General features: G+C 37.8%; 1 protein-coding gene and 1 long non-coding RNA gene across 5 annotated transcripts; both read right to left on the reverse strand.

The window, feature by feature from the left end:
* Positions 1-6,991: 6,991 nt before the first annotated feature.
* On the reverse strand, positions 6,992-108,354 carry ABCD3 (ATP binding cassette subfamily D member 3). Of its 4 annotated transcripts, none has more exons than XM_005542668.5 (23): positions 108,169-108,354; positions 61,349-61,385; positions 54,796-54,894; positions 51,351-51,439; positions 45,602-45,671; positions 44,188-44,285; positions 43,692-43,815; positions 41,077-41,133; positions 38,826-38,968; positions 36,213-36,282; positions 33,151-33,220; positions 32,970-33,067; positions 32,779-32,870; positions 30,938-31,029; positions 30,779-30,851; positions 29,507-29,570; positions 22,312-22,389; positions 22,141-22,206; positions 21,956-22,045; positions 21,375-21,494; positions 14,136-14,240; positions 11,136-11,192; positions 6,992-9,282 (listed from the first exon to the last, which is right to left on the reverse strand). In XM_005542668.5, exons 1-23 carry the CDS (start codon positions 108,276-108,278, stop codon positions 9,205-9,207), a joined length of 1,980 nt encoding a protein of 659 aa, XP_005542725.1. In that variant the 5' UTR covers positions 108,279-108,354; the 3' UTR covers positions 6,992-9,204. The 4 variants fall into 4 exon arrangements, with proteins under 4 accessions (XP_005542725.1, XP_015288102.1, XP_005542728.3 ...); XM_015432616.4 differs by having other exon boundaries at positions 107,474-108,354; XM_005542671.5 differs by lacking the exon at positions 108,169-108,354 and adding an exon at positions 75,552-77,148.
* On the reverse strand, positions 75,901-77,489 carry LOC141407657 (uncharacterized). The gene is made up of 2 exons (XR_012417528.1): positions 77,236-77,489; positions 75,901-76,444 (listed from the first exon to the last, which is right to left on the reverse strand). It is a non-coding gene; the product is annotated as an uncharacterized lncRNA (long non-coding RNA).
* Positions 108,355-144,179: the final 35,825 nt, after the last annotated feature.

Genomic DNA, 144,179 nt, shown 5'->3' on the forward strand with positions numbered 1-144,179 from the left:
CAAAGTGCAACCCATGGACTTCTCACTGGACATCACCTGACTAATTATTTAAGCGAGCTGAGTCAGTTTTTCTGTTCCTTGCAGTCAAAAGCACCCTACCATGCTGTATAAGCACTGACCATCGAATATAAACAGAAAGAGAAGGTGCCTAGAATGTGAATTTATAGTGTAAAATAACATTTCATTTTCATGCCTTTTCAGTTATTTAATGACTGCCCCCTAAAATTATCCCTTCATTCCAGCCGTATAAATTCTCCCGTATTATTTGATCATTCCTAGCAGAAGGTAAACATCCTGTATTATTTTCTATCTTATAAAAAACAAATTTCCTTTGATCCCTGGAATCCCTCATCTGGATTTCCTCCTTAACTTCCTATTCCCTCTTGGACACCATCTTCTTTCCAACTTCTAAATATTGGATTATCTTAGTGCTTGAACTAAGATAATTAGTTCTCATTCATTCTCTCATTCTCTATCAATAATCACTCTCTAGGTAATATATTCAAGTCCATGGCTCTATTATCAAGCTCTATCATGCCAGATGCCCATAATATCTAGATGCTGATGACTCCCAAATACATGTCACAGCTCCCAACCTCTTTTCCGAACTCCAGAGCTGCACTGTTGATCCAAATACGTACACAAACTCTCTCCTTGGATAGCTAACAGGCATCTTAATCTCAATACATGCAAAGAGAATCTTTAATTTCTCCCAAACCCAAAACTTGTTTCTCCCCCAGTCCTTCCCATTTTAAGAAACAGCCACCATTGGCTCAGGCCAAAACTTCTTGGTGTTATCATTGACTTCTCTTTCTTCTCCCATGCCACATTCAATCCATCAGCTAAGCCTGCTATCTCTACCTTTAAAATACACCCCATTTCCAAAGGCCACCTCCTCTGCTCTTTCCCTACTTCAAGCCACTCTCCTCTCTCACTGGATGACCGCAATAGCCTTCCAACTGGTCTCCTGTTCCCACAGTTACTCCCCTACAGTCTATTTTCCTCGCAACATCTAAGTAACTCTTTTACAAATGATAAATTATGTTTTAACGGGTATTGCTGTCAGCTCTCTATGCTCATAGGATTCTATGAGCAATTTTATAATGTGTCAGTTTGGCTAATCTGGAACTACGTTTCCCAGAGTCACGGTCCCTGTATGGTTCTAGATTATAGTTAACCAAAAGAGATATTTTCACAAGATTTGTACAGGAGAAGTGAAGCAGCAGCCATTTGGTCATCATGGTTAGAGGCGGCGAGAGACAAATGCAGGGACGCTCCCGGATTCTAGCTTACCGTGGCTCTCCCTGACTCTGTGACTAGCTGTTTCTAACTCATTTCTCATTCTGCTGACCAGTAGGGATCCCAGGCCCCGCACTGGATCTAGAGCAGTCTTCCACCAGCTCTCCTTCACCAGCTCTCTCTCTCTCTGGGAGTCCAAGGAGGAAATGACCGTATTCTTCTGTGGGGATCCACAAAGGCTTCAAAGAAGAGATCCTTCCTTCTACAGTCCCGCTGGCTTCCAGAGAAGAGCACCCAATGGGAGCATGAGGACCAAAAGGCTGCTCAGCGCCGGCCGGTGCACGCACCAGGAGCCTCCTGTCGAGCCCTTCACCGTTTAGCGCAACTTCCTACTCCAGAGCCACGAGACTTCATGACTTCCCATACACGAGGCCCCATAGTGGTACAAAGAGAAGTACAGAGTCCACGGGCACAGTAGCAGTATTTTTCTTCATTTCTCTAACACGTGATTTTTAAATTTAGGCTTCCTTTCCACCAGATGACAGAAACTATCCAAAGCTATTTGGTGACTCCCTCCGGATTACCTACCTTTCCACTGGAGTTGTGTTCAAGTGCACATCCCGTCACCACTGTAACTGCCCTCTAGATCCCTCCACTTCCCCTCTAACCTCTCCCTTCAGCTTGGGAAGTCTTTTTCAAGTCTGAGAGTGGCAGGCTGGGGCGGGGAAGCCTCTGTCCTACTCGTTGCCATGTTCTCTTTTAAATCTGTGGTCTATGCACTAGTCCTGCTGTTCACACTGTCCTGAACCGCAGGAGACTCCACTTTTCTCTGCTTTCAGCTGCCATATCCCTTCCAGAGACAGTGATCACAGAACTGCTGAGCTAACTAAATTGAAAAAGGGTCAAGGATCAAGACAGACCTGGGAAAAAAACATAGATGGATTTTTTTGTTTTTGAGACAGAGTCCCACTCTGTTGCCGAGACAGGAGTGCCGTGGAGGGATCTTCCGCCTCCCAGGTTCAAGCGACTCCCTGCCTCAGCCTCCTGAGTAGCTGGGACTACAGGAACACGCCACCGTGCTCGGCTTTTTTGTAAAAAAAAAAAAAAAAAAAAAAAAAAAAAATGGGTTTCACCATGTTGGCCAGGCCGGTCTTGAACTCCTGACCTCAAATGATCTGCCAGCCTCGGCCTCCCAAAGTGCTGGAATTACGGGTGTGAACCACTAAGCATGGCCATACATGGATATTTCAAAGGACACCATTTCACCATTCCAACTAATGAAAGGATTTAAAAATCATTCACATTAAAGTGTCAGTGACATAATATTTTATCAACAGTCACATTCTTAAAATGAAAAAAAAAAGTAAGAGAGTAAAGGTAGAATTTTACTCATCAGCTGTTGTGAGGGGATTTGGTGGGAAGGTGGAGGAATCTTTTTTCTCCTAAATCCAGACACATGCTGGTTTGCCATTCTGTAGCAGACCCCTGTGCCTTTCTGACATGCCCCTCATCCTGCTACACTTTGCTCCATGCCTGGGGACCCAATTTTCCATATTTATTTTTAATATTCTTTTTTTAAGCCACACTATTTCCTTTTAAAGAAAAGCTATCTGCATGGTGGCAAAGATTAAATCTTGTGTGCATATCTGATTCTCTGAAGAAATTTTGTTCATTTTCTTGAATGCATTCAAACCATTGCTTTATTCCATTTAGTTTAATCCGATGGTTCTCAAAGCAGCATTTGTGTCACCTGAGAACTTGGTAGCAATGTAAATTCTTGATCTTGACTGGAGACTTACCGAATTAGCAATCAATGTTTTAACAAGAAGCCCTTCAAGTGATTCTAATGCCCATTGAAGTTTGAGAACCACTGGCTTGACCTATTAATGACTGCAATCAGCAATATGTGTTGACTGTTTACTGCAGAGAGGCTGGAAATAGCCACAGACCCAAATGGTGCTTCCCAGGCCTTGGAGAAATCAGAATGCAACCTGCTCTGAAGCCAAAACAAATTAAGAATACATAGAGCATAGACAAGATTCTCCTCTGTAGACTGCACACTCCCTATAAAGTTTGTTATATATGAGCCTGTTAGGATTTTTCCAGTTGCAAGGAACAAAAACTCAAGACATTTAAGCAAAAATGGGAGACCTATTTTTTTCAGGTGAGCTCATTGGTCTAAGATCTTTAGCCCCTTTTCGCTTAAATCCTATGATTATACATTATTAAAGTATCAATAATTAATACTTTAAAATCACTGTATTTCTGGGTGAAATGAAAATTAATAATCCAGCAATTTTGAAACCAAGAAGCTGAAATTCATCTTGAATATATACAATTTAACAAATCTTAAAAATAGGGATCTAAAGGAGTTTTAAGAAAACATTTTTTGACATGACAATCTTCATCCAGCCTGATTTTCAAAAATCAACCAAAAAACTATGCTCCATTTGCAAAGCAATTTGTCTTCTCCAAGCATATTTCAGGCTGGAGAATAAGAGATGTAACAGACACTCAGAGGGGCAGGAAATGCTTTTTCCCTTGCATATATTAACGTCATTTGGGACGGGAAGCGTCCTTTACAACTACGATTGTGGCGCCATCTTGAGTTCCTGAGAAGGATAGACGACTGAAATGTTCACAGACTGGATTATAAAAGAACTGAAGGAATTGTAAACAAAATCCAAAAGACCCGTAAGAGATTAAGAATGAAGGAACATGAAACGGAAGCCTGAATAAATGAACCCAAAAAATACTCTGCAGATTTCTGCAACTCTACCTGTGATGGCCTCTCTAGTCCATAGCCAGAGCTCCCACCCCAGATCCTGCTACTTCAGCTGTGGTCTGGGACAACAGCTTTAGCGTCACTTGAAAACTAGTTAAAAATCGAGATTCTTGGGCCCAATCCCAGAGCTAATGAATGATGATCTGCATTTTCCAGGTAGTTTTTATGCACACTGAAGTCTAGGAAACTGCTCTCTATGCCTTCCTTCACAAAGAGGGTAGCGGCGGTGGGATGGAAAAAGGAGACAGGCACCCCACCAATGGACAGAACTGCACAGTCTTGAGAAGATGAAATGTATTAAACTTAAATATCAGCAAGTTATGAATCCAAGCCATAAGAAAAGGCAGAGCCGTGATCATATTAAAAATACTACACGTTTTTCAAAGACAATACTTTGAGGACCTCTGTCTTAATCCACAGCTTACTAAAGACCAAACGCTTTCTTGCCTGGATTCCACTGATCATGCTCCTTGCTTCTACCAACTCAGCAAGACTGTAATGTTTCCTGGATCTCACCAAGGAGCTTTCCTCTTCCTGGATTCCCACTGCATTCTCCCCACTTCCTTATTATACTCTTCTAACTCTTAGTATTGTACAAAACGGTTGTCCACCCATTGTAGCCCCTTTTCTGGATTGTCATTTCCTTGGCAAGAACCATACTTAAGCATTTGAATTCACTTGTTTGTTCAGTAATTTATTCTAGTACTAAGCACCTACTACATGCCTGACACTATGGATTTGATTAAAATATGAAACATATAATCCCAACTTTTGTGGAGCTTACGTATTTGTAGAGTTGAAATGTCAATTGCAATAGAACATAAACATTATGTTAGGTAAAGTAGGGTGTTTTGGGGAACTTACCTGGAGCCACCTAACTTGGGTCTGGAAGGGTTACCTACAATCTCAGCTGAAGGACACAGAGTTAACCAGGCAAGGTGGGGGGAAGTACAAAGTGTTCCAGGAAGAGGGCATGCCAGCATCATTAAAACATAATCTTGGTCATAGATAATGCCAAAAATAAATGTGTTTGACAAAATTTGGAGTTTTGTATTGTCTCAAGCATTCCAGTCAGTCACTTGGCAAACTGACTGGCTATTTAGAGTTGAGCCAGTTATCTTTTTGAGAGAGAGAGATGGCTTTCAAAGTATTGCCTATTTTTGTTTAGAATAACTGCTACTTTTGAAAAGCATTTTCAAACCCAGACCCCAGAGCTTGCTATTCCACTCTAAGAACTAGCAAAAAGAGCTTTACCTGAGTTAACAGAAATTTCAAAGAAATTAAACATCATGGAATTAAACTTGGAAGCTGAACCCTCTGTTAAGTCAGGAATGGTAAGTAACACTCTAAAAATTGGGGTTGTCTATTTTCCCTTATTATGTCAGTTTCTATGATTGAGCCTATGCTATTAGGTATATACAAATTAAGAAATGTTACACTGTTTGATTGACCTTTATCATTATGAAGTGTCCCTCTTTATTTCCAGAAATACTCACTGTCCTAAAGTCTAATTTGTCTGATATTAGAATATTTATCTAATAAAAGATTCATATCCAGAATATAGAATATCTGGAATAATAGAATATTATTTGAAAGAGGGCCCAGAGACTAAATAGGCACCTTAAAAAAAAGAGGACATCTAGATAGCCAATAAACATTAAATGAGTTCAACCTCATTAGTCATCAGGGAAATGCAAAATGAAACCACAATGATGGCTGAACATACATTAAGTAAAAATAAAAATTTTTTAAAAAGACTTGGGAATATCAAGTCTTTGCAAGGACTAGGAAGACCAGAATTCTTCCACGCTTATGGTGGCAGTGTAAAAACTGAACAACTTTGGCAGTGCCAAAGCTGAACACATTCCATTCCATAAATGCACACACATGTGCACCCAAAGACATGCATAAAAATATTTCTAGGAAGTGTTCCTAACAGGTCCAAACAGAAAACAACACAATGCCCATCAATGGGAAGAGGAATAAATAGCCTATTCACATACAGATGCTGCTGGTCTTACAATGGAGCTGCATCCCAATAAACTCACAGTAAGTCAAAAATACGTTAAGTCAAAAAATGCACTTGACGTCCAGGTAAACCCATCATAAAGCTGAAAACTTCTAAACTGAACCCTCTGTTAAGTCAGGGATGGTCTGCAATTAACCATTACACAGCAATAAAAGTGAAGGAACTATTTTGACACTTACCATGGATCAATCAGCCTCACAATACTGAGGGAAAGAAGTCATATACAAAAGGGTATCTAATATATATAAAGTCCAAAAACAGGCAAAACCAATTTATGTGATAGAAGTCAGGAGCTAATAATTGGAAGAGAACAAGAAGGAGCCTTTAGTGCTATAACAATGTTCTATTTCATTTGGTGTTTGGGTGTGGTTACGAATGTGTACGCTTTCTTAAAAATTCAGAGCCTAAATTTGTCGTTTTTGTACATATACTACAATAATATGTTTACACATTTAAAAAATGATTTAACTATATGAGGGGATGTGGCAAAAAAAAAAGGTGGTAGGGAATGTCTAAAATTGATAAACCAAGAAATAGCTATGAAGGCATATTGTTTAAAAAAATAAGATGCAATTACACCGACTAGAAGAGTTTAAAATCATTGTTCCTAAGGTTTGAAGGGGATTGCTTTTCAGTTGTTTTGGCACTTTCTTAAAGTGACATGCATATGCTATGTATATGGAAATGGTCAGAACATTCCAATTCTTCACAAAGGAAAAATCACTAACGTAGGTTTAACAAAAAAAAAGAGACAGCTTCCTGCAGCTAACAATGTCAAAGTCCATCTGTTAGAAGAAAATTCATCCTGCTTCTCAGCACAAATTATGATTTTAAACACCAAGTTTAAAAGTTAAAACTTTACATAAGGTAATGACAGATGCTATCGTATCACCGGTTTTAAGCCAAATGTTAATCATTCAGAAAGGGGGGAAAGAGACAAATGCTAGATATATTTTATTCTATTAATGCAAAACAAACTACCATCGCTGTTTCATACTTCTCATTACATAAAAACTTGTTATGAGAACACAGTGATATGTCTTGGTATGCAGCATGGTGCTCATGGATGAAAGTTCTTATTCTTTGCTTTATTCTTCGGATTAAACTACCATTTCCCAGTGTAGTTTCTGGAAGGTGTTCATAGGAATTACGTAGAAAAAGATGTTCCGTGGTCAATCACGTTTTGGAACCAATGGATTTCTTTATTGTGGGTCTTCTAAGAACCACCATTACATAATGTGATTCTCCAGAAGGATCTTCCTCTGTGCCTCAAATGGTGAGGCACTATAATATTTGTTACATAAAAAAGAAAAGAATTAAGAAAAAAAGCCCAAATTGTTGTTTTGATGGCAAGAATCATAACAAAAGCAATTATAAGGCAGCTAGGAGAATACTTCTACGAGTAGGTTTAAGGTAATCCAGAAATCTGAACATCTGAAACTTCCCCATGCCTTAAAATATTTTCCAAGACGAATAGTATCTTTTAAAGTCTCCTGGATGTTTGGTAGCATTTGTCAGGTACACAGATTTTACTGAACTTTTCTAACAGAGAAATTCATTCAATTAAAAACCACACTTGACAAAACTTTAAAAAAGAGACACTGTGCTAAAAGCATTTTCTGAATTTATTTTTGTGTTTTTCAAGTCAAGACTAAACTATGTATGTTTTCAAGTCAAGGCTGAATTATAAATGAACTTCTCTCAGTATTTAGATACCAGAATAAAAAGAACAAGCAAAAGTTGTATAGGATATCTGAGTTTTGTTTTCTTTTTTTTTTTTTTAAATCTGTACAGAAAATAAGTATACAAGTTTGCTAAACAGAAGTGGTAAAAACTGAATGTTATGTATTATGGAATTCAGTACATCAGTTTACTTCGGTAGCCAGTGATTGTTATAGTTAATTCTGCAAAAAAACAAAACCAGTTATGCAGAAACAAGAGTATAAAATGCCCCTTTCAGAAGCTCAGTTTGAGAAACTGATTTCATATCTAGCTTATTGATTATACTCAGTTTCAGTTCTCCCTGGGTAAATAATACATAAGGTCATTAATGATGTTTTGATGAACTGAAATCATCTTCTCTTAGGATCGTTCAACATAATAACCCAAATATTAAAAAGTTATTCAAGATTCACAGAGATAAAACAGTGCCTCGGAAACATAATTCACCCATGTATATATAATAATTTTATAACATACTTTTTAAACATAAAATCACAGTCAAAGACAGTGATAATAGCATTGCACACTCAGTGCATTACTTCATGTAGTGCCTTCCTATGGCTCATCTGGAGTTTAATACCAAATAACCACCACACTTCTAATAAATGGGCTTCTAACACACACAAATTTGTCTAATTCTTTAAAAAATCTAAAACTCCCATAAGACCTTGAGCCTGGCATGTTAAGGACTTTGTGTTTTAATATCCCAAACATTGGGAAGATTAGTGTGATACATGGTAACCCCTCCTTGTAAGCAAGACTGCACATATACTTTAAACAACTCAATACTGCAGACTGAGAGGGGTACATTTATCATTTAGTTAAGGAAAATCAAAATGGCTTTCCTGGAGTTAAATGCACCCAAGACACACACAAGGAATGAGTATTACTGTGGCAGCTAAAGAAATCTGCCACTGTGTAATAAATGCTGTTATGCAATGATGTTATACATTTAAATAATACATTATGATTTGTTTCCAACTACCATGGGGCACAGGAAAATGAAACTGAAGACTACCTGGCTGGAACAGGACAAATGATAACCTGGTTTTAAATAGGGTTCTTCATTGAAGGAAAAGATAGAGCCATAAAAGTCCAATTAGCTGACTTCAAATGGTTTACATCCCAGGATGAATCAGGTTACAGTGATTGAAGCCCAATTTAATTTAGGCAGGTTTTTAACCACAAGAATAAGGACATTCTTAGTACATATTAATAATTAAACCAACATATACACAATTAGCAATATCCTATATAATACTAAATGTTTTAACAACTTGTTCTCCATTATTCTATATCTAGTTAATTTGTTGCTTTGTTTTTTTTTTTTTTTAAAAACCAAGCTCAACTTTATTTTACAATGTACTTTGCATTTCTAAGTGTATTCTGTAATTATTTCATTGAAGCAGGTATAGTTCTCCAGATTTCTCTAAGAGCCAAATTCAACTGTATCTTCTGTTATCTGTTTGAATTCATAGTTGCCTCTGCCATCCATATGCAGGTAGTACTATGGGAAAGAAGGGGGAAAAAAGTCAGTAACTAAGTGAATACAGTACTGTCCTTTATGAAAAGTAAAATACAGACTTCCTCATTATTTTAAGGGAGCTAAATCTATAAGCATCCCACAAATTAGAATGCTTCCTTAACTCCATGACCAAGAATCTCAGCTACCAGTAGGTTAAACTGTGCTAAATGCAGGACTGTTCCATATGTCAGTCATTGCTTCCTGTAGCCTGATTTCCTAATCAGCTCGGAATCTCTAGTTTAAGGCTTTTTATTTGTTTTTAATTTAGTAGAGGGGAAAAAGAGCTATAAAAAGTGCCTATATATCCTAACCTCTGAAGACACAACAGCAGTTACAAAGCCTTCTGTTTTTATTTAGTGGCTTATTTGCAGAAAGCTTTCTGAGTTTCCATTTTCTGTATTACTCTTTCTTAGCTATCCTGGCCCCTCTCATTCTAGTTGTGTTCCCCTCCTTCACATGATCACTGGCCTGATGATTATTTTGCTACTTGTCTATACCTCCAAAAGAAGAGGAAAGTGAAACCCAGATGCTCTCAATTCCTCTCAATGTCCTATGGCTATAATATTTATGAACTTCTGAGAAAACACAAAGGCTTGGCTATATTTTAAAGGGCTTTCATTTCTAGTTATTCAATTTCTTGTTCAGCTCATGAAAAACTGACAAATTATAATATGCAATAAAATAATAAAAGCTATCTTTAAAAGTCATACAGTTATATACAATTTCATTGAATTTTATTAAGTACTTTCATATAGGCTACCTGTCTAATTTTCATGGTAAGCTAAGAGATAGGCAGGTAAGGATCAATAACTTCATTATACAAAGGAAGTAATTGAGGCTAGAAACACTGGTGCCTGAACCCAGGCTCTCCAACTTCAAATCCTATGCTCTTCATTTTATCACTTGTAGACTATCATCTACATCCTAAAGCTCTTGAAGGTAAAGATTGTAATTAATTTGCATCCCTTATGACACTTAGCTCAGTATCTGGCAAAAAAAACGGTCCTTAATCAGGTTATATGTTTTGTGTAGCAAGATACCCTTACCATTATTCCAATTTTTCTCAAACCCTTGCTTTTACCTAAAATTTCTATATCATTTAGGAAGAAAAAAAGGAAAAAGGAAGGAAAGAAGAGAAGAAAGGAAAGAGGGAAGGGGGAAAGACAGAAAGGAAAGAAGAAAAGAAAGGAAGAAAGGAAGGGAGGGAGGGAGGAGGAAAGAAAATAAAGAGAATTAAACTGGGTTTACTTCCAGGTTTTGAGCATTTTACATTAAGAGTTGAAAAGAACTGCCATAGTGAGAATGGCACTACTGAAGCAACAGAACAAGTAACACACGTGCACCAATGTAAGCCTCACTTGAATATCTTTGTAAATTATAGTCACTACCTAATGAATCCTATTTACTACAGTGCATTGATAAACATAGCTGACATTACTCAATCTTCCCCCTTGTAGTCCTGACCTCTATTAAAAATGCCCCTAAATTTTTTGCCATCTAATTCTTCTTAAGACTTTTTCTCCTCTGTCACTTCTGGATAAGAAAAGTTTACTTCACCATATTTGTGATAAGACTATGCAAAGTTTAGTCAGTTACTATTAACAGATAAGAGTCACTTGTAAAACTGGAGAAAAAATGTTACACCATTGCTTTCAAAACCGACAACTACAATATTTAAGAAAATCCTATTTTATAAAACAAATAAAACCGCCTTTTCTCCTTAAGACATATGTTTAAGGGAATACAAACCATACAATTTAAAACCATATTCACCAGAATTCTTATTTTAAAGAAAATAAAATTTCACTGTACCATTCAATGAAAGAAATACAAACCTCATGATGTTTCCAAAGAGATTTCCTATGAGACACAGTGAAGAGAGTGATGCCAACCTAATACAAAGAAAATGATTTAGGTTTAATCAATAACAGAGTCACAAATTAAACTAGTCCATGTACTTTAAGCTGTTAAGAGGACTGTCTTCAGTGATTAAAGTTAAAAAGCAGTGTCAATGAGAAAAAAATTACAACTGATGCCAAATGTTTATAGCAATGGAAAACACTGGCCATCAACCACATAATAAAAACTACCAGGTACTGGCATTAAGTGTATTATTCTGTTTGGGGCAAAAAACATATCTCCTAGCATGTCTCCTATTTTATTGTGAAAAACATATGAGAGGAATATGAGAAGGATAAAAATAGCCAAAGGTCAAAATCAGGAAAAATTAAATCAGTATAGCATTGTTGACAGTCAACTTGCTTCTCAAATACAGGGTCATAATCCCCTACCATAAACTATTGTTTTGGAATGTGTCTTGGAATTCAGATTTTGAAAATGTATTATTTAACACCCCCAGAGAGTTCTGAGGCAGAATTTTGTAATTAAACACATAAATGTTTCAGCAGCAACACATATGGACACTGATATTAAGTGAGACAAATAGAGTTTAAATATCTTTTGTTAGCTTAGGCAAAGTTTTACCCAGTGAACTTGCTACAAAATTATGAAAAATGTTTTGAATTTAAGCACTTTCTGGATTTCAGATTGTGAATACGTATTTATAGATCTGTACTTCAGATTTTCAAAAACAAAACAAAACAGAACAAAAACATTAATAGGTAACAGCTGTAGTTGCTCTAGATCAGTGGTTCTCAACCAAGGCGGGGAGGTTGGTGATATCTGTCCCTTGGGGGGACATTTGGCAATGACTGGAGGCATTTTTATTGTCACAACTGGAAGTACTACTGGCATCTAATGGGTAGAGGCCCAGGATGCTTTCTAAACATCCTCCAGTGCACAGCAACCCCCAGCCCTGCCCAACCAGGAATTACCAGTCAAAAGGTCAATAGTGCCAAGACCAAGAAACCCCACTCTGGGTCACTGTTCCTCCAAGTGGATCACTCAAGGCTGGCAAATGCATGCTTAGGGCATCTGGGAAATTTTTACCATGGTTTCTTAATTTCATTTTCATTTTGATAATAATTTTTAAAAGATCATTATAAGTATATTCTGGGTCATTTTTACCATGAGATTGAAGTTCCTAAGTTTGTATTTACACCTCTGATTGCCAAAGTGATAAAACATAAAACTTCAAATGTGTTTGCCTGCACTTTAAAAAGGAACTTAAATTGGTTAGGAATTGCATAATAAAATAAACATATTATCAGTATTAATAAAACATATATTTCAACCATACCACACTTTTCTGATTTTTCAAAGCTCATTTCAGGTATTATTTCTCTGTTCATGATTCTACAATAGTTGGATTAGATATCTACTTAATGCACACATTCTTTATATGAGGATATAAAAAATATATGGAGTATATGTCAAAATAAAAAGCAAAATGCAAAATAATAAAATTTGAACCTCAGATTCTATCTTTCCTTAGTTAAATCCCAAACCACTGGTTTAGTTTCATCTAAATGGTATCATAGGTCTCTTTAATGTTGCAAGTTTGAAACTGTATTTGTTTTGTCTGTATTTAATGTGTAACTTTATATTAATTTTGTAGCTGTAAAAGAGCTCTAGGCTTAAGGAGTTCACACCTCATTTCATGTTTATACATGTTTAAGTGCTATCACACTAATTTAAATTATCAATGAGGCCCCATATGAATTTTCTTTTAAATGGAACTGATGTTTTACAGAATTTATACAGTCTTCTGTGGGGATTTCAAGCCTATACCTAGGGCATAAGAGGAAACCACGTGGTCAAAATTACCAGCAAAGAGCCGCTATGTTATTGAATTAAGTGCAGACTACATGGTTTTATGTATATGAGAATACCATAAACATCTCTAATACCTATGAAATTTGAAAACCAACATGAACAAATGTATAATTATATATTACCAAGGCAAATTCAGAATAGAAAATAAATCATTAACAAGATAAAATCAGTAGTTAAAATCTTTCTACAAAGAATACCAAATTTATTCTTTTATCATCACACTAGTGCTTCTTAAACTTTAATGTGCATTTGAATCATCTTAGAATTTTGTTAAAATGCAGATTCTGGTTTAGCAGGGCTTAATAGTAGGAATTCATACTATATATACTCAATATGACCTTTATTATTTATTGAGAACTCCCAAAGAACGAATACAAAATGTTAAAAATCCTCATCTACCTCATTTACTTATATAGAAACTATAAAATGGCTAGGATATACTACATTTGTTCCAAAATTTAACCACAGTATAGATGTTGGTAACAATTTCTCAAAGAAAGAAAAAAAAAGAAAGAAAATTGATACTACTGAATAATTACTTAAAGAATGGAACCAATAAAGACAGCCTCAGACTTGGCTACTAAAAGCAGCTTTGGTAAAATAGTGCTCAGGCTAGAAAATAAAACGAATAAATTAAAAATTGCCAAATAATTATTGTTGAGTCTTATTCATTTAAAAAAAACCCTAATTTTAGATAAAGTTAATGGAATAAATTAAGAAAAGCGCAATTTATTAACTCTGAGTATAAGTAATGAGGTAAAGGGGAATAGATTTAAATATGTTGTTTTATATCTCATTAATATATTAATACTAATATAGTAATGCTAATATATTGAGATATAAAACAACATATTTAATATTAATGCGATATAAAACAACATATTTAAATCTATTTCTATATATAAAGAGATTATATACAGAATTGTATTTATAATTATTTTTCTTTTACTCATATGTTTTAAATCTTTATTAAAACAAGAAATCTTTGGGTAGAAATTGTGTTACTTTTTGACTTGGAATCTTCTCTTTGGACAGATTTGGACACAGTTTACACTAGGAAAGAGGCCATGGCTTCTCAAACTGAGCACCTGCACACTTACCTTTCGACAATGACTGTAAATGTAGCCTTCCACGTCGACACTAACTGCACTTGTGCATTCGTCCAAAATGGCAAACTGGGGTTTATGATAAAATAATCTTGCCATCTGAAGCATAAAAAAAAAATTTTTGTGTAAAACACAGGCAGAGACCTAAAATTAATAAGCCGAAACAAACAAGTTAAATATGCATTTGCAGTCTTGTAAATCAAAAGTATAAAAATTATTCTAATTCAAAATATCTACTTCCCAGAAATAGAAACAATATAAACATAACTGTTTTCACTGTCATCCTGAACAAAGGGAAAAATGTACTTCATGGTAAATATTAATTGCTCGGAGTAAAACACAAAACTTAAGACTGATGAGAGAGGGAGTTTCAAACTAGTATTAAAGAAAGCTCACTAAACAAATAAGATTACAGAATACATATTTTAACCAAATCTCAGAATTCAGACTAGATGACTCTGATGCAAAAAGGTCTCTATTTTAAATATTTTATTGCTTAAGTAATGGTACCAATTACTATTCTCACCAATAATTTTTTATTGTACCTGTTTTATATCCCCATTGTCAGTTCTGGTTGTGCTCATTTTTTTAAGCCTTTGCTAATTTTATAAATGAAAATTAATATCAAAATTATAGCATACATTTCTTTGACTATCAGGAATGATGAACATTTTCCCACATTTTTGTTCCCATGTATTTTCTGGGGACCGTTTATTCTGATCTTTTGTGTAACAGATATTCCAATTTTTGTCATCTGCCCCCTGAAAAGATCTCCATGTTTAAGACCAGTGGGGCAGTCTTCTATCCTTAATTTATCTTCTCTGCAACATTCTCCTTAGAAGACCACTCCATCCTTCTTGAGAAAGTGATAGTAAAACCATGCACATAAGTTTCCTCCTACTTCTGAGGATCCTTTTTCAGTTTCTTTTCTAGCACTTTCTCCTCCACTTGACCATTAAATACAGGAGCTCCTTAGGGCTAATTTCTAGGTCTCCTTCTCTTTTTCCTGTATTCTATCTCTCAGTGATCTCATCCAATCTTCTGATTTCAAATAGTATTTACATTCTATAAACTTGCAATATGCATCTCTCACTCATACTTCTCTATTTCCAGATATATAAAAATTTCGGCCAGGCACAGTGGCTCATGCCTATAATCCCAGCACTTTGTGAGGCTGTGGCAGGAGCATTGCTAGAGATCAGGAGTTTGAAACCAGCCCAGGCAACACAGGGAAACCACATCTCCACTTAAAAAAAAAAAAAAAAAAAAAAAAAATTAGCCAAGCATGATGGTGTTCACCTGTGGTTCCAACTACTCAGGAGGCTAAGACAGGAGGGCTTGAGCCCAGTAGGTCAAGGCTGTAGTGAGCTATGATCAGGCCACTGCACTCCAGCATGGCTGAAACAGCAAGATGCTATCTCAAAAAACAAAAATTTAAAATTTCACATATTTAAAAAATTAAAAATAAAAATTCCTATTCGAGTTTTTACTTGGGTATCTCACAAGACTCTCAAATGTTAAAAGTCTAAAACTCAAATGTAATTTCTAGATTTTCCCTCTAAAATCCATTCCCTTCCCTAATCTTGAACACTTCAGCAAATAAACTATCAAACAGTTGTTCCAGCTAGAAAGCCAGGAGTCCTCCCTGGTCTGGTCCTTCCCTTTTCCTCTTCCCTTTCACTCTCCCACCACTATTTTTAAAATGAACTAAAAAGTCCATTCAAGTAAGAAATGTGAAGTTTCAAGTTCACTCCCTTTTCCTCATCTCCACAAACATGCCCTTGGCCCAGAGCATACTCATCTCCTGTCTGGATAGACTACAAGTAAGCTCCTACCACTTCTGCTGCTCCTCTCCAGTCCACTCTCCATATAACCAGAGAACATCTTTCACACATGTCAATCAGGGAACTTCACTCTCTGGCTTAAAACCTTTCAACAACTTCCCATTTCACTTAAAATTCAAACTCCTTACCATGGTCTACAAGACCTGCACGATCTTATTCCTATTTACTCTAACCTCAACATTCTAGCCAACACCACCTCCTCTCAACTGCTAGGAACAAGGTGCCTTATGCCTTAGAGGCTTAAGCACACGTCATTCTTTTCGTATGTCTTAAATGCCTTACTCTGCTCCTTAGAGCTTTCAAATTTCTGCTTATAATGTCATATTCTCAGGCAATCCTACCCTCATCCCTAACCACAATCCAAGTGGGTCCTTTCTGTAACACCTCTGAAGCACTTCATATATTGTGAATTGTATATTTGTCTTTGTCTACCTGCCTAAGCTGTAAGATTTACAAAAGCTGGGGCAGAACATGGTGGTTCATGCCTATAATCCCAGCACTTTGCGGGGCTGAGGAGGGCAGATCACTTGAGGCTAGGAGTTCGAGACTAGCCTGGCCAACATGGTGAAACCTTGTATCTACTAAAAATACAAAAATGAGCCAGTCATGGTGGCGCATGCCTGTAGTCCCAGCTACCGGGAAGGCTGAGGAACAAGAATCGCTTGTACCTGAGAGGTGGAGGTTGCAGTGAGCTAAGCTTGTGCAACTGCACTCCAGCCTGGGTAACACTCAGCCTGGGTGAGACTCTGTCTCAAAAAAAAAAAAAAAATGCAGAAAAGCAGAGACTGTTTTAATCACTACTACGTACTGAATACTTATATATGGGTAGCATTCAAATATCTAATAAATGAATGACTAAAATAGCTTTCCACCTATTTGCATGAGGTGAGGAAGGGGAGGCAGCAAGTATAGACTATGAAGAAGTTCAACTGTGCAGAAAATGAAAGGTACAGACCACAGGGAAGCTTTGGCTAAGGCTGAGTTTGCTTTTTAGATCAAAGAGACCTGAAAAATGTCTTTCTGCAAGAGAAGGACTAGAAGAGGTTAAATGTAGGTGGGGGCTGAGGGAGGGGACATAACCGAAGGAAAAGGATGTGATAAAGTCAGAAGACAGAGGGTCTATAAACATAGATGGAGATATTAGCCTTTCTCAAGAAAGATGACATATCTTCCACAGACAGTGGAAGTAGGAAGGTCAGGACAGAGCAGCACACACTTAATTAAGAGGAATGGTTATCTGAGGGCATTCCACCAATGTCTCTCCTCTCTGCTCCCAAAAGACTCTGTGCATACCTCCCTCCTCACACTTAGTACATGACATGGACATTTTCTCATCACGTGTCTCTCTCTCCCACTATGTTGTCAACTACTTAATGCCACAATACAAGAAAGTTGTAAAGCAGGAGTGTCCAATTTTTTTGGTTTCCCTGGGCCACATTAGAAGAATTGTCTTGGGTCACCCATAAAATACACTAACACTAACGATATCTGATGAGCTTAAAAAAAAAATCACGGCTGGGTGCAGTGGCTCATGAGGTCTGGAGATCGAGACCATCCTGGCTAACACAGTGAAACCCTGTCTCTACTAAAAATACAAAAAATACAAAAAAATTAGCCGGGCGTGGTGGCGGGCGCCTGTAGTCCCAGCTACTCGGGCGGCTGAGGTAGGAGAATGGCGTGAACCCGGGAGGCGGAGCTTGCAGTGAGCCAAGATCACGCCACTGCACTCCAGCCTGGGCAACAGAGCAAGACTCCGCTTCAAAAAAAAAAAAAAAAAAAATTCACGCCCACAAAAAATTCTCATAATATTTTAAGAAAGTTTATGAATTTGTGTTAGCTTGCATTCAAAGCTGTCCTGGGCTGCATGCATCCGTGAGCTGCAGGTTGGGCAAGTTTGTTGTAAAGTGAATAAGCATATGCACACTGGAGCCATACTGCTTGCCTTAAGCCTGACAAAGCCCCCACCATCAGCTTTAACATTTACTAGCTGTCTTTGCTTGGCCAGTTACTGAACTGTACAGAAGTTCAATCTCCTCTGTAAAATGGGGCATTTCGGCCAGGCGCAGTGGCTCACACGTAAAATCCCAGCACGTTGGGAGGTCGAGGCAGGCGGATCATTTGAAGTCAGGAACTTGAGACCAGCCTGGCCAACATGGTGAAACCCCGTCTCTACTAAAAAAAAAATACAAAAATTAGCCAGGTGTGGTGGTGCTTGCCTGTAATCCCAGCTACTTGGGAGGCTGAGGCAGGAGAATCTCTTGAACCTGGGAGGCGGAGGTTATGGTGAGCTGAGATCGTGCCACTGTACTCCAGCCTGGGTGACAGAATGAGACTCTGTCTCAAAGAAAAAAAACAAAAACAAAACAGGAGGGGTGGCATTCCCAGTTCTTACCTCACAGGACTGCTGTGACGATGAAATGAGATCACCTGTGTAAGGTGCCTGACATACTGTCTGTCATCTATTCAGCACTCAATAAAAATTAGCTGTCATTGAACTGAAATAATAGCCTATCTTCTTTGAGAAGTAGAAGGCAAGTTATTCTGCCAAGTGCGGTGGGTTAAGTAATGGGGTAAAAAACCCAAAATTGGTAGTTTTAAAATGATTGTCATGAAAAATGAGAGGAGGATAAAAATAAGTAAAATGATTGCTAAGCCATGCTGTGAGCCCATCTGATGTTTTTTAGCTGTGCTCAGAAGAGTGGTTAGAGAAGTGCCAAGGCAAAGAACTGCCAAGGCAAATACTTGGGTTGGGATTTAGGTAATAGGATGACACAAAGTGTGGGAAAGGAAGTTAAGGGGAAGGGATGAACTGTTCATTCCTTAAGAAATACATCTTATCTCCTATAGGCCATGCCCTGGATTATGAAGTCTGTACTGGACAGTAAAGGAGGCAGAGACAGAAAAGGACTGATCAGTTGTAAGAAAAGGGAAGGATCAATATTCTAGAGATCTCAGGGAATTTGAGAAAGGGGCATAGTTGCTTAAGGTTAAAAAAAAAAGATTTACAAAAATGGATTTAAAAAAACACTAAAAATTTTATAACAGTGATATCTCTGGTAAAGGGGTTTGGCCCAATTTATACTTAAATAAATATTCCACTTTTCTATCATATATACTTTTTCATAATTCAAAATAAGAAAACTCATTAGAAATTCATAAGAAAACTCATAAGAAAATTCATAAGAAACTCATAAGAAAACTCATAATTCAAAATTAGAAAACTCAAAATAAGAAAACTAAATAGAAGAGCAAGAAAAAATGGAGTGGAAAAGGTAACTTTTGGTCAGAAACACAAGATACCCCAAATTGTGACATTAGCTTGAGCAACCCTGGCTGACTCACTGTTCTAAGTGGCTAGGCCTTTTAGGTCTGTTCTTCCTAAAAATTATAATACCTATTTCCCCCCAACTTTCTACTTTGGTAATTTTCAATCCTACCAAAAAACTGAAAGGACAGTAAAATGAACACACATATACACTCTTGACCTAATTTCACCAATGTTAATATTTGTAGCGTTAGCCTTCTCCTTTCCCCACTCTGAAACAAAACAACAGGCTCTCTTTCCCACATCACATTCAATTCTCCAGACATTGGCTTACACAGAACACACCCTGCCAATGGCTTAGCCATGCTCCAATTATATATGCAGCAGTGTCACAGGTGACCTTTCCCCATTTCCCAAACACTTGTGTTGGATCATCTGTTTTTTGGTTTTTTTGTTGTTTTTTTTTCCTTTTGAGACGGAGTCTTGCTGTGTTTGCCCAGGCTAGACTGCAGTGGCGTGATCTCAGCTCACTGCAACCTATGTCTCCTGGGTTGAAGCGATTCTCCTGCCTCAGCCCCCCACTGCTCTGGGCACGCCTTTGAATTCCTAATCTTCAAATAAAAATTATCCCCTCTGTATTTTTATACCACACACACAGAGTTCCTCGGTTTAAGTACATTCATTATTCATTCTCTCAGTTTCCATCGTGTTCATTTCTGAACCATATGCTTCCATTTTCTCTGAAGACATAGCACAGAAATTTAAAGTTGTTTTGCAGTTCTTGATTTGCAGTTATTTCTACAGTCATCTTCTAAATTGACTCTAGAAATGCCTAATCATTTCAAATTTTCACTTCTTCAGCCTAATTTCCATTTTGAATATAGCTATTATCTCTCCCATTTATGATTCATTCTTCACACTAGATTCATCTCACATCACAGCACTAGCCAGGCAAGTCACACTATTAAGTTAATATTAACCTCATGTAGAGTGGGTATGATTTTGGGAAAAATAAGCTGCAAAATCAGGGACTTGGAGGTAACAAAAAGGTAGAATATAACCTGAATATAATGGGTCAGAAATTCTGCCATAAGCCAATTTCTTTCGCTTTCTTTCCTTAGCTATAGTTTTCTCTAATCTCCACGAGGCTAATACTCTGCAGCGGGAGAGGAGAATCTCTTGCTTGGATCTATTCAAACTATGGAATATATCGTTAAAAAAAATGACTCTTCATGAAGTTGCCCCTCTTGACAAGGTAGCCAAACTACCGCTTTTAAAATTTTTATTTATTTATTTATTTTTAGAGAGAGGATGTCCCTCTATTGCCCAGCCTGGAGTGCCATGGTGTGTGATCACAGCCCACTGCAGCCTCAAACTCCTGGACTCAAGCAATCTTTCCACATCCCAGTAGCTAGGACTATAGGCATGTGCCACTACACCCAGAAAATTTTAAAATTTTTTTGTAGAGAAAGGGTCTTGCTATGTTGCCCAGGCTGGTCTCATTCTTCTGTGTAGTGTTTAGTGCATATTTTTGGTTTGGGACAAGTTTAGTCATCCTAACAATTAAAGTAGTTTCTTTCAAATGCTTGTTTATATTAGGAAAACTTAAAAATTCTAAGTAAACTTTAAGTAGTGGATACCGAACCTTGAAACAAAAACATACATATAGTAGAGGAAAAGGGCAAGAACAGAATAAAGATAAAATCTGAATGGATCATTTCTAATACCTTCAGCTATTTCAGAAGAAAAGTCTGAGTGAGACAAAAGAGATGTCTATAGGGAAGAGACATGAGAAGAAATTTCATAACCCAGCCAGGATTACCTTATATCCCAGGACTAATGAGTTACAGAGTTTCTCTGAACTTTTAGAAAAATGGATTACTGGTATATAGTTGGATCTGCAGCTTTCCCTTTCATAGGTACTGGCAGGATTATTTATGAATTTTTCAGAATTCCAAATTTACATGCAAGTTAAAGATTTTCAAGCACTTTTATGATAATTTAAACTAATCCATACTGAAACAGCTGCTGAATAAAAAAATATAAGATGAAACTCTGTATCCTGATTAATCAAAATGCTGGAACCAGTTGCATTCTTGTGCAATTTCTTCAGAGTATACTTACTGCCATTCTTTGCTTTTCTCCACCACTCAGTACATCCATCCAATCCTGAACGCTGTCCCAGCCTCCTTCACGTTCAAGGATATGACCCAACTGGACGTTGTCTAAGTATTCCTTCAGTACCTTTCAGCAAAATGATTAAAGGGAAATCAAACTTAATATAAGCCAACATTCTAAATCTTGGTTTATTTTTTAAACTGGAATCACTGTAATTCTATTATCTGTACCACTTAAAAGATACATTTCAAAAAAGAATGTGGCACAAGGTAGCCCTGAATCTTTCAACTCCTAGCTACACTAAACTTGACAAAATATGTCTAGTAGCTTAAAAAGAATAACACTATTGTACATAATAAAAGGATGATGGCAATGAGAAAACAAACAATAGTGCAAAGGTTAAGATTAACCTCTTTTTAAGCCAAGGGATTATCATCTTACCTCAGCTTAGAAAATCATAATTAATGGCTTTGGAAGGCATTACAGATTAAGATAAACTACCTGGCATTTAAAATACTTAATTGATTAAAATAAACAATCTGAAATGGAGTATTTTCAGTGGATCTAGGATATAAACGTTTCCTTACTAAGTCAGATATTCCCTTCCTTTTCTGATCTTCTCGTCCATCTGGATATATCACTTGGTCTCGAAGTGTTCCAAGGGTCATGTAAGGTCTCTGACAGTAGTAGAGCAAAAGTCATTAGAAGAAACATTAAAAAATAAATAAACAAAAGGATCTTTAAATCAAAGATAACTCAAGCTAGGTCTTACTTGAGGAACATAAAATAACTTTCCTCTCTCGGGTTTAGTTAGACGTCCTCCAAAAAGAGGCCATAACTATTAAAAAAAGAGAGAAGGGAGAAGAACAATTGTAAAATTTGCAAAGTGGTAGACAGTATGGCAAAATAAGACTGCAAAATTTTGAGGCCAACTTGTACTTACTTCACCAAGCACACGGAAAAGAGAACTCTTTCCGCAGCCATTAGGACCACAAATTAGAACATTAGCCCCAGATTGAACCTGAAAAAAAAAAATCAGTCTGTGAAGTAATTAAATCAAATTAACATACACTCAATGAACATTTCCTTAGACTCAAGTATTAATAGCTCCTGGCTAATTATAAGCCTTCTATTTGTCTGTAAATGTAGCATTAGGTAGAGCAGTAAAGAGGTATTGTAAAGGGACCTTTTACTTTGTTTACTTCCAATTCTTACCATTACTTTTTTTTTCACTTAAAAAATTATTATTGCTGGGTACGGTGGCTCACAGGAGGATCGCTTGAAACTGGGAGTTTGAGACTAACCTGGGAGATGAAGTGAGACCCTCATCTCCACAAAAAATAAAAATAAAAAATTAGGCAGGTGTGGTGATGCACACCTGTAGTCCCAGCTACTCGGGAGGCTGAGGTGGGAGGATTGCTTGAGTCCAGCAGTTCAAGGATGCAGTGAGCTATGATGTCACCTAGGCTGACAGAACAAGACCACATCTATATACATGTATGTATAAATAAATAAATAAATTGACTGATATCAACTTAAGATAGAAGAACTAAAGTTTAAAAAACTGAGAATTCTTGAAAACAATAAATACATGTGTATATACAGTCTCTCTTAAAAAAATGAAAACATACTCTATGGACTGTTCTACAACTTGCTTTTACTATTTAACAATATATCACAGACATTCTTCCAGGTCAGTATATTCAGATTCCCCTATTCCTTTCCTTTAATGCCTCAAGCATCTTCCTATCAGGGGAACCCGCCCCTGATAATTCAATGTTGTTTCACGTAGGTTCTTTTCTATTTCCCTAAGTGTTGGCCGGTCTGAGAAATAAAGGGAAAGAGTACAAAAGAGAGAAATTTTAAAGCTGGGTATCTGGGGGAGACATCACATGTTGGCAGGTTCCATGATGCCCCCCCAAGCCACAAAACCAGCAAATTTTTATTAGTGATTTTCAAAAGGGGAGGGAGTGTATGACTAGGGTGTGGCTCACAGAGATCACATGCTTCACAAGGTAATAAAGTATCACAAGGCAAATGGAGGCAGGGCGAGATCACAGGAGCTGGGCAAAATTAAAATTGCTAATGAAGTTTCAGCACGAATTGTCATTGATAACATCTTACCAGGAGACAGGGTTTGAGAGCAGACGACCGGTCTGACCAAAATTTATTAGGCGGGAATTTCCTCATCCTAATAAGCCCGGGAGCACTATGGGAGACCAGGGCTTATTTCATCCCTTATCTACAACCGTAAAAGACAGACATTCCCAGAGCGGCCATTTCAGAGACCTCCCCCTAGGAACGCATTCTCTTTCTCAGGGCTGTTCCTTGCTGAGAAAAAGAATTCAGCCACATTTCTCCTACTCGCTTTCGAAAGAAGAGAAATATGACTCTATTCCGCCCGGCACTCAGGCAGCCTGACCTAATGGTTATCTCCCTTGTTCCCTGAACATCATGGTTATCCCGTTCTTTTTTCAAGGTGCCCAGATTTCATATTGTTTAAACAATTTGTGCAGTTAACGCAATCATCACAGGGTCCTGCGGCGACATATATTCTCAGTTTACAAAGATGATGGGGTTGAGATTAAAGACAGGTATAGGAAATCACAAGAGTATTGATTGGGGAAGTGATAAATGTCCATGAAATCTTCACAATTTATGTTCTTCTGCCATGGCTTTAGCCGATCCCTCCGTTCGAGGTCCCTGACTTCCCACAACATCTTCCATAGTAAGGATATACTATAACTTATTTAAACACTCCCCTTTGGCTAAATATTTAGGTCTGCATTTTGTTTTGCTCCTCTAGATAATACTGCAATGAGTGTACAAGTCAGCAAGTAAACTTATGCAATAGTAAGTAATGTTTCTGTAGATTCCATTCTTAGAAATTATAACTGTTTTATCAAAATATATGTACACTATAAATATTTACAAGTGGCACTAAATTATTCTGCAACAACATAAATGAGAAAATGTAGAGTGGTTAAGTTCTAGGCTTATGATCTTATAAGTATCTGATCAACTCTGTAAAGAATCAGAAAATCTTAGCTATAATTCTAGCTTACAACATTAAACACCAACGCAACACAACAGGAAAGAAAATATCAGAGAGATATATGAGTTACCCTAGCTGGTAACCTGCCTTTAACAAATCTGTTAAATTGGTGAGCCTTCTGTTCCTATTATTTAATTCAATGAATATTTATTGAATGCTCTCTGTCAGGCTCTGTTCTAGGCAAGTAGGCCACATTCGTGACCAAAAGAGACAAAAAACAAAAACAAAAAACCAAAAACCTCTACCTTTACTGGTTTACATTCTAGTGGCAAGAGACATACAATAAAGAATACACATAATATACAAGTTAAATAGTGTATGAAAAAATAAGTAGTTTGGAGGAAAAAACAGATAAAGGGAACTTGGAAGCGGGTGAGGGAAGTTGCATTTTTAAGGTGGTCAGAGTAGACTTTATTGAAAATGACAACTGAGTGAAACTTTGAAAGAAGGGGTGAATTAGGATTTAACTAAAAGAAGACTGTTCTAGTACCCACCTTTACCCATAAAAAGCTGGTACAGCCTGGCCAACATGGTAAAACCCTGTCTCTACTAAAAATACAAAAATTAGCCGGATGCAGTGGCATGTGCCTGTAATCCCAGCTACTAAGGAGGCTGAGGCATGAGAACTGCTTGAACCTGGGAGGCAGAGGTTGCAGTGAGCCAAGATCACGCCACTGTGCTCCAGCCTGGGTGACAGAGCAAGGCTCCATCTCAAAACAAGACAAAACAAAAAAAATGCTGGTACAAAGGCACTGAAGCAGGAACGTAGCTATCCTATTCAAAAAAAAAAAAAGAAAAAACAAAGCAGAAACAAGACTGATTTTACTGAGGAACGAACAGGAAAGAATACTAGTAGGAAATGAGATCGGAGAGGTATCAGGTAGGAGTAGGGTAGTGGCAGGCATTGAAAGGACATTGGCTTTTACTGTGACAAAACACAGAGCCATCAGCATTGTTCACAACAGCCGAAAGGTGGAAGCAAGGAAGCAACCCAAGGGGATGGATGGATACACAAAATGTGCCCCCGCCCCCCGCCACACACACACACAATGAAATGGCATTCAACCTTTAAAATGAATGAAACTCTGACACATGCTACAATATAGATGAACTTTGAGAACATTATGCTAAATGAAATAAACCAGCCACGAAAGGACAAATGCTGTATGACTTCACTTATTATGTGATCCCTAGAGCAGTCAAATTCATAGAGACAGAAAGAATGAGAGGTTACCAGGGGTTCAGGAGAGGAAGGAAGGAGAGTTATTGTTTAATGAGTACAGAGTTTCTATTTGGGATGATGGAAAAGTTCTGGAAATGGATAGTGGTGGTGGCTACATAACACTGTAAATGAACTTACTACCACTGAATCACACACTTAGAAATGGATAAAAAGCCAAATTTTATGTTTATTTTTACATTTTAAAAACTTCTTAAAAAAGAATGAAGCAGCCTGACACACAGTTGATCTAAAAGAAAATAACAATTTACACACATCATTGTTAGAGTTGTTCTAAGTGACTTTTCCAAATGAATAAACATTTTTTCTGATAATTAAAGAATCATTTTGATAGACTTCTTTTTAAATAACATAATTTCCTTATCATATAAAATTGAATATACTGAATGTTCCTCATAAAGCAAGGTTACCATATAAAATAATCATACTCTACTGTTACAGCGACGCCCTTAGAAGGTTCTAAAGTTCAGTGAGCTGTAATTAAATGGTTCCCTGCTACTACGCTTTATTTCAGTAATGTTGGCCATATATACATTCTCCCCTCCCAACTGCTCTTTGTGGTTTACAATGGTATCAATATTCCCGCCTCCAATAATACCCTTCCACATTATTTGTTGCAATATGCCAGGAAACCCCAAAAGCAGATTTGTAATGATGTATATAAATAATAACCAGACTTACTGAAATCCTGAGTTATTCTTTTATGCTCAAAATCAAGCCTGGCTAGCCTACTCAGCATTCACTTTTCTTTATTCCATGGCTTTTGGTGGTGTTGAACAAAACTTCCAATTATGATGTCAGCCATGATAAGCCAGGGATAATTTGTCTGTATTACAAGTTTATTAAGTACATATTTTTTGTGGGGTTAAATTAAGACTAAAAGCCAACAGTAACATTTACTGAAAATTACGTTCTTGACAGCATTATATTATTGAGACTCTCAGAATGCTTTACTGGATCAACCAATGCTTTGAAACACCATATTTTTACCAATAAAAATATACCCCCAAATAATACTCCTTGATAAATCCTACCTTCTATAAATTTATCATAACAAATCAAAAATTCTACACATAAATTTAAGTAAAAGAAAAATTATATAAAAATATGGTGTTTATGAAGACTGATTAGTTTCTTTAAACACTGTTAAGTACGCCTTACTGAAAAGGTAAAAATCTTAATAAGTTACAAAGCGCTTGTTTTTTGGAGACAGGGTCTCAGTCTGTAGCTCCGACTGGAGTACAGTGGTGCAATCTCTGCTCACTGTGCAACCTCTGCCTCCCTGGCACAAGCGATCCTCCCACCTCAGTCGCCTGCGTAACCAGGACCAAAGGTGTGCACCACCACACCTGGCTATTTTTTTTTGTATTTTTCAGAGACGGGGTTTTGCCACATTGCCCAGGCTGGTCTCAAACTCCTGAGTTCAAGCAATCCGCCCATCTCAGACAAAGTACTATTTTAATCCCCACATGGTAACCTGCAAGCTGTTACCTCTTAGGTTCTCTCCAGTCTACATACCTCCCAGAATAATATCTAGACAGATAAATATGGCTGTATTGGGGAATTTCTAATGGAAAATGGTATAAAATCTCTTATTCCAAAGAAGTGTTTATTATTTGGTTACAAATGTAACCCAAAAGGCAAATGAATCATAAAGTAGGAAACATTTATTTGAGAGGCCAAGTCTCAGTTTTATTATGCCTCTTTCCAAGAGGGAAAGTAATCTTTATTTTCAAGTAAGCCAGATGAGTAGAAAATAATTAGAGGTTGCAAAGAACTGAAGAATATTTGTTGACTATAGAAAGGCTATGCTAAGAAAAACAATAAAAAGACATAATGAATGTGAGAAACCCAAGTCTACTTTAGAATACTTTAAGTCAGAAAGAGGTAAGAATTCGTAACAGTGAACCAAAAAGACAGGAGTCAGAGAAACAGTTGCCAAGGGAGGAGAAAATAAGAATCACAGGATAGACACCAGGAAGTATGGAGCATGGTTATGAAGTAAAACACTCCAACAAGTAAGGACATAAGTGAGGACTTGAGACTTTCCAAATGAAATCCAAAAAACAGAAAAAATTAAGGACATTTTTAAGACTATAAAAATGAAATTATAGAAATGACAGAAGTCTATTAAAGCCAAACATAAGGGTTTTAAAAGAAAAGACTTTGAACTAAAAAAGAAAGTGACAGCTTTAGTGTGGTAACATCATGACAAAAGGTTATTATGGACCATAATCATGATCCATCTATTCTGTGTATCCCAACGCCCTTTCTCATTGTGCTTCAGTCATGTGTGTCCCTATATTGTTGGTATATTTTATTTCTGCATAGACAGAAGTGAGGGTAAGTAGGAGAAAGGGCCAAGAGGCATCCTTCAACGAAGTCTCACGTCCTTTTTATCCTTGGACAGTGGCAATAAAGGGGCTACTGGAAATGAAGCCTGGTTACCTACTTTGCCAAAGGAACATTCAAGTGACTGAAGTACCCGGAGCTACGTAAGAAAACACTTCTGCGATATGTGGAGCCAGTCGATATTTATCAACTACATTTACATTTTCTGTACTTCACCATGTATTTCCTGGCTTTGGAATAAATATGATAATAATAGACTACTCATTGTTGAATAAGTTCAAAGTACTTTGCATAACTAACAATTTTCATTTTTATAATTCATTGAAAAGAAAGTAGACATGTGCTTAATACAAATTACTAAGAGCAGAAAACTGAACACTTCCTTAAGACTGTAACAAATTAAAAACAAGTCCAATAATCATACTCTTTATTTTATAAACTATCAGACAATATTCCTTCAAAGACAGCAGTAGGAAAAAAAATCCCCACATAAAACACAAACTACAGATGGCCATGCACATAAGCATGTGGAGAGGAATTCCAGAGCTGTGCTGTCCAATACCATAGCCACTACTCACATGTGGCTATTTAATTTTAAATCATATTAATTAAATTAAAATTTAAATTGAGTTTTGCAGCTGTACTAGTAACATTTCACATGCTCAGTATCTACACATGGCTATTTTACTGGATAGTGAAAGTATAGAGCATTTCCATCATCGCAGAAAGTTCTACGGGAAAGTGTTGTTCTAGAGAAATGGTGTCTAGAATGGGGAAGATAGCCTATGTGATAGGAATTTGTTACTAATTATGAAGATTTCTGGATCTGAACCATTCATAAAGCCACAACATAGAGAAAACCTAAATAGTAACCCTTAAATCTGCCAGTCTTACACAATCATACAAAAACATTCAACTTTTGTCTTTTCTTTTTAATTTGGTCTGCCATATCCCATTTCATTAGCACAGTAGATTGAATCAACATCAGTATTTACTTGGCATGGGATTTTACTTGTTTTAGGTGAGTGTCTATTTGTAGCACTACTGTGCGACTCTTCCCCTGTTTTCATCAGTAATAAAACAGTCTGTATTTTGTTTTTATAGGTACAAATCATCCTGTACAGTCACAATAATACCAACCACATCATAAGTTTCTTTTTAATGTAAAGAGACTAAAATTATATTTGTGTTTAAATATTCATTTTACACTGGAGACTCCAATTTACTATATTTTCTATGGCTTTCTTGACATAAACTTCATTTACAAAAAGTTTTTTGGTAGTAGTATTTGAAATTTTGAAGTCCTGTCAATTAAGAAAAATAGATTTCTAAGTGTTTCAAAGACTTACTTTTTAAAGCAATTCTGTGGATTCAGAGACTAAGTCGAGCCTTAAAGTTAATTTAAATATTCAGGTAACCTTTTTTCAGTTCACATTTTAAAGATGATTTAAGCTTCTCCGTCTCAAAAAATAAATAAATAAATAAACTTACTTCAAAATTAAGGTCACGGATCAAAATATCTCCATTTGGCGTTGCTAAAGGAACATGATCAAACCTATAGAGGAAATTCAAAAAAAGAGAACTACTGTAAAGTATATAAGGAACTAATACAACTCAATACCAAAAATACAAATAATCTGATTAAAAAATGGGCAAAGGGCTTAAACACTTCTTAAAAAGAAAAAATTCAGATGGCCAACAGGCATACGAAAAGGTGCTCAACATCTCTAGTCATCAGGAAAATGCAAATCAAAACCACAATGAGATGTCACCTCTCACCTGTTAGGATGACTATTATCAAACAGACAAATGGTAAGTGTTGGCAAAGATATGCAGAAAGGAAACCTTGTATGTTGTTGGTGGGACTACAAATAGTACAGTTATTATGGAAAACAGTATGGATGTTCCTCAAAAAATTAAAAGTAGGACTACTGTATGACCTAGCAATCCCACTTCTGGGTACATTTGCAAAGGAAATAAAATCAGTATCTCAAAAAGAATCTTCCTCCCATGTCCACTCCAGCATTACTCACGATAGTCCGTATATGAAAACTACCTAAATGTCCTTCAGCTGATGAGAGGATACAGAAAATATAGTGTATATAGTGTGTATATATTCACACACACACAAAATACATACAATAGAATATTACTCCACCTTTAAAAAAGAAGGAAACCGGGCCATTTTCAACATAGATGGATCTGGAGGACATTACGTTAAGCAAAATAAGCAAGACACAAAAAGAGAAACACTATATGATCTTACTTGTATGTGGAATTTAAAATAGCCAAACTCATAGAAGTAGAGAGTAGGATGGTGGTTGCCGGGGGGTAGGGAGAGAGGAAATGGGGTTAATATCGGTCAAACGGCACAACAATTCAGTGATGCCAGATGAATAAATCCTGTAGATACACTGTACAGGGACAATAGTAGAAAATACTACATTGTATACCTGAAATTTGCTAAGACACATCTAAATTAAATTCTCACCAAACACACACAAAAATGGTAACTATGTAGAGGTGACAGGTAAATTAATTAGCCTAAATGTAATCATTTCACAACGTATACAGATATCAAAGCATCAAGTTGTATACTTTAAATATTAATATACGCAATTTTTATGTCAATGATACCTCAAAGCTGTTTTTCAAAAAAGCAGAAATAATTTTAAACACTAAGCAATTGTAAGCTGAAAAAGAAAGACTACTATGAAGTTTAACAAACATTTATGGTGCTAAAGAACCTTTTTCTGTACGTACTTTATAATGTTATCTGCAATAATGATTTCTCCAGCACCAGGTATCAAGGGAATGACTTGTACTCCTTCAATACCTTAAATGGAAAATAGGTATTAAAGCATCATATTACGTCAGCAAACACTTAAAATTGTGACCTTAAACTGTGACACTCATATTTACCCTTTTCCTGTTGTGAGACCATTGTGCGCTCATATTTGCCATGATTTAAATCCTTCAGTACTTGCATTAATTCTGTAATCCGAGCAGTAAACCTAAAATTTTAGAAAAGGAAACCATAATCAAAACTCCAGACTACTGTCACATCTTTTATTTTACACCAACATAAGTTCCTAAAATTATAATCTAGTATAAATGAAGTAACCTAACAGTCTCATCAACATAAAGTATTAATGATAGCATGCATGCTTTATTATGTTTCAGTAGGAAAGCAGGAATATAGGGATGAAGAAAGAGGTTTCCATAGGATCCCCAACTCAACAGATACTTCATTAATAGCCAAGTCAAGACAGTTATTTGCTGAGAATTTTCAGGAGGTTTCTCTTGTATACTACAACAGGACCACTACACTAGTATATTCCTTAGACCCAAGAAGTATGGACTCTGAGATCTTGTTGAAGCGGCCTATAAAGCCATGTATAAAGTTGGTCTTTCTATCCAAGGAAGGCATTCATTAAATGTATGCTGAATGCATGCTGCCTTCCTGCAAATGGAAGAATCTGAAAGATTCCCTCTTTCTTACTCTCAAGAGGGGAAAGATGAAGAGTTCTTATTATTAGATAGAAATAACTGTGGCAGTAGAGAAAAATCAAAACTAACAACGAGAGGTTGGAGATAACAAAAATGACCATGATTGCCAAAGAGAAAGTATTCTGCATCGAAGAAGAAAACAGGATTTTTCTCTGAATAACAAGCAGAAACCTCCTAAAGCAAACTTTGGGAGGTGATGAATGCTTATGATCTTGATGGTTTCACAGGTGTATAACTTATCCCCATGTTCATCAAATTGTATACATTAAATAGGAACAGTTTCTTATATGTCAATCATACCTCAACAAAGTGGAGAAAAGAGAAAGAAAGGAAGGCAGGGAGAGGGAGGGAGGGAGGGAAGAGAAAGACATACACACCTACAGAGGAAGAGAAAGAGAAAGAGAGAGAGAGAGTGAAAGGAAACATCCTTAAGAAACAGAAAAGAACCTTACATACCATGAACTGTCAAGCCATAAGAAAAGTTAACAAGTAGGAAGAATGTTAGTATTCTCATGAAAGAGACTCTACTCATAGTAGTTAACAACTTCTATATTGCCATGAAGACCTTAACTGCCACAGGAGCTAAGAAGGAGGAAAAAGAGAAATATGAAGATGGATCACAGGCCTAGGAAAGCTATTAAGTCATCAAACTTCTTCAGGTGACCTAAAATTTATGGTGTTTTTTATACCATACCATGCCCTTTATATTGGAGATTGAAATACTGAAATATTAATATTTTACATTCTATGGTCTAAAGATAATTTCACTACCAGACAATATGACTACATTCACAAGCACACCTACAGATACAAGTTAACTTCTCATATTTTTTTCCCATTAAAGTCAACTTCATTTCTATTCATCAGTTTTTGCTAGGTTGCCGGTATCAAAGATCTATGAAAAAATGGTATGGTAGAGGACAAGAAAATTTAAATGAGAAAATTCTATTCATTAACTTAGTTTTCTGTGAATTAAGACTGCCATGATTCAATATTTCCCAACTTAGCAAATACCAGTGTCCATGGAGCAAACAACTTGACAGCCTCTAATCTACTGTAATGTGCAAACCAGTTGTCTTAAAGAAACATGAAAAGTTCACCATCAGAAAAATTTTCCTTAATTTTCTATCAAAAACCACCTTCTTGGGGTAGGAAATGTTGCTCCCTTACCTTAACTTCAGCTAGTACAATCATTCAGGATAGCATATTTTTAAAAATTATTTTCTGCAACTGCTCATTATTACTAATCTTACCCAGCCAATCTAGTCATTTCACGCCCAGCCAAAACAATTCGACCCAGAGCTTGAGACATTCGCAAAAGCATTCTTCCACTTTGGTAGTAATCCTTAAATAGAAATAAGTATTAGTTTTTACTTATAGTTCTAGACTAAAAATTTGGCTTTATTTTTACTGTTACAGTTTCATTGTGTTATCATCACTTTACCTCCAGAAGTTCCGAATGTGTACTCTTGAGATGTCGAGGATGAGACAAATCTAAGAAAGGGCGACTGACAACTAAGTAACCAACCACAGTGGCAAGGTCTGAAACCAAACAGGTTAAGATTTAAAACAGTAACAGTATTTCACCTTTTCCACAAATCTCATCTCTTTCAAAATATACTTACATTTGGCAATAATGTTATCAATGAAACCCATTGAAAAACGAAACAAAATGAAATTATGTAGGTGCTCCACCTGGCAGAAAACAAAAACAAAAAAACATATTTTTTTCTATGTATAAAAACTTGAATCACTATGAGGATAAAACAAACTGCATTGTTCATTTATTCAACAAATATTTACTGAATGCCCATGATTTCTGTTTATATTGTACATCACACCACCGAGCACAATGCTCATCACAGAGTGGGTGCCAAACAAACACTTCATGAAACCTTTTTTATGCAAACAGCATGGAAATTACATAAACAATTTTAACAACGCTGTTTCTCTTGCATGAAAAAGAACAATGCTATTCTAGTCACCATGCTTTTGGATACATATATCCCAAAAGAGAACAACCACGAAAGCAAAAAGAACAGAGAGATATTAACTAGTTTGAGTGAAACACTAGCTGTCCAGATTGGCACTCAATGCTTTGCTTTCAGTGGAGACACATGGTCTGTGCTTTATCTAAGAATTGTATTACACCCAGTCTGAACTGAGTGTTAATGTAAATCAGTGCCACATAGCCTCAGTTTTAGCTTTAACATAAGCATGCATTGCCTCAAAACTACAAGTCTAAAACTGCTTTTTATTCTGGAGTTGTTGCATTCTCAAACTGTCCATCTACCAGATTATTCAAGGTCCTGCATGATCTGGCACTGAGTTCTATTTTTAAGGTCATACGCTTCTACTTTGCTCCTCCTCACCAAGCTCTAGAAATAATGGTTTCTCAAACATGTACCTTTTTAAGGCTTTTTTCTTGCTCTTCCCACTGCCAGGAATACATTCGTCTAAGATATTTACATTTTGTGACTCCTTCATCTTCATGTGGATTTCTGACTAAATGTCACCTCCTCAAGAAAGACCTTGGCCATTCCAGCTAAAGTAGCTGGGCAATAGCCCCCTTCATATCTATACCTTTATCCTGCTTCATTTTTGGCCACAGAATTCATTACTACCTGAAAGTATACAGAACATCTAGTTGTTTATTTACTGTCTCCTCCACTAAAATGTGGCTTCCTAAGTACAGGGTAGCTTGTTAACAACTTGGTATCTTCTGCAACTAGACAATGTCTGGAACATTTATTCAATGGCTACCACGTGTCAGACACTGTGCTCAAGCTGGAGATACAATGAATAGAACATAGAATGTCCCTGAATTCATGGAGTTTACATTCTAATGAAAGAGGGTAGCTAGTAAACAAGATAATTAGAGACTGTAATATAGTCATCCCTCGGTATCCAAAGGGGATTGGTTCCAGAACCTTTCTGGATGCCAAAATCCATGGATGCTCAAGTCCCTAAGGAAAAATGGCATAGTATTTGCATATACCTGAGCATGACATCCCGTACACTTTACTTATTTATTTTTTGAGACAGAGTTTCACTCTGTCATCAAGGCTGGAGTGCAGTGGTGCCATCTCGGCTCACTGCACCCTTCGCCCCCTGGGTTCAAGTGATTCTCCTGCCTCAGCCTCCCGAGTAGCTGGGATTACAGGCGCCTGCCACAACACCTGGCTAATTTTTGTATTTTTAGTAGAGATGGGGTTTTGTCATGTTGGTCAGGCTTGTCTCGAACACCTGACCTCGAGTGATCTGCCCGCCTCAGCTTCCCAAAGTGCTGGGACTACAGGAGTGGGCCACCATGCCTGGCTCATCCCAAACACTTTAAGTCATCTCTAAATTACTTAATACAATGTAAACAGCTGTTATACTAATGCCTGTATTGTTCAGAGAATAATGACAAGAAAAAATATGTGTATATAAGTACAGACACAATTTCTTTTTCTGAATATTTTCAATCTACGCGTGGTTGAATCCATGGATTTGGAATCCACAGATGCAGAGGGTTTATATATATATATATATATATTTTTTTTTTTTTTTTTTTAAGGAAAGATGATGATTAAAACAGGAAGGAACTTTTGGAGGTTATTTCAAATAGGCTGATCAGAGAAGACAAATCTTCAATAAGGTGTTAACATTTGGGCTGAAAATCTAAAGGATGAGAATAAGCAAGCCACGTGGAGAGCAAGCTGGTGAACTGCAGGCCCCTGAAAAATTACCTTAACTGTATTCTACCAGTGAGCACTCTAAAAGTTCTGCCATGTTAAATACTGATGAGGCAAAAATTCAATTTCTGAAATAATTTAAAATGACAATTTATTTAACCTCTTTAACTCATCTAAAATATACACTTAATTTCACAAACTTCAGACTTCCACTAAAATGTAAGCTCCTGAAAGGCAAGATTTTATCCATCATGTCCACCACCATCATCCTTAGCACCTGGAGTAAGCACAGGCAACTAGATGGCATTCAATATCTTTTGAATAAATAATGGAATAAAAGTACTTGAATTCAAATTTTCCAAGTGGCAATCAAAAAATGAAGTACAGCTTTCACAAGAAATAATGCTTTAATTCTTTAAAACAAAAAGCCAGCAAACTCCAACCCGTAGTCCAAATCTAGCCTGCTACTTGTTTTTGTAAGTAAAGTTTTATTAGAACATAGCCACACTCACTCATTTATGTATTATATATAGCTACTCTTGAGTAGCGGAGCTGAATAGTTGCAACAGACTGTGTGGTATGAAAAGCCTAAAATATACACATACTATCTTGCCCTTTACGGAAAAAGTTTGCTGACCCCTGCTTTACATAATAATCTTCATTGTATTTTCATGAGTGCTACAGGAACAAATTCTTTCCGTGGGAATCACTAAATTTATCACTAAATAAGGCTCCTAAGCAACCTCTGTAAAAATACACTTAATATTATTTTAATAAATCTATGCAATTTTATAAATGGGCACTTGAATATACTGATATGATAGTTTTTAGTCTTGCATTTTTTATTAAAAATGCAGCATAAAATCCTTTATAGCTATTTTTCAAAATATCTTTAAGATACGTATACATACGTGTGTGTGTGCGGGGGGGGGTGTATCAGTCATAGGCAAAAAAACACACACAAAAAAACCATTTCCATAAACACATGAACTTCAAGTGTGTTTCCTTACCAGTTTTCGGAAGACTGAGTGGACTGTCTGTTTTTCTCTTTTATTCCCATTGTAAAAGGCAATTTCTTCACTGTTAAAGAAAATAATTTAGCAATTAATTTTAATGTTACCTATACTTGAAAAATAATTGAAATACAGTATATGATGGCTGAATGTTTGTATTTAAATGGACATTTTGTGACTAAGAGCTTATCTGGTGCATCTCAAACCACAGTCTATACTTGAGATTCTGTTCCTAGCTCAGCTGATCGGAGCACAGGAATACACCCTTGACTGAATCATATGCTGGACTGCAACCTATGCCATAGGTATCCTGGCTGCAAAAGACATACTGCACTAATTCTCGGAAATTTGAAATTAGAGAAAGAAGTTGCTGTGATGTACAGAAAGGCAGGGCTGGGACCGACATTGCAGACTTCAAGTTATAGTATAGGCCCAAACAAGGAGATGAAAAAGATGGATAGTGATGCCTTGACATACAGCCTTTTAAAGACAGAAAAGCAGGCTAAGTCCCACCGGCTTCAAAGTGCCAGCTCCCAGGAGGAAACCCTGGAAAAACCCCATCATATCCTCACAACAATTCCACTTTTCCTGAGCAACTGTGCATGGGTCCACAAGGGCCACAGGGATCATGACTAGAAAAAAAGGGTATTTTATAGATGAAGAAAAGTTCAGTGTAGTTAAGTAAATTTGTAAAGGTCGCAGAGCCAGCAGGTCAGGGAGTTGAAATTGTAACTTCTATCTGACCCTAACATTTATAGTCTTTCTACTACACAGGCAAGATGTAAGCTTTCCCAGCAAAGTACCTCTTATGGCAGAGGTAAATATTCATAGAGAAGTCTAGAAGGCAAGGTTGAAATATTTCTTTAAAGTCTCTTTTTTCCCCTAAACAATTTATGTTTTATATTTCTATTTTGAAATGGACCTGTGTTTTTCATAAAAACAAGGTACCACCTACCTCAACCTCTTCAAGTAAAATTAATTTCCCATAAAATATGACACATTTGTCATGTGTTTCATGGTTTCCCTGACAAAATGACACAGAGCCTCAGAGTATAAGAAGCCTACAGTTCTATACCTCTAATTACTTTTTTAAAAAACTTCCTTCTACCTCCTCTCTACACCTAAGCCTATGGAAGAAGATGAGGTGAGGATTCTCCTCCTGAACTGAGTCATTTTAGCCTTAATGAAAAATCTGAAAGGATAAAACATCCTGGAATATTGATGGCTGCCCATCCAACATCTATTCTCTTCATTGTCCTTCTTCCTAAAATAATCCCAACTTTCTTAAAGTTATCTATTATTTTCCATGTACCCTAATGCTTTAGGAATGCCTCAACCCCATTTATAGGGTCCCACTGGTCTAAGCCAATCACTTTGCTGTGATTGCTTTAGGCATGGTCAAGTGATAATTCCAGCCAATCAGATATGAGGGAAAGTCAGCTGTGGGACTCTTGGGAAAGGTTTCTTTGCTCTCATAAAGATACACCAGGAGAGATGGCCCCTTTTTGTTTCTGGAGCTTTCTGCAGGGGAGAGAAGCTAGTGAAATCTGTAACTGCTATCGCCATCTTGTGGTCACAAGAAGAATTAGCCCGAGGAATGGGGCAGCATACAAAGCAGGGCAGAGCCAGGAGACACCAGAGAGCCAGAGCCCTGATAATGCCAGCCTGGAACTGCCCTGTCTTAAGCGTTCTCATGTGAAGCAGTGAGTGTTCTTATTACTGGAGCCATGAGTCATGCTTTCTGTTTCTTTCAGTAAAAGGTATCTTTCATTTACTTGGCAAATCACCTCTTAACTCTATTCCACTGCCTCCCTAGAGCAAAAAACCCTATTTAAAACTTGTACTATTTTAGCAATCCAAGGAAATAAAGGAAGAGGGAACTGTCATTTGTAAATGCCTACAGAGTAGAATATTAAATACATATTAAAACTCTCAAAATGACTTAACATTGACAGATCAATATATGAGAACATTTATTAAGCATTTGCTCCATATAGAAAACTGAGCTGGAACCTTTATATATATTACCAAATTTAATCCTCATTGCGACCCTATATTATCTACCTATTATAAACAAAAGTGAAACTATGAATAATTCACTAAAATCAAATACATGCAATTGATAAGCGGAAGAAGTAGATTTTGAAACTAGTATGGCTAGCTCCGAAGTCCACACTTTCTCTTCCTATCTTACATTTAAAAAACTGTAGAAAATAGGTAGAGGCACATGCAGTGACAGTGAATCATTAAGCATTATGAAAAGTCAAAATAAAAATATTTGTGGAAAAACTGAGACAAAATTTTCTTGGAACAGGTATTGTGAGTTGAAATTTTAATTGTAAACTGATTATGTCTAAAGTAAAATTAACAGAAAATTCATCAACAGAAGGTATGAACATGTGAATCAAGAATACTACATAGTTAATAAGAGAGTTCAAAATATTCATGATCACTACTTTATAAAACTAGTCTCTTTCATAATGTATGTTTTCAATACAATATGCACATTATTAGAGTAACAGTGTTACTAGACATTTTGGAGTCAATTTAAATGACATCAATATCCATGGAAATGAATTTTTAGCAAGTCTTTAATGCATTTGTCTTTACCTGTTTGTGATGAGCCGAGAATTAACATATCTATATTCTCCTTCATACTTTTGCTCAGTTATTGTCATCCTACCAATGGGTCTTCTAAGTCGAGTTAGGAATAGCCCAGAAACAACCAAGTAGGCCATCATGCTTGCTGGGCCCTATTATTATCGGGAGAGAAAGATACAGAAAGTTCTGGGATATAATAATAAATTCACTTAGATACAAACGTACAATTTTTATAATTAACCTCAATGACTGAAAGAAATTGCTCTACTGGGTAATTTTTTCCCCTTGTTTTTTTTCTGAAAAAGTACACAGTAGCCTCTATACTTTTACCACTCATGAGCTTTTCCTCTCACCACTGTAGCTTATCCCTCAGCTCTCCTACATTTTGCTTACCTAAAAACTCCTAATTGCAGTTCTCACTTTTCCTGTTATCTAACACTCTTCTGTTGGAACTCTTCTTGATAATCTCTTAAGATTCCACAATAATTCTTGGACCTCTTTTTCTTGCCTTCTCTTTTAATATTAATATTCCCTCAAATTCCTTCCTTAGTTCTCTTCTCATCTCAAATCTATACCCCTGGACCTATAACTCTTATGAACCCAAGATATAAGTACTACACATCTTTACCTTAATACTGTGCAGATGTCTCAAGTTCAGCTCCCCACCGAACAAGCTCTGTCTTTCCCTGCTTGTACATCTTGCTTCCAGCTGCTGTACTATGTATTAATAACTTTGTAGGTGACCTTATCACCCACTGACCATCCCAAGAGAAAAGCTTCAAGCATACATTTCCAAGTTCATCACAGGCGCTTCCCTCATTCTCCTATATACACTATACTCTGCCATACTAAAATAAATGTTTCCTGAACTGTTTCCATTTAGTGAGATTGTTCTTATGTTTAGCAAGCATGACATAATCTAATGGATGTCTACTTACCTCCCCAAAGCAGCTCAGATATCACCTCCAGTTCTTCCTGGCACTAAATACTTTATTGAAACTTCTATTACTAAACTTTATCATGCTGCATTATAATTGTTTGACTATCTACCTGTTTTACCACATTGTAATTCCTCTTCAGCAGGAACTGTGTCTTACTTATTTTTTTATTCCTACTATCTAGCACAATATATGTGCTAGTATGTATTCAAGATTAAAAAAAAATTAAATCTGATCAATTCAATGCATTTCAACAACTACTACAAATGTGAACCAAAAAGATAACTAAAACAGTTTCTGCCTTTAAGAAATGCAGAATCAGATAACAGGTAGACATGGAGACATATTTAAGTATCACAAAAATGTAGCTAAGTACCATAAAAATATGACTGCAAGGAGACAAGAAGGATTTGGCCTATTCACTTGCTTACAGTAAAACAAAATATAAGAATAATAAAACCTGGATCACACGATAGCAAAGAATTAGGAAGATAAACAGAAAAATTCAAAAAACCAAACAAAGCAAAACCAAAACTCTGCTTTCCCAGTGTTTTGGAAAGCAACAAAAACCAGTACGGAAATAATTTATTAATCAACTGAAATGCATATACACACACACACACATATATAAAACAACCATATTATTATATGGTTGCATTATAAACATATAACAATAACATTACATATTAAATGACTAAAGTTACATTTCAATAAGATAACTCAAAGAAAACTTAAAAGTGATTCTTGCCATCACAAATATCAGACTTGGATAATAAGGCTCATGGGATAGCCAACCATTTATATTATAAAATAGTCTTGGAACTGTTATACCCACTCTAAATGTATCGTTACTTTAACATTAGAATTTCATATTAATATGGGCGTCTCCATATCTCTTTTTAGACATCACTTTGAAACAATAAGTATAAGTATATTCATGGTTTAAATACTTCTGTTTTATCTTTTTTTTTTTAAAGAAGCAGGTCTCGCTTTTTGTCCAGGCTTGTCTCGAACTCCTGGATTCAAGCGATCCTCCCATCTCAGCCTCCCAAAGTGCTGGGATTACAGACGTGAGCCACCACCCTTGGCCAATATATTTGTCTGGTTTTTAATGTCACAAAATTGAAAATTAAGAAGAAAAATTAGTACTTCTAAAATCTCGAGTAAAGTATTATTTTATAACTGGACTTTGTTAGGTAAATCATGTGAAAATACATTCTTTGAGATATACAAAAATTCTTACAGGCCATCAAGCTATTCACAATATGTATTTCAAATATTGTATTATATCAATTTAAAAGGTGAAATAAAAGAAGACTCACCTGAGCTCCAATTGCACTCGTTAACTTAAAGATATACAAAACTATGTCTAAAAATGGCTGTAAAATAAATATTAGAATACACAAATTAAAACTAAAGCACTAGAATGATAGCTAATACAACATGTTAACTACAAAATGTTATTAAACATTTAATACATAATTATCAACATGTAGAGTTCCCACTATGTATAATGTATTGTGATAGTAACTAGATCAAAGAATACATGAAAGATAACAGTTTTCCTCTCAAGAAACTTAAAATGGGAACAGCTTACACAATGTCTACTGACCATCAAGTAGGAAAAACATTTATCACTTTCCATCAACTAAGATACCTCTACTGTGATAATTAACCACCAGTAACTCAGTAATGTGTCAATATAATGTAAAGATACTAAATAAAATGACCTGAGATGTAACCCCAAATCTGCTACCAGTTTGTTTCTACATATCTTCACCTGTAAAGTGAGAAGCTTTTCCTGTTCCAATATTGTTTGATTCTATTACATTATCACTTCTATGGCAAAATAATCAAGTAAGTCATTGAATCTAATTTTGAAATATAAAAGTCAAGTCTTTAGAACCAAAATAATACATTAATGTACTGCTCTTCACACACAGAGACAACTCAACTAATGCACCATCAGTTGCATTAGTTAGAAATGTTTTTCAAGAAACCCAAATTGTGTTCATTCACTTTAAGTCAACAGCCACTGCTCGTGCCTCCACTTTTTTTTTTTTTAAGACAGGGTCTGGCTCTGTCACCCAGCCTGAAGATCTTGGCTCACTGCAGCCTCTGAAGTAGCTGGGAGTAAAGGCGCACAGTACCATGCCTGGCTAATTTTTGTATTTTTTGTAGATGGGGTTTCACCCTGTTGCCCAGGATAGTCTTGAACTCCTGAGCTGAAGCAATCTGCCCACCCTGGCCTCCCAAAGTATTGTGATTACAGGGATGAGCCACTGTGCTGGGCCAACAGCCAGCACTTTCTAATCCACATTATTAGGACAGATGGCTTGGTTTGTTAACTGGCTTGTTTCAACATTCAACATCTACCTTTCCCTTTCCTTTTTTTTTTTTTTTTTTTTTTTTTTTGCCTTATAAATTATCAAGAAGCTAGAGATACTTATAAAATTCAAGAATTGTTAAAACTTATAACAAAAATAATGACTCATAATTTAAGTTGGAGGTCAATTAGATGTTTAAAACATCTAATTTACACAGTGGTGCACAGCTCTACTACAATTAATTAATTTAACATTCTTCTCTATTCCAGATGTGACAAAACCTGAGAGTTGCTCAAGTACCAAGATTTAAAGAATACATAATAATGTCTATAAAATTATATGGAAAGTTGAAATATATACACCCCCCATTCCCACCATGCATGCGTACACACACATACACACACACACACACACACACACAGAGACAGAGAGAGAGAGAGAGAGAGAGAGAGAGAGAGAGAGAGAGAGAGAGAACAAACTTTCAAATATTGTAATGGGAACAGAAGAGAAAGCTGAATTACTGAACTATTTGTAATTGTCAGAGTTCCTGAGTTTGGGATCAGTTAGCAAAGGCTTCTGGAGAGCTAAATAAATAACAAAGTTGGGCTGGAAGTGAAAAGCACTGGGCCTGGGCATGAGGAGAGCAGCTCTTGTGGATATATATCTCTAAGAATTGCCTTCCCTCCATCAACCTGGTTGAAGCTAGGACATTCCTATTCTTACAATGTGACCCAGTCCTTTTTATAGTTTTGGTTTTCTTTTGTCTCAAAACTGTGTATCTAGGTCAACTGTGACCAGAGGTAAAGATACTATCATTGGTCCAGTATGAGACAAGCTCCTATCCAACACCAAGGGAAGTCACATGAGTTAGAGTGGGAACTGAAGCATCTCAGATGAAGAGGGGAGGGGATGCTGGGCAGACTATTTTATAGGTGCCTACTACATATCATAGTCAATGCAAGAGGTAATGGCACAGAGAGTTTAATAAGAAGACTACAGCGAAAGCTGTAAGGGTGGTGAGATAACATGACTAAGACAAGAACTGGAGAAATCAGCGAGAAGAAGGAAAACTGGTTAAGGCCTATCAGAGTCAGGAGCTTTGGCAATATTCTGAGGAGAATGGGAAAAACAGTAATTAGAAAACTGAAATATACTTGCATCTTGTGAAATGTTTTGACTACTACTTACTAATGATCTATTAGAATTAAAGATACTGAAGCAGAGAAATGGGCAGAAAGGAAGTCCTAGTCTAGTGTTCTAAGTGTGGAATTAGAAACATAAATTGACAGCCAATCTCTAACAATGGCCAGACACATGCAGGTCAAAAGATAAGAATTCAAATTTCTGCTGTTTTAATGGAATCAACCTGTAAAATTCTTAGAAAATCCTTATAAGACACTAAATTATCAGTTCTTTGCCAAAGTACCTCACAAAAATAATAGAAAAAATTAAAATAATTAAAACTATTACAACAACTCTAATTTTCTTACAAAAGCATTAAATATTTACATGCTGCTGTTCTGTCCATAAAATCAATTCTATATAAATTTGCTTAGATTCAAAATTCAACAAATTAAACAAATAATCTTTTAAAAAGTAGAGAAACTTACCTTACTAAGATTTGAATACAGATCGACTACACTGTTACAAAATTTTTCTACATCTTGTGTAAGCAGCTGGTCTGGATTAGCTATTCTGTTGTCCAGATTTCCCATTTTATAATATGTGAAAGATCTAAAATAGCAAGAAGAAAAGTAATTTTAAAACAAGTGACTTTAAAGATAAAACGACAACCAAAAAAATCACATTACACCGCCTAGCTCAAATACATAGAAACAAAAAAGTTTGGAGCCAGAAGAGATCCTATCGATTGCCCTGATTTTAGAGAGGAGGACACACGTCCAGAAAATGATGACTTGTCAATTAATGGAAAAGCCAGGACTAGATTCCAAATAACTGAGAGGTTGTTCCCAATATGCTTCTGTACCTAAGAGCGGCTTTCTTAGAAAACATACAACAAATAAGAAAAACCGCTATATTGATCAGCTTCACAAATAGTACTCTTGTATTTAAATATTTTTAATATAAAAATAGGTTATCACTTACTGAAGATACTCCTCATAGAGGTATTTAGTGAGCCTTACTCGGAAGCACAGTTTAAGCTCATTTAACCCGTACTTCAAGAAGTTATTAACCAGAGAGATCTAAAACAAACAAACAAATATTATTGGTTTTGCTTTTCATTTCTGCTTACTAAACTATAATTTATTTCTCCATTATTTCCTGTGTCCCAAATCCTATAATTTTTATAATTGAATCCAAATTATATAATTCAGTTCTGTTTTACTTTACTGCATTTAGCTAAATCAAATGTACCTGGTTTGAATTATTCTATGTTAAACTTTACATGGAATATGTTAATATCACTAATTACGAGACGTATCGCCATTTTTTTTTTTTTTTTTTGGTAAATGGGCAAAACGTCAAATCTATCCCCTTTCTAGCCAATGTAAAGACTTGCTTTTAGGAGTTCAGACATTTATGTTTATATTTTCTGTTTCCTACTATCAGCACCACAACCCTAGACAATGGAATTCTATATACACTGTATTTGCATTTGTTAAAAAAAAAAAAAAAAAACTACAGGTTTTACACCAACTGATGCTATTTTCCAGATTATATCTAGAGCCATCTTTACTAACATTTTCTATTGTTACATTAAAAATTTTCTCAAGTGGTCTTTGCTGAATCTTAATCTTTCATATCTGTGTTGCTTATTCCAATTGTTTATTTTAAAAAGTCTAAAAGCTATGTATCCCCATCTTCCAGCTTTATTAAACAAGAATTTCTGGCAATTTCAACGTAACTGGATTTTACAGCCAAGCTTCTCATTTTTACCCACAAATTTAGAACATTAAGTTCTTAGTGCCAAGAAAATTAAAATGAGAACCAAACTAAGAAAATCACTTACATTTTAGAATAAACAATTTATCTGTAAAAAATTCAGACCATAAATTCCAATTTAACTTGAAGGAGATTAGTAGTACAAGTTACGATACTAGTTTATGGCCTAAAGTAACCAGGATGATTTGCACTCCCCTCTCTAAATCCCCCCCAATTCCCCAAGTTGCCCCCCGCCCACATCCATTTTGCAATGACTGGAAACATTTCTGGTTGTTACAACTAAGGGTGCTGCTGCTATCTAATGGGATGCTGCTAAACACCGAAGAAAACCTGGACTGAAGGTTAAAAAAAAAAAATGCCAAAAAACCCCTCACCCACATACATATGTATATGAATATATATACACATTATAAATGAAGTTAAACCAAACATAATCCCCTTTTTATCTAGTATGAAGGTTTACATTGAAAATTATACTATAAATTACAAACCTAAACTGAAAATAGGAATATAGTATCATAAATCTTTAAAGAATTTAATAAGTAAAACCCTTAAAGATTTTTAAAAGATGCAAATTTCCCCTGTGTTAAAAAGATTTTTAATGAATTAAACTTACAAGAGGCATGGCAGCGATGAAGTTCAATAAGTATCTCTTGAAATCTTTCCTGCTACGACCAATGATACCACTGCAAACCACCACATGCAATGCATTAGTTGCAAAAGAAGCAAAATCTAACACTAGGAAAACTTCTGTAAAGCTCTAAAATTACTCTAGGAAACTTCTATTAAATCAAAACTATCAATAAAAAAGATGCTAAAAAACACTTTTTTGCAAAAACATGTTTGCAACTTTAAAACGTCATCATTTTGAACTTGCTGGAACCTCATCCTGCAAAAGGTGAAATTAAACAGAATGATAACTAATTATTTCTTAGTAAAAATGGCTGCTTTAAAAAAAGGCTTAAGTGGCTACAAAACAAATTTAGCGAGCAAAACAATTAACAACTTTATAGTCCCAGGAATGTATTATGAATAAACAAAGTACCATTTGTTTGTTTTAAAATATTTAACAATCTGATGCTTATTTGTGTGAACTAATGGCAGGGAGACAGACTAATGGGGATCAGCAAAGGGTCAAGAGTAAATATTTTAGGCTTTGTGCACCCTAAGGGCTCTGCTGCAACTACTCAATTCTGCCACAGTAAAAAAAAAAAAAAAAAAAAAAAAGCAGCCAAGAAGAAGTGTGGCTGTATTCTAATAAAACTTTACCAAAGCAGATGGCAGGTAGTGAGATTTGACCTGTGGGTCCTAGTTTGCCAAGACTGGCACTAACGCATAGATCAGAGCCCAGAATGGATCTATAGAAGCTTCATGTTCCTCAACACACTTCAACTAGACTAGCTCCTCTTTTGCCTATTGTTAATCTGTTTTACGTATTTTTCTGCTTTTAAAATATACATTAAAAATTTTTTAAAAGGGTTTTAATTAAAAATTTGAACAGAGCATTATTACATAAGTAAAGGATCTTTGAGTAAGATATGTGTATGACCTAACACAAAGATAGAATCTATTTGATCACAGAACTCTTATTTCAAATAATACTTAGTAATATTCCCACATTTCATAAAATATATTTGTATAAAACATTTGAGAAACACTAGACTAATTGGTTTAAACCTGGCTGCCCATGTACACACAAAAATAACTAGTATATGACTAGAGACCTTCTCAAAGCTTTTAATGTATAGTATGTGCATTTTAACTCTCTGTGAGGGGTTTGTAGCATGAAGCATTTCCTCTATCATAGCCAAGATTCCACAGAACATACTTTGGGAAATGTTCCTTTAGACTGATTGAAAGAAATTAATACTCCAATTTTTATGTAGCCCCTAAAAAGCAAAACAGTTAAAAAAAAAAAAAAAAAGGCTAACTACAAGAAAGTTAAATAGAACCACACAAAAATGTTGTTTATAGCAATAAGAATATTAGAGACATTAAGCAATCAAGACAGTACAAAAGGTTCAGAGAATTTATGTTAAAATTGTTTGAACCAAATCTTACATAAAACCAAAGTGCTTTAGTGCTGCCCAAGCTGTGAAACACACAAGAACATGCCATCATTCAGCAATGGTTTACCATTGGAGTAGCAGCTATAAATTTAAAAAGTGGTTTCTTGAATAAAGTCTTATTTCTGCTTATTATTCCACTGCAAAAAAAGTAATTAACAAAAACAATTTTACAATAGCCCTAATCACTGCAACTTCCAAATGTTTAAGAAACTTTATAAAAGAGAGTTTGGTAATTTTTAAATTCTGCTTGTAGCCAAATGGGTGAAAATAAAACATATTTTTATGATTAGATAAAGCAGCAACAGGGTACAAAGAATTTTCCTCCTTGTCACGGAATTAGTATAGTTTCTACCCTAAAGAGGGTGTCTTTCCTATTAAGATTTTCCATACTCCAAAGTCACCATCAACAAATAAGTTTAAAATATGAAAAGAATATTAAATGAAGTACATTAAGGACCATAATAAGTCTCCTTAAGGCTCTCTTTAGCAGAAATACATGAATCTAGACTTACTTTAGAAAAGGCAAAAAGGGAAAATAAATAAATAAATTTGCACTGTAGCTTAAATACTGAGATGGAGATATATGTTAACTTTTCAAACAAAGTTATCCTGTACGAATGTACAATATTTTAAAACTTCTTTTTCTGAGATAAGGTCCAAATGTTAAAGAATTTCATACACAGCAGAGGCTCAAAACTATTTAGGAGAAAGTTAACAACTTTAAAATGAGTGTTTTACAATTGGTGAGTGTGGGTTAAGAATATAAGGAAGTTCCTTATGCTAATCCTTTTTTTTTTTTTTTTTGAGAGAGGATATTCCTAAGCTGAGGCGATCCTTCTGCTAAGCCTCCTGTGTAGTTGTGCCTGTGTAGTAGTAAGTATGTGCCATCACAGTCAGCTAACTTTTTTATTTTTTGTAAAAACGAAGTCTCACTGTGTGGCCCAGGCTGGTCTTGAACTCTTGGTCTCAAGTGATCCTCTTGACTCAGCTTCCCAAAGTGTTGGGATTACAGGCATGAGCCACTATAGCCAGCCCCTTATTCTATTTTTACAACTTTTCCGTAAGTGTAAAGTATACCAAAATAATGGTTTTTAAAAACTTGTTCAGAAACTCATAAAAAAAACGAAAAGCAATTTTTAAAAATCTCATAATTAAATTTTAAAACTGAGTACTACACACACGTGCACATGATTAGGCTCCCCTACAAACACCCTTCAAGGGAGACCAATTAAGCTCTCAACTCCAGCTTCTAGTAAGTGTTTAAGGCACTTCATTTTAAATATGAATTCATAGCCAAGAGTCATAGAATGCTTGAGGAAAGCCTCTAATGTGAATGACAACAGAATAACAAACAAAGGCACCATGAAAGAAACAAAAAATGCAGGGAGCTAAAAACACATTAAAAATTAAATGGCTTCAGAGGTGAAAAAATATTGCATCCTTAAAAGAATGATTGCTATACAAATGAACATCCATATAAAAGATAACTCTTGGAAATAAAATTATAACAAATAAAAATTCACTAGATAATAAAGAAATTTCCTAGAAAATAAAATAAAATGGCAGAGATAAAAATAGAAGAGAAATTATAAGATAATCAGATCATCAGTCCAGAGGCTCCAACACTCAGCTAATAAGAATTCCAGAAAAATTGGAGAGGAATAATTTCTTTTTAAACACAAGAAAATTTCTCAAATGAAGAATGAGTTTCTAGATGGAAAAAGAGTTCACCTAGTGCCCAGCACAAAAAATTCATACCAATGTTCAGTGAAATTTTCAAACATCCAGTAACACAACATCAACAATTTTTTTAAAAAGACCAAGGGGGAGATTGAGGGAGAAACAAATCTCCAGCTACAGCTGAGCAATCAGAATGGCAAGAGGCCTCAATACCCACCCTGGAGCTGCACAACAGAATCTACCAGATACTTCAAAAAGGTTTGATTAATTGAATCAGAATATCTAGTGGTAGGGCCCAGACATTCATAGTTCTTAAAATTCTCCAGATGATTCCAATCATTCTGCAGCCAAGGTTGAGACCCAGAACATAGTGATGCTCTCAAAATTCTGAAGAAAAGTGAATTCCAACTTGGAAGGCACCAACATAGCTAAATTATCAATCAAGTATGAGACTAGAAGAAATTTTCAGATCTACAAGGTCTCAAAAATTTATCTCCCTTCACCTTTACTCAGAAAAAGAGTGCATCTGCCAAACCGAGAAAGTATACTGAGGAAGAGAAAAAAAAAAATCCAGAAACAGGTTATTTAATTCAGGATACAAAGATGAAAGAAATTCCCAGAATAATGATAAAAGCAAGTTCAAACATGATTGCTATTTGGTGTACCTAATATGCAACCAATCCTGATTAAAGCAAGAAGACCCGGCACTTTGGGAGGGTGAGGTGGGCAGATCACGAGGTCAGGAGATTGAGACCATCCCGGCTAACACTGTGAAACCCTGTCTCTACTAAAAATACAAAAAATTAGCCAGGCATGGTGGTGGGCACCTGTAGTCCCAGCTACTCTGAAGGCTGAGGCAGAAGAATGGCGTGAACCCAGGAGGCAGAGGTTGCAGTGAGCTGAGAGTGTGCCACTGCACTCCAGCCTGGGCAACAGAGCGAGATTCCATCTCAAAAAAAAAAAAAAAAAAAAAGGCAAAACACAGGAAACTACAAAACATATAGGGCGGGGGTGGAAATAGAAAGATGAAGTTGATAGATTAGTTGGTGTCTGACCATATTACAATACTGAGAAGATTTCACAGTATTGTCAAAAAGCTCAAGCTGAATTAGGGGGAAGTAGGTTTAAAAAAAATAATAATGTGCACAAATAACTGTCAATTTGTAAACACCAGGAAAAACAAAAAGCTGTATGGAAAAGCAACTACCAAAGTATGCCATGTGGTTCAGCTGTAAGCAATAGTCAAAATTATGTAAACAATAAATTGTGATTTAATAAAAAATTATATAATTTTTATTATATATATAAAACATTGAGAAGATGAGCATGGAGGGAGTGTAAAAGGGCTAATTCTCACCTTCCAAAGTAGGAGATGAACACTTACACTTTTGAAACTAAGAAATCTATAAACAGTAATACAAGTATGCAATATGGAAACGCAGACACAAAATAAATGAAACAGTAAAAAGAATAGAAGATGACTGGCTCCAGGTAATGACAGTTAGGAGTGAGAGGAACCAAGGAACTGATGTGTTTTGTCATTAAGTCCTGCAGGACATTTGACATTAAGCTATGTTCATGTATTACTTTTAAAGCTATGTTCATATATTACTTTGATTAAAATTAAAAGGCACAGGACTGACCACAGTTTTCAGGGAGACTTGGGTGGAATGTGAGGGCCTACATAATTTACCCCTATTCAGAGGTATGTACTTTAAGGGCTTTAATCCTGTACATACAAGATTCTTTACTGTCCTAGAGAAATGAGTCAGAGAGCATGGTCATAAAGCATTCTTCCTCTTCCTACAAATCTTTAGGAAGCAGATCGATAATCTAACAGAAAAAAACCTTTATTCCAAAATGTTGGGGCATTTAACAATTTTAAGTACTGTCATTCAAAAAGTTATTTTAGATTAAATACTTTTAAGGAATTTTCTGACAAAATATTGCATATCAGGAAATAAAATTCCTAGTAAAATTTGTTATTCTGACATTCTAATTGGTATTATGAAAAATAAATTATTTATTAATGGATAAATGGTAAATTGTTATAACCCAAGATATCCCAACTGACATTTTTTATGTTTTTACATTCAAAATCAGCAATTTGCAGTGATTAATAATATGTAGAAACACTATAATGAAAAAATATAAAAACCACTAACACCAGATGCAGAAAGAAATGTCTAAGAACTGTTTTCCCTTCTAATAAACACAATCAATGTGATTCTTTGAAATGCTTTGAAATTTTCCTCCAAATTATCTAATTAATTTCCGAAATCCAACTTGGTGGATTTTTAGAATTCCCATTACAGCACTTATTATACTGCATCTTAATTTTCTGTCTACCTGTCTCTAACTCTTGATAAACTGTCAGCTCAGCAAGGCTTGGTACAGTTTCTCCTAGTCGCTGGCATATAGACCCTTATCACAGTACAGCACATTGCCTGGCACATGGGAAACACTAAGTATTTTTTAAGTAAATGAACAAACACATAATTTGACTTGAGTATCTTTTACCTAATTTAGAATCTATTTCTTGCTTATAAAGATAATGCTTAAATATGAGACAATTAGCATTGCATACATATAGGAGGAAGGTGAATGAAAAAGTACCTTTCAATTAGTGTTCCATTTTGAATCATCCAAACATCGCAATACGTTCGAGACACCAGCATAACAGCAATAAGTACCAAGTAACCTGTCTAAAATAAACCAGGTATAGTAAATTAACTAAATGCATTTTAGAAAGTTCAAAGAAGTATTACCTTGGTAACAATTTTTGGTTTCCAAATCTAAAGCTTTATGTAAGGTTTAATACAGTTGGCTGACATTTTTTTCTATGAGCAATTTTAAATATAGTTAAAAGAGAACTCAAGAATATTACATAAATGAAAAAGGCCTCATAGATTCATTTAATCTTTCTCATTCAGAATTCAAAAGTGATTTCAAGGCAGGTCAAAGGACTTGCCTTCATATACCTAGTCAAGGACAGAAGCTAGGAATATAACTTAGATTACCCAGATTATAGTGTACTGTTATTTTCTTATATTTTTAACATATAACTTTAACAATGAAAAAAGACAGTAACTGTAAATATACAGCTAACTAACCAAAACTGAAGCCTACAATTTTGCCTAGGTAGAATAAATTTGGTTTAATTTGTTAGAAAAACTTATAATAGTGTCCATGCCCTCATAGGGCTTTCAATTTAGTTATGAAGGGAAGAATTATACTTTAAAAGTAGCAGACAAATTTAGGCAAACATATTTGTATCACTTCATGTCCTAAGCTGTGGGACGGGAAGGTTTGGGGTGCCAAAAGACAGTTATGGCATTAGAAATACGATAAATAGTAAAACAAAAAAGAGAATGAGGATTAAGGGTAAAAAAGATGAAGGATTTAATGGGAGAAAAAAGGGATTAAAATCACATGAACTATGGTACTGTACTGAGTTTATACACATAAAATTATTGCAAGTTTCTCAGTAGAACAAAAAGTGATGTTAAAAAGTGACGTTTAAAGAATATTACTTAAGCAATGCTGTGCAAGACAGATTACAAAGCAGGGAAAGTCAAGACACTGGGTAGGAATCAGTTATCTTTCTGTGAGATGAGAATCCTGCCACCCCAACCCCAAGTACATACATTTAAAGCTGATCTTAAATTTTCTAAATTGGAAGAATAAGACAGTGACATAGAAGCCAAAGTAAGGGAAGAAGGCCTGCAGAGGGTGGGAGGCTGGCCAAATTAGCCCCTTCTACCTCCCTTACTAATTCCCAGGGATTCATCCAATATCTCCAATTTGTTTTACATTCATTGAACTCCTGCAATAGTTGAAATGAACATTAAGCTGTTAACTGATTGGAAGGTAATATACGAATCTTTCCAGAAAAGCTTGTATTTTAAATAAGGATTCTTCAAAGGCAGGAGAGTTGTAGAAATGAGAGAAAACAAATAGTTATGCCTGAAGAGTCATTAGAAATATTCACAAAAAAGATAATAAGCATTAATCAATTTTTAAAAACATATTTATTTCTGTTGTGGGGACAGACAGAATGTCACAGACATGATGTTGTAAACAAATGAAAGGTTGAGGACATAGGGCCAGATCATAAAACAATAATCTCCTAAGCAGATGATATTAAAAGGAAGGCCAAAGTCAGGTTGTAATTTACCCTATAAGAAAAAGGAAGTCACGGCCGGGTGCGGTGGTTCAAGCCTGTAATCCTAGCACTTTGGGAGGCTGAGACGGGCGGATCACGAGGTTAGGAGATCGAGACCATCCTGGCTAACACGGTGAAACCCCGTCTCTACTAAAAATACAAAAAATTAGCCGGGCACGGTGGCGGGTGCCTCTAGTCTCAGCTACTCGGGAGGCTGAGGCAGGAGAATGGTGTGAACCCAGGAGGCGGAGCTTGCAGTGAGCCGAGATCCAGTCACTCCACTCCAGCCTGGGCGACAGAGCAAGACTCCGTCTCAAAAAAAAAAAAAGAAAGAAAAAAGAAGTCACATGTTTTAATCAGGATTTTAAGAAAGAATACAAATTGGAAAAGGAAAAGAAGCAAAAAGACCAATTAAGATATAATAATCCAGGTAAGATATAGTGAGAACGATAAGAATGTAAAGGGAGAGAATAATTTATGAGAAACTTTAGGATACTTAGAAAGAACATTTATAATATAAGGGAAGGAGCAGATCTTAAAAGTGTGTGATCTCATTTTTAAGTTAAAATATATGCTTGCACACAAGATGACTATATATCAAAATGAGTAAGAGGCTGATAGGTGCCAAAAAAAAAATCTAGCTGCATTTTCTAATTTTCTTCAAGCACCATGTATTACCTCTGTCTAATTACGAAAAAACAAGTGCCATTACTTTTTTAAAAAAGAATTTCTCAAGGGCAGAATCATCAGGACATGATGCCAAGGTTAAGGGAAGAGCAAATCCAGCATGATGAAGAAATGGACGTTGTCTTTGGGAACTACAACGCTTTTTTAACAGTTAAGTATAGGAAAAATTAGCAGATCCCAGTGGTCAAAAAGGGTGACAAGGGGAAGAGGAAGAGTTGAAGGTAATGATATTTCTAGTTACAGAATGAGAGAATGCTGAGGAAGATGGAGAACACAGCATTATTTTAATAATCATTAAAAATGTTTATCAAATAATGAAGATAATCTTGATAAAAGAGCAAAGGAATGAATTATAAAACTATTCATACAATCAGCTCACTTCCTGAAATACCTGATGAATCCAGGTATCATTTTGGTTATCTTAAAAATATTTAATCAAATACATTCCACACTAATGTGACTCGTTAACATCTCAATGTAATAAAAAGGTTTGTCTTTTGACATTTAATCCAGTTTTTATTGACAGTATTTAATTATAACAAAGCAATACCATTTGAGGTAGCTGCATGGCAATACCCTAGTATTTCACATAAAATGAAATAATATTTCATAAACAAGAGAAAACTACTTAAAAACTGGCACTGAACAAGGGTTTTTGTATGGCAGGGATGATTTAAAGACAAAAATTTAGTAGTCTTCTTTACCTACAGAGAAAACATTTGACCTATAGTATAACCAAAGAGTTATGATTTTATTGGTCTAATCTTATGTAACCTTGAAAGTTGAACACCTAATAATATAATTTGGGTATCTGTCTCCACCCAAATCTCATGCTGAAATGTAATCCCTAGTGTTGGAGGTGGGGCCTGGTAGGAGGTGTTTGGGTCATGGAGGCAGATCCCTCATGGCATGGCACTGTCCTCCAGATAGTGAGTGAGTTCTCATGTATCTGGTTGTTTAAAAGTGGCACCTCCTCGGCCCTTTGCTCCCTCTCTCGCCATGTGAGACACTGGCTTCCCCATTCAGCTTCAGCTGTGATCACCAGCTTCCCAAGGCCTCCCCGGAAGTGGAGGAGATGCTGTGCCATGCTTGTACAGCCAGCAGAAGCATGAGCCAATTAAATCTCTTTTCTTTACAAATTACCCAGACTCAGGTATTTTATTCAAGAATGGTCCAATATACTTAAGATTATAATTTCATAAGACTTACCTCTTTACAAAATGTTCTAGGGACCATGATTTTCAGAATCTGTGCGAGCCTTGAGAAAAACACCTTGTCCACCACAGCTCGCTCCTTTTTCCCCTCTTTCTGCATTAAAAACAAGAAGCCCTTTTAAGATCGCTATAACAAATGTATCATAAAATTAAAGAATCATGTTTCATCTAAGTCAATATAAACAGTTATCAAGATAAATACTGAATTTACAAAGCCCAGACTTGCATACTTACACTGCTCCTCATATTCAAACATGTTTTTGAGAGAATAATGTTATCTAAAAACTGAATAAGGAAGTGAGTTCTGGAACCACATAATTATCTGGATGAAGAAAACTGCAAGCAGAAGAAATAGCAACTGCAAAATACCAAGGTGAATGCCTGCAACGTGCTTGAGGAAGAACAAAATGGCCAACCTGGCTGCAGCTGTGAGGAAGGTACCATCACAGAGGATGAGGTCAGAGAGACAGCTGAAAAAAAGGCCAAGGGCTTACTGAGTTTTGTATTAGCCACTTCCTGATTAACACCATATTTAAAAAAAAAAAAAAAAAAATCCTGAACAGAATTTTCCCTGATACCAAATATAGGAAATTTTTGGATTCCTAGATTTACCATTTAACATTTCCAATATACAGTCTGTCAATTCACTCTCTCTTCCTCATAAATTTCAAAGACAGACAAGGTTCTTTCACTCATGCAGCTCACATTCTAGCGGGAGAAACACAGACAAAAAATAAACCAATAAATAAATTATCACGGATAGACCAGGCAGGGTCATGAGGAAAAAAAAAAGAACAGTTTACACAGGATGGTCTGAAAAGCCTCTTGACATTTAAGCTTAGACACAAAGAAAGAAAAGCCATGTGATTATTTAAAGTGGGTACGAGGGTGGAGGGAGTGAAGCACAAGGAACACCAAGCACAAAAATACGTGTTGGAAATAAAATAGGTGTGCACATTTCACAGCAAGATGGCGGTATTGCTACAGCAAAGGGAACAAGAATGAGAGAAGTTTAAAAGGTAGGCAGGGCTTATAAAGGACAGAGGCTTGAAGCCACAGTAAGGACTGAGAACTTACTGTTAGTGTAGAGGGATTTAAAAGAAGATAATCTTACCTCTCTCAAGAGTTTTTTCATTTTCACTAGCTCCATGAAAATGGAAGTACTAAACCATTTGCAAAGATAAGGAAACAAGTGACGAGACATTACTCTTGAACTGTTCGGGAGAATAGACAGGGGAAACTTCTTGGAAAAGGCAAGATACTCCAGAAAAACCCCAATTCCCTGACTGTTTCCCCACCTCCATAATCACAGCTCACTTATCTGGCTAACTCCTGAAAACAAATACCTGTTTCTATTTGTAGAGTACCTCTATTAGCTAGATATAATGTAAATGTGCTTTGATTAAATAAATATCTCACTAGATGAGCCTTAAGTGAACTGTTTGGGTACCGAATTAGAATAATAATAACTACCAACTATATGTCAGACACTGTGCTAAGGCTTTATAGACATTATCCTAATAAACAGGCACTGAGTGCAGTGCAGAACTATAGGCCACAAAAGGAAGTCTGAAGGCATTGTGTTCATAGGATTAGACTAGAAAGACTACAATAGGAGGAACTGGAGAAGAATCAGCCTAACCTGCAACTGCTGGAACAGAGACTCAGCATTTCAAGTCTTTCAGATAAAGTTGAAAACCTCATCCTACTGACTTGCAGGCTCAGTCTGCTTAATTCATACATGCATGCATTCATTCACTCAACAAACAACTACTTGATCCAAACCCTATTCCAAATGATATGGACACAACAGCAAACAAAACAGAGAAATAAGCCCTACTCACAGTCCATTTAGTTGAACTAGCGTATTCTCCTCAAGCTAAACCTTACACATTCAACCTAATCTCTGTTTGTGTTTTCCCCAAACCCGGAAAACATAGGAAGAAACGAGTAAAGAGAAGGCCATACATATTAACTGCCTTCAAAAAAAAAGAAGTTAAACTATTTGTTCTTCCTCCTGTCACCATCACCACTCCCTCCTCACTTCAGCTTGCCTTACCTGTAGCCAACACCCTTCTCCATTCCTAGCTCGAACTTTTAAGTGGCACAATCCTGAGGTGAAACGGACATCTGAGTTAAACAGAAGACCACCTGTTTCTGAAAGCTACTCTAAAGAAATGATCTAGGACAAACAATGACGAAGGTTAGAAAAAAAGAGTTACAAGAGAGTAAAGTTGAAACACTTTAAAATATTAGTTGCTAACTGGTATAAAATTCCTCATTTTCTTCCATTCCTGTTGTCACTTTCCCTATCCTTAAACTGACTGAAAGCTGAGGGATTTTCATTACATTTCAATCCATGAAGGGAACTAACTATATTCTCCCAAATTATCACTGTTTTCTGCAAAGGACCACCTGGACGGGGAGGTTGGCTCAGAAGGGCTGAATTCAAAGAGATGTCAGGAATAGGAGAGTATCCTGATCACAGCAAAACTCTACCTGAAACCAATCTAAATAAGAGTAACTATAGAGGCAGTATATTTCATAACATTACTAGCCTTTCCTAAGATTCCATTTTAAATTCACAATGAACTTTTCCCACTTCTAAACTTTCCAGTAATTTTTTTAAATACAAAAAGAGACCACTTTTCCCACTTCTAAACTTCCCAATAACTTTTTTAAATACAAAAAAAAAGACCACTGTGGTGATATAAGTTTAACATGAACATTATAGAAAAAGCAAACAAATCATTAAAAGCTATTTGAGAAGTCAAAGTAATAACGTAACAAAGGAAAAAAGAAAACCTAAAATTCAAAAGGTAACAAGGTCAAAGTACAATGAGAAGTTCCTATTGATATGTCAATCACCTTAGGTGAGACTGACTGAAAAAGAAGTTTGAAATAGCAGTAAAATAAGAGGCCATGTAGTGCTGACACAGTATAAGTATTCCTGTATATTGTAGGGAAAAATGAAAACTGGTACAACTATTATATATCATTTATCAAAATGTAAAATGTACACTGACTGTAAAATGTAAAATAACCTAGTAAATTTACTTTCAGGAACTTACCCTACAAACATACCTGCACATATGCTTAGCCACACAAATGAAAACATCGTACTCTGTTTATAATACCATAAAATGAAAAATAACCTAAATGTATACCAATATTACATAAATCATAGCAAAATTATTCAATGAAAACTCTATAACAACTGTAAAAAAGAAAGCAGCTCACATACATAGAAACAGAATATGCAAGAGCAGGTCTACAGCTTTAAACATGGAGTGATCTAAAAAACAGTATGCTGGAAAAAATTAGAATGATGCATGCAATTCATTTTACACATGAATTTATGAAACTTTTAAATATGTAAAGTAATTCTCCCTATATTGTTTATGGATACACACACATGCCAAAATACAAAAATATGCATGGGAATGCTAAATACTGAACCCAGCACAGTACTTATCTTTATACATTTTGAATTTCATTATACTGTTCTCTTTCTAATTAAATCCTTTTTTCTCCTTAAAATTTATGTCTTATGAAAATTGCCTCTCCCCACCCTATCCCCATCACAAAGGATATACAAAATTTCTATAAAGAAAATAGGTTAAATTGCTTTCCTCAAAAGTAACATATTCACTGTAGAAAAATTAGAAAATTCTGATAAGCAAAAATAAGAAAACTAAACCTACTGTCTTTGTTACATATCCTACTAGATTTCATTTTAGCACACGTGTGCACTTCCTATAAATTTAACAAATGTGGTATCAGTGTGCATCTTGTGTCCTTTTTATTGCCAATCACTTAATATAACCTAAATTTATCTTGCTCACACTATGCAACCAGCAAATAAGTATATGCTAAAACAGTATTGTACAGAAAAATAAGAAAAAAATGAGTAAAATGAATCAAGCTGTCCTAGAACTTGCAGATCTCCGATATGCAAATAACAGATATGACTAAGTTCAGATAACTAAGATTTGATTGCTCAGATATAACTTAGATATGAGAGATCGTGGAGCTGCAGATATCAGAGAAGTGAACATAAGCACATCTTACCACATTTTTCAAAGACTGGGAAGGAAATATTATGGAAACTAAAGAATGACAATCTTGATGTCAATCACCAGGATATTCAGAGAACAGACACTGACATGGAGAGTTGGGGAAGACTTAAGAGACACTAATCACTAGAAGCCAGCATGAGTTTACTAAAAGTACATCATGTTAAACTGTTCCAATTTTCTTTTTTTTTCTTTTTTTTTTTTTTTTTGAGACTGAGTCTGGCTCTGTCGCCCAGGCTGGAGTGCAGTGGCCGGATCTCAGCTCACTGCAAGCTCTGCCTCCCGGGTTTACGCCATTCTCCTGCCTCAGCCTCCCGAGTAGCTGGGACCACAGGCGCCCGCCACTTCGCCCGGCTAGTTTTTTGTATTTTTTAGTAGAGATGGGGTTTCACCGTGTTAGCCAGGATGGTCTCGATCTCCTGACCTCGTGATCCGCCCGTCTCGGCCTCCCAAAGTGCTGGGATTACAGGCTTGAGCCACCGCACCCGGCCAACTGTTCCAATTTTCTTATTTGTTAAGGATACCATACTAGCATACTAGCTGATATGTAGAATGTAAGCTCCATGAGGATGGAAACTTATTTTTATAACTGTCATATACCCAGAGCCAAGAACAATGCCAGGCATATATGAGGAGCTCAATAAATATTTACTGAAAGATTGACTTACTAAGTGAATTAATAAATTAATAAAGGAATTAGATGTTTCTTATAAAATTATTGTAGCCTTAATGGAGAAATAAGAACCAGATTTTGCTATAACTGGACGTAGTCACAGCTGAATAACCAGAAACAAAGATTAAGAGATATCACAGAGCAATCTCCTTGGTCCTTACATAGTCAAAACTATCAGCAATTCTGTGAAAGAAAGGAAAGGCAAATTAAATTTGTAGATAATTCTTCTACTTAACACACCAGATGTGAGAATTGCACTAAAAATTAGACTACTGGTATAGATAGTAGGTTAAACCCAATCAGCTGACATTTACAGCAATAAATTAATGTTTATCTAAAACAAATCAACTGAGTTAACATATGACCCAGCAATTCCACTCCTAGATATAGAAATAAAAACATATCTCTACATAAAAACTTGTGCACAAATTTTCATAGCAGCATTATTATTATTCATAATAGCCAAAAAATAGAAACAATCTAAATGTCCACCAACTGATGAACCGATAAACATAATGTGGTATATGCATACAAAGAACACTATTCAGCAATAAAAAGGAATGCAATACTGATACAGCAACAATATGATGAACCTTGAAAACATTGTGCTAAGTGAAAGAAGCTAGGTATAAAAAGCCACATATTATATGATTTCATTTATTTGAAATGTCCAGAACAGGTAAGTCAACAGAGACAGAAACAGATTTGTGGTTGCCAGGGATTGGGGGAAGAGGGTAATAAGGAACGACTGCTAATGGATATAGGATTTTTTTTGGAGAGATGAAAATTTCCTAAAATTAGGTAATGGTGATAGCCACACAACTCTGTGACTATACTAACTACTCATTTATACACTTAAATGGATAAATTTTATGGTATATAATTATAACTCAATAAAGCTATCATGAATATAACATGTAGAGATGTAGAGCTGTTTGTCAGAAATACACCTGCAGTTTATAATTTACCATAGTAATAGTTAAAGAAATAAAAGCAATTTTAGGATGAAATTTAGCAATATTGTATTCATATCAAGAAATGTAATCATGCTGATATATTCCACGCTAGTCAGGCCACAACTGGACAACTACATTCCATTCTAAGCACAATGCCTAAGGAAACTCTTATAGGTTCAGAGGAATGTATACAGAACTGAAAAAGGACCAGAACCCATGTCACATTAGACATATTAGAAGGAATCAAGATTGCTTAGCACAGGGAAAGAAAGACTCATAAGATACAACTATCTTCAAATATATGTGGGTCTACTAGAGAAAACAGAGCCAGACAAGGTGGCTCACACCTACAGTCCTAGCTACTTCGGAGGCTGACGTAGGAGGATCCTTAGAGCTCAGGAGGTCAAGGTTACAGTGAACTATAATCATGACACTGCACTCCAGCCTGGATGACAGAATGAGACCTGGTTGGTAAAAAGAAAATTTTAAAGAAAAGAGAAGAAAAAGAAAAAAGAGGGAAGGGGAGGGGAGGGGGAAGGGAAAGAGTGGGGGGACAAGATATATCTCCATACAAAAGATATAACAGAGTCACTGCTAAGAAGCTAGAAGGGGGGAAATTAATATCATCATGGGCTAGAACTAATGCAGTTATGGCTGCCTCCTAAGGTAACACTTTCCTGTCAGGAGTCCTATTTCAGACAGCATTCCTGTAATGTGTAGAAGACTGGAGGGATTTTTAAGTTCCCTACTAATTATAAAATTTTATCCTAAATCAGAGCCATATAACAAAATAAATGAAATAAATACATGAAATCCCAAAAAGAAGATGATTTAAAATGTTACCTCATTGTTCTGTAATGGTGGTTTTCCACTTTTCTTACTGCAGAGGAAAAAAAGAGAGAGCTTTACTTTATGTGAAAAGCGTTATCATTAAAATGATTTTAAGATGTCAAATATACCAAATTATTTAAAAGCGTTTCTTCTTTTTCATATCATAGTGAGATAGAACATATTAAATAATAATAGTCCGGCTGACTCTTACTAAGCATTATTTACCAAAAGTGCTTAATACATTTTAACTATCACTATTATATAACATTCTGTTTGGTAATTTTTAGGCACGTGTGTGTGTAAATACAAACATAAATGCAAGTCTACTTCTTCATCCTCGAATCACAGCTTGGCCATGTAAACCGCTTTGGCCAATGGGACATCAACAAACTGACAGAAACAGAGGCTTGGAAGATGTGCATTGCTCTCTCTTACTGCTGGGAATCTTTCCCCAACCACGTGAGCAATCCCAGGCTAGTCTTCTAAAGGATGATAGAATATGTGTCATTCCCATATTACAAATGAGGAAAGTGGCCTGGAGAGAGTAAGCAGTATGCCCAAGGTTCATATTCTGACTACTAGTCTAGGCTACCTCTCAAAACAATATGATTAGCTGGGCATTGGTCCTTTCCATAACGCACTACCATGGCACCCTATGCTTCTACATAACATTGATAACATTTTAAATTTCTTGTTTGATGTATATTCCCTTCCACTAAACTAGCTCCATGCTATCAGGAGCTACTGCAGGCTGGTTTCTCTGAAGCTGAGGTAATATGGTGTCTGAGGTACAAATGTTCACTAGAGATAAACACCTGTGAATGGAAGGCAGAGAAACCAGGTTTGGACAGAACTCAAACTGATGCAAGCCCAACATAACTTCAGCCAACCATATAGGAAGTTCTAAAGCAAGCACTGTCCATCAGAGTACTCTGTGACGGGCTGAAATAGTCAGGCCTTTTTTACCTCTGCCTTGCTCAGTCTGCACATGCATGCTGCCCCAGGAAGTCTGTGACATGAGGAGAGGGGAGTGTCTCTAGACCTGAGCCAGACTCTAAGGTGGGGGACAAGGGTGGGGAAAGAGGGGGCTGTCAGGATCTCACATTTCTCACAGCTGGGCAGTAAACCCTTCTTTTAAGGGGAATCTTTAAAGGGTCATACATTATTCAACCCTCTATGTTCAACATCCTATTTGAACTCTGATGATCTGCAGAATGCACATCTTCAGTAATAAGATACCAGGTCACCAAACAAGACTAGAAAGCCAAACTTAACTACAGTAGATGTTTTATTTTAAAAAGCACGTAAGTTATTATTATTTCTAACTTCAGTTGTATTATAGGATTACTTACCTGTTTAAAATCTTTTATGAATTGTAAAACAGTTATACAAAATGCATTTTAGCACGACAAAAGAAACAATGCAGTGAAGAGATACACTATGGGAGAAAATATTTGCAACCATACACCTGATTAGGGGTTAATATCCAAAACATATAAGGAACTCAAACAACTCAACAGCAAGACAACAATCCAATTTTAAAAAACGAGGAAAGGACCTGAATAGACATTTCTCAAAAGACATATAAATGGCCAGCTAGTATGTGAAAAATGCTCAACATCACTATCATCAGAAAAATGCAAATCAAAACCACAATGAGCTAACACTCATACTTCTTAGGATGACTACTATCAAAAAGATAAAAGATAACTGTTGGCAAGGACGTGGAGAAAAGAGAACACTTGTACATTGTTGGTTGAGAAGAATATAAATTAGTACAACCATTATGGAAAACAGTATGGAGGTTCCTCAAAAAAATTAAACATAACTACCATATGATCCAGCAATCTCACTTCTGGGTATAGATCCTAAGGAAATGAAATCAGTATCTCAAAGAGGTATCTGCACTCTCATGTTCCCTGCAGCATCATTCATAACAGTAAAAGATATGGAATCAACCCAAGTGTCCATCAAGAGAGGAATGGATAAAGAATTTGTGGTATATAAATACAATGGAATAAATTCAGCCTTTAAAAAACAGGAGCTGAGTGCGGCAGCTCAGGCCTGTAATCCTAGCACTTTGGGAGCCCGAGGCAGGAAGACTGCCTGAGCTCAGGAGTTCAAGATCAGCCTGGGCAACACGGTGAAACCCTGTCTCTACTAAAATGCAAAAAAATAGCTGGGTGTGGAGGCATGCACCTGTAGTCCCAGCTACTTGGGAGGCTGAGGCAGGAGAACTGGCTTGAACCGGAAGGCGAAGGTTGCAGTGAGCCGAGATTGCGCCACTGCACTCCAGCCTAGGTGACAGAGCAAGACTCTGTCTCTAAAAAAAAGAGGAAATTCTGTCATTTGCTACAACATGGATGAACCTGGGGTACATTAAACTAAATAAGCCAGGCCCAAAAAGACAAATTCTGCATGATCTCACTTACATGTGGAATCTAAAAAAGTCAAACTCATAGAACCAGAGAGTAGAATGGTGGTTGCCAGGGGCTCAGGGGTTGGGGGAAATTGGGAAAAGTTGGTCAAAAGGCACAAAGTTCAGTCACGCAAGATGAGTAAGTTCTGGAGATCTAATGTACAGGATGGTAAATATAGCTTGATAATAGTAATCATTTCACAATGTATATGTATGTATATCAACATAAAAATAAAAAAAATTCAATAAAAATGCCACACTGCTTACCACTAATAAATGTTATAAGTTAATATTTAGAGATAAGTGGAGATTCATGCAGTGCGATGCTCACAAAAATACATATACACATGTACACACACACCTACCAGTGAGTCACATGGTCAGTCAGCTCTCCCATCACTTCATCACTTTTGTCTCTCCAAGTTTCCATGAAACACTTTGTTCAGAGGGAACCATGACATCTTATAAAGCTTCAATTGGCCTGAACACATAATCTACATATAAGTCCTATTTTCTTTAATCAGTCTGTGACAATTAAAATTTCTTGGCCAGGTGCAGTGGCTCACACCTGTAATCCCAGCACTTTGGGAGGCTGAGGCAGGAGGATCACTTGTCGGGAGTTTGAAACCAGCCTGACCAACATGGTGAAACCCCGTCTCTAATAAAAATACAAAATTAGCCGGGTGTGGTGGTGCATGCCTGTAATCCCAGCTACTCGGGAGGCTGAGGCAGAAGAATCACTAGAACCCAGGAGGCGGAGGTTGCGGTGAGCCAAGATCGTGCCATTGCACTCCAGCCTGGGCAACAAGAGCAAAACTCGGTCTCAGAAAAAAAGAAAAAAAAATGCCTTTATAAGTTTCTTAAAAGGTTCTTTATGAGATTTGTTTCTCAGGAAGTTCTATGAAAATACCTTTCACCTGTAATTATCACTATAAAAGAAATTTTTAATGGCAAAATAATTCAGCATGAGTACAGCAGTTGAAGTTGATTTTCTTGATTTTACATTAATACACATTAGCCTGATCTACATTCCAATACAGGAGGTTTATCAGACATGCGGGCTCCAGATGATCACTTAGCAAGTGTTTAAACACAATACTGGCACCAAAATCCGTGTAGCATGATAGTCATTCAGACAACCCAGAATACGCTTATATTAATTTATTTTTAATTTATCATCAAAATGAAAACAAAATTGGTTCTATAAAGAAAGTTCTAGGCCGGGTGTAGTGGCTCACACCTGTAATCCCAGCACTTTTGGGAGGCCGAGGCTAGCGGATCACTTGAGGTCAGGAGTTCGAGACCAGCCTGGCCAACATGGCAAAACCCTGTCTCTACTAAAAATAAAAAATTTAGCCGGGCATGGTGGTGTACATCTGCAATCCCAGTTACTCGGAAGGCTGAGGAAGAAGAATGGCTTGAACCCTGGAGGCGGAGGTTGCAGTGGGCCAAGATCACGCCACTGCACTCCAGCTAGGGTGACAGACCAAGACTTCATCTTAAAAAAAAAAGGAAGAAAGTTCTATAAGGATTTAGACCCTGAAGAACTCATCTTTAGACCTATTATCTCTAGATCATAGAGATACTATTCTAGACCACCTCAGTCAAACCACAAAATCAACTATCTACCCTTTCTCTGACCCCCTCCCTCAAAATCTCTAGCTTCCTCCTCTTTCTTGAGCTCCTGACTTGAATATCTGATTTTTAAAAAGGTATCTGTACCTGGATTTAATGCAAACATGTCTATATCTGAACTCACCTTTCCACCCCAAATCTATTCTTCCATTATTCCATACTGAACATACGCCCTAAATCAGTGAACACACCTTTATCTACCAGCTACCCAAACTACAAAGCTGTGAGTTATTCTCAGATATTTATTTTCCCTTTCTCATACACTTCATTTCCAATCTCTCTCTATGCTCTTCTTTCCATTTCTACTGCTATGATTTCAATTCGGGCCATCAAAATTTCTCATGTGAACTATTACAATATTCTCACTTGTTTTCTGAGTTCCTTATCATTCGTTTCTGTCCTCTTTCAACTTATTTCCATAACCACATCAAATATGTGCATATGTATATACATACTGAATATATATACACAAGTACATATACATATGCGCAGCCATATATATATGTATAGACTACATACATCTATATAAAATATATATCCTGTGGCATTCACCTAGAGCAATGTTCAGAACCTTATTTATTTCAATAAAAAATGAAAAAAAAAGTTAATAACATAAGCATCCAACCAAAAGTTTACAAAGAACAAAAAAAAGCAGAAGAAATTTAAAACCACCCAAGCAGAATCTAATGAGTTAGAAAACAAAATACTAATACATTAAAATTCAAGAGTTAATTCTTTGGAAAATAAATCATGAGACAATCTAATTTTAAAAGGAGTACAAAAACACAAAAAATAAAATAAAAAAAAATGAGCATGAACATAGATAAAATTTGAAGGAAAAAAAAGGTAAAAGACTTCTTATCTCAACCCTATGTAAAGAATTTTGAAAGCCTGAATGAAATGGGTAGTTTTCTAGAAAAATATAATTTTCCAAACCTAGCAGAAAGAAGAGAAAACTAAACAGACTGAAAAACTGAAATTATAAAGTTGTCTGAGAGCTGCCTACCTCCTACCCTTCCATTCCCCAAAAAAGAACCAAACCCAAACAATTTACTGGGGAATGCTAACAAAACCCCCAGTGGATGGATAATTCCAGTGCTTTAATTGTTTTAGGACACAGATAAAAGAAGTTTCCACATTATTTTTGCTGCAAGTAAAACACTGACAACCGAACTTGGGCAGGCTCACATCTGCACTTTGGAAGGTCGAGCACTTTGGAAGTCCAGGCGGGTGGATCCCAGCGCTTTGGAAGGCCGAGGCAGGTGGATCACTTGAGGCCAGGAGTTCAAGAACAGCCTGGCCAACATGGTGAAACCCTGTCTCTATTAAAAATACAAAACTTAGCTGGGCGTGCTGGCGCATGCCTGTAGTCCCAGCTACTTGGGAGGCTGAGGCATGAGAATCACTTGAACCTGGGAAGTGGAGGTTGCGGTGAGCTGAGATTCTGCCACTGCACTCCAGCTAGGGCAACACAGCAAGGCTCTGTCTCCAAAAACAAACAAACAAAAAAAAAAAACCACTGACACCAAAATCTAACAAAAATTAAATGAAGAAAACTACAAACTATTCCCACTTAAACCAACAGATTTTTTTTTTAATTTCAGACCATGAGAATGTATTGCCTATTCAAAAACTAAATAAATACCTTATAATTAAAATTTAAACATAAACATGCACATAATGACTTTCAGAATAAAATCCAAATTCCATAAAACAGTACTCAAAGAACTTCACAATCTGGCTCCTGCCTTCTTTTCAGGTTCATCTCCTGCCACTAGGCACAAACACTCTGTGCTCAAGTTACCTTCATCTATCAGCTTAAACTACGAGAACCTGCAATTATTTGACCATTTCTCACTTACAAAATGGCAACTGCACATGCTTCAACCTAATACTGTGCTCACTCTTACCCCACTATTTCCTCACATACTATTTCTTCTGCTTTAAAGGACTCTTCCTCAATCAACCTATTTGATTGCTACTTCTCTTTACAATTCAGCACATATCTTCTTGGAATGGAGTGGCCATGTATATTAAGTTTGCCCAGAATGGTCCGTGTTTACACCTTTTGTCCTGATATAATAATTAATTACACTCAGTCTCAAAACTGTACCAGTTAGGATAATAAATTACATGATGACCTTGTCTAAGAAACCTTCCTGTCCATTCTCTACTCTCACACAGTGTGTATTAGGTACACCCTCTGTGTTCCCTAGGCAATCTGTACATCATACCTCTCCCCTCATCAGCTTCTTGAGAGCAGGGGCCATGTCTTCTTCATCTCTACTCAGGCCTAAGACTATGTCTGATACACAGTAGGTACTTCTATCTTGTTTTGCCTTCTAAACTTTGTTTCACTTAGTATGTTAGTAAATTTCCTTTCACAAATATTTTTTAAAGGAAGATTTTTAGTTGAGTCAGGCCAAGACTTCTGGATTTTATCAACAAAGCAAAAAGATCTAAGTGACCAGATATGAAACTGGGAAACCTGCCAGGGCCAAGGCAGTAAACCAACCGGACCAAGTTAACCACAGAGCAGCTGCCTATGACAAGCAATCTTAGGAGTAGAAGGATACACATCCTCACAACACCCGCTGGGTAAGACAATTGTTTTAAGGTACCATTTCAAAATAAATGCTCAGATGTTCAGCTACATTTGAATCCACTTCTTTTAAAAAACAACAACAAAAAAGGTAATTGCCATATCTCTATTACTTCTAGTACATAGAATATTTCTAAATAACTTATTTTATCTAATTTTGAATATAATCACAACTTCACACTAAAAGACCCCTAGTTGGGCACATATTACTTTCACTGACAGCTTAAGTGTTTAAAAAGACACCACATGTTGATTCAGTACTGAAAATGCTCAAAAGTAGTTAAAGCCATGTCATAGGCTGATTATGTTAAACGTTGATGTTTTTGATCTACTAGAATTACAGACTAAGAAGCACTATCACAGTGAAAAAAAGGGAAACAGAAGATAGGAAGCCAATGAATACGCAGAATATAGAGTGAAGATAAGAAAGGTTAGAAATGGGCAGAAGTAGGCAGGAATGAATTATACAGGGCCTTTACTCTAACTTAAGATTTAGCCGAATATAAAGAAAATTGCCTTTTACTTTAAGAAACACTAATTTAGAATAATTAAGGAAATAGAATTGCAAAATGAAAATATGAAAGTGGAAACTCTACAAACTTATCAACACCCTACTACAAACCACAAGCTCTCCAGGTATATCATAAGTGACTTAAAGATTAACAGGTAAAGTATTTGCCCTCAAGGATTTCATAATCCAGCTAGAGAAAAATACAGATAAGCAACTATCATATCAGACAAAGTTAAGTATTATGGTCTAAACAAGGTGCTATGAAAGGCAAGAGCAACTAATGTTAACCCAAGGGGGAGAAAAAGTGAAAACTTTACTCCAGAAATGATGTGGAATCTAAACTTAGACTTAAAAAATAGATAGGATATAGGGTGAGATGATTAAAAGAATGATATTATGTTCTACCATAAGGGAACCCGATAAGCAAAAGAATTGATTTCTTAAGAGAGCAGGGTATATTAGAAGAAAGGAAAACAGTCTTTTCTAGTATGATATACAAAGAACGTACACGTTTCAGAAAGAGACGAAATCTCTTCAAATCCTGGTAATAGTTCAAAGTATACCTCCTAGAGAGAGTTCCTGGACTAGAATCCCAATTTGACTGTGTGCTAGCTGTGTGACTTTTGGCAAATTATGTAATCTCTCTGTACCTTAGTTCTCTCATTTGAAAAATGGAGGTAACAACACCATTAGCAAAAACATGTAAAGTCCTTATAATACAGCCTGGCATAAAGATTCAAAAAATGTTAGTGATTAATATTACACCATTTACCGGCTGTGTGACTGAAGAAAGATGTATCCTCATCTGTAATGGTGAGGACAATAATATTTACCTGTTAACTTTTGCCCTCAGTGATTAGAATGTATTAGGCACCCAAGGATTATCCCAAGATCAGAGATGATGAATGCCTGAACAAAGGCAGTGGGTATGAGAGTGGAAGAAAGAAGCATGAAAATTACTAGAAATGACAAGAAAGGGAATAAATAAGAGTTGGGAACTAACTGCATATGGAAATGAGAGGGAGAGAAGACTACAAACTTAAAGTCAGGGGAAGTATTAGCAGCCATCAACTCCAAACTGGTATCTCAAAAGGCAAAGTATTCTTCTCCAAGTCTCAAACGCAGTTTGCACCCTGGATGACTAGAGGACAGTGATTTCACTGACTACAATAAATAACAGTAAAATAAGCATTCAGAGAAACAGTAATTGGATTCATTGTAAACATGTTGATTTCACATCCCAGTAAGCTAAGTATATGGAAATGTTCAGAAGACAATTTTTAAAAATGCTTAGATTTGAAGTTCATGAGCAGAGATGTTGATTTGCAAGACATTAACATGACAATGATTTGGAAATACAGTGCTATAAATCCTTTGGGAAACCAATATAAAATCTGAAACATTGAGTGTTGTTTTTGTTTATTAAGATGCTATACTAAAAAATTTAGACTGTGTTCTCAAGAAACTTGGTTTAAGTCGTTCCCTGACTGACAATGCTCCTAGGTAAAGAAGCAGACTTTGCTCTTAAAAGGAAAGTATGTTTATTACAAGCCTCAAAATTATTCTGACAAGTAATTTTAAATAAAATGTCCAGACCATAATAAAAAATAATCCAAGCACTAAGGAAATTAGACTCCATAACCAAGGACTAGCAGAAATTGTAGAAAACAAAAACAAACCCCAAATTTCAGTTGGCATTTCCAGACTCATCCTAAAAAACAACGTAGACTGTATTTTTGTAAATACACACAGAAAAAATTTTAAGGTAACTACCAAGAAGTAGGTACCAAGAAGTAGATATCTACCAAGAAGATACCTACCAAAAAGTAACACTGATCTGAGAAAACCAAATGAAATTTCAAAAAATAAAATATACAATTGAAATTAAATATATAATCAATAGGTTTAAGAGATTTCACACAGCTAAGAAAAAGTTACACTACAACAAATGCACATAAATTAGGAGAAAAGTCAATGAAGGCAGTGTTCTAAAGTATTTTTACTATCTGGGAGGATGATAAAGTATTACTGATTAGGGGGGCGGAGCAAGATGGCCGAATAGGAACAGCTCCAGTCTCCAGCTCCCAGCGCGAGCGACACAGACGACAGGTGATTTCTGCATTATCAACTGAGGAACACAGCTCGTCGCCAGCAACGGATCAAAGCTGGACGGAGAATGACTTTGACGAGATGAGAGAAGAAGGCTTCAGTCCATCAAACTTCTCAGAGCTAAAGGAGGAATTACGTACCCAGCGCAAAGAAACTAAAAATCTTGAAAAAAGAGTGGAAGAATTGATAACCAGAATAATTAATGCAGAGAAGGCCATAAACGAACGGACAGAGATGAAAACCATGACACGAGAAATACGTGACAAATGCACAAGCTTCAGTGACCGACTCGATCAACTGGAAGAAAGAGTATCAGCAATTGAGGATCAAATGAATGAAATGAAGCGAGAAGAGAAACCAAAAGAAAAAAGAAGAAAAAGAAATGAACAAAGCCTGCAAGAAGTATGGGATTATGTAAAAAGACCAAATCTACATCTGATTGGGGTGCCTGAAAGTGAGGAGGAAAATGGAACCAAGTTAGAAAACACTCTTCAGGATATCATCCAGGAGAACTTCCCCAACGTAGTAGGGCAGGCCAACATTCAAATTCAGGAAATACAGAGAACGCCACAAAGATACTCCTCGAGAAGAGCAACTCCAAGACACATAATTGCCAGATTCGCCAAAGTTGAAATGAAGGAAAAAATCTTAAGAGCAGCCAGAGAGAAAGGTCGGGTTACCCACAAAGGGAAGCCCATCAGACTAACAGCAGATCTCTCGGCAGAAACTCTACAAGCCAGAAGAGAGTAGGGGCCAATATTCAACATTCTTAAAGAAAAGAATTTTAAACCCAGAATTTCATATCCAGCCAAACTAAGTTTCATAAGTGAAGGAGAAATAAAATCCTTTACAGATAAGCAAATGCTTAGAGATTTTGTCACCACCAGGCCTGCCTTACAAGAGACCCTGAAGGAAGCACTAAACACGGAAAGGAACAACCGGTACCAGCCATTGCAAAAACATGCCAAAATGTAAAGACCATCGAGGCTAGGAAGAAACTGCATCAACTAACGAGCAAAATAACCAGTTAATATCATAATGGCAGGATCAAGTTCACACATAACAATATGTAAATGGACTAAATGCTCCAATTAAAAGACACAGACTGGCAAACTGGATAAAGAGTCAAGACCCATCAGTCTGCTGTATTCAGAAGACCCATCTCACATGCAGAGACACACATAGGCTCAAAATAAAGGGATGGAGGAAGATCTACCAAGCAAATAGAGAACAAAAAAAAGCAGGGGTTGCAATACTAGTCTCTGATAAAACAGACTTTAAACCATCAAAGATCAAAAGAGACAAAGAAGGCCATTACATAATGGTAAAGGGATCAATTCAACAGGAAGAGCTAACTATCCTAAATATATTTGCACCCAATACAGGAGCACCCAGATTCATAAAGCAAGTCCTTAGAGACTTACAAAGAGACTTAGACTCCCATACAATAATAATGGGAGACTTCAACATCCCACTGTCCACGTTAGACAGATCAACGAGATAGAAAGTTAACAAGGATATCCAGGAATTGAACTCATCTCTGCAGCAAGCAGACCTAATAGACATCTACAGAACTCTCCACCCCAAATCAACAGAATATACATTCTTCTCAGCACCACATCACACTTATTCCAAAATTGACCACATAATTGGAAGTAAAGCACTCCTCAGCAAATGTACAAGAACAGAAATTATAACAAACAATCTCTCAGACCACAGTGCAATCAAACTAGAACTCAGGACTAAGAAACTCAATCAAAACCGCTCAACTACATGGAAACTGAATAACCTGCTCCTGAATGACTACTGGGTACACAACGAAATGAAGGCAGAAATAAAGATGTTCTTTGAAACCAATGAGAACAAAGATACAACATACCAGAATCTCTGGGACACATTTAAAGCAGTGTGTAGAGGGAAATTTATAGCACTAAATGCCCACAAGAGAAAGCTGGAAAGATCTAAAATTGACACTCTAACATCACAATTAAAAGAACTAGAGAAGCAAGAGCAAACACATTCAAAAGCTAGCAGAAGGCAAGAAATAACTAAGATCAGAGCAGAACTGAAGGAGACAGAGACACAAAAAACCCTCCAAAAAATCAATGAATCCAGGAGTTGGTTTTTTGAAAAGATCAACAAAATTGATAGACCACTAGCAAGACTAATAAAGAAGAAAAGAGAGAAGAATCAAATTGACGCAATAAAAAATGATAAAGGGGATATCACCACCGACCTCACAGAAATACAAACTACCATCAGAGAATACTATAAACACCTCTACGCAAATAAACTAGAAAACCTAGAAGAAATGGATAATTTCCTGGACACTTACACTCTCCCAAGACTAAACCAGGAAGAAGCTGAATCCCTGAATAGACCAATAGCAGGCTCTGAAATTGAGGCAATAATTAATAGCCTACCAACCAAAAAAAGTCCAGGACCAGATGGATTCACAGCTGAATTCTACCAGAGGTACAAGGAGGAGCTGGTACCATTCCTTCTGAAACTATTCCAATCAATAGAAAAAGAGGGAATCCTCCCTAACTCATTTTATGAGGCCAACATCATCCTGATACCAAAGCCTGGCAGAGACACAACAAAAAAAGAGAATTTTAGACCAATATCCCTGATGAACATCGATGCAAAAATCCTCAATAAAATACTGGCAAACCGGATCCAGCAGCATATCAAAAAGCTTATCCACCATGATCAAGTTGGCTTCATCCCTGAGATGCAAGGCTGGTTCAACATACGCAAATCAATAAACATAATCCAGCATATAAACAGAACCAAAGACAAAAACCACATGATTATCTCAATAGATGCAGAAAAGGCCTTTGACAAAATTCAACAGCCCTTCATGCTAAAAACTCTCAATAAATTCGGTATTGATGGAACATATCTCAAAATCATAAGAGCTATTTATGACAAACCCACAGCCAATATCATACTGAATGGGCAAAAACTGGAAGCATTCCCTCTGAAAACTGGCACAAGACAGGGATGCCCTCTCTCACCACTCCTATTCAACATAGTGTTGGAAGTTCTGGCTAGGGCAATCAAGCAAGAGAAAGAAATCAAGGGTATTCAGTTAGGAAAAGAAGAAGTCAGATTGTCCCTGTTTGCAGATGACATGATTGTATATTTAGAAAACCCCATCATCTCAGCCCAAAATCTCCTTAAGCTGATAAGCAACTGTAGCAAAGTCTCAGGATACAAAATTAATTTGCAAAAATCACAAGCATTCTTATACACCAGTAACAGACAAACAGAGAGCCAAATCATGAATGAACTTCCATTCACAATTGCTACAAAGAGAATAAAATACCTAGGAATCCAACTTACAAGGGATGTAAAGGACCTCTTCAAGGAGAACTACAAACCACTGCTCAGTGAAATAAAAGAGGACATAAATAAATGGAAGAACATACCATGCTCATGGATAGGAAGAATCAATATCGTGAAAATGGCCATACTACTCAAGGTAATTTATAGATTCAATGACATCCCCATCAGGCTACCAATGAGTTTCTTCACAGAATTGGAAAAAAATGCTTTAAAGTTCATATGGAACCAAAAAAGAGCCCGCATCTCCAAGACAATCCTAAGTCAAAAGAACAAAGCTGGAGGCATCACGCTACCTGACTTCAAACTATACTACAAGGCTACAGTAACCAAAATAGCATGGTACTGGTACCAAAACAGAGATATAGACCAATGGAACAGAACAGAGTCCTCAGAAATAATACCACACATCTACAGCCATCTGATCTTTGATAAACCTGAGAAAAACAAGAAATGGGGAAAGGATTCCCTATTTAATAAATGGTGCTGGGATAATTGGCTAGCCATAAGTAGAAAGCTGAAACTGGATCCTTTCCTTACTCCTTATACGAAAATTAATTCAAGATGGATTAGAGACTTAATTAGACCTAATACCATAAAAATCCTAGAAGAAAACCTAGGTAATATCATTCAGGACATAGGCATGGGCAAGGACTTCATGTCTAAAACACCAAAAGCAATGGCAACAAAAGCCAAAATTGACAAATGGGATCTAATTAAATTAAAGAGCTTCTGCACAGCAAAAGAAACTACCATCAGAGTGAACAGGCAACCTACAGAATGGGAGAAAATTTTTGCAATCTATTCATCAAAGGGCTAATATCCAGAACCTACAAAGAACTCAAACAAATTTACAAGAAAAAAACAAACAACCCCATCAAAAAGTGGGCAAAGGATATGAATAGACATTTCTCAAAAGAGGACATTCATACAGCCAACAGACACATGAAAAAATGCTCATCATCACTGGCCATCAGAGAAATGCAAATCAAAACCAAAATGAGATACCATCTCACACCAGTTAGAATGGCAATCATTAAAAAGTCAGGAAACAACAGGTGCTGGAGAGGATGTGGAGAAATAGGAACACTTTTACACAGTTGGTGAGATTGTAAACTAGCTCAACCATTATGGAAAACAGGATGGCGATTCCTCAAGGATCTAGAACTAGAAGTATCATATGACCCAGCCATCCCATTACTGGGTATATACCCAAAAGATTATAAATCATGCTGCTATAAAGACACATGCACACGTATGTTTATTGCAGCACTATTCACAATAGCAAAGACTTGGAATCAACCCAAATGTCCATCAGTGACGACTGGATTAAGAAAATGTGGCACATATACACCATGGAATACTATGCAGCCATAAAAAAGGATGAGTTTGTGTCTTTCTAGGGACATGGATGTAGCTGGAAACCATCATTCTGAGCAAACTATTGCAAGAACAGAAAACCAAACACATGTTCTCACTCATAGGTGGGAACTGAACAATGAGATCACTTGGACTCGGGAAGGGGAACATCACACACCGGGGCCTATCATGGGGAGGGGGGAGGGGGGAAGGATTGCATTGGGAGTTATACCTGATGTAAATGACGAGTTGATGGGTGCTGACGAGTTGATGGGTGCAGCACACCAACATGGCACAAGTATACATATGTAACAAACCTGCACGTTATGCACATGTACCCTAGAACTTAAAGTATAATTTTAAAAAAGAAGAAGAAGAAAAAAAAGTATTACTGATTAATGTTCAGACTTGAAAAAAAGTGAAACCCATGTTAAAAATTCTAGGGTAAGTTGTAAAAGAAAAAAGAGAGAGAACAACTAACAGGAAACTACTAGAAGGGGTAAAAATTGCTGAGATTAGCTCAGTCGTGGAGACCCTAACCCAGTGGCGCTAGAGGAATTAAAGACACACACACAGAAATACAGGGTGTGGAATGGGAAATCAGGGGTCTCACAGCCTTCAGAGCTGACAGCCCCAAACAGAGATTTACCCACATATTTATTGACAGCAAGCCAGTGATAAGCATTTTTTCACAGATTATAAATTAACTAAAAGCATTTCTTACAGGAAATAAAGGGATGGGCCAAAACAAAGAGATGGGCTCTGGCTAGTTATCTGCAGCAGGAGCATGTTCTTAAGGCACAGATTGCTCATGCTATTGTTTGTGGTTTAAGAATGCCTTAAGCGGTTTTCCGCCCTGGGTAGGCCAGGTGTTCCTTGCCCTCATTCTGGTAAACCCACAACCTTCAGCATGGGCATCATGGCCATCACGAACATGCTACAGTGCTGCAGAGATTTTGTTTATGGCCAGTTTTGGGGCCAGTTTATGGCCAGATATTGGCGGGGGCGGGGGGAGGAGGCTGTTCCCAACATGTCCCCCTTATTTGTTTTGCAAAGTGATAAAAGCAAAGGCAGCTTTGTCATGGTGAGCTACTTCTTGCAGGAGTCCAGATCAGCATCTGCAGACTATACAAAGACAAACAGAGATTAAAAGCACAATCATGGTTGAAATCACAGAGCTTCCAAGTGTTTTTATCCATTTTAATGGGTTACTAGCTGCTAATCTGCCTGCAGCTCCTTCAAGCACTCCAGTTCCTAGCATTAAGGTCAGGTGTGCCTGGGATGCTTTAAATATTTGTTCTTTTAATTTTGCAATATCCAAAGACAAGTTTGTAGAGTGTCCTTCTAGATGCTTTTTTATTCCTTGCCAAATTTTCATCTTATTCAGAGCCATTAATAGTTTCCACAAATCCTTATGTTTAGCTCCTACAGTGGGCCATATCATTTGAGGTTGAGGTGCCACTATACTGCCACGTTTCCAGATAATAGGAACTCTTGTCATACTTCTTACAATTTCTACCATCTGACCGTTTTGTTCAGACCAGCTGAACATAGTGTAGCTGTGGCACACAGACTGAGAGGTGCAATTTAAGCTAAACATCCCCTTAGGGGACCAATCAATAATGATTCCATAGGAATCACTGCACAGCACCTCTGCCTGCTCTGCAATGCAATCTTCCTAAACAAGTACGTTCATTTTTTCTGGCCAGGTTCAATTTTGTTCACAAATAGGTTTTTGAGGGTGGTATGCCTCAATTATAGGAGCAGATTCATTATGGTAAATACTGAGATCAGAAAGTATGTGTAACTGTGCCATAGAGCAATTATCTCCTGGCATTACTGCCAGCCAAGATTGATAAATATGCCCAATAAGTATAATTGTTCTCTGTGTCAGCCCTTGTTGAAGGAATACTCACAGCAATGGTGATCACCACTATCATAGCTACCATTAAATAACTCATTGTGACTGGTTGTCCTGCTTTCCTCAGGTTTTCTTCTGCCATCTGTGACAGCTTCTTGATCTGTCCCCAAGTAGATGGCCATGTTTGACGGGTGCTGCTCATGACAGTTGGGGTCCTCCTCAGCATCAGTCTCAACATGGCTGCAACTGGGGGGTCCTTGGGATCCTCCCGGAATCTCTTCCTCAGCATCTGGCTCATGATAAGGTTTCAAGTGTCTTTATGGTATCCGAATTGGCTGTTCATTCGGTCCTGGAGAAACACAAGCATAACCTCTACCCCAAGTTATTATTTTACCTATTTCCCAACTTTTTGTTATCAGATCTCTCCACCAAACCAGTTGTTCTGCTTCTGTCTTTGCAGTTGATTTCTGCAGCTGCTGTTCAGCTGCTCATAGCACCTAGCCTTTAGGCAGACTAAAAAAATTTAAAGTTAATAATGCTAGATTCAATTTTATATGGGTTGTCCCACAGTCCCTGTTTACCGCCTCCTCTGCTTTTGCAACTGCTGTTTCTGGGAGAGATTCATTCTCTTCACTATGGCTTGTCCTTGAGAATTATATGGGATACCAGTGATGTGTTTAATATTCCATATAGAGAAAAATGTAGCTAGAGCTTGGCTAGTATAGCCTGGTGCATTATCTGTTTTAATAGAAGCTGGAATGCCCATCACTGCAAAACACTGCAAAAGGTGACGTTTAACATGGGCAGAAAAAAATCATAACTGAGCATTTTCAATTAATTGTGTGGAATGAACCACATATGAAGAATCAAAAATCCCATTAATAGGCATATTAAAAGCAGTCAATATCTCAATTACAGCTATAAGCTCCGCTTTCTGAGCTGAAGTATACGGCATCTGGAAAACTTTGCCTTTTGATCCAGAATAAGAAGCTTTACCATTACTAGACCCATCTGTAAAAACATTCTCAGCACCTTCAATTGGTTTAAATTTAGTTATTCTAGGGAGGATCCAATTAGTTCATTTCAAAAATTGAAACGGTTTCATTTTAGGAAAATGATCATCAAGAATACACACAAAGTCAGCTAAATGGGTTTGCCAAGTAAGACTATTTATAAAAGCTTGCTGTATTTGTGCCTTCGTGAGAGGGATGATAATTTTTCCAGGATCATATCCATGTAATTTAACAATCCAAATTCTCCCATTTCCTATCATAGTAGTGATTTGATCCAAATAAGGAGTTAGAGTCCGTGAATTAGCATGTGGAAGAAAAAGCCACTCTACTAAGTCCTGCTCTTGGATAGTAACACCAGTAGGTGAATGCTGAGTTGGAAATATTAGCAAATCTAGAGTCTTCTCTGGATCTATTCTATTTATTTGAGTTTTATGGACTTGCTTTTCGATTAGCTGCAGCTCTGCCTCAGCCTCTTTTGTTAATTGCCGAGGGCTAGTGAGACTAGGATCTCCTCTAAGGATAGAAAATAGATTACTCACGGCATAGGTAGGAATGCCTAGAGCAGGTCGTATCCAATTAACGTCCCCTAGTAATTTTTGCAAGTCATTTAATGTTTTCAATTGATCCCTACATATGGCTACTTTCTGTGGCAGAATGGCAATGTCATTTACTAAGGTTCCCAAGTAGGAGTAAGGAGTAGTAGTCTGAATTTTGTCAGGAGCATAATGAAACCAGCGCCAGAAACTGAATTTTGCAAGTGATCATAACATTGGAGTAATACTTCTCAAGTAGGGGCGGCACAAAGTATATTGTCCATATAATGACTAATGTCACACTGTGAAAATTTTTTACCAGTAGGTTCAATTGCTTGCCCTACATAAGTCTGGCAAATTGTTGGACTGTTTAACATGTCTTCTTGTGGCAACACTTTCCAACGAAAACGCTTAGCAGGCTGTAGGTTGTTTATTGCAGGAATTGTAAATGCAAACCGTTCACAGTCCTGCTCAGCTAAGGTGAGAGTAAAGAAACAGTCTTTTAAATCTATGACTATTAAAGCCCAATTTTTTGGAATCATAGCAGGAGAAGGCAATCCTGGCTGCAATGCTCCCCTAGGTTATATAACTGAATTAATGGCTCTTAAATCAGTTAACATTCTCCATTTACCTGATTTTTTTCCTTAATTATGAAAACTGGAGAATTCCAAGGGGAAAATGTTGGAGTTATGTGTCCTTTTTCTTACTGTTCATTAACGAAGTCCTCTAAAGCTTCCAGTTTCTTTTGACTTAGTTGCCATTGTTCTATCCAAATTGGCTTACCTATTAACCATTTTAAAGGTATACATTCTGGAGACTTAACAATGGCTGCCATTAAAAATGATATCCTAAACCTTCATAGGAACTTTGTCTTTCCACTTAAAGAGGTTCCTTCAAATCTTGCAAATTTTTCCTAGTCCCATACCAGGGACATACTTGATTTCATCCATCAGACATTGACTGTGAGGGCTGTATAACTGCTCTGGAATTAGAACTTGTGCTCCCCATTGTTGTAATAAATCTCTTCCCCATAGATTTACAGGTACAGAAGTTATAATTGGTTGAATAGTCCCAGGTTGTCCATCGGGCCCTTCACAATGCAAAATATCACTACTTTGATATACTCCAAGGGCTTCACCAACTCCAACTATGTTAAATTGAGTGGGTTGAATTGGCCACACAGACGGCCAGTGCTGTAGAGAAATGATTGAAATGTCTGCTCCTATACCTACCAAACCTTTAAATTTTTTTCCCTGAATAGTTATTTCACAGGTAGGACATTTATTAGTAATTGTTTCACTCAATAAGCTGCTTTGCCTTGTTTATTTGTGCTTCCAAATCCTCCTGTTCGTTTAATTTCACTTGTCCCCATTTCCACATATGGCACAATCAGGAGCTGTGCTACACGCTCTCCTGGCTCTGCTTTCCAGGAAACAGAAGTAGATATAACAATTTGAATTTCCCCATTGTAATCTGAATCAATGACTCCTGTATGTATTTGTACTCCTTTTAAATTTAAACTAGACCTTCCTAGAAGTAATCCTATCGTCCATGCTGACAAGGGTCCACAGACTCCTGTTGGGACCTTTTGCGGGGGTTCCCCAGGCAGAAGGCTCACAGCTTTTGTGCAGCATAAATCTACTGCGGCACTACCGGCTGTGGCGGGGGACAGACATTGTGCAAGGGTGAGGGAATGGTTGAGCCAGAAATGCCCCCATTTGGAATGGGGCCCGCGACGGGCCCTCATGGCATTTCCCAAAATCGTGTTCCCATCTTTATCAAACTTAGAGTGACACTGATTAGCCCAATGTTTTCCTTTTTTATATTTTGTACATATTTCAGGCTTAGCAATTTTCTTTTCTCCCCTATCTGGTGGCCTGACTCGCTGGTTTTTTCTACATTCTTTTTTAGTCTGACCATGCTTCCCACAGTTAAAACAAGCTCCAGGAAACAGAGTATTTCCTTTACCCACTCTCAGTCCTGCCATTTCCCGGGCTAGCAGAGTAGCCTTATGCAGATTACCTCCAATACCGTCACAGGCCTTGATATAATCAACTAAATGTGATTTCCCTCTAATAGGTCGCAGAGCAGCCTGGCACTCGGGATTAGCATTGCCGAAAGCTAAAAATCACAACACTATATCCTGAGCAGCTGAATCTGCAATCACCTTTTTAAGAGACTCCTGTAACCGAGCTATAAAATCCATGTATGGTTCTTTTGGTCTCTGTTTTACAGCACTAAAGGGTATTGTTCTCCACCTGAAGTGATTTTTTTCCCAAGCTCTAATGCACACTCCCCTAAGCTGCTCTATGGCATCATTCTGCATAACCACTTGTGCATCTAAACCAGACCAGCCGCCGATCCCCAAAAGTTGGTCTGCAGTTATATTAATTTGAGGTTGGGCCTGGGTGTTGCGAGCAGCCTGAATGGAAGCTTCATTTGCCCACCAAGTTTTAAATTGTAATAAATGAGCAGGAGTTAGACAAGCTCGAGTAAGAGCGTCCCAGTCAGTAGGAATCATCCAACTGGAAACAGCAACATTCTTTAACAGTCCCATTACAAAAGGAGAACCTGGTCCATATCGATTACTAGCTTGTTTAAATTCTTTGAGTAATTTAAAAGGAAAAAGCTCAAATGTAGCTAGAATATTTCCCTGTTGATCTGCGGCGTGTATTCTAACAGGCAACTGCCAAGCCTCTAAATCACCCTCTCCTCTAGCTTGCTGAATTCCTGCCTGAATGGAACCGAGAGCAGTCGCTCGAGGCGCTGCTTGAACAGTCACTGGGGCAACTACTTTTCGCACAGTGTCCTCTGGAAAAGAAAGATCTGGAGGGTAAGGCCACTCTTTTTCTTCAAAATAAGGAGGGGGTGCAGAAAGGTAGGAATGAATCTCTTCCTCCTTTGCCGCTTTAGCTTTAGCTGGCAAACAGACCTGCTCTGTTACTTCGTTATACTCTCCTTCCTCCTCCTCATCAGTGTGAAAAGGTTCCAAGGTGGAACAAACCAGAGCCCACACTTGTCCCAATGTTACCCTGATGCTTCTGAGCTCCCATTCTTACCACGGGATTGCTTAAGAGTACTCGGATGTCCTCCAGCTTAGTTCCACGTTCTCTAACTGTTGCTCAGTGACCCTTCAACCTGGGTTCGAGCCCCATGTATGGGCGCCACTTGCCGAGATCAGCTCAGTCGTGGAGACCCAAACCCAGCAGCACTAGAGGAATTAAAGACACACACAGAGAAATATAGGGTGTGGAGTGGGAAATCAGGGGTCTCACAGCCTTCAGAGCTGAGCCCCAAACAGAGATTTACTCACACATTTATTGACAGCAAGCCAGTGATAAGCATTGTTTCTATAGATTATAGATTAACTAAAAGCATTTCTTACAGGAAATAAAGGGATGGGCCAAAAAAAGGGATGGGTCTGGCTAGTTATCTGCAGCAGGAACATGTTCTTAAGGCACAGATGGCTCATGCTATTGTTTGGGGTTTAAGAATGCCTTAAGCAGTTTTCTGCCCTGGGTGGGCCAGGTATTCCTTGCCCTCATTCCGGTAAACCCACAACCTTCAACATGGGCATCATGGCCATCACGAACATGTCATAGTACTGCAGAGATTTTGTTTATGGCCAGTTTTGGGACCAGTTTATGGCCAGATTTGGGGGCCTGTTCCCAACAAAAAATGAAATAATGGAAAAAAGAAATCAATAGTCTTACAAGTGAACCTAGACAAAACCAGCAGAGGAACTGCCCAGCCACCCACAGAATTGAAGGTAAAAGATAATCGTTGAAAACACTGAACTTTGGGGTGGTAAAAAGTCCTGGGTCAAAGAAATCAGAAAATATTTAGAAATGAATAATATATGTAACAACAGACTTACCAAATTTAAAGGTTTATATAACGAAAAACCTGCAGACTCCAACTAAAGCAGTGTTCACAAAGAACTTTATAACCTTAAATGCATATATTAAAAAAGAAGGTTCAGCATGTTATCCAGTGTCTAAAATAATTTAAAATAAATGAAAATGGTCAGGTGCACTGTAATCACAGCACTTTAGAAGGCCAAGGCAGGAGAACTGCTTGAGTCCAGTAGTTTGAGACCAGTCTGGGCAACATAGTGGACTCCTTTTTTTTTTCTTTTTTTTTTTTTGAGATGGAGTCTCACTCTGCCACCCAGGCTGGAGCACAGTGGCATGATCTTGGCTCACTGCAACCTCCGCCTCCCAGGTTCAAGCAATTCTCCTGCCTCAGCCTCCCAAGTAGCTCAGACTACAGGTGCGCACCACCACGCCCAGCTAATTTTTGTATTTTTAGTAGAGACAAGGTTTCACCACGTTTTGATTTCTTGAGCTCACGGTCTGCCCACCTCGGCCTCCCAAAGTGCTGGGATTACAGGTGTGAGCCTCCGCGCCCAGCCGAAAAATATAAAAATACAGATAGAAGCAAAAAATAATGAAATAAAAAGAAAGAAAGAAGTGTAGTGTAGAGAGAAAACTACACTAAAAGTTTAATTTTTGGAAAAATTAACACATTTTATAAGCTCAAGGCAAGACTGATCCAAAAAAAAAGAGGGCAATATAACCAATATTAGAAAGTGATCTATATATTAGAAGCAATCTCCACCAAAATCCCAACATGCTAATTCTAAAATTTCTATACAAACAGAATACAGAACCCAGAAATAAAGCCACATACCTACAACCAACTGATCTTCTACAAAGTCGACAAAAATATGCACTGGGGAAAGGACACCCCATTCAATAAACAGTGCTGGGAAAATTAGATAGCCATATGCAGAAGAACGAAACTGGACCCCTACCTCTCACCACATACAAAAATTAACGCAAGATGGATTAATGACCTTACCATAAGACCTAAAACTTCACAAATACCAGAAGCTGATAAGCACATTTCATAACTTGTTTATAAAACAAGAGAAAACTCTTCCAGACATTGGCCTAGGCAAAGAATTTAAAACCAAGTCTCAAAACCAAGCACAACAAAAACAACAACAGACAAATGAGACTTAAACTAAAAAGCTGCTACATAGCAAAAGACAACCTACAGAATGGCAAAAAATATTTGCAAACTATGCATCCAATAAAGGGCTAATATCCAGAATATACAAGGAACTCAGCTCAACAAGAAAATACAAGTAACCCTATTAAACAGTGAGTAAAGAACATGAAGAGACATTTTTCAAAAGAAGACATACAAGGAGCCAAAAACATGAAAAAATGTTCAACATCACTAATCATCAGAGAAATGCAAACTAAAGCCACAATGAGATACCATCTTATATGGACAGAACTGGAGGGCATTATCCCATGAAATAACTTCAAGAAAGTCAAATATCAAATGTTCTCACTTATAAGTGGGAGCTTAACGATGTGTACACATAGACATACAGAGTGGAATAACAAACACTGCAGATTACAAAAGGTGGGAAGATGGCGGGGTGAGGGTTGAAAAATTACCTATTGGATAGAATGTTCACTATTCTGGTGATGGGTACACCAAAAGGCCAGACTTCACTACTATGTAATACATGCATATAAGAAATCTGCACTTATACCTCCTAAATACATCTAAACCGTTTTTTAATGTAAAGACCATTTTAAAAATTATATACAATACCAATGCAAGAGTTGATAACTAAAGCATATTTCGTAACTTGTTTATAAGATTCACTACACTCATAAAATTGATGCCTCCACAACAACTATAAAATAGTGTTCCATAAGAATATGGAAGTTCTTTAGAAAAAAGGCAGAAGAGCCACATAAGTCATCTTACAGAGGGAATTCTGGGAAAATGGCTTATAGCAATTGCACAGTATTTTTAAAATAAACTTTTAATTCTGATATGATCGCAAACATACCAAAAATCTGCTAGAATAATACACAGAATTCTCTAAGCCTTCCATCTAGATTTCCCAATTAATGTTCTACCAAATCTGCTTTATTCTTCTTTTCTCTATATATACACACACATGCATTTTTTCCTGAGCCATCTGAGATTAAGTTACTTCTAAATACTTCAGTGTTTATATTCTAAAAAGACTTTCTCTTACATAACTACAGTACAATTATCAAAATCATGAAATTAACATGGATAGAATACTAAAACCAATCAGACCTTATTCCAATTTCTCTGATTATCCCAAAAATATCCTCTTACCCTGTTCAATCACCCCTTCCTTTTGACCTTGTTCTTATTCATACCCTCTAAGTGACCCGTTTCATAATTTCCTTATTTATCCATCTTGTTTCTTTTTGTACAAAATGAGCAAATCACATCTTTATTTGATTTTCCCTTCTTTCTTACATAAAAGATAGCATACATAGTCTTTTGTACTTTTCACTTAATGTTTCCTAGAAATCACTTTCTATCAGTCCGTAGAAAGCATCTTTATTTTTCTTCACAGCTCTATAACACTCCATTGTGTGTAAGTACCATAGTTTACTCAACCACCTCTTATGTATGGGCATTTAGGTTGTCTCCAATAGTTTGTAACAACAAGCAATGCTCCAATAAATAATCTCACACATCTGTATTTGCACACTTTCAGAGCTGTATCCTCAGTGGGACTGCTGAATCAATACACAAATGCATACGCAGTTTTGTTAGCTATAGTCAAACTCCCCCCCACAAAGGCTGTACCTCTGCATTACCACCAGGATTGTAAGAGAGTTCCAGTTTCTTTACAGCCCCACCAATAAAGTATATTGTTACATTTTAAGTTTTTGCCAATGTAATATGTGAAACAGTATCTTAGTATAGATTAAATTCGCATTTCTCTTATTTTAAGTGAGGTAATCACATGTTTAAGAATCATTTATATATTTATTAGCCCTTTATCTGTGATATATATTACAGACATGTTCTATAAGTTTGTCATTTGTCTTTTGTTATGGTGGGTTTTTACCACACAGAAGCTTTTTAATTTTATATAGTCAAATGTGTCAATATTTTCTTTTGTTGCACCTGGATTTTTGAGTCACACAAAAGCTTTCCCTACACCCAGGTTACAGAGGAATCCACCCATGTTTTTCTTCGGCGCTTGTATACTTTAATGGATTTATCCTTACATATGGTATGAGATGCAGATCTCATTTTATCGCGTTTCCAATGGCTAACCAATTATCCTACTGGCATTTATTTAAAATTCTATCTTCATTCTAGTGATTTGAGATGAATGGGATTATTTTGAAGTTCCCTGAACCCATCTTCCAACTCCCAAGAAAAAAACCTGACTGAGCAACTAGGATAGTAAAACCCAAAACCCAGGCCGGGCGCAGTGGCTCAAGCCTGTGATCCCAGCACTTTGGGAGGCCGAGACGGGTGGATCACGAGGTCAGGAGATCGAGACCATCCTGGCTAACACGGTGAAACCCCGTCTCTACTAAAAAATACAAAAAATTAGCCGGGCGATGTGGCGGACGCCTGTAGTCCCAGCTACTCGGGAGGCTGAGGCAGGAGAATGGCATGAACCCGGGAGGCGGAGCTTGCAGTGAGCTGAGATCGTGCCACTGCACTCCAGCCTGGGCGACAGAGCGAGACTCCGTCTCAAAAAAAAAAAAAAAAAAAAAACCCAAAACCCATGGACAATACATACAGAAAACTAGAAAATTAGACGACAAAGTATTTCTACAAATTCCAAAATATGAATAGGAGGTAACAACCTACCAACAGCTACAAGACCTGAAAGGTAGCAGAGTGAAGTAATAGGGTATCTTATGCACTTGGGGAAGATCCCTACATCACTACAAGAACTCACTGGAAAGCTTAAAGCACCAATGTGAGAGCAGCAGCTGAAACTGGGAGGTGTTCCACACAGTCCAACAAACAGCACTATAAGCAAGCGCAAGGAGTTCAAGGTAAAGGTCTATTGGGGGTGGAGCAGCCTGGACCCTTGAAGACTCAACATTAACCAGTTAAAGCTCCCTTTCAGAACAGAGCCTCCTGTGAAGAGAAACTGCAGGGAACAGACCATAATGTGAGACCACAGGAACAAAGTGAAAGAAAGAAACAGCCTAGAGATCTCAGATAGTAAACAGTATTTTCAAACACTTCATGAAAACAAGGGAAGAGGGTGCTGTAGAGCATAAATTAGAAAAGTTATCCTAACTCAAACTTGCTCTTCTAAAAGTTGAAAAAACTAATTTCAGACAACAAAAGAAAAGCAAACAATGGAATAGTGTCAAAGTTAAATCTTTTACAACATTGTAAGAAAAAATACAAGAATAAAAATAACATTCCTACAGACAATGAAAGCATGTGAGAAACACATTCCTACAAGATATAAAAACTGTAAACTATGATATCAAAATAATCCAGAAGAAATTAAGAAGCAATGCTAGCCAGGCACAGTGGTGTGTGCCTGTAATCCCAGCTATTTGGGAGGCTTGAGGCTAGAGAATCACTTGAGGCCAGGACTTCAAGGCTGCAGGGAGCTATGATTGCCCCTGTTAATAGCCACTGCATTCCAATCGGGAGAACACAGTGAGAGCTTGTCTCTAAAAGAAGTACAAGAAGCCAATGCTAGACACACACTCACAGCATAAAACAATATTTTTTAAACTTACAAATGTAGTAACAAAATAATTAGAAATTTAGAAAGAAAAATAATTTCAAAATTGAATATGAAACCATAAAAAATACAAGAGCAAATAAACACAACAGATAAAACATGAAAGTAAACATACAAATTATATACAAATATAAAATTTCATACATTCAAACAAAACAGAATTTTTTTTTTTTTTTGAGACGAGTCTTGCTCTGTCGCCCAGGCTGGAGTGCAGTGGCACAACCTCAGCTCACTGCAAGCTCCACCTCCTGGGTTCTCGCTCTGTTGCCCAGGCTGGAGTGCAGTGGCGCAATCAGTTCACTGCAACCTCTGCCTCCCACATTCTCCTGTATCAGCCTCCTGAGCAGCTGAGATCACGTGCACATGCCACCACACCTGGCTAATTTTTGTATTTTTAGTAGAGACAGGGTTTCACCATGTTGGCCAGGCTGGTCTCAAACTCCTGACTTCAACTGATCTGCCCACCTCAGCCTCCCAAAGTGATGGGATTGCAGGTATGAGCCACTGCACCCAACCTAGAATTTTTTTTAAATGTGGGGGAAAAAAAATCCTTTGGATACCCAAAAGACCAAGTCATTTAAAAGGGAAAGCAAATGAATGAGATTAGCCACAGACTTTGTTAACAACCTTCAATGTCAGAAAACGATAGAGTAACACATTTAAGATATTCAAGAAGAGAAAACGTGAACCTAGGATTTTACATCCAGACAAAACTTCAAGTACAAAGGTCACAGACAAACTGTTTGCAACATGAAAGAATTCGGGGAGCTCTTCCTGAGGAATTTACTACAGAACAAGCTCTGGACAAGGAGAATGACTATAAAGCCAGTGACCTAAAAAGAGGTAGTGAGCATTCAGTATGTATTTACTTGCAGAAGTAGGACTAAATGAGAGTTAAAAGGGAAAGAATACATAGTACTGTACCCTCAGAGACACTCTGCATTCAGTTCCAGACCACTGCAATAAAGCTACTATGGCAATAAAGTGGGTCACGTGAACATTTTGGTTTCCCAGTGCACATAAAAGTTATGTTTACACCATACTGTAGTCTATCAAGTATCCAACGGCATTATGTCTAAAAAACAATCAATGGACATATCTTGGTTTTTAAAATACTTTATTGCTAAAAAATGTTCATCCTTTTGCTGGTTGAGGGTCTTGCCTCCATGTTAACGGCTGCTGAACGAACAGGGCGGTGGTTGCTGAAGGCTAGGGTGGCTGTGGCAACGTATAAGACAGCATTGATGTTTGCCATAGTGATTGACTCCTCCTTTCACAGAGTTCTCTGTGCCATACTATGCTGTTTGATGGCATTTTACACAACAGAACTTTCGAAATTGGAGTCAATCAATCCCCTCAAATCTTGTCACATCAACCAAGTTTACGTAATATTGTAAATCCTTTGTTGTCATTTAACAATGTTCGCATCATCTTCACCAAAAGTAGATTCTATCTGAAGAAATCACTTTATTTGCTCATGAACAAGAGGCAACTCTTCATCCTTTCAAGTTTGTTTTTTTTTGAGACAGAGTCTTGCTCTGTTGCCATGCTACAGTGCAATGGTGTGATCTCAGCTCACTGCAACCTCCGCCTCCCAGGTTCAAGGAGTAGCTGGGACTACAGGCGCACGCCACCACGCCCAGCTAATTTTCTGTATTTTAGTAGAGATGGGGCTTCACCATGTTGGCCAGGATCGTTTCGATCTCCTGACCTCATGATCTGCCCACCTCGGCCTCCCAAAGTGCTGGGATTACAGGCGTGAGCCACCGCACCCGGCCATCCTTTCAAGTTTTATTATGAGATTGAAGCAATTCTGTTGTATCTTCAGATTCCACTTCTAGTTCTCTTGCTATTTCTATCACATCAGTTACTTCCTCCACTGAAATCCTGAACCCCAATCCCATTAATGTGGATATTTTGACCTTCTTCTATGAATCACAAATGTTCTTAATGGCACCTAGAATACTGAATCCTTTCCAGAAGGTTTTCTATTTATTTAACCCAGATCCATCACAGGGATAACTATGTATGGAAACTACAGCCTTCCAAAATGTATTTCTTAAATAATAGGCTTTGAAAGTCAAAATTACTCCTTAATCCATGGGCTACAGAAAGGATGCTGTATTAGCAGTCATGAAAACAGCACTAATCTCCTTGTACATCTCCACTAGAGTTCTTGGGTGACCAGGTGCATTGACAATGAGCAGTAACATTTTGAAAGGAATCTTTTTTCAGAGCAGTAGGTCCCAACAGTGGTATTAAAATGTTCAATAAACGATGCTGCAAACAGATGTGCTGCTATCCAGGTTTTGTTGTTCCATTTACATGTGGGCAGAGTAAATTTAGAATTCCTAAGGGCCCTAGGATCTTCACTATGGTAAATGAGTATTGGCTTCAACTTAAAACTGCTTGCTGCTTTATCCCCTAACAAAAGAGTCAGACTGTTCTTTGAAGCAAGGCATTGACTTCTCTTCTCTAGCTATGAAAGTCCTAGGTGGCATCTTCTTCTGATAGATAGCTGTTTTGTCTACACTGAAAACCTGTTGTTTAGTGTAGCCCACCTTTATCAATTATCTTAGCTAGATCTTCTGGATAACTTGTTGCAGCTTCTACATCAGTACTTGCTGTTTCACCTTGCAATTTTATATTACAGAGATGGCTGCTTTCCTTAAACCTCATGAACCAACCTCTGCTAATCTCAAACTTTTCTTCTACAGCTTCCTCACCTTTCTCAGTCTTCACAGAACTGAAAAGAGTTAGGGTCTTGCTCTGGATTAGGTTTTAGCTTAAGGGAACGTTGCAGCTAGTTTGATCTTCTATCCAGACCACTCAAACTTTCTCCCTATCAGCAATAAGGCTGTTTCTTAGCATTCTTGTGTTTACTGAAGGAGCAGTTTTCCTTCAAGAACTTTTCCTTTGCATTCACAACTTGGCTAACTGGCACAAGAAACCTAGCTTTTGAATTTCATGGCACCACAAAACAATTACAATAGTAACAACAAAGATGCCCAATCACAGATCACCATAACAGATACGATAATGAAAAAGTTTGAAATATCATGAGAATTACCATAATATGATACAGAGATATGAAGTGAGCACATGCTGTTGGAAAAATGGCTTCAATAGACTTGCTCAATGCAGGGTTGCCACAAACTTTCAATTTGTAAAAAACACATTACCTCCAAAGCACAAAAAAGTAAAGCACAATAAAATGAAGCATGCCTGTGTCAATATGCTCTGACAACACAGATACAGTACAACCCAAAAATAAAGAAGAATGTAAAGAGCATATGTGAAAAAAAATTAACTATTTTCACTAATCATATTAACAGTAGAAATATTCGTATTACTATTTGGAGAACACTGAGTTTGTAAAGTGGGACAATGCAACTGAATATTTCCATGATACTCTAATCTGACCATCAACTATGTCTTTGAGAATCAGGATTATCAGTATGGGATACAAGGAGATACAGATGTAAATAGAAGATGATAATTTTAAAAATCGTGAAACCTTGTGTATGGATTGGAAGTGTCAGTATGCATATCCTGGCTCTGTCCGTAAGAAAAGCCTAGAAACAATGGCCAACCTAGTAGCAATAAGCATCCCTAAATTCCAGTTGTGATCTTGAAATACCACTTCCCAACAAAAGGAAGCAACCTATTCTTATGAAAAAAATTTGATTCTAGATTTGGGTCAGGAAATGTCTAAGAGGAATCCAGAACTTCTTACTACAGACAGCATGGAAGCTATCAAAGATCACTAAAGCCATGTCAAAAGCACTAAGGAGCCAGCTTAAAGAGGCTCCCATTGGTCCAAGATGGGACAATTAAGCAAAAATAAGGACAACAGCTGTAATGAAAGCACAAATAATTAAATCAAAAGGTTCATAATGACAAGAAGAATTCACTGGTCACTTTCAGAAAATAACAAGAAATTAACATATTATTTTGAAAATTGGTAAATAAAGAAGCTAATATCCAACTTTTCCTAACTGAACTGCACCACTAGGTACAACTACTAACCAGATAGCAGAAAAGAAAAGGTTTCTTTCTGTGGAAGCATTCTACCTTATAAGTGAAGAAATAACAGAATTCACATATCACCATATTGCAAGCTTTAATAAATTCACTGATCTAGGTGTCGAGCATCAGTGGCTGCTAAAAATCACAAAAAGAGAGAAAATTAGACACTATAACTCTCTTTTTTTCAAGACAGGATCTTGTTCTATTGCCCAGACTGGAGTGCACGGTGCCATCGCGGTTCACTGCAGCCTCAATCCCACCTTAGTAGCTGGAACTGCAGGCATGCGCCACGACACCTGCCTAATGTTTTTTTACTTTTTATAGAGACAGGGTCTTGCTATGTTGCCCAGACTGGCCTCAAACTCCTGGACTCAAGTTATCCTCCTGCCTTGGCCTCCCGAAGTGCTGGGATTACAGGTAAGAGCCATCATGCCTGGCGTTATATATCTCCTGCTGGTGAATATACCACACTAACTCCTAGGAGGTGGAAAAAAAACAAAAACACAAAGCAAAACCTAAATTTGATCAAGGTTTTAGATTCAACTACCAATTTACGGGAAATACAAAGGATGAAGAAAAACTGTGCAATCAGCATAATCCAGACTACGGAATCTGTACAGGTCAAAATAACTGGCTGCTTCAGGGAATAAACTGTAAGAAAGAAAGGGAAAAGGAAGGTGGCAGGGGGATATGTAGGTTAAGAGACTTAGATTAAAAAAAAACACAAACACAACTAAACTGTAGTTTTCAGGAATGCACATTTGGGTGATGAAATTATAGGAAACACAAAGATGTGATTATACAGAAGTCAGGATAGCAATTACTTTTGTTATATGGAGCTGAAAAATTCCTATCACCTAGTGACACCATAGCTGACATCATACCACAGTACAACACATTACTCACATATATGTGGTGATGAAACTACTGCCGCACTGCCAGTCACATAAAACAATTAGGTACAGTACATAATGCTTGATAATAATAATAAATGACTATGTTACTAGTTTATGTATTTACTATACTATACTTTTATCGTTAGAGTGTACTCCTACTTAAATAAAAAAAAAAGTTAACTGTAAAACAGCCTCAAGTAGGTCCTTCAAAAGATATTCCAGAAGAAGGTACTGCTATCATATGAATGACAGCGCCACACATTTTATTGTCCCTGAAGACCTTCCAGTGGGACAATATGTGGAAGGGGAAGACAGTAATTTTTTTTAATTAAGATTTTTTAAAATAAATTGCATGTAGCCTAAGTGTACAGTGTTTATAAAGTCTACAGTCGTGTGCAATAATACACTAGGCCTTCACATTCACTCATAACTCACTCAATGATTCACCCAGAGCAACTTCCAGTCCTGCAAGCTCCATTCATGGTAAGTACACCTTATACAGGTATACTGTTTTTGATCTTTTATACCATATTTTTACTGTACCTTTTCTATGTTAAGACATGTTTAAAGGCTGGGAGCAGTGGCTCATACCCGTAATCCCAGCACTTTTGGAGGCCAAAGTGGGTGGATCATTTGAGGCCAGGAGTTTGAGGCCAGCCTGGCCAACATTGCAAAACCCCATTTTCAACTAGAAAAAAAAAAATTATCAGGATGTGGTGGCCCACGCCTGTAGTCCCAGCTACAGGGGAGGCTCAGGCAGGAGAAACACTTGCGCCTGGCAGGTGGAGGCTGCAGTGAGCCAAGACTGTGCCATTGCACTAAAGCCTAGGCAACACAGCCAGACCCTGTCTAAAAAAAAGACATGTTTAGACAAAAAAAAAAAGACCATTGTGTTACAACTGCCTATAGTATTCAATACAGTAACATGCTGTACAGGTTTGTAGCCTAGGAGCAATACGCTGTACCATATACCATACAGCTTGGGTGTGTATATAGCATCTAGGTTTGTATAAGTGCACTCTGTGATATTCATACAACAATAAAATTGCTTAACTGGGCTGGGCGTGATGGCTCACGCCTGTAATCCCAGCACTTTGGGAGGCCAAGGCAGGTGGATCACCTGAGGTCAGGAATTTGAGACCCACCTGACCAAAATGGAGAAATCGTGTCTCTACTAAAAATACAAAATTAGCCAGGCAGGGTGGCGCATGCCTATAATCCCAGCTACTCGGGAGGCTGAGGCAGGAGAATCGCTTGAACCCGCAAGGTGGAGGATGCAGTGAGCTGAGATTGCACCACTGCATTCCAGGCTGGCCAACAAGAGTGAAACTCTGTCTAGAAAAAAAAAAAAAAGAAAAAAAAATTGCCTAACAATGCATTTCTCAGAACATATCTCCATTGTTAAGCAATGCATGACTTAATATAGTAAATAGAATTTTAATAATGAACTTCACTTTGTAATTTAATATAAAACCTTTCTTAACTCCTGAATGATTCTTGAGTTCTTTGAATCTAAATTCATTTGAAAGACTTTGATTTAAATGTTTTATTCTGCCTTTTACCTTCCACATGGTTAATTCGAACTTAAGGCCTCTCATAAGTAGATACCATTTTTACTTTTCTGATTCCTCACCTGTAAAATGAAGACAATAGAAAGAATTATTTCAAAAGATTGTTGTTAGGAATAAATGTAAAACACTTAGAACAATGTCTAAAATATGGTAAGTGTTCAATAAATACTTTATTTATAGTAATATCTCCAGCTTCGTGTCCTTGCAGTTCCTTCTCAAATGTAATTCCATTAACTCCATGTCTTTGTGCAAGCTGTTTTCCCTACCTGGAATACCTTTTATCCCTTAGCAAAACACTATATATTTCTTAAGATCAGGCTCAAATGTGAAACCCTCCCAGGTAACAACCAGAAGAATGAAACTGTATTCCTACCACAGGTCTAGTCATAGTTGTACAAATTTTCTATGCATTTGTAGTAATAGTGCCACAAGACTGGAGTTAGAAATAACGTTTATTTAATTTGGTATCTCAAAGCCTAGCCTACTGACATAGAGCACTCAACAGAACATACTGGATAAATGGTATTATTTCCTCATTCGTGTTTCCTCTAGCGGGGCAAGAGAGAATAGATATTTTCTTGAACCAGTCATAAAATACATACAGAAATGTATTCATCCAGCAACAGTTAAATTAGAAATTATATGATACTGAAGAAATGGGATCACCTCATTTATTCTGTCCTATGCTTGCTTCCTCCACCCCACTTCTTTACTAAACAACGTATCTTGGGCATTGTTGATGGGGGGGAAAAGTCACATGAGTCCTGCAGTTGATAATACCTTAAATCTAATTTCCTGATGCAACATAACTGTATTCATGGGTAAATAAAGAACTATATTTTAGTCCAGGCATGGCAGTTCACGCCTATAACTTCCTAACACTTTGGGATCCTATCTCTACAAAAAATTAAAATATCAGCCAGGCACGGTGCCGCACACCTATAGTTCCAGCTACTCGGGAGGCTGAGGTGGGAGGATCACTTGAGCCCAGGAGGTCAAGGCTGCAGTGAGGCATGATGGCACCATGTACTCCACCATGGGCCACAGAGCGAGCCTGTCTCAAAAAGCAACAACAAACCATATTTTAAATAAAATATTACCAGGGATGAACTAGAAATTTGGTGTAAAATGTTAAGATACGACATTCTCTCTTTCAATAGTCTACGAGTTTCTCAACAGCAAAACTCTTGTCTAATTTACTTTTTAGCTTAACATCTGAAAACCCAGCATCTGGTACATAGCGAGCACTTGACTTTGACTTGGTGGCATGATCTTTGGGTTGTTCTTTTTTTGAGTAGTTCATTGATTTCCACCTGCCTATCTCAGGCCAAGCTACTTTCTCCAGCCCTCATTCTGGAAAGAGGAAAAAAATCTGATTTTATCTCAAATTCTTCTTTTTTGCATTTTTCTTAGCCACACCTCCAAGATAAACTGAAGAATGGCAACAACAATGAATTTTTAGTCAGAAGTTTGAGTTTCATGCAAGCTGATATGCAGTATTTTTATAGGCAAGATAAAAGTATGCACAGTAAAAAGGAAATACACATTCAAATTTCAGAGAAGTTAAAATGTGAAAAGAGAGGCTAAAATGTAAAAAAAGTGCATCTTAGATTCAATAAAATATGACACTAATGATAAACACTAGAAAAAGTGTTTTCTCCCTGCCTTCTTCTAGTTATTCAAATTTCCATAGTGTATATTTAACTTTGATAATGCAAAAATGTTTAATTTTTAAAATTAAAGTTGCATTTAATTTTAAAACAGCTTTTTAGGTATAGGCCTACTCACTAAATTAACAAACATTTACAGAATTGTTGTTCTTATCCTCTGAGACACTATGTGTTAGTCTGTTTTCACCCTGCTGATAAAGACATACCCGAGCCTGGGCAATTTAAAAAAGAGGTTTAATTAGACTCACAGTTCCACGTGGCTGGGGAGGCTTCACAATCACAGCAGAAGGCAAGGCAAGTCATACTTTATGTGGATGGTGGCAGACAAAAAGAGCTTGCACAGGGGAACTCCTCTTTATAAAACCATCAGGTCGCACGGAACTTATTCACTATCACTAGAATAGCACAGGAAAGACCTGCCCCCATGATTCAAATACCTCCCACCTACCCCTCCTACAATACTGGGAATTCAAGATGAGATTTAGGTGGGGACACAGCCAAACCATATCATTCCAACCTGGCCCCTCCCAAATCTCATGTCCTCACATTTCAAAACCAATCATGCCTTCCCAACAGTCCCCCAAAGTCTTAATTCATTTCAGCATTAACTCAAAAGTCCACAGTCCAAAGTCTCATCCGAGACCTGCCCATTAGCCTGCAAAATCAAAAGCAAGTTAGTTGCTTCCTACATATAATGGGGGTACAGGCATTGGGTAAATACAGCGATTCCAAATGGAAGAAATTGGCCAAAACAAAGGGGCTATAAGTTCAGAATCTGGCAGGGCCGTCAAATCTTAAAGTACTAAAATGATCTCCTTTGACTCCATGTCTCACATACAGGTCACACTGATGCAAGAGCTAGGTTCCCATAGTCTGGGACAGCTCTGCCCCTATGGCTTTGCTGGGTACAGCCTCCCTCCTGGCTGCTTTCACAGGTTGGCGTTGAATGTTTAGTTTTCCCAGGCACAGTGCAAGCCGCTGGTGGAGCTACCCTTTTGGAGTCTGGAAGACAGAGGCCCTCTTCTCATGGCTCCACTAGGTGGTGCCCCAGCAGGGATTCTGTGTGGGGGCTCCAACCTCACTTTCCCTTCCACACTGCCCCAGCAGAGGTTCTCCATGCGGGCCCCACCCCTGCAGCAAACTTCTGCATGGGCATCCAGCCATTTTCACACATCCTCTGAAATCTAGGCAGAGGTTCCCAAACCCAATTCTTCACTTCTGTGCACTTGCAGGCTCAACACCACGTGGAAGCTGCCAAGGCTTGGGGCTTACACCCTCTGAAGCCATGGCCTGAGCTGTACCTTGGCCCCTTTTAGTCACAGCTGGAGGAGCTGGGATGCAGGGGACCAAGTCCCTAGACTGCACACAGCAGAGGGACCCTGGGACCAGCCCACGAAACCAATTTTTCCTCCTAAACATCCAGGTCTGTGATGGGAGGGGCTGCCACAAAGGTTCTCTGACATGCCCTGGAGACATTTTCCCCATTGTCTTGGTGATTAACATTTGGCTCCTCATTACTTATGCAAATTTCTGCAGCTGGCTTGAATTTCCTCTCAGAAAATGGGTTATTCTTTTCTATCCTATTGTCAGGCTGCAAATTTTCTGAACTTACATGCTCTGCTTCCCTTATAAAACTGAATGCCTTTAACAGCACCCAAGCCACCTCTTGAATGCTTTGCTGCTTAGAAATTTCTTCCGCCAGACACCCTAAATCATCTCTCTCAAGTTCAAAGTTCCACAAATCTCTAAGACAGGGGCAAAATGCTGACGGTCTCTTTGCTAGAACATACCAAGAGTCACCTTTGCTCCAGTTCCCAACAAGTTTCTCATCTCCATCTGAGACTACCTCAGCCTGGACCTTATTGTTCATATCACTATCAGCATTTTTGTCAAAGCCATTCAGCAAGTCTCTAGGGAGTTCCAAATTTTCCCATATTTTCCTGTCTTCTGAGCCCTCCAAACTGTTCCAACCTCTGCCTATTACCCAGTTCCAAAGTCGCTTCCACATTTTCAGGTATCTTTTCAGCAACGCCCCACTCTACTTGTACCAATTTTCCATATTAGTCTGTTTTCATGCTGCTGATAAAGACATACCCAAGACTGGGCAATTTACAAAAGAAAGAGGTTTAACTGGACTCACAGTTCCATGTGGCTGGGGAGGTCTCACAATGCTGGTGAAAGGCAAAGAGAAGCAAGTCACATCTTATGTGGATGGCGGCAGGCAAAAAGAGCTTGTACAGGAGAACTCCTCTTTATAAAACCATTAGCTCTCATAAGACTTATTCACTATCACGAGAACAGCATGGGAAAGACCTGCCCCCATGATTCAGTTACCTCCCACCAGTCCCTTCCACAAGGGACCATATCATACTACGTCTCATGTTGCTTACTTCATACATTTAAGAAACTGTATAAATATTTTTTAAATAGTGACATGCAATGATACATTACATATATATATCACATATATGATATCAACATAACATGCTGACTACATTATTATTTACCTAGAGCAGTTGCCTCATTCTACACAGTGCTTTTTAACGCCAATAGATGTATTAATAAAGTATTAAAGTCAAAATAATTTCAGCATAGAGTAAATCATACAATCCACTTTTATGTCATAATAGTACCATTATAGTGGTGAGACGGCTACATCTATTTACAAATATCAAACTAGCTGACTATGCTTTGATGAGCTTTATTTTCAATTTTATACTTTATTAACTTAACTGCATTCACTCAGGCCTGCTAATCTAGCAAACCGATAAGAAAGGTATGTTTAAAAACAAAAACACTTTTCCATTTCTCAATCTTGTGGCAAAAAAAAACCAAAAAATAAACAAAACACCTTTCAGCATACTCCTTCTATTTTACCTAAGAAGGCTTCAAACCATCTTAATATTTATAATAGTTTCCATTGCATCACATAAATAGCAGTTATCCAAAGAATTTTATTCTTAAGTTTATAGAAGGCTATATTCTTGACAGAGATGCCTAAAACAAAAGTGACTTACCCTTAAAAAGAATATGATGAAAGCCATGTTCTAAGCAAGGGCCTGATGCCTAATTTTATGTAGAAATAATACAAATGCCATTTCAAACAACAGTTACATAAAAATCTTTCGAAAAGAAATAACAGGGCCAAGCACAGTGGCTCATGCCTGTAATCCTGAAACTTTTGGGAGAACAAGGCGGCAGATTGCTTGGAGGCTAGAAACTCGAGACTAGCCTGGTCAACACAGTGAAATACCATTTCCCATAAAATTGTATTTCATTTAGCATATATAATTCCAAAGAAAATGCAGGAAGATCCTATCTTTTTCCTTCATAATTCAAGTTCATATTACATTGAAACAGATTAGAAGGTGATGATATTCATCAGGTCATGGATGAGTGTGATGTTGATCCTGGGAAAAAAAATGACAACTTACTTATCTAAATGGGCAGTATGGCATGGGTACTTAGAAAGAAGTGGTAAATTTTAGGAGCAAATATGAATTCACCAAAAAATTATGTCAGACTAAGGTCATTCTTTTCTTTGAAAGGGATCATGAACTTTTTGTAAATTTTGTTCACTATGCTACAAGGCATTTGATGATAAACAAAATCAGAGTTTCTGCCCTTTCCATGTAAGAGACCAAGGCCACATACAGTTCTAACGGCTATCTTCACACCTCTATGACCAGGAAAGAAAGCCCCTTCCCCACACCAGCTCCAGCAGAAATATCCCAAAAGAGGATTCTGGCCCAGTATGGATCAGGTTATGGATACTGTCAGAAAGCCAGGTCTACTATCAGAAGGAAATGTGTGAAAAGGTGCTGGTAAGTTAAAGATGAGAGCCAATACAATAACCAAAGGGTGTTAATTAATAGAAAGATTATAGTGGTGTAAACATACTGTTCTATACTCAGTCCTGCCCAATCAGTTTTTTAAGTTTCTTAGGAAAACATACAGAAGGAATAGTAATTAATTGTGCTGATCAAAAAGTTTCAGAGGGAAGAAGTAATGTGTCCAACCAAAAATAAGTATAAAGACCTGCACCCAGGTTTTAAAAAAAAAAAATCAGGCTGGCCGCGGTGGCTCACACCTGTAATCCCAGCACTTTGGGAGGTCAAGGCGGGCAGATCACCTGAAGTCAGGAGTTCAAGACCAGTCAACATGGTAAAAACCCATTTCTACTAAAAATACAATAAAATTAGCTGGGTGTGGTAGCAGTTGCCTGTAATCCCAGCTACTCGGGAGGCTGAGGCAAGAGAATCACTTGAACCCGGGAGTCGGAGGTTGCAGTAAGCCAAATTTGCACCACTGCACTCCAGACTGGGTGACAGAGAGGGACTCCATCTCAAAAAAAAAAATCAAACACATCAAGATGAGGAGGGGGAAAGAAACATTGTGTAAGCTAAATACAAGTGAAAAATATCTGAGTCATAAAAATGAACGTAACTTCATGCTATTTTAATGAAAGCTTAACATCTTAGGATCTTTAATGAAAGCTTAGGGCAAGGCAGGTCACAGTTCTTTTCTAGTGTGTCAGTGAGAAGACACTTTGAATGCTGGATTCCATTTAGCACTGCCTCTTTAAAAGGTGGAGAAATAAAGACTGTCATATTCAGGAAGCAATAACTGAAAAAATACAGAAACCTAAAAACCATGTCACATAAAACTAACTTGAGATACTTTCCAACTCTGAAAGTAAATGATTCTATCAATTGAAAAAGGCTTCTTTCGGGAGATTGTCATGGGTATATCTGAGGAAATTAGGAAGGCTCGGGAGGTTTTAAGAAGCTAACAATGGTATGTTTTGTTGTCCTTTTAGTTTTCTCTTAGCAAGCATAGGAATGAGAGCTACCTTTTATTTACTGAGCACTGGGTAAGATATTTTCTCCATTAATCCTCACTTAACTGCTGAGTGAGTGAGTAAATACTACTATCTCTGTTCTACTGAGGTTCAGAAAGGTTAAGTAAATTGACCAAGGTCACAGATCTGGCAAATGGCTAACTGAAAAATTGAACCCATATCTGACTCTAAAGACTATTCTTTAACACTATGCCAAACTGCCTCCATAATAAACATCAAGTTGCTGCATATAAAAATGTTCATTTTTGCAAATTATAAAATACATGCAAATTAAAATAATCTTTCAAGACTATTTTGCATCTCTAAAGTAGAAAAAAATTTAAATATCCCCTAATGATGAGTAGGTAATTAAGTTAGCATTCATTCATAGTATTGCAAATTGGCACAACTCATGAAAAGTAATACATCAACCTGTGTAGTTTAAGAATACCCATGGTTTCCACAAACACTAAGGAAATTCATAAGCCTCCATTCATTAATCCTATTTCTGGCAACTTATTCCCAGGAAGTTATTTGGCAGAGATGAAAATGTTCACTTGCAAAAATACACAGTATAATCCATAAAAATTCCAGAGGCAGTCTAGATGCTCAATAGCTAACAGTAAAATAAATTAAGATATAGCCACACAGAGGAATATTTATATATTTCTTTAAAAGTATAGTTATGAAAGTCATGTATAGGGAAATATAGGAAAGAGGTATGCTTTAAATGAAAATAGCAAAACATGTACATTATAACTATGTAAAAAATGCACATAAATACAGAATAAAAGGAAATAAAAATAAAACAATTATGTGTATTATGGTTATAACATTATGAATGATTTTTAATTTTCTTAAATTGTCTTTAATGTTTACACTTTATTAACTGTCAAAAGCAGGTGATGATAATGATAGCATTTTTTTAAGTTTCTGAGACTTGCTTTACCTGTACATATAGGGGGTATAAGTGGTCCAGCTCCTAAAGAGCTCATAAATACACTAAAGATAACATTTACATTTGTAGCAAAAAGAATTTGTTATTTAAAACGATAGTAACCACAGCCCCCAAGAAATGAGCATCTCATTTGTTGTTGTAGAGTCAAACAAGTATGAGTGTCTACTATATATGTCAGTCACGGTTCTAGTCACTGGGGCTATAACTGTGAACAAAACAGACAAAAATTCTTGCCCTTGTGGAACTTACATGCTAGCAGTATGTATATACTGCAAACATATACAAAAGACAAGATAAATATGTAAAATATATAGCATATTTTATAGTGATAAGTACTAAGGAGAAAAGTAAAGCCAGGAAGGTAGACAGGATGTTACTTTAAATTGAGTGGCAGGGGCCAGGCACAGTGGTTCCTGCCTGTAAGCCCAGCACTTTAGGAGGCTGAGGTGGGAGAATCACTTGAGCCCAGGAATTCTAGACCAGCCTGGGCAACAAAATGTGACCTTGTCTCTACAAAAAATAATATTAGCCAGGTGTGGTGGCGTGTGGCTGTAGTCCTAGCTACTTGTGAGGCTGAGGTAGGAGGACTGTTTGAGCCTAGGAGGCAAAGGCTGCAATGAGCCAAGATTGTGCCATTGCACTCCAGCATGGGTGACGGAGTGAGACCCCGTCTCTAAATAAATAAATAAATAAAAATAAATTGAATGGCAATAGAAGGTCTCACTAAAAAGATGTCTGAGAAAAGACTGAAAGAGCACAGAGAGTAAGCAATGTAAGTATCTGAGGAAAGAGCACTTCAGGCAGGGGAAACAGCAAGTACAAAAGCCTTGAAATAGAATGCCTACCCAAGGATGCCAATGTGCCAATAACAGGTACACACAATTAATTAAACAACCTGTACTCAGTTCTCCCTAGCAGACCACAGATAGCTCCACAGTCCTCAGAACATTGCTCTGGGTCTGATCTGCCTCAGTTGGGTTCAGTACACAGCTACTTTGGCTGGCAAATTCTTCAGTGCTTTTTTTTTCCATCCAAGGTTGCTTAAGCATCTCTTTTCTATTTTGAGGATCCAAACCGGGCCAGCCCATATAACATCTACTCATGGGTCACTGTAAGGGTCTCAAGCAGCCCTAACCCCTCACATGACTCATGCTTGTACTGTGCAAAACACCCAGTGTGCCTGTGAAACTGAGAAAAGTGAAGCCAGCCCCTTCTAGAGCTTGATTGGAATGGGGGCAGATTTAGGGAAGGAAAGCTGAATTTTGAAGTTTGCAGGAAAGTTGTAGAGGAGTTAGCAGTAAGGTAGTGCAGGGAGTAAGAAGCTACAGATATAAGGACACCCAATGGGTAAAGAAAGGCCCAGCAGCAGGCCACAGGGCTGAGACTCAGGACAAAAAAAAAGTCAAGAAATTTCCAGTGTGGGAATGTCCAAGAAACTTCTAAATAAAAGCATTTAAGTTGTTCACTATTCTGGGATATAATCCCTACCACTCCTCCCAAATTTTCAATAAAGCCCTATTATAAATATCTGCTTTGTGACTGATTCTTTAGAGAAATCAAGGCAGACACCAAAGAGACAGGCTCAAGAGACAAGATATAAGTACCTTCTCAAATAGAGCAGAAAATGCTCCAAAGGAAGTGAAGTAAGGTGTCACTAAGAGAAACACAAGCTCCCTGAAATTCCTCAGAAATATTTAGGAGAGGAAACTGTGTTCCCACCATTTACAGATGGGGGCTTTTAAAAGCAGGAAAATCACCCCATAAGCAGGTGGATTTTGGTATACCTAGCTAGATTATACCCAGTCAAGCAATGAATAGGTAAAATAATAAAGGGATTTAAATGCATGCTTCAGAAATTTTAAAAGAGGTGATCATCATTTAGATCATCTAGAGTAGCTAAATAACACTTCATGGATGCCTTCAAGGATGACAAGAGTAGGAGAACAGGGATATCACAGAAAGATATTCCAGGTATGAGTAACAGCATGAATAAAGCTCCAAAGCCAAAAATGAGTGTGGCCTGTTCAAAGAACAGTGTAGAAACTGGCCTATTTGGAACAGAGAGTACCCGTTGGCAGGCAATGGCATATAAGATTAGCCAGGTAAAATGAGACCAGATTGAGGGAGGCTCTGAAATCCAAGATGAGAAATCTGAACTTTATTTGACAAGCACTGATAAGCAGCGAAAGAAACTGCTTTGTTCTGTTCTGCTTTTTGAAGATAATAAAATACTGTGGCTATACAGACAGGTAGCATTCCCTGTCTTCTAAAATTGGCCCACTGATTTCCCACTCCCCAGGTCAGGTTATATATGCTCAGGTACACATTACTTCTGAAAAAAGAATGTTTCTGTTCATGTTGGTACCAGGCATCTCCAACTGCCTGTCAATTACCCTTAAAAGTTCAACTATCTTATGTCATTTATCCTCTCCATAAACACTGTTTAACCCATGACATAGCCAAACTAGGGAATTAAAGATGACTCAGTTCATGCCCTTAAGAAACTTAGGATCTGATGTAGGCAAAAGCCAAGAAAACAAACTAATACAATACAGAGTGGTAAGTGCCAAAGTAAGGGATTCCTAGAGCAGTAGTCTCCAACCTTTTTGGCACCAGGGACCAGTTTTGCAGAAGACAATTTTTCCACAAATTGGAGTTGGGGTGGGGGATGGTTTCAGAATGAAACTGTTCCACCTCAGATCATCAGGCATTAGATTCTCATAAGAAGTGTGCAACCTAGATCCCTCACCATGTGCAGTTCAAAACAGGTTCACGCTCCTAAGAGAATCTAACGCCGCTGCTGATCTGACAGGAGGCGGAGCTCAGGTGGTAATGCTCGCTTGCACAGGCAGTGTGGCTGGGTCCTAACAGGCCACCAACCTGTACCAGTCCACAGCCCGGGCGTTAGGGACCCATGGCCTACAGTATCATAAAAGCAGAGGACACTTACATCAGTTTGGAGATCAGAAAAAGATAGAAAACACCTAAGACAAAGTGTTGACTGAGTCTTGAAGAAAAAGAAGTATCAGCTGGGCAAGGTGGCTCACGCCTGTAATCTGCCCACCACTGAGGTGGGCAGACTGCTTGAACTCAGGAGTTCCAGACTAGCCCAGGAAACATGGTGAAAGTCTGTCTCTACAAAAAATACAAAAAAATTAGCCAGGCGTGGTGGCAGGCACCTGTGGTCCCAGCTATTATACTTTGGAGGCTGAGATGGGAGGACTGCTTCAGCCCAGCAGGCAGAGGTCGCAGTGGGCAGTGACCACTCCAGCCAGAGCGAAAGAGACAGACCCTGTCTCAAATATATAAATAAATAAATATCAGAACACGAGGAGACATAGTGGGGATGACAGTGATTGCAATCGGACTGCAAAGGCTAGGCAGAGACTGTCATACTTAGAGACTACAAGTTAATTCCTTATGGCTGGATGAGTGGGAAAAGTAGGCAAGGACCATAACATGAATACAGAAAGTTTGTATTTTAGAGTAGATGAATGATTTTAATGAAGGAATATTACGATCATATCTGAGCTTCTTAAAAAGAGCTCCAGTGCCAGTGGCAGATGGATTGAAAGGGCACCACAAAGTTTCTTCCTATCATAAATGCAACAAAAATCTGATAAAGGATGCTGTAACAGTCACTTTATTCCAGTTATCCACTCCTACCCTCTTTCTAGGCTTAACGCACATCCTTCATGAAGCCTTCCCCAACCCTTTCCAAACACATTAATCTTGTCTTTCTCAGAACTTCTAACACACGTCTACTTGTACATTTCTTTCTCCTATCAGTGTTTAAGTTTCTCTTCCCTAACAAGAAGGTAAGCTCCCTGAGAAAACAACTCATATATTTCTGTAATACACACACACACACACACACACACACACACACACACACACACATCTTACAGCTCCCAGCATAGTAAAATAACATTCTGAAATAGACACTTCCTTTAAATAGCCCTCTTTATCCATGAGTAAAAAGATTCTGCTTTCCCCATAAATAATAAAATAAAATGTAAGATTAGGCAAACGAAGGTGAAAAGTTAGCAGAGCAGTGGTGGGATCAGGAGTGAATACCAGGTGATCAGGAATGAATACAAGGGAACTTTCTGGGGAGAAGGAAATGTTCTAATTTGTCATAGGGATGTGTTACAGTGTATTCATTTGTCTAAAAAAATGTATAACTAAGATTTGTACATTTCAATGTATATAAATTTTATCTAAAAAAAAATATAAAAATAAGGGGTGAGAGGCAGGTTGATATAGATGAAACAGGAATATAGAATGTTGCTGGTACCCCTTGGGTAAAGTGTATTGGGCAATCCTTGTATTATCCTATTTACTTTTTATACGTGTGAAATTTTCCACAATAAAAGGTCAGAAACACACACACATATGAGATTTAACTAAGTGAAAAAAATTACATCAACGAAAATTAAAAATAATGCAGAACACTTAATTACTCATTCTCCTAATGTTTGGAACAATGTTACACTGTAACTTTTAAAGTGATTTTTACTAGCTCTATTATCTGTCCAATTTTAAGGAAATACATAATCTAAAACCAACCTACTATTAACAACATAGACAAAAGAAGGCCAAGTAGCCACAGTTTCCTTAATTAAGCATCAGATATTAAAATTAATTAGTTCTGTTGCCAAAGGTATTCAAAAGGCCAGTCAAATATAAAGTTAGAATCCTCTAATCTTCAAACTGTGATACCAAAGGTGGTGACTGAAAGATGTTCATAAGATTCTGGAAGTATAATATCTACAAAAATACACTCAATACCATTTTTAATGGTTTCAAAATAGTTCAATCATTTCATCTCAACAATTTAAACTTCACAATTCTCTGCTCAGAATCTGCAATCTCCTCCAACAAAATAATGTGTAAAATAGAGGTTTTCCCCACTCATCCCAATGCAAAAGACTAATAATAATCTTTTGTTCAGTACATCTCCTGCTAAATAATTTAATCCCCACAAAAGCTCATAACATTTCTCAAAAAAAAAAGGTTTTTTTAGGCATTTTACAATGGCAAATGAGCAGCTAAAATTATTTAATAAGACAAATTCTATTATATTATTTTACTTCTATCACTACTGTTTCCCATTAGATTATGTTCAAAATTTCCCTTACCAATTATCTACGGTCTTATAAACTGGTTTGTAGTTAGGTGGACTGTGACTGGATGGGGGATGAGAATTTCTGGGGCGCTAATAATGTTCTGTTTCTTGATCTGGGTGCTGATTACACGGGTGTGTTCTACTTGTAAAAATTCTTCAAGCTCTACACTTATGTGTACTATATGTATGTGACATGTATGTGATACTATATCACATATACATATAAATGCGATACTTCAGTAAAGAAGTTTCTTTTTAAAAAATTATAAAAGTAATCCAGAACTGGCAGGGCCGTCCTCGAGTCCCCTCCTACATAGTAAAACACTTGTTCTATGCCCTGAAACACTTCTTTGCAAAAACAGAATTCAAGTTAAAGGACCTAACATCTTCTTTCTACCGGCATGTTCCCAGGTAACAAGTAACTTCTATTTGCAACTGGGAGTTTATACAAACCAACAGAAAAACTTGCTTTATATTTTCCCAAATTAATCCTTTTAAAATCAAACTGAATAGAAGAAAAATGAGTAAGCGCTTTATTGCCCAGCCTATGCTGCAAATCATTTTCAACTCTGTTAAATGGATGTAGGAAGGAAAAGAAAGATCATCACTTCAGACTCTAGTAAGATAAAAACAGAAGGCGGCTAGAAAGAACTTAATGGAAAGGGTACTATAAACTAGAAGTCTACTTGTCAGTGTTTTAGTGCAAATTTTACTACTAATTAGATATTGTAGGCAAATCAAACCTGGGAGGAAACAGTACCTGCTCAGAGGAATGAATAAAATTAAATTCATGAAAGTAGTATGTCAAGATTTAATACGAAATATTCAATGACTGGCAAGAACGCTTGGGAAGTAGCCTTTTCTCATTCACTTGTCCAGCAAATAAAAATTGTATGTATGTGACATACATACCTGTATGTCACAACCATAATTCAGCTCTCTTTTTTCCTTTCTCTGATCTGATAGCCTCCTAAAGTTAAATCTACGTAATGAAATTCTCTCGCGGTGGAAGCAGTGGAGTGTCATTAAAAAGGAGCTTGATCCTCACCTAAAGCACACTCTCACCTTTCACCTACAGAGCCCTCTAAGTCCGACAGACCCGATCCAGCCTTTCCGGGATGAAATGCCAGGGCGTTCACCGACCAAAGGGTTCACCGACTCCAAGGGGTCACCACTTTAGATGGCAATCTTGCCAAGTGGACCGGGAATAGTTTCACAGGAGCCACCCTCGCGACTTTCAACAGCAGTTACTCTGGAATCGAGCCAAACCTCGTCCAAGTGACTTAAACACCAGCCTCCAGCCTGGCGAATCCAATCCCCATCCTCAATCACACATCCACGTCCCCAAAACAAATCCTTCACGGTCTGTCTGGAGATGAGATGGCAAAACCAGAACACACCCAGAAAGTTGACACAGAAGGGGGTGATGTCGGGAAGGGGGTGGGGGACACACCGTGTCCCCCTCCCACCCCCAACTGGAGGCTGCTGTCTGGGGGCTGGTTGGACGCCGGTTCGCCCGCGGGCGCAGAATTCGCACTCCCGGGGTGGAGCGAGGTCGCCGGACAGGCCGGCTGGGATCGATGCTGTCGCGGCGGGGACTCGCGGACACCCTGACATTGGAGCCCCATGGCAGTCGCGGTCGGCCCTCTCTCCGCCTCACCCCGTCGGGCAAAGGGACCGGTCCGCCGGGCGGGGAGGGAGACCGCGCGGGGAGCGACCGCTCGGGCCCGGGAAGGCGGCTCGGCTACGGGCCTTCTTACCCGTGCAGGCCGAGGGCGCGGCGCCGCTTGTGGAGCAGGCAGAGTAGCAGGAACGCGGCACCAGCTAGCGAGGAGTTTCGCGCCGTCAAGTACTTGCTGAAGGCCGCCATGGCACTGCCGGTACGAGACAGCCGGCGGAGGGGACGCGGCGGCGGATACCTTAGCGCAGGAAGCGCGGGGGAGACTGGGAGGAGAGCAGAGGGCGGGGCCGGCCGCGCAGGACCGCCCCCTGGCGCGCGCCGCCGCGCCGCCCGCGCTCTGGAGCCCACTTTGTACTTCGGCTCGGCGGGAGCGCGCCTGGCAGCCTCCGAGGGCGGAACAATTCCCGGGACGCGCTCTGCGCACGCGCGGACCCCCTCAGGGTCTCCGGAAACGCGGCGCGGAGGCGCTGTTGCTACTCAGCCCTGCGAGGCGTCAGTGCTGCCCCTCCCTCACCCCTACTCTCCCACCCTTCGCGCGCACACCCCGTCTTTCACAAGAACTGGATGAGCGGGCCCGGCCTGCACCGAGGACCTAGTGGGCCCTGCCTCTCCACTCCCGCGGTGATGGACCGTTACCACCCTCTTAAAGGAGCCCAGGAAGGAGGCGGGCGGCCCCGTCACACAGCGTGTAGGGAAAACACAGCACAGCGATTTTTAGGACGAAGCCAAACAATCGGAACTCCGCAGTGTAGGGAGATGTGAGGAGAATGAAACAGATCAAAGAGCTTTTTCCAAGCCAGTGTTTTCCAAACCGCGGGTTATAATCTCTAGCGCATTGTGAAATCGGTTTGGTAGATCGGGATCATCACCCTAAAATTGAGAATAGAGCAAAATAGAAAAGTTTCACAGTACATCAGGTAGTAAAGGATTTGTTTGGAGAAATTTTGATTTCAGTGTTTTACACGTATGTATCGCCAGCGGCGATGTAAAATGTATTTATGCAGATCTGGTAAGAAAAAAAGTTTGAGAAACACTGTTCTTTGCAAAGGGACATTCAGAAGTAACAATCGTGCGTTGTATTAATGCTGGCCTCACTCCCAGAATCAGAAGGGCTTTGCAGATTACAACATTCTTCGCCTGTCTGGCCCAATGATACAGGAATTGTTATCCCCAGCATTGAGCCTAGCATATATACAGTAACAGTGAATCGCTGTTTTCAGCCGAGGAAACTGGAGGAAAAAAAGCAAGTGTGTCCGAAAATAAGCTCATAAAACCTCGCGTAATGCACATACATATTAAAGTAGCCTACAAAGTGGTGGTGCTGTGCCCTAGGTGTTTTCTCAATGTAAATGAGCCGTTGCCTAATACAGGTTAAAAGGATCACAAAGACGAGGTACAATAATGGCAGGCGTGTAGAGGTGCTCAACAGTGAATTCTAAACTATGCAAAAGTGAAGCTCCTACTAATTCACTATTTGTCAGGTGAACATTTTCATTACCTGGAGGGGCCAAGGGTCTTGGCCCTCTGAAAGTTCACTGAAAATCACTGACATGAGGCAGATTAATAGAAGAAAACGTGTATACATGGGAGCGTTCAGAATGGAGACCCAAAGATACGTGGAAAATTGTCCATTTTTGTGTTTAGATTCAACAAAGTACGAACAGCTATGTAGAAATGTGATTGGACAAAAACGGTATAATCCAATGCTAATAGACTGAGTGGGGACACCCAGCAAGGCCGGTCCAGATTCTTCTTGCCCTTCTGAGCACCATTCCTTCCTTCTTGGTATGGGGCAGGAATGGAATGGAGCTCTTACGGCCTACAGTCAAACAAGGCAGGTCAGATCATTTCTTTATGGCCAGATGTTACAGAAAAAGGTGGAGGGAAAATTAGCAAAACATGTTTAGACTTTTATGGCAGGCTTTAGGGGATAGAGGTTCTGGTTTCTACGTCTTGCCTTGAGGAATAGGGATCCTAATATTTATGGCTAGCCTGGGGAAATACGGGACTGAGAGACAGGAGTGCCCCCGTAGGGCAGAGAAGAACTTTTGCTACTGAGGCCTTCATTTTGGAGTATTGTGTTGTGAGTCCCAACGACCTCACATAATTTACGTAATTGGGTACGCCTGGCACAGATAACACAAAGATGAACAGATCATGGAGATCATATTCTCCAGAGGCTGTTAGAGAAGAAAAACATGTAAAAAAAAAATCAAGTATAAATGTGGTAAGTACTATATTAGAGATATGAACAAAGTGCTATGGGAACACAAACACAAAAATATTTAGTTTTGTCTAAAGCTTTCAATTAAGGCTCAAGGCTTGACAAAGATGATTCTGTAGCTAAATTCTAAAGGACCAAAGGAGTCACTCAGGAGGACAAAAGAGGAAATTACTAATTCAGTAATAAATTGCAAAGTGCTAGAAAAGAGTTGGGAACCTTATGAGAAAGTAACGGTATCATCTTAGAGTTGGTAACAATGAAGGAAGTACAAGCAAGATTAGTCTAAAACAGTCTAGAAAATAGATTTCAAAACATTCAGAGGAAAGATAGAAATGACCCATTGACAAAACATTCTAAAATGTGCCCTTGTTCAAGAAGCATGGGAGATGGTAAAAAATTACATGAGTTATTTGAGCTCAAATAATTTTAGCTATTGATAAAGCCCAACTGACAAAAATCACCAGGACCAAATCTGTAACCCAATAAGTTTATTAATTTGCTACAGCAAAAGACAGTATACAGCAGAGGAATTGTGGCCATGTCTCAAAAGAAAAAAAAAAAAGGAAGAAATAAGGAGTCATAGTATTTAGAGAAGAGAGGAGTTTAGGTAAAATCTAAATAAAGCAGTGCTTGATAGGCTTAAAGCAGATCAGATCTGTGTGTAATATCAAAACTGGACTGAGAAGCAGATTCAAGATTCTGGTTCTTAGAAACATACATTTAAGGTTAATGTAGAATATTGTTTCTGAAAATCTCTTGTCTGAACGTCTGCACTGGAAATTGAGACTGCTTCTGTAAGCCAAAGTGACTCAAAGAGTTCAAATCTGCCAAGCAAAAAAGGGATGTTCTGTTCTCACTGGTAGAATCTCAGAACAACAAACTTTCTAACAGGATTTCAAAGAACAAAATTCCTCGGCACTATGTCCTTTGATAATTAACAATGCAATTTTGCAAGTTCACACTTCATAATATTAAATAAGAAAAACAGAAAATGTGATTTTATGGGCTCTGATTTCTAAAGAAGTTGAGCTATTGAGAACAGGGAGGCAGGGCATAGGAAGTTAGTGAATCTAGAAAGCCTCTGGAAGAAATGTTGCGTTAGCCAGCCTCCAAGATTGTCCCTGGTGATCATGGTGTCCTAATATTGATGCCCTCGTGGAATTTCCCTCACATCAGAGCTGAGTTTTGTGATCAAAAGAGTATAATGAAGGTGATGCTATGTGACTTCAAAGGCCAGATTATAAAAGGCACTGTGGCTTCTGCGTTGGTCTCTTGGATTGGTTGCTCTTGGAGAAGCCAGCTGTCACAGAGAGCACTCAAAGTGCCCTGGAGAGGAATTGAGGCCTCCCACCAGGAGCCAGACCAGCTTGCCAGCCATGGAAGTGGGCCATCTTAGAAGCAGATCCTTCATCCTCAGTCAAGCCTTCAGATGACTGTAACCTCATGAGTAATCTCAAGCCAGATAGCTCAGCCAAGATGCTGCTATATTCCTGACTCATAGAAACTGTGGAAGGTAATGTGTTTATTGTATTAAGTCACTAAATTTGGGGGTAATTTATTATGCAGCCAGTGTGATTTGAACCAAACCTTGAAAAACGGATGGAAAAAAGAGGGTTCAGAAGAAGATACAAGAGGAGCAAAGATGCAGACACCAAAGCAGATTGAGGAATGTGATTAAGTCTGATGCGGATGGAGGCTGAGGGAGGCACGTGAAATGAGAGAAAAGTTTGAAACGTTTAACTGAAGTCAATTTATGAAGGGTCTGAAACACCAAGCTAACCAGGTAGGATTTTTATTCTGCAGATAGAAAGGAGTATTGCAGGTTTGGGGAGAGGGTAGTGACTTCAGAATTTATTTAAGAAAGATCATGCTAGTGGCAGTGTGTAGAGTGGGTTGAAGGAGGAACCATCAAGCAGAGGGACCAGTTTGGACACATGAAATAGTCTAGGTAAAAGGTAATGATCACCTGAGTCAGGGCAGCACAGATCACATAGGAAGAAAAGGACTTTGTGAATTCACATAAAATGGGAATAGGTGAAATAATTAATTCATGGGAAGAAAACGTTTACATTGATTCTGATATTGCCTGACTGAGTGTCTAAGAGGATGATACTATTTACCCAAGATCAGAGACACGAAAATGGTACATGCTTATCAGGAAAGGTAATGAGATGCAAACAAATTCCTTACTAGTTTCTCATCACCAAGATAAACTGCAATAGCCTTAGCATCTCACACAAACCCAGTGATGATACAAGCTCTGCCTACCTCTCTAACTCCTATCTTGGCACTCCTCCCCTCCTACAGATATATTCTACCCCTACCCCAGGAGATAGATGCCTGCTATTCACTTCTGTAGTCTTCTCTTGAATATCCTATTCCTTCTACCTGAATCCCTTCCTACCCTAACATCCTCACGTTCAACTCAGTTTATCCTTTAAAACGAAGCGTTCATGGTCTCCTACTCCGAACAGTCATCTCTGAACAGTCCCCCCAACCCCTTCACCCCATTGCCAAGTTAATTATTATCTTCTTTGTACTACTACTGTTTCATATATAATTCTATTAATATGTAGTAGGGTGTCTTGGGAGGCAGATCTTAAATTTTTTTAGAGAACTGCCAATCATTTCTCTGGGAAGGTAAATACTTCAAGTAACTGAGAACAAATCATCTTTGCTTAGAAAATAGTCACTTGAAAAGCCCCTTTTACTGATTAGAAATGGAAGGAGAATAGGTACCCAACTGTACCAAGGAAAGGACATCCTGACAAGGCTGTTTCTTCAAATAGCCCTAGTTAGCCCAAGCTGGCATTGGGGAAGTTTGCACAAGAGAGCCTCCTGGGAGGAAAGAGATTGAGATCTCAACCTCTTCCTTTTTGAGGTTCACCATTGCTAGACTTTCTGATAGACTCAGATAGTCCTGTCTTAGTAGCTCAGGGTCCCAAAGAGGAACTCTTCAGAAGGAATGGAAAATCTAGGCCTGATGGCCACAGGGAGAGCTGGTTCTTGCACAGTACATGGCTAAGCCTTGAAGGCCATCCCAATTCAGTTACCTAGGAACTACCCATGTTTTTTGAGAACGATGTCCAAGCATAGGGAAAGCTTGGGAGTCGAAGCTTTCAGCTGCTCTGCAACTTATGCAGCCAGGATATCAAGGTGTGGGGCCAAAAGTGACTTTACTTTAAAAGTTAATCCACCATGTAACTTCTGACTAATCCCGAGTCCAGGAATGCCTTCAAAATGTCTAGTTGACATACCACTCTTTATGTAAGAACAACTATTCATTATAAGTTTCCCCCAAAATAAATACTGATACTGTTGCAAAAATCACAGACCACGACACCCATGGCCATTTACATATTCCTTCCAGAGCACATATACTTTCCCCAAGATATTAAGCCCTGGATCTGGAAAGTTGCAATGCAGAGATCTACCTGTACTATCGACCTGTGGCCGCCAGACCACACTTCTCTTTGTAAACTCCCCCAAATAAATCACCTTATGCTGATAAACTGGATTTGTCTGCCTCCTTCTTCAGTTTGTTGGCTCCTTTGACATGTGGGGGTCACTTTGCCTATACCGCCCTTTCCCAGAACAGCAGGGGAGCAAAAAGACTTGGGACTGAGGAGAGCCAACTTGCAATGCCAACACCGGCTAATGGCTAAAGGTTTTTGGTAGCCTCAAACCTCCTCAACAGACTACTTGGAAGCTTCAGTTCACTCTTTTGTCTGGAAACAAGTCTAACTTCTTTGGGCTGGATAGCTCCAACAGTTTTTAGTAAATTAAGTGAGAGAGGCAACCTCAAAATTTCCTAATAAAGATCTCCTAATAAGGACCCAAACTGGACAACTAATTGGAAAAATAAATACCATGTGATTTTTACCCCAAACTGTTGAATTAGGTCATAACAATTAAAAATACATATGCCACACAATTGTACTTTTTGTTTCTTTGGGGTAGGTATATCCCTGGGCCCTGATACAGTGTGGGTACATAGCAAGTGTTCGGAAAATATGTGTTGGCCTGAAGAAATTGATGTTGAGGTGCTAAGAGGAATGCCCGTGGATGCCTCAAAGGTAACCAGAAAATTAAATTCTAGTGCTGAGGAGAAAGATCACTGCTAAATATTTATTCAACGGAAAATATTAATTAACAGCTTACCACGTGCCAGGAACCAGGGCCAGTGATAAGGAAAACAGAATAGTCCTTGCCTGGAACAACCTAAAAGGGAAACAGACATTAATCAAATAAATAAATTCCAAATATGATGAGTTTCAAATAAAGATTTAAAATATATATATGTAGATATAGAGGTCTTCCATATACAAAATAGATGGAGTCTTAGAAATGAATAAAAATTTTAAAAAGAATAATGGGCAGGTGAGAATTGGGATATAATCCTCCAAAACGTCTACATTGGAGGAATGCAGGAAGGAAAAGAAGCTAGAGGAAGAGTGAGAACAATAAAAGAGATAACATGGCATCTGGGCGCAGTGGCTCAGGCCTGTAATCCCAGCACTTTGGGAGGCCGAGGCAGGTGGATCACTTGAGGCCAGGAGTTCAAGACCAGCTTGGTCAACATAGCAAAACCCTGTCTCCGGTAAAACTACAAAAATTATCTGGGCGTGGTGACCTGCACCTGTAATCCCAGCTACTTGGGAGGCAAGGCAGGAGAAGCTTGATGAACCAAGATTGCGCCACCGCGCTCCAGCCTGGGTGACAGAGCAAGACTCCATCTCAAATAATAATAATAATAATAATAATAATACTGGAACCCAGAGGCATGTGGATCACAGACTCAGGATAAAAGGAGTTTTCAGGAGGGTATGGGAATGTTAATTGAGACTGCCAGTATTAGAGATGAATTCCTTAGTGAAGCCTCTTCTGTGCTCCCTTTTCCTCCCAGCTGTGTCCGCATCGCATCCTGCTGAGGCTTCTGCCAGAGCTCCCATAGTGTTCATTTAAACTGCAGTAACCATCATAAGGGAAAGAGGCAAATCTTATTTTTCTTTAATCCTACATAATCTGAAAAAAAAAATTGAACACACACCTTGTACTCCAAATAAAATAAAAAGGATAAATTCAAAATTGCTCAAAGAATGAATTTTTTAAAAGGAAAAAAAGATACCATAAAAATACTAGAAGAGAAGATAGAAGAATTTTTTATGATATATTTATCTTATAATCTTGGCATGGGGAAGACCTTTCTAGGTATTAAAATCCAGAAGCCATAGAAAAAATAAATAAATAAATTTCACGACTTAAATACATTTTTTTCATGGTTACAAACAACCTATAAACAGGGTAGAAAGAAAACTGTAAGGGAAAACTGCACTTATTTTTATAGATAAGTGGTTAACTTTTCTAAAAGTACCTTAAAATTAGTAGGAAAAAGGCCAAAAGCTAAATTTTAAAAATGAGCAGAGAATATGATACAGCTTACACAATAAAAAAATTAAAATGGCTCTTAAGCATATGAAAAGATTATTCTCATCATAGAGATATAAAATAAAACTACACTAAAAATCAATTTTTATCTGCCAGATTGGCAAAGACCCCAAAGTTTGGTACCACTGTAATTTTTGATTACTAGTTCTGAGAGGCAGGTAAATAAATATGAACTCCAGAAGAACAACTGGGCAATAGCTTTAAAATAGTTACAAATGCATGTACCTTCTGGCCTAGAATTCCACTTCAGGGAATTGACTCTGCAGATGTATTCTCACATAAGTGAAATGTCATAGTATAATGCATCTTTGTAAGAGCAAAGAATTGGGAACTTTTCTAAATGTCCATCAGTGGAGGTCTGGATAAACAAATATAATGGAATATTATACACTCATTAAAAGAATGAAGCAATTTTATATGAACTGATATGATTTTCAAATATAATATTAAGCAGAAAAAAGCCAGTTGCAGAAGAATATGCAAAGTTTATCACCATTTGTAAAAGGAGCTAGTGGGGGAAAGTAATATATACTTATTTGCTTATAGATGCATAAAATATCTTTGGAAAAATACTCATGACATGGATAATGTTACTTGACTGCAAGAAGGATAACTAAGTGAGTAGCGGTAAGGAGTGGGAAGACTTCACTGAATAAATTTGTACCTTTTAAGTGTTTAACCATGTTAATATATTACCTGTTACATCAAAAAACTTTTTTTAATGAGGTGACATTCACATAACTAAATGAGCTATTTTAAAGTGAACAGTTTGGCAGTATTCAGTACATTTACAATGTGGGGCAACTCCCACTCCTACCTAGTTTTAAAACACTTTCATCATGAACAAGAAAACCCTGTACCCATTAAGCAGTCACTCCCCTTCTTACTCTCCCCGTAGTCCCTGGCAGCCATCAATCAGCTTTCATCTCTATGGATTTACCTATTCTGGATATTTCACATAAGTAGAATTATACAATATGTGTCCTTTTGTGTCTGGCTTCTTTCATTTAGCGTAAAGTTTTCGAGGTTAATCTATGTTATAGCGTTTATTAGTACTATACTTCATTCCTTTGTATGGATGAATAATTTCATTGTATGGAAACATCACATTTTATATCTGTTCATCAGTTGATGCACATTTAGGTTGTTTCTACCTTTTGGTTATTTGAATAATTCTACAATGAACATGAAGGTACATGTATTGGGGGGTATATAACTAGGAGCAGAATTGCTAGGTCATATGGTAATTCTGTGTTTAACTTTTTAGTTTAAACTTTAAAAATTTTATGTTTAACTTTTTGAGGAACTGCCAAACTCTTCCACAGCAGCTCAACCATTTTACCTTCTACCAGCAATGAATAAAGGTTCTAATATCTCCACATCCTTGCCAACACTTGTTATTTTTCATTTATTACTATTATTATAGGCATCCTAATTGGTGTAAAGTGAAGTGGTGTCTCATTGTGGTTCTGATTTTCACTTCCCTAATGACTAATTATTTTGAGCATTTTTTTCATGTGCTTATTGACCATTTGTATATCTTTGGAGAAATGTCTATTCAATTCTTTTGCCCTTTTATAGAGTTGATTTTTTGTTGTTGAGTTGTAAAAATTCTGTATATATTCTAGATACTAAACCCTTATCAGATATATAATTTGCAAGTATTTTCTCCCATTCTGTAGTTTGTCTTTTTGCTGTCTTAATAGTGTCCTTTAATATTAAAAAGTTTTACGTTTTGATAGAGTCCAGTTTATCTATTTGTTTCTTATGCTTTTGGTGTCATACCTGGAAATCTATTGCCAAATCCAGGATCATGAAGATGTATCCCCTAGGTTTTCTTCTTAGAGTTTTGTAGTTTTACCTCTTTCATTTAAGTCTTTGATCCCTTTTGTATCAATTTTTGCATATGGTGTGAGGTAAGTGCCCAATGTCACTCTTTGGCATGTGGATATCCAGCTGTCCCAACAACGTTTGTTGAACCAATTACATTTGAAAATGAAATTTAAATATGAAACAAAAAACCCAGTCTTCTCAGGCTTTTCCACTTTAAGAATTATGTCAAAGTTCTGGGGTCTCATACGTCTCTAGGGCATTATGGAGACCGTTCCATTTATTAATCATCTGTCTCCACTAGCTGTGACCGAAGTGTCATTGCCCCAGCCTTCATGGTTCCTTCTACGTCATGAAAGGGGTATGAAGTTTTGGGGTGAGGCTGAGATCTTCAGACTTATGCATTCAGCTGACCTGTGCACCATTCAGCTAAAGAACCCCTCTCTCCTCCAGCCTCTGCCAGGCTCTTTTTAGTTTTCGTGAACCTCCGTTTCAGTTTAAGCTTTGATAATCAAAAGTCAGGAAGCCACCTACCAACCCCAATGAAGGCGAAAAGAAGCACAGGCCTTTCTCTGAATGGGAAAAGACAAGGGGAGAATTTTAGAGAGAAAATATAAAACCGATATTTCAAGAAATTATCCTGCTACTTGCGGATTGAGAGCCAACCTAAAAGGAATTCAAAAGTAAATAAAACAGTCCTACTCTCTTGAAATGAATAATCTACATACCAAAATAATAATAACCAAACGGGTCACTGTAATAAAAATTGTGCTGGATATATAATCAAAGTACTAAGGAAATCTGTAAGAGAGTGAAACTTCCGAGCTAGGGAGTTGCAAGGAGGCAAGTTTCTGGTGACACGCATTTACTTTTATATTTATATTAATTTTGGTTCTCTTGTCCACTGTGTGCCACACTTGCATGCTCAGTTCCATTCATTTGTAAAATTTTGCAGTTATAAAGCAAATTGTAGCCACTATACAGTGTTGTCCTATTCAGCAACTCAGTGCTCAGCCATCCATCTGTATATGGAGTCCATCTGTATATCCAATCAACCAGACACAGCTCCTAGAGCTTGATAAAGCTTAGTTTGACTGGTTATTAATTGCAGTAGCACCGTTCCCATTTTAGGACCAAAGTATTGCCTTGAACCCAGCTGTGACTGGATACTTTGCTGAGCCTTATCAAGTCTCCTTCTCAGAAATAGAACTTTGCATAATACCATGCCCAGGCTGAGATGCTGCTCCCCACTGTCCTCGTGTCTTAACTGGCCACTATCTGATTCTGGATTCTGTACCACTATGTGCTACCCACCAGAGTGGAAAATTGCCAAAATCTGATGTGTCAGAAACACCACAATGATGCCAGAAAGTTCTAAAATAAAAAGCTATGAAAAACCAATGGAGTCTTTATTATTTCTGTTTGTCTAATTTTTAAAAGTTGTAGTAAGTAAAGTTTCACCAATATAACTATATGGTAATGATACATTTCAGGATCAGAAAAATGTAAATTGGGTTATAATACAATGTGGGTCTAAATTAATTCATACTATATTGTCTCAATTGCCTATGTTATAAAATGTATCAATGATCTATCAGTGATCAATCTTATTAGGGAGAAAAGACTGAAAAAAAACAGTTAAAAAAAAAGATGACTTTTTATTTTAATTTTTAACTTTTTGGGTATATAGTAGGTGTATATATTTATGGGTTACGTGAGATGTTTTGATATAAGCATGTAATTCATAATAATCACTTCAGGGTAAATGTGGTATTCATCATCGCAACCATTTATCCTTTGTGTTACAAACAATCCAGTTGTACCCTTTTAGTTATTTTCAAATGCACAATTAAATTATTTTTGACTATAATCACCCTGTTGTGCTGGCAAATACTAGATCTTGTTCATTCTTTCTATTTTTTTATACTCATTAACCTTTTCCACTTCCTCCCCTCCTACCACCCCCCAGATGATATACGATTCAGTGTAAAAAGGACCATAGGCAAAAATGCCTTAGAAGTTATAAAAAGGAACAGATTGATAAGGGTAGAATTAGTATAAGGAAAAGAAATAGCATTGGAGTGTATAACAACATGAATGTGGTAGCCTACTTTATCAGGGTCTTGTTGCAGTTTAACATAGGAGAAAACCTTGTGTTCTCTGCCTGATTCCAGGCTTAAGTTCCTCCATCCTTGTCTTTCATTGCAATCAAAACTCCTTTTATAATACACAAATATGATCATGTCAGTCTCTCATCTAAAATTCTTCAGCTACTCTCCATCACATTAAGAATAAAATCCAAACTTCTTAGCATGAGAGTATGCTTTTCTTGGTGTGGTCCTAGCCTAGCTCTTCTGCTTATCCAGCCATATGGATAATTTATCATCTCCATACGTCAGGCTCTGCCCATTCTTTGCATTCTGATTTTTTTGTTTGTTTGTTTTTTGAGATGGGGTCTTGCTCTGTCACCCAGGCTGGAGTGCAGTGGCGCAATCTTGGCTTACTGCAACCTCTGCCTCCCAAGTTCAAGCAATTCTCCTGCCTCAGCCTCCCTAGTAGCTGGGATTACAGGCACCTGCCACTATGCCCAGCTAATTTTTTTTTTTTTTTTTTGTATTTTTTTTAGTAGAGATGGGGTTTCACCATGTTGGCCAAGCTGGTCTCAAACTCCTGACCTCAAGTGATCCCCCCACCTTGGCCTCCCAAAGTGCTGGAATGACAGGCATGAGCCACCGCAGCAGCCTTGCATTCTGATTCTAATAACCTAATCTCTGACTCTGATCCTGGTGTATATTGTCTTTCAAGACTTGGCTCAGTGAATGCTTTCTGTTATGTTTTCTCTAACTTTCTCTACCCTCACGTCAAAATAAAATCTTCTTTGCTCATCTATAATAGAAATGACAGCTCTGTATTGTGCTGGTTTATTTACTTAATTTCTGCATCTCTTAGAGACTGAGTTCCTTCAGGAAAAGGTCTGTAAGTTTTTTCTGCAAAGGGCCAAGTAATAAATATTTCAGGCTTCATGGGCCAGAGAACCTCAGCCACCACTATTTGGTTCTGCCATTGTATCATGAAAACAACCAAAGATGACAGTGTAAATGAATTGGCATTGCTGTTTTCCAATAACACTTTATTTATGGACTCTGAAATTCACATTCCCAATAGTTTTCATATGTCATGAAATATTATTTTTTTGTTTGTTGTTTTATTGACCATTTAAAAATGTAAAAGTCATTCTTAGCTTACAGGCCACACAAAAACAGAAGGTAGGCCAGATTTGGTCCACAGGCTATAGTTAGCTGACCATCGTCGCTTTAGGAGCAGGAATGAAATGATTGTAAATTGACTACCAAAAACAAACTCAGGATCCAGAGTTCCTCAGTTTTCAGTCTAGCCTGGTGTTCCTGATGAGCTGGATAATATTCACATACACAAATCACAACCAGTTATAAGATATAATGGTTGAGAAAGCCCCATTTATAATAGAAACAAAAATATAAAATGTTTATAAAAATATAAAATAAACTTACAAAAAATGTTCAAAATCTATATGAAGAAAATTATAAAACATTCCTGAAACACAGAAAAGTAGACTTGAGCAAATAGAAAGACACCCCGTGTACTTGGTAATCCCAGTACTTTGGGAGGCCGAGGCGGGCGGATCACCTGAGGTCAGGAGTTCGAGACCAGCCTGACCAACATGGAGTAACCCCGTCTCTACTAAAAATACAAAATTAGCCGGGAGTGGTGGTGTGATTCCAGCTACTCGGGAGGCTGAGGCAGGAGAAACCCTTGAACCTGAGAGGCGGAGGTTTCAGTGAGCTGAGATCAGGCCATTGTACTCCAACCTGGGCAACGAGAACAAAACTCCATCTCAAAAACAGAAACAAAAACAAAAGGATGTTAAAATATCATCAGTATGTCAGTTCTCCCTAAGCTAATTTATAAGCTTAATGCAATTTTAGGGGAAAAAAAATCCTATGAGGGTTTTGTTTTGTTTTGTTTTTTTGTTTTATGAAGGCAGACAAGTTCATCCTAAAGTTTATAGGTGAAAATAAACATCAAAGAGCAACCGAAAAGGAAGGGTATAGCCCTACTGGATAGTGAAACATACTATAACCTTTTGCCTGGAATCACCATCTTCCAGTCATTCACCAAGATGATGAACACAAAGGGAAAGAGGAGAGGCACCCAATACATGTTCTTCAGGCTTTTTAGAAAACACAGCATTGCTCCTTTGGCTACACACATGCAAATGCAAATCTATCAGAAAAGTGATAGCATAAACATCAATGAAATGGGCACTTGTTCAAAAAGGAATGTGGCACAAATGTTACCATGCCATAACCGGAAATCTACGATGTTCTCAGGAAGTTGTTGACATTGTTGTAAACCAACAAGTTAAGGGCAAGATTCTTATCAAGAGAATCAGTGTGCGTACTGAGCACATTATGTACTCTAACAGCTGAGATAGCTTGCTGAAACGCAAGAAGGAAAATGATCAGAAAAAGAAGGAAGCCAAAGAGAAAGGTATCTGGATTCAACTGAAGCACCAGTCTGTTCCACCCGGAGAAACTTTGTGAGAAAAACTGGAAAAGAACCTGAGCTGCTGGAACCTATTCCCTATGAATTCATGGCACAGTAAGTGTGAAACAACAACAACTACCACAACAAAAACCCACCGGACTGTAAAAAACAAAACAAAACAAAATACTATAAAGACTTTATCATTAAAACAGTGTGGAACTGGTACATGAATAGATCAACAGAATGGAAAATCTAGAAATGAAGTCAAGTGCATATAAAAATTTACTATATAATAAAGGTAATATCCCTTCTCACTCAGGCAAATATAATTGCTTATTTGTTTTTTTTTTTAAAGAAATGGTGTTGAGATCACTGCATAACCATTAGAAAAAAAGTTAAATTCCTTCCTCAGACCATACACAGGAATAAACTCCACCTGGATCAGAGATATAAATGTGGAAAATAAAATTACACAAGTACAACAAGAAAGCATGGGTAAATACCTCTGTAACCTAGATATCAGAAAAGCTTTTCTATTACTAAAAATTCAAATGCACTAAAAGAAAAAATGGATAAACATAATTATTAAAGATGTCTAAACTTTGGCGTGCCAAAAAGCATAAGCAAAGTCAAAAGGCAAATGACAAACTAGAAGAAAACATTTGCAGCCTACACTGCAAATTTAAAAATCAGCATCTCTAACTTATAAAGAACTTATAAAACTTAAGGAAAAAGATCAAAACTCCTACAGAAAAATAGGCAAGTGACAAGAACAGAAAATTTACAAAAAGAGATACAAAAGCTGGTCTTTAAACACGTTGGAAGATGTTCAACTTCGCTCCTAATAAAGAAATGCAAAATAAACTATACTAAAGTCAGTTTCCTACCCACAACATTAGCAAAAAAATTCAAAAGCTTAATAATGGCTGGGCGCAGTGGCTCACACCTATAATCCAAGCACTTTGGGAGGCCAAGGCAGGCGGATCACCTGAGGTGGGGCGTTCAAAATCAGCCTGACCAACATGGAGAAACCCCATCTCTACTAAAAATACAAAATTAGCCAGGCATGCATGCCTGTAATCCCGGCTCTGGAGGATGAGGCAGGAGAATTGCTTCAACCCAGAAGGCAGAGGTTGTAATGAGCCAAGACTGGGCCATTGCACTCCAGCCTGGGCGACAAGAGCAAAACTCTGTCTCAAAAAAAAAAAAAAAAAAAAAAAAAAGCTTGATAATGTTACTATGTGGCAAGGTATGGAGAAAACAAATACCCTCATGCATTGCTGGTAGGAATGAAAAGCAATTGAGGGGAATTTGGCAACACAGATTCAAATATAAAACTATACAGGCAATTACCCTAGAGTGCTACCTTTTGGAATTTACATATACTAGGAAGTAGATACACACCCAAAACTACAAAAATGCAATATGCACAAGACTATTTTGAAATAGCATAACATTGAGCACAAACCAACTCTTCAAGTATAGTACACTGATTAATCTTTGGTATATACACACAATGAGTTCTATGCAGCTACACAAAATATAATAGGGAAGGTTTCTTTTCTTTTCTTTTTGTTTGTTTTTTTCTTTCTTTCTGTCTTTTTTTTTTTTTTTTTTTTTTTTTTTTTTTTTTTTTGAGACAGGTCTCGCTCTGTCACCCAGGCTGCAGTGCAGTGGTGCAATATCGGCTCATTGCAACCTCCACCTCATAATAGGGAAGATTTCTAGGAACTGAAATGAAATAATTTCCAGGAGGTACAATTAAGTTTTTTTAAAAAAGCAAAAGAGCTTATGAAGGATGCTAACTTTAACATATGAAAGAAGGGAAAATAAAGATATATACATATATTTATTTAACTTTGTGAAAAGAAACACTAGATGAAAAATCAGGTAACGGTGAAATTTGTGACCTACAAGGGGTTGAGGAAATAGAGTGGAAGGGACATAAAAGAGTAACATTTCTCTGAGACTATCATTTTACATAAGCTTGACTCTTGGAAGCATGTTTACATTCTACATATTCAGAAATTAAATTCAATGGATAAGAATAAGAAGAAAAAAATGAAAAACTGAAAGCAAACCACAACAAATGCAACTGATTTTATTTCAAATTAATACCATAGCCACACTGGAGAGAAAAAAGAAAAGAAGAGAGCCAAAGATGGAAGAGAGGAAATAAGGAAGGAATCCATGTAGCTTATGGACATAATATTTGACTGTACATCCTCAGTTTTGTGCAAGGTTGTGGATAAGGAAGAATTACACATGAATCCTGAACTCATTATAGTAGACTTGTTTATCCAAGTACTATGGGCAAAGTAATTCTTAAACTGTTTTAGAATTTTATTTTGGATTGATCAAATGAGCAAATGTATTGATGTTGTTGGGATCTAGAGTTATCACTGAAGAAGAAGGGACAAAAAAAATATGGAGTAGGAGAAGACCTAAAAGAACCCTGAGGGGGGTCGATTGCACCTGGAAACCTCAGATGTGATTGTATAATTTGTAAAATATGTATGTGGTATGTGTATGTGTGTATATGTGATAAGTATGCATGTATATGTACTTACAGGTATACATTTGTATACATGTGTATATACATTTACTTATTTCTCTGTTCTGTCCATTGAAAAGACCAAGAAACAAAGAAAGTCTGGTAGCAATGATCATACCTCATACCTAGATCTTGGTCTTTTAACACCACTTACCACTAAAAGGAACCAGGGTTCCTCAAAGAAATGGCTAATTCCAGGGATGCAGCAGGGTAGGTATAAGACGAATATTCAGTTACATCAGAAAATAAAAAAGCTGATTAAAAAATCATGAGGGCATGTCACAGGAACACAGGAGTCATCTCGAAAGGGCTCGCTCCTGACCAAACCTGAGATCATTTGTACACCAGAATAAGTCCAGCAACAAATTATAAGCCATTGAAGAAATAGAAATTAATGAGTTCATACCTACAATAAACAGACAAATAAGTAATAGTGGAGAAAAGAGGTCTCTTGATTACAGGTGAATGCAGGGTCCAACTGGTAAGGAAGGAGTGCAAGTTGGAAAATTATTATTTTGTGACAATCATAGTGGAAATTGAATCAGGCACGACTCATCAATGGGTGATAAAGCTAGGAGGAAATTTTGATGAGGAACAGGTTATTTTCATAATCTTAAATGATCTGCTGACAGACAACTGCTTATTAGTTACAATAAAGAAAACATGGTCATTTTACAATGAATAAATTGGACAAAATCTGGACTGGTCAGTGCAAATTAACATCACCAATGTAGGAAAGATGGATATCTCATGACTCTCGACATCTATGCAAGATTCCAGCCTAGAATGCATAATATGAATCTCATCACGAGGAAACATCACAACAACCTAAGATGAGGATCATTTTGTTTAGAAAGGGAGGAAGTACTATATTCTTTAAAAAAATCAATGTCATAAAAGGCAAAGAAAGGATATGGAAATGTTCCAGATTAAAGGAGGCTAAAGAAGTGACAATTAAAAGTAATAGCAGACCCTAAACGGGGTTTTATTTTTCCCTCAACGAGCATGAAGGGAGTAGAGGACATTGTTGAGGACATTATTGGGTCAATAACCAACAAAATTGGAATACTATTGGTAGGTTAGAGTTTTATACCAATGTTACATTTGCTGAAATTGCTAACTATACTGTGATTATATTAGAGAACATTCATATTCTAAGGATATATACACTCAACTTCTTAGGATTAAAGAGGCTTCAAATGGCCCTGAGGAAAAACACACACATATATAAAAAGAGCACACACATAAATGATAAAGCAAAGGTTAAATATTTATAATTGGCAAATCTGAATAAAGGGCACATGAGTGTTTGTACCATTGTAAGCTTTGTAACTTTTGATAAATTAGAAATTATTTCAAAACAAAAATATTTCTTTAAAAAATAGAAAATTTAAAGACGTATTAAAGAATACCCATAACAGCCTTATTCATAACATCCTAAAACTGGAAACACAGTCAGTATCCATCAACAAAAGCATGGGTAAACAGGTTGTGGTATATCCAGACAATGAAACCTTACTCAGCAAGTAAGTGAGTTGCTGAAAAGTACAGCAACATGAATGAATCTTACAAAAACTGAGTGAAAGAAGACAGATAAGCAGACACACACTACTTGATTCAATGAATACAAAGTGCAAGAATAGGCAGAATCAATGTATGATAAAAGAAAGTGGTTGCATGTGGGAGTGGGGTAAAATTCCCTAGAAGGTGGCAGGAAGGAAATTCCTTGGGTGACAAAAATGTTCTATATTTTCTTTGGGGTGGTGGTTTTATGGGTGTTTACAAATGTCAAAACTCATCAAACTGAATACTTAAGACCTGTGCCTTTTATAGCATGTAAATCATAACCCCAATGAAATGAATGAATGAATGAATGAGCAAACAAGCTAATCATTTTTAAAAAGGAAAGATCTTAAAGATAAATTCAGATGGATAGAGTTGCATCTACTTAAATATCGTTGGAATTTGTTCCAGTGTTAAGATCATTTACTTGTAAACTTACGTCCTGAGAAGGACCGGAAGTATCTAAAAATATGAAAGAAAAAATATCTTAAGAAGACCTAAGGTATCTGAAAAATGGAAGGAAAATAATTTATCTCAAATGTCTCTCAAGCAACCTTTAGAATAGTTAAGAATGCCCTGTGGGATTTGCAGTTAATTTCAAAACACAACTAACCAGTATGTAACTCAGAAAGATGCCTATGTTGTTATACTTGAAAGATTTCTAGATTTTGCTGATTGGAGATTTTGCTTCATATATATAAGAAGTGGCACATTCCTGTAGGATTGGGGCATGTTTGGGCACCATTCCGTATTGGGAATGTTGTCCTGGTCTGCCCACACTGGGCACCAGGGCTACGACTATACATGCTAGCAGGTTCAACCAGGCTTGGGTATCTCTCTTAAACAGTATATGAAATAATTCATTTTACTCAAGCAATAAAATGATTAGTTCATGTCCTTAATCCGTTTTCTGCTGCTTATAACAGTATACCTGAAACTGGGTAATTTATAAGAAACATAATTTATTTCTTACATTCTGGAGGCTGGGAATTCTAAAGTCAAAGGAAGACATCTAGTGAGAGCTTTCTCGCTGGTGGGGACTCCGAAGAGTCCCGAGGTAGCACAGGGTATCACATAGCAAGAGGACTGAGCGTACTCACGTGCTAGCTCGGGTCTCTCTTCCTCTTCTTATAAAGCCACCAGTTCCCTTCCCCTGATAACCCATTAACACATTAATCCCTGAATCCATGAACAGATTAATCATTCAAGAGAGCAGTGCCCTCATGATCGATCCAATCACCTTTAAAGGCTCTACTTCTCAATACTACCACACTAGGAATTAAGTTTCAACCTGAGTTTTGGAAGGGACATTCAAATCATAGCAGCTCAGAAACATGAAACTGCACAGCGGTAATAATGTAAGTTTAAATATCTGTGCCGTATTTCAAGGATTCTCAGCTATCATCACACTATAGTTTGACAGTGAGCTGCAGCTCCTCTTTCTCTAGGTGCTGGTGAATCCTTCAGCGGGGAGGCACGAGGGTGGTGTCATCCCCCAATCCTGTAGCAGCTCCACCTCTTATGTCAGGCTGATACTGTTGTTCTCCTGTTCTCTTTTGCCTCAGAGTGCCACACTGGTCTAGAGAGGAGGGTGCTTCCTGTCACCACAGCTAATATACAAATTCCAGAGGTTCTCATTCTCTTCAGTTCCTCAAAGTTCAATTTCAAAGACACATATTTTACTGATGACTTTTATTTTTTTTTTTTTATTTTTTTTTTTGAGACAGAGTCTCACTCTTGCTTAGGTTGGAGTGCAGTGGCGTGATCTCGGCTCACTACATCCTCCGCTTCCTGGATTCAAGCAATTCTCCTGCCTCAGCCTCCCGAGTAGCTGAGGTTGCAGGCACCTGCCACCACACTGGACTCATTTTTCCATTTTTAGTAGAGACGGGGTTTCTACTATGTTGACCAGGCTGGTCTTGAACTCCTGACCTCAGGTGATCTGCCCGCCTTGTCCTCTCAAAGTTCTGTGGTTACAGGCATCAGCCACCACGCCCAGCCTCAGTGACTTTTTTATTGTTCTGGATGTTGTGCGTCTATTTACAACTAATGAAATCTTTGCAAAACAAGAACTTCCATAAGAAAATCTTTGAGACAGGGTCTTGCTCTGTAGCCAAAGCTGGAGTGTAGTGGCACCCAGGAAACTCCCACTCCTGGGCTCAAGTGATCCAACCACCTCAGCCTCCAGATGCTATGACCTTCTGTCTGCAAGTTTCTCTACAAATCCTTACTAAATCACTGCTGCAGCCAGAGTGGGAAGGTTTTATTTCACAGCTCTCCATGTCATAACGTGGAAAGTAAGTATTATCTGGGTGGAGTCCTCCCCCAGATATACAAATGCCTTTCCCCTCTAACTCAGCACTGCAGCATCTGAGGTCAAAAGTGATATGTGTTTGGTTTTTGTTTTGTTTTGTTTTTACACATTATCCATGCCACACCCAGCCATAGTTGGGTTGCAGATTGATCTGAGCACGCGCTCTTGAACAAAAACACCAGGAAGTAGAAAGAACAATGGGCTTGGAGTCATGAGTCTGAGTTCCACCTCAAGCTTTCTCATAAATGACTGTGTAATTTTAATCTTTGGCTCTCAACTCCCTCATGTGTGAAATAAAAGGGTCAATACTGGTTACCTCTGGGAATGGGGATTGGAATCATTGGCTACTGAGAGATTTCCAATTTAGAGGTTCAAGACTGGGCTGGACAAGGACTTACAATGGAGATAGTAGACAAAGCCCTTACATACTCACACATGCAAACGCCACTGAGGGAGAGTCGTTTTTCAGATTACACAGTTCTCTACCGTTAACCAAAAATGTGGGTGCATTACTTTTATACATTTAAAAAATTCTAAAGAGTTATAAAATATAACACTTTTGAACAAGTTGACTGCTAATCTCCTTTCTGGTTTGAAAATGTTATTGTAAGGTGTTGGGCAGGGTGAAGGAATTCACTCCAAGGGGCTGTAGAAGGGAGTTTTAGGGTGATGGTACTGTTCTGCATGATACCATGGTGGTGAGCACATGACTTTGTGCATTTTGTAAAACCTACCGAACTGCATGCTACTACATATAAGTACAACTACATACTACCAACGAGTGAAATTTACTATATCCAGGATTTTTTTTTTTTTTTTTTTTTTTTTTTTTTTGAGACAGAGTCTCACTCTGTCACTCTGTCGCCAGGCTGGAGTGCAGTGGCGTGATCTCGGCTCACTGCAACCTTGGCCTCCCGGGTTCAAACAATTCTCCTGCCTCAGCCTCCTGAGGAGCTGGAATAACAGGTGCCCGCCACTACGCCCAGCTAATTTTTTTGCATTTTTAGTAGAGACAGGGTTTTACCATATTGGCCAGGCTGGTCTCCAACTCCTGACCTCATGATTTGACCTCCTCGGCCTCCCAAAGGGATGGGATTACATGTGTGAGCCACTGCGCCCGGCCTATATCTAAGTTTTAAAAAATATATCAGGCTACCAGGAATCCCAAGATAGAATGCGGACTATGACAAATAAATGTAACTGTATACCACAACCGCATGGGGTGGGGGTGGAGCTGACCTAAGTAATTTTGGAGAACAGTGTTTTTACTGAAAACTGTTAGACTACAGTCGAAAAGAACTGAATAAAATCAGTGTATTCTCCTTACGTTTCAGACAAGAATACAGGTTAGCAATTCTGATTCTGGTTCAGAATCACAGGTTCATGATTCTGATATTATTTTATAGGTATGGTAGGGTTGAACACAGAAGTAAATAAATTGTAGATAATGGAAGTCATGTTTCCCACTGTCAGAAAAAAAGAAGTTACAAATCAGCAGAAGAAGAATGGCTAGAATGAACCCTGTGGTGCTAGAATAGGGTCAAAGATAGCAGTAGGAACTCATGTTGATTGATTGATAGATGATGTAGAAATAAAAACAACTTTCATTTACCATACCTGGAACAATTTTGAAACAAACTTAGTAATGATAGTATTGGATTATAACCCAAAGAATAAAATAAAAATTCACTAGTCTACACTGATAAAAAATTATGATTGAATAAATAAATGGGGCAAAGAAAAAAACTCTTTCTCACAGAAAAATTCCAGCATTCCAAAGAATAAATGTAGATGGAATGAGTGCAATAATAAAAAAAAAAATTTGAACATTTCAGTAATAATTATTGTGGTTAAGACTCAGGGATGAATGCTAAAATTACTGGGCGAAATTTTAAAGAGAAACAGAATAGTAGCATAGCCTCAAAGTATCTTCCCCAAAATATATATCAAATGCTGTGGTAATTTTAATGTCCAAAAATTCTTTGATATTCCTCCCTCCAGGCAGTGTAATTTATTTACCGAGCCCTTGAGTGTTAATTGAAGTTAGTAACTTGTTTCTAATGAATAGAATATGGAAGGAAAAAATAGTAATTTTATAGTAGAGAAACCTGGCATGCACCACCTTAGCCAAGTGATCAAGCTTAAAAACACCAGGAATAAATTGATGAGCACATGTTGATATCATGTGTCCTTGATATGATGCAATGAGACCAGTACTTCATCTCCATGGCATTCCCCACAAAAGTCCATAACTCCAGTCTAATCATCAAGAAACATCAGATACACTCAAATCAAGGGATATTCTACAAAATACCTGACCAGTACTCTTCAAAAGTGTCAAGTTCATGAACAACAAGGAAAGACTGAGAAACCATCACAGATTGGAGGAGGCTGAGGAGTCACAGTGGCTGAGTGCAATGTGGGATCCCACTGGATCCTGGAGCAGAAAAAGAGCATACGTGGAAAAGCTGGGGAAATTGAAATGAAGTCTGTGGCTAGTTAGTAGTGCTGTACCAATGTTGATTTCTTGGGTTTGATAAACGTGCCATACTTAGATACAATGGTAACATTAGGGGAAGCTGGATGAAAGGTATACAAGGATTCTCTGTACTATCTGCAACTTGTCTATATATTAATAGCTAAAATTGTTTCAAAATAGCAAGTTTATAAGAAGGTTATAATAAAATGTCTTCAGTGCCACAATAAAAAAAAAAGTGTCTAATCAAGAGCTTTATTTTTACATCCTGAAATAGGTAAGAAACTAGCATAAGTAGACAAATCCTTAAAAAAAAATTAAATATAAAGAAATATAGATGAATACACACTTTTTTCTTGAAATACAACATCACAGGCCTATCAGCAAAACCTGGGAAAATAGCCTGCAAATCACATGAGACTAGAACTAATTACTTTGCCATTTAGCTTGCTTTTCATATCTTTAAATGAACCTCCAGAGATCATGTGGTTCCAGGCCAGGGAACCATTTCATTCCCATCCAGGCCCATGGGCTCAAAGGAAAACATTAACATTAGTACAAAGTAACTCAATATGATTTCAGGTATTTTTCAGAGGTAGAAATGTTTAATGTTATATTTATGTGACTATAAAATTAAGAAGAATTTATGTAAAATTGTTCTATAAACACACACACACACGCGCGCACACACACACACACACTTCCATTCACATTAGGAACAGTTTGTGGAACGAGAGGCAGACGAGAGGAAAGGAGATGAAGAGGAGCTTCCTATATCACTGCGTGGGCACTGACTTGATGGTGACCCCTGCAGGGGGTCCTAGAAAATAAGGTTGGATGAAGTGTTTGCTGGAAGCTCCTGAGAGTAAAGGTAGTCTGAGTCCTAGTGAATGATGAATGCTAAAGTTCAGTAAGTGAGGTTTTGTTGTCAGGTCCAAGAGGCAAAAGGGGAAAAATGAATGATAATCCCAGCTTCTGTTTATAGTGGTGTATCTCACTTTGTTCTCACAATAGCCCTATGAGATAGACACTATTCTTATCCCCTTTAATAACTGGGGAAACTGAAGCTAAGAGACATTAAGGAACTTGCCCAAGCTCACACAGCTAGTAATTGAGGAAACAGGATTGGAATCTAGGGTTCTATTGGAATCTATTGCTTGAGTTCTTAACCACAGTACAGAGTCTAAAGTTGAGCAGACACAACAACCAAGAAGGAAAGGATAGACAGAAATAATGTGAGAGAGTTTAGCATTTGCTTCAAAAACCTGAGATCCATTTTCAATGCTGCTAAGACTGGTTTCCAGGTTTAAAGATTGGAGGAAACAAAGAAAGAGCCATGGAGACAAAAACATGAAAGTGTTTCTCTCTGTCTGTCTCTCTGTCTGTGTGTGTGTGTGTCTCTCTCTCTTTCTGTCTCTCTGTCTGTGTGTCTCTTTGTCTCTCTCTCACACACACACGCGCACACACACACACACTCACACTGTAGTCTCATAGAGGAAATGGAAATGGAATCACTACAGGTAACCACTTACACCTGCAGAATTAATTTTAATGGCAAAAACAGCAATTACTTTTGCACCAACTATTTTTATTTGCTCTTTCAGATCCATTTGCCATCTCTTTGGCCCTCTGCACTGTGTCCCAAGATCCTGACCTTTATCAATAGCATTAACCAAGTCTGCAGTTGGGTTTGGCCAATGGGAAGCACTGGTAAGAGACTGGAAAATTGGAGGACAGAAACAAGCTGAGGGACTTATTCCCCTGATTGTCTCCTCGACTGGTGATAATTTATGCATTCCTATGCCAAAGGCCACGGTTCCTGCTGGGAAGTCCTCTTCCACTACTACAGCTCTCACTGGTCTCAGTAATCTCTCCCTCTCCTGGCTTTTCCAGTTTAGAAATGGTAATGGCCTCCTGCTGTTGCTAGCCCCGTGGAATTCCACCATCTCTTCTAGTTTTGCTATATCTTGTCACATGTCTGTGAACAGCACTTTCATTAATTGCCTCCTTTCATGGTTCTCTTTCCTGCCAGGCTCTTGACTGATAAAGCAATTAAAAAGGGAGTAGGATGGCTCTAGGAAACAGAACATATGGATAACCCTCTTGCTAGGGGGAATATTGAGACAAACATTAACCAGACTATGGAATGGAATGCCGAAGAAAAGCAAGGTTCAGGGGGATACCCAAGGCATTTAGTGGCTAAGGTAATAGTAAGCACAAAGATTGCATGGCCTGGGATGTCTCATCACACTGGAGAGCATACATAGAGAAAATGACAAATGTGAGGCACTGAATGCCAGACACAGGGCATTGGTGGGAAATCAGAAAGTGTCTATTGCATTTTTAAAAGAGTCTCTTAGGTCCTATAGATACAAGACAGACATGCTTGAAAATTAAACACAGAGCCTGATTGGAAACACTGCAGAGTTGAAGGGTCCTTTTGATCTTCAGTCTAACACTCTCCGAATGGAACTATTTTGGCTGGAATGCAGTGTCGATAAAACGCACAACAGTTTAGGTCTCTTGTACTAAGTTACAACATCGATAGGAAAGGAGTAGGAACCTAAGACACGTGGTGGAGACATTTGAGCAAAAGAGGTGGGGCTGAGAACTTTGAATCCTCATGTCCCCTGAACATTCCTTGTCAGCACAAGCATTTTCTTCTCTGCTCTCTGAGGGAACCAGACTCCCCCTTAATAAAAATCTGCCAATGGCTACATTTTCCCATTTAACTTGTCCATTGGGCTGGTGGCAAAAGCCAAACTGGCCTTGGAATATGAATGTGGATTTTTTCAAGCTTAAGTAGGTGATGATGTCATTTGCAGTCTGGCACCTGGTGTGCAGATACTGACATGGAAAATGCTTTTTCTCCATTTCTATTAGCAAAGATAATCAGAAACAGTTTACTTTTATAAGGCACACCATCATTGTTTTATTTCAAGGCTATGTCAACTATCTATTCTGTCATAATAGAATCCAGAGGATGATAATATTACTGTCTCACAGATTATCATACCGGTCCATTACGTTGGTGACATTACGCTAATGGTGCCTGGTGAGCAGTAAGAAACAAGCACTCTAAGTTGCCTTTGTCAATTACATGTATGCTAAAGAATAGATGAAAAATTCTGACAGAGTTTAAAGGTCTGAAACACCAGTGAAGTTTCTGTGGGTCCAGTGGTAGAGGCATATTAAAATAACTGCTCCAAAAGTTAAAAACAAGTTGTTATACCTGGCATCTTCCACCACAAAGAAAACTCTTTGCATTTCAGAGGCCACCTACACCATATTTGAGCATCCTTCTCTGACCCTGTAAGCAAGTGACACACAAGTCATTCAGTTTTGAGTGGTGTCCAGAGCAAGAAAAGGCTCTGCATCAGGTTCAGGCTGCAGGGCTAATTTCCCTGCCACATTGGCCTTATAACTTTATAGGATCAATTGTATTGGAAAGATCTCTGTCAGATATAAATGCTATAATAGGTCTCCTGGTTGATTAAAATAATGCCAACCTGGATATACCCTTCTTTCTGAAACTTAAACTATTTTTACTGAATATATATATTCAACTGAATTTGACTTTGTGTGTGTGTGTCTTCAATTGCAATCTTCTTTCTTTCTTCTCTGCTCTTTCTTTTTTTGAGATGGAGTCTCACTCTGTTGCCCGGGCTGGAGTGCAGTGGCGTGATCTCAGCTCACTGCAACCTCCACCTCTCAGCAGGTTCAAGTGATTCTCAGGTTCAAGTGAGTCTTCTGCCTCAGCCTCCCAGGTAGCTGAGATTACAGGCATGCACCACCACACCTAGCTAATTTTTGTATTTTTAGTAGAGACAGGGTTTCACCATGTTGACCAGGCTGGTCTTGAACTTCTGACTTCAGGTGATTCACTTGCCTCAGCCTCCCAAAGTGCTGGGATTACAGGGGTGAGCTACCATGCCCAGCCCACAGTCTTCTTTCAATCTCTTTTGGATCTTCCTCCTTCTCCCTCTCTCTGTCTTTCCCCCTTTCTCCTCCTCTTTCTCTTCCACTTTACTCTTTCTCTTTCTGAATAAGTATGTACTGAATATATATTATGTGTCAGAGATTGTGCTAAGCATGCTATTCTTTGAGTTCTTTAGTCGAGGACTTACAACCATCTACAATAAGACTTTTCTTTCTTTCGTTTTTTGTTTTTGTTTTTGTTTTTGTTTTGTTTTGTTTTGTTTTGTTTTAGATGGAGTCTCGCTTTGTCACCAGGCTGGAGTACAGTGGTGTGATCTTGAGTCACTGCAATCTCTGCCTCCCGGGTTCAAATGATTCTCCTGCCTCAGCCTCCCAAGTAGCTGGGATTACAGATGCGCACCACCACAACCAGCTAAGTTTTATATTTTGAGTAGAGATGGGGTTTTGCCATGTTAACCAGGATAGTCTCCATCTCTTGACCTCATGATCTGCCCACCTCAGCCTCCCAAAGTGTTGGGATTACAGGCATGAGCCACCATGCCCAGCCTACAATAAGACTTTTCTAGACAGACTCTTTTCTTTAAAAAAAAAGGTCACAAATCTCTCTATAAAGACCCATATTTTCTCTGTTTTCAGATTTTAGGAGAAGGCACAGTTGTTTTCATCACTTTGATTTAAAAAATGGTCCTCTTCTGAGAGAACTACCCTCTTCCATTGAACTCTCATCACTGGGAAAGATGTATTTATGGAACAGGAACAGAGGGAAAGTACAATCACATGCCCTCCAGTGACCAATGGGATGGCAGATGTCAACATCAGATTCCCCTTATCACAAGCACTCATTTTAAGGTAAGATGGATAGAATGCTTCAAAAAGTAAAGCAAAATGTCTAACAGGATAGACTAGGGCTGTGCTGCAGTAATAAACAACTTCAAAATCTCACCGATCTAACACAACACACATAATTTCTTGCTCTTGTCATATGTTTTTTCTTGACCTACTGTGGGCACCATTCTGCATGATCCTCACACAAGGACTCAGGCTGATGGAGCTTCATCTACAGCTTTTCAGGTCACTGTGGCAGAAGGGAAATCCATGGCAGATAGTGCCTTGGCTTTTAAAGGCTTCCATGGGAACGAAAACATGTCATTTCCACATGCATCCTATTGGTTAAAGCCATGTTGAGTTTAAGAGGGAGAACAAGAATTCTATTATATGCTTCAGAGGAGAAACAGAAATGTTGTTAAATAGCACTAATTACCACTGAGGCAGGAGAATAGGGTCTGAAGGCAAAGAACCTAAGGCCAAGTCACACTGACTTCCTAGAACTAAATCTAAAGAAAAAACCCCAACTTCCCATGCTCAAGTAACAAAAGGACCAAAGGCCACTTTGCAACCCCTCCTTCCCCCACCGTTTTCTGTGTGGCAGATGAAAAATTGAAAGTACTTCTGATTGGTCCCCTCCCACAACCAATCAGGCTGGTTGTGAGCCAAGTCTTCATTTGCATAGCACTATAACTTTGTAACTTCACTTCAACCTCTGATTGGTCTCTTTCTGCAACCAATCAGATGTTTGCACAGGACGTAAATTTGTAACTTTTTTTGAGGAAAGGGTCCAAAGATTCAAGGAGGTAAAAATATTAGAGTGAATGTATTATGTGTGATCAGAGAAACTGGCACTTGACAATGTTTCCTAGGGGGACCCAGAGGACACCTCTTTCATGAAAGCAATGAGGAGTGCAGTGCTAAGGAACACTTATTATTTGAGAAGCTTTATGATAACTGTCTTACATAGGCTGGGGTTGACAGGAGAAGATATTGCTGTGGAATTGAGATTCCTAGTATCAAAGGGATGACAGGACCTGGAATGGAAGAGGCCAAACGACAGCCCTGTTAGAGTGATGTGGACTTAGCTGTTATGACAGCTACTACAAGGCTAGGGTAGGATTCGGTATGCCTTGACCCTGAAGAATCTGCAGCAATGCTTGACAAGTCAGAGCATTCTGACGAGGGCGACAGAGAGTCAACCAAAGTGTTACTTACTTTTACTAAGTTGGTGCAAAAGTGATTGCATTAAAAATAATGGCCAAAAACAGCAATCACTTTTGCACCAACCTACTATAATAGAAGGAATACATCAAGAGCTGGTGAACAGAAACGTTTACCAGTTTTCACTTCAGAAAAGCAGAGTTCCTCACCCAGTTTCCAGATAAGTTATTTCACAGACCTGGAGCCCACTCATTGAACAAGAGATGGGTCCCCTTAGGAAGGATTTTGCAATACTACTGCAAGGATATATGATAAACATTCCCCGAAAGGATCTAAGACTATTTATCAGCATCACTCTGAACCTGCAAAAAGAAAATCCTCAGACTTTTCAAGAACTGTTGTATATGAGGAACATGGCTCTGCGTTGATTCTGAATCAAAGGACCTGAAATATCTTTATTATCCTCCAGTTAGAATGGGGGCATAGAGAAGCCAAGTGATAAATGCAGCTTTAGCTAAAGTATTTCTCATAATGGGTTTAGTGGATCTGTTAGATCTAACCCTTGGCTATTTCTCTGGTTTCTGAATATGCTGTTGGGGTATGGATAGTTACTAACTGGCAGAACCTTCATATTTTTCTCCAACCTACAGAGTAAGAGCCATCATGGTAAGACACTTGCAACTGTCTTTCTCCTGAGCCAAGTTAATATGTCTGAGTTATCATACATATGGGAGGACTTGCAGAGATTAGCAACACCATTCAACACTTTAAAAGTGCAGGAGTGGACTGGGTACCATGGCTCATGCCTGTAATCCCAGCACTTTGCGATGCCGGGCCGAGTGGATCACCTGAGGCCAGGAGTTCAAGACCAGCCTGTCCAACATGGTGAAACCCTGTCTCTACTAAAAGTACAAAAATTAGCTGGACGTGGCAGGGTGCGCCTATAATCCCAGATACTCAAGAGGCCAAGGCAGGAGAATTGCTTGAACCCAGGGGTGGAGGTTGCAGTGAGCCCAGCTCATGCCACCGTACTCCAGCCTGAGTGACAGAGCGAGAGTCTGTCTCACAAAATAAATAAATAAATAAATAAATAAATAAATAAATAAATAAATATAAAAAAGTGCAGGAGCATTGATATACATTATATTCTCAACCAATTACCCATGTGACCCCTACAGGAACTCTATGGACCATGGTAATGAGGGTGAATTTAACCAAGTGGTGGCTTAAATCAGGTCTGCCACATCAGATATGGTGTCTTCTAGAAGAGAACAAGACTGCTTTTGGCACTTGGTATGCGGCTATTGATCTGGTGAGTTTGTTCTTTCTTAATTTCCATCAGTAAGGACCAAAGGAGTTCATTTATACATAGAAAGAATGGCAGTACATATTCACCATTTTACCCCAGGTTTTCATTAACACTCTTGTTCTCTGTCACAATATAGTCTGCAGAGATCTTGGCTATCTTGACATTCTACAGACTATAACTGTGATCTATCATATTAATAATATCATGCTAATTGGACCTGATGCACAGGAAGTAGCAAATATTCTAGAGGCTTTAGAAAGACATATGCATGAAATCTAAAATGGCTGGTCTAGGAGGAAGATGATATCAGTGATGGCCTCCAGACTAGCTGCAGCCATAAGGACTATAGCAGTGAAGGGAGTGGAATTTATTAGAACACTTTTTATGCATTGCTGAGACCAGCTCGGTCACAGAGACCATAACCCAGCAGTGCTACAAGAATTAAAGACACTCACAGAAATATAGTGTGTGGAGTGGCAAATCAGGGGACTCACAGCCTTCAGAGCTGAGAGACCCGAACAGAGATTTACTCACATATTTACTGACAGCAAGCCAGTGATAAACATTGTTTCTATAGATTACAGAGTAACTAAAAGTATTCTTTATGGGAAACAAAGGGATGGGCTGAAACAAAGGGATGGGTCTGGCTAGTTATCTGCAGCAGGAACATATCCTTAAGGCACCGATCACTCATGCTATTGTTTGTGGTTCAGGAACACCTTTAAGTGGTTTTCTGCCCCGGGGGGGCCAGGTGTTCCTTGCCCTCACTCTGGTACACCCACAACCTTCAGCGTGGGCATCATGGCCATCATGAACATGTCACAGAGCTGCAGAGATTTTGTTTATGGCTAGTTTGGGTGCCAGTTTATGGCCAGATGTGGGGGCCTGTTCCCAACAATGCATGACTTTATATCCTCTCCAGCCTCTTAGGCATCACTGCAGTAACCAGTTTTGGACAGGCTTCAAATAGTTTTGCACAGAAATAATCTGATAGTATTTTACCTCAGCCTACCACATTCTATAACTGTTGCTTCCTGCCCTGGAGATTCTTTAATAATGAAGTGTGTGATACCGGTAGGAAGTCACTTGCCACCACGAGCCAAATGGAAATGCAAGGTAGTTACACTAATGGTGTAAAGCCTGCCCAATATGATTGGAAGCCAGTGGAGAAATGCTTTTCTCTCTCTTCACTCAGATGGGCAATTTTAAGATGCATCTCATAAGCTAGATCCTCAGAAGGTCTTGGCAGGATTGAGCAACAGTTGTCCATAAAGGCTGCCAAATCAATAATACATCATGAAATTGTTTTTTGTTTTCCCTTCCATATTTTACTCCTCCAGACTTTCACTCCTCCTTCTTAGAATACTTCTTAAATAAACTACCTGAATGCAAGACTGGCTTTTGGAAGACTCAGGCTAAGATGATTCTTCATTGTCATTGTCTGTGTCACTCCACTTGTTCGGGGGAATTCTATCTTCTATGGCCATGTGATCTGAATGGGAACTGCTATATTCTTAGACACCTTTATCTCCTTGGCCACAGTAGTTGGTCAAGGGATGAATATGGGACACAAGATGGGGCAAGTAGGGGGCTTCTCCAGATTTTCTCTATTTGGAGCTACTGGGAAAAATAGCCTTCCTTTCTAGTTACAGAATTGTAAGCGTGTAGGTTTTTAGCCACTTGTAGCATATTGTCCACAACTTGAAGAAATTAGTCTGAGAGAATAGAGCTGACATCAGAAAAAATTGGAGGGAAGGTACAAAGTGATAATCCAGAATGGCCTGCATCAATCATTCATTATCTAGCTACATATACCCTTTACGGTCATACAGCAATATAGCTGTGTGTAGGTGGCAATAAGTTTCTCTTCTTGTAGACGTTAGTTTAACTGAATTTCTTTCACTTGTAATTCAAAGGTGTTCATAGGTAAGAATTCCTTCATGGGAATTATGTTTTATTTGTAAATAAATTTCGTGCCTGTCCCTTGCTTCCATGAAATAATTTTACTTGTACTTGGTAACTATAAGTAAATTTTACTTGAAAAGTATAGCCATGTCTGAAAAACATAAATAAGAAACATACAGAGTTGAAAAGCAGTGTGGGCTTTGATATCAAACAGACCTACCCCTTCTAAATTATGTGACCCTTGAGCAACTGACTTAACCTACCTGAGCCTTCACTCCCTCATTTTTATCGTAAGTGCTCAGGGCAGGACAATAGAAAGCATCTTGGGTATTTCAAGCAGGAAGAGATTTAGTACAAAGAATCAGATTCTTTAAAAATTATTTGCCCAGGAGGAATAAAAGTCTGGGAGGCCATCATTCACCATCACATTATAATGCTGCTGCTGTTATTCAAATATCAGAAAACTTCAGAGACCCTTGTCAAACTCAGAGCGGAAGATTGCGTAACATTGACAATGTTTACTTAACATCTTTCACCCATGCAGAATAAAAGTTGCTATTTTCCTCACACAACTATGTTTTATGAATGCCTGATCCTATATTTGAATTTTTTTCTTCTGTTAAGTACCACAATGGGTTTGGTTTTACTAAGGTAAACCCAAAAGTGAGTTTGTGAAACAGTTCAAGAAATGGAATTGTTCTTCATAATAGAAGAGTTTGGAGTTCTTCAGACCATCAAGAAGGGAAGGGGTAAGGATGAGGAGGAAAATGGGAGAAATATGGAGAGAGGAGAGAGCAAGGTTGTTAGTAGCCTGGTGCCATGTGGGATGCAGCAGGGAGCTCCAAGAGCTTATAGAAATAGAAATGGTTACCTGTTAGTGTCTTTTAAAAAAATGCCACATGGTACATCTAGTTCTAGATCCTTGAGGAATCGCCATACTGTTTTCCATAATGGTTGAACTAGTTTACAATCCCACCAACAGTGTAAAAGTGTTCCTATTTCTCCACATCCTCTCTAGCACCTGTTGTTTCCTGACTTTTTAATGATTGCCATTCTAACTGGTGTGAGATGGTATCTCATTGTGGTTTTGATTTGCATTTCTCTGATGACCAGTGATGATGAGCATTTTTTCATGTGTCTATTGGCTGTATGAATGTCTTCTTTTGAGAAATGTCTGTTCATATCCTTTGCCCACTTTTTGATGGGGTTGTGTGTTTTTTTCTTGTAAATTTGTTTGAGTTCTTTGTAGGTTCTGGATATTAGCCCTTTGTCTGATGAATAGATTGCAAAAATTTTCTCCCATTCTGTAGGTTGCCTGTTCACTCTTATGGTAGTTTCTTTTGCTGTGCAGAAGCTCTTTAGTTTAATGAGATCCCATTTGTCAATTTTGGCTTTTGTTGCCGTTGCTTTTGGTGTTTTAGACATGAAGTCTTTGCCCATGCCTATGTCCTGAATGGTACTACCTAGGTTTTCTTCTAGGGTTTTTATGGTATTAGGTCTAAACCCATTACTAGGTATATACCCAAAGGATTATAAATCATGCTGCTATAAAGACACATGCACACGTATGTTTATTGCGGCACTATTCACAATAGCAAAGACTTGGAATCAACCCAAATGTCCATCAGTGACAGACTGGATTGAGAAAATGTGGCACATATACACCATGGAATACTATGCAGCCATAAAAAAGGATGAGTTTGTGTCCTTTGTAGGGACATGGATGCAGCTGGAAACCATCATTCTTAGCAAACTATCACAAGAACAGAAAACCAAACACCGCATGTTCTCACTCATAGGTGGGAACTGAACAATGAGATCACTTGGACTCGGGAAGGGGAACATCACACACCGGGGCCTATCATGGGGAGGGGGGAGGGGGGAGGGATTGCATTGGGAGTTATACCTGATGTAAATGACGAGTTGATGGGTGCTGACGAGTTGATGGGTGCAGCACACCAACATGGCACAAGTATACATATGTAACAAACCTGCATGTTATGCACATGTACCCTAGAACTTAAAGTATAATAATAATAATAAATAAATTTTTTTAAAAAAAGAATAAAGTGTTGGGAAAATAAAAAACAAACAAACAAACAACAACAACAAAAAAATTGCCACAGTTAAGGCACCATCACTGCTTCTAGTTTCCACCAAACCAACAGCAAGTAATGATGGTATGGACTATTTCAAACTACTCAAGTCCTGTTTTTAAATACAGGCTCAGAAAAGTGAAGTGGCCCACTCGAGGTGTCAGAGTGGCAAATGGCAGAGTCAGAACACACACCCAGGCACTTGGCAATAACGCTAGGGAAGGTGTCCGACTTTCCATAAATTGTGAAATAAAGGTTCAAGCATATTTAGCAGGAAAAGCTTCACATAGAAAAGATGTTCCAAAATACAGAACCAAAGCTAAATAATTTCTGTGAGCACATCTACTGAAAAGAAAATGTTAACAAATCAAGGAGCAGTTAAACTTCTTATAGCAGCTCAAAATAATCATCATAGTCTCTCATAGATACAATTCTAAAAATTAAATAGAATAAAAGAAATGCTACTCATTGAAAATCTTAATAGAACCAGTAAATTTTTATTTTATTTTATCATTATTTTCTTTTGAGATGGAGTCTTACTCTGTCACCCAGGCTGGAGTGCAGTAGCTCAATCTAAGCTCACTGCAACCTCCGCCTCTTCAGTTCAAGCAATCTTCCTGCCTCAGCCTTCTGACCAGGGAGCTTTTTAGTCATCAAATACTCGATTGACTGCTTAGAAAGTTCAAATTGTTATATTTATAATTCTCATATTGACTGCAAAGGATTCAGAAAGTATAAAAAGTTATTACACTAATCCTATAGCATTTTGACTGCCTTTTGCCAAATTTATTGTATATATTGACTTGTGATATTGTTATGTATGTACCTGTATTTTTTTTTTTTTTTTTTTTTTTTGAGACGAAGTCTCGCTCTGTCGCCCAGGCCGGAGTGTGGTGGCGCGATCTCAGCTCACTGCAAGGTCCGCCTCCCGGGTTTACACCCTTCTCCTGCCTCAGCTTCCCGAGTAGCTGGGACTACAGGTGCCCGCCACCTCGCCCGGCTAGTTTTTTGTATTTTTTTAGTAGAGATGGGGTTTCACCGTGTTAGTCAGGATGGTCTCGATCTCCTGACCTCGTGATCCACCCATCTCGGCCTCCCAAAGTGCTGGGATTACAGGCTTGAGCCACCACGCCCGGCCTATGTACTTGTATTTTCCCTTCCACTGGATTAAAGTTCAGCTTTGCATTTCTGCAAACTGCCTTGTAAATAATAAGAAGTAAATATATGCCAAATTAAATTGATAGTCTAGCGGTACTAATAATGTGTAATGGAAGAGATTAAAACCCAAGTTATCTTAGTAATTTGACACTTGCTTTGAAAAGTGTAGGAATGTGTATTATTTCTATTATGAAATTAAAATATAATTTAGGAAGCCCTGAATTGATATCACACCTTTCTTCCAAGGAGTCTGTTGCTCATCATGGCCTTGGAGGGCCATGATAGTTTAAGAAATAGATGGTCATTGCCTAGCCCACCACCCTTCTACCCACCCATGGCCCAGAGAGAGGAGTTCTCAGTTCTTCATCTTGCTTTGAAGGGAAATGTGGCTTTTGCAGCTCTGTGGAATTTCTTTTTTTCTTTAAAACTTACATATAAAACATATTTAGAGAGAGAGAAAAGAAAGAAAGAAAGAAAAGAAAGAAAGAAAGAAAGAAAGAAAGAAAGAAAGAAAGAAAGAAAGAAAGAAAGAAAGAAAGAAGGAAGGAAGGAAGGAAGGAAGGAAGGAAGGAAGGAAGGAAGGAAGGAAGGAAAGAAAGAAAGAAAGAAAGAAAGAAAGAAAGAAAGAAAGAAAGAAAGAAAGAAAGAAAAGAGAGAGAGAAAGAAAGAAAGAAAGAGAGAAATAGATTCTAAAAGTAATCTGTTCACTTCCAAAAATTTGGAAACTATAGTATGTATCAGGTATGAAGAAGGAAGTG

The sequence above is a fragment of the Macaca fascicularis genome, chromosome 1 (assembly GCF_037993035.2).
Source record: "Macaca fascicularis isolate 582-1 chromosome 1, T2T-MFA8v1.1".
Taxonomy (NCBI): Eukaryota; Metazoa; Chordata; class Mammalia; order Primates; family Cercopithecidae; genus Macaca; species Macaca fascicularis.

Excerpts from the sequence above, each read along its gene's own strand:
- ABCD3 (XM_005542668.5), bottom strand. The coding sequence starts at position 108,278 with ATGGCGGCCTTCAGCAAGTACTTGACGGCGCGAAACTCCTCGCTAGCT. Across the intron at positions 41,134-43,691 it reads TGTATTCAAATCTTAGTAAG|CCATTTTTAGACATAGTTTT; the intron begins GTAAGTTTCTCT and ends TTTATTTTACAG. Across the intron at positions 14,241-21,374 it reads GAGAAAAGCAAAGAATGGCA|ATGGCAAGATTATTTTATCA; the intron begins GTAAGTATACTC and ends TTTATGCTTCAG.